This window comes from Entelurus aequoreus, linkage group LG21 (assembly GCF_033978785.1).
Source record: "Entelurus aequoreus isolate RoL-2023_Sb linkage group LG21, RoL_Eaeq_v1.1, whole genome shotgun sequence".
Taxonomy (NCBI): domain Eukaryota; kingdom Metazoa; phylum Chordata; class Actinopteri; order Syngnathiformes; family Syngnathidae; genus Entelurus; species Entelurus aequoreus.
Genome location: NC_084751.1, coordinates 23312843 through 23457021, shown reverse-complemented (window position 1 = coordinate 23457021; position 144179 = coordinate 23312843). Strand labels below are relative to the sequence as shown.

Here is a 144179-nt window from a genome sequence, read left to right as displayed (position 1 = left end):
CATCACCCTGCGGGTCATACCCGCTAGCCCCCACCATAATAATACTCGTATGTTGAAGCACATCAAGCGGTGCGGCTTCATAGCTTACCAAAGTCATACTAAAACATTTTGATAGATTTTTGAGCGCTGTGTGTAATGTTCTATATTTTCAATGGAACATATAAAATGTTAGTGTTGTTTACTTGAGTCATACTGCAGTCTGCACGTATCTCTTGTGTGTGACTGCCATCATATTGCAGTCTACACGTATCTCTTATGTGTGACTGCCATCTACTGGTCACATTTATCATTTTACCATGTACCAAATAAAATAGCTTTGAGGTCGGTAAGCACAACTAAATCGATTCCGTACATTAGGCGCACCAGGTTATAAGGCGCACTGTCGAGTTTTGAGGAAAACGAATTATTTTAAGTGCGCCTTATAGTCCGGAAAATACGGTAAGTGTTATCTACTAAAATGAATAAAGTTCCATTTTAATTTAACACAATTTAAAAATTTAAACAAAAAGTTAAATGAATTTGTATTATTATAAGTTTGACCATCATTAATGACCTGTGTCGTTAATGTTCATCTGGCTCTTGTATATTTCTTCAGCATGAGGAATATTGGGGACGGACATTTTGCAGGGCATACATAATTTATTAGCAGTTAAGGAGCACCAGGATGAAAAAGTCCTCAGGGAGTTAAGGGTGTATAAAAAATATATTTTTATTTATTTTTATTTTATACATTTTTTTGCTAAAATCTCTCAATCAACTTCAGTCCTGAATAAAAATAGTAAAACTGTCATGTTTTTCTATTTTATTACTTTTAACCCATTAAATGCCCTTTTGAACTGAACATGTCAGTTTTTTTATTTTGAAAAAACGGCATAAAAAGAGTTATTGTCTATATAGTACACTAACTGTTGGCAGGGGCGTCTAATTCATTTTCACTGTGGGCCACATCGTAGATATGGAAGTCGTTGCAGGGCCGCTTCATGATTATTATTTTGCAATTGCCCTTTAATTTGATCATGTTGATTGTTTACAAGCGGTAGAAAATGGATGGATGGATGGATTGTTTACCAACAAACTGATATCTTTGAAACTTGCTTTGGAATCAGAGGTCAACGTGATTTTTAAGTGCAGCCTTGTAGAATTTAATTTGAAATTATTTTTTTTTGTTTTTCTGAAATAAGTGTAGGATAGCTTGTTGCATTAAATAATATAGGATTAAGAAATACATTTGTCTTCAAATGTATATTTTTCTGTCAAAATTGAAATACATTTATCAATAAAGATTACATTTTTCTTTGACGCACATTTTTTTACAGGCCATCTGGGACCACATAAAGTGATGGGAAGGGCCAGATGTACTCCTAGAACTTTGACACCTGTGGTTTGGGATGAAGATCAATCCTGAGTATACATGAAATTTGAAGAAAAAAAAAAAAAAAAGTTTGCTGTGTCAACTTCCAAACATACTAGTTATAATGATCTAACACAGAAAAAAAAGTGTTTGATTCATAATTGCATTAATATTTAGGCCTAATCTTCATATTCATATTATTCATATTCATCCCCAGTACCTCAGCTCTTTATCATGTAGTGTATGGATGATAACTCATTTTAAGCCATTTTTTTAAATAAAAAAAACTGACGTAATTAAAACAAATGCACATTCAAAGGGTTACAATCAATAGGACATTTGACAAAAAAAAAACCACACAAAAAAACATTTTTTATTTATTTTATTTTATTTTTTATTATTAATCAATCCAACAAAATAATACACAATAATACCCTAATAATACAATTCCAATTCCAAACCCGGCCCAGCAACATTCAGAATAGCAATCAACAGAGCAATTGAGAGGACACAATCAAGACACAAAACAATCCAAAAGTAGTCAAACAAAAATGAATAACATCAACAACAGTATCAATATTAATAAGAATTCCAACATAGCAGTGATTGGAAATCCCTCATTGACATTATCATCACAGCCATTTAAAAAATATATATATATATATAAAAAGAACAATAGTGGCGTACACTTGCATCGCATCTCATAAACTTGACAACACAATGTGTCCAATATTTTCAACAAAGATAAAATAAGTCATATTTTAGGTTCATTTAAAACAAAAAAAACAAACATAATTTTTATAATTTTAATTAGGACTGAAGTTGATTAAGAAATTTGAGAATAAAAAGTCCTGACACTATTTAAGTGGGCTAAAATTATTTCGCTTTCGTTAATACATTAAATAATTTGGAATAGACATATTAAAATTTAACATGAAAAAAATAACTTGGTTCCACCAAAAATAGAGCAGAAATCTCTCTGTAAGGACAATAAAGTTCCCAATATACTAAGGGGTTAATCACTCATTTAACAAAAAAATAATAGTTTAATGACAACTATTATTTACATTTTATTTTAGCACAGCTGATCTCATGGCTTGTTTTGTTTACTTCCACCCTCGCAGACACGTGGCCAGAGGGGAGGGAAGAGGGACTGGGAGGAGGGAGCGGCGGGGGTGCAGCATGGATTAGTGAGGCGACAATTTATTTCTTTATTTGTATTTTTAGGTTTCCACCACAAACGGGAGAGTGACCGAGGGAGAGCCTCCTGAGAACATTTGCACTTGTTACTCCTTTCCTGCAAGCCTCCACGCCTCAGCCAGGATGTCCGGCTCGCACACACCAGAGGACGGCCTCTATGGTGAGTGATGTCTTTTGATTATTATTCATTGACCCTGCGGGCACATTTTGTGTGCTTCAAAGTCTTTTCTAGCTGTAAAGTAAGCAGACAGAAGATGCAATGACCCCATCATTGTGCCTACACAACCAAATCTCATGTCCACACTTATTTGTGTTATTGTTTCACTTTGTCACTGACACTGTCATTGTATAAACGACTTGACTGACTCACCTGCGTGTATCTCTGTAAGCCAATTAGGCCGCGGAGATTTCCTGACGCTTATAGCTTGCTCGCACATGGGGAGTTGCGGGCGAGCGTCCAAAACCAGGAGGCCGCCAGCCAATTATTAGCCCGCGAGGGGGCCGGGGGGGAACCTGTTGTTGTGGGTTTTTAAGCCCCTGTTATGTAAGGTTGATGGCGCACCACCACCAACACAACAAAAACAGCATTGCACCATGGGAACTGATTCAATGCTGCAGAAGAATGGCGGCGGATGGATCAGCAAAGTGGTTATGTCATAAATCTTCTCTGTAGTGACCAAAAAAAAAAAAAAACTAGGGCAATGGCACAGATTCCCCTCCTTCCACGCCTCTCCCATGCTCAGTCATGTCTCTCCCCCTCTCCACCACGCACAACGTTATATATAAGAGTGTTTATACAGTGGGAGATTAAATACATCAGATGGTGATGGGGGGATGCAGAAACAAGAGGAGGACGTGAGAGGGTGAATGGCTAATCTCTAACAGAAATAAGATCTTACATAAGCATGCATGCTGTCAGCCCCGCTTACTGTTTATCTGTGCACAAGCATGCACACCGCTTGCATGTGTGTGTGTGTGTGTGTGTGTGTGTGTGTGCGCATGTGTGTGCAGTATGTGTGTGTGTGTAAACCTTTGGCGGCCCTTGAACCCAATGAACCTTTTGTGTCCATTCATCCATTCATTCATTCATGCATGCAGTGTGCCTGAATTCATTGATAGTTCTCAGCCAGCGTGTACACCACTGCATAATACTGCAAGTATAAAGTTGCGGAATCATAAAAAAAATAATAATAATTGTATATACAACGCTGTACACTGCAAAAGGTCAGTGTTCAAAAACAAGAAAAAAAAATACAAAAATGAGGGGTATTTTATTTGAACTAAGCAAAATTATCTGCCAATAGAACAAGACAGTTTGGCTTGTCAAGACTTTCCAAAACAAGTACAATTAGCTAACCTCAATGAACCCAAAAATACCTTAAAATTAGGGATGTCGGCTTTTTGCCGATATTCCGATATTCCGATATTGTCCAACTCTTTATTACCGATACCGATATAAACCAATACCGATATATACAGTCGTGGAATTAACACATTATTATGCCTATGGTGAAGATAAGGTCCTTTTTAAAAAAAAATATAAAATAAAATAAGATAAATAAATTAAAAACATTTTCTTGAATAAAAAAGAAAGTAAAACCATATAAAAACAGTTACATAGAAACTAGTAATTAATGAAAATTAGTCAAATTAATTGTTGAAGGTTAGTACTATTAGTGGACCAGCAGCACGCACAATCATGTGTGCTTACGGACTGTATCCATTGCAGACTGTATTGATATATATTGATATATAATGTAGGAACCAGAATATTAATAACAGAAAGAAACAATCCTTTTCTGTGAATGAGTGTGAATGAGTGTAAATGGGGGAGGGAGGTTTTTTGGGTTGGTGCACTAATTGTAAGTGTATCTTGTGTTTTTTATGTTGATTTAATAAAAAAAACAAAAACAAAAAAAACAAAAAAAAACGATGCCGATAATAAAAAAAACGATACCGATAATTTTCGCTATTACATTTTAAAATATTTATCGGCCGATACAATCGACAGGCCGATATTATCGGACATCTCTACTTAAAATAAGTATATTCTCACTGATAACAACTGTACCACTATATGAGTACATATGTTCTATTGTTTCATTGAAAATAAAACAGCTAAGTCCATTTGGCTGTCATCTGTTTTAATCATGAGACACAATTGTGTCAAAGTCATGATTTTTTTTTTAAATGTTTGAAATAAGAAATTATTACTTTAAAAAAGTAGTTTTATACTTGTGAGTGTTGATGACACAGTTTTGCAACAGTTGATATTTTTACTCAATATAGGTCATAAAATCTCAGCAACAAGCTGTAATATCTTACTGAGATAATTTAGGACCAAAACCCTTAAAACAAGTAAAACACTCTAACATAAAATCTGCTTAGTGAGAAGAATTATCTTATCAGAGAGAAAATAAGCAAATATCACCCTTATTTGAGATATTTAATCTGACTAAGATTTCAGTTTTTGCAGTGTAATATTGAAAATAAAGCAGCATATTTTGATGGGGACATTTCCTGAGTAAATATTACAGTGAAGCTGTAATATTACCTAATAATACATTTAGCGGGGGGTACTGTCACGCGCGGGTCTCAAAAGTACAGGCAGGGTGCAGGTAAGAGTTTTATAATCCAATAACACGGCAAAAATACAAGAACAGAGCGTCGCGGGGAAGCGTACGTAGCTCAAGGCAAAACCAGGCGTTGCAAAAACTAACAAGAACATAGGTAGTAGCGTGACGCTAACATGGTAACCAGCAGTAGCAATGACTGAACTACATAACTGTCGCTGGTGGCAAACATTAAACCCACGCAGGATGAGTGGCGAGACGGGCATATAAAAAGGTGTAATTAGTGTGAGCACTCAGTGGGGGCACTAATCAATAACAAGAGTCTGGTGTGTGCACCTAGCAACAAGAAAAGGTAAACAAAGAGGGAAGGAGCATTGAGACCAGAACAGAAACAAAGTGTGGTACTGAAGTGTATTTCAATACTTTTGGGTACTTTTTGATACTTTTCTAAATAAATGGGACCACAGAAAATTGCATTATTGGCTTTATTTTAACAAAAAATCGTATGGTACATTAAACATATGTTTTTTATTGCAATTTTATCCTTAAATAAAATAGTGAACATATGAGACAACTTGTCTTGTATTAGTAAGTAAACAAACAAAGGCTCCTAATTTGTCTGCTGACGTACGCAGTAACATATTGTGTCATTTATCATTCTTTTATTTTGTCAACATTGTAAAGGACAAGTGGTAAAAAATGATTAATTAATCTACTTGTTCATTTACTGTTAATATCTGGTTATTTTCTCTTTTAACATGTTATATCTACACTTCTGTTCAAATTTAATAATCACTTATTCTTCTGTTGTTTGGATGCTTTGCATTAGTTTTGGATGATACCACACATTTAGGTATCAATCGTTACAGGATCATACATTGGTCATATTCAAAGTCCTCATGTGTTCAGGGACACATTTCCTGAGTTTATAAACATAATATGAATACCAAAAAAAAACGAAAAAAGATTTTGTGATGCTAAAAAATATCGATGTAATCATAGTAGTATCGACTAGATACGCTCCTGTACTTGGTATCATTACAGTGGATGTTAGGTGTAGATCCACCAATGGCGTTTGTTTACATTTTGACGCCGGTGAGCTACGGTGTGTAGTGAAGCATGTTTAGCTTTTCCTCGTCCTGCAGGGATGATACTTGTAAGAAACATACTTTATTTGTCGCCATGGAGGCGAGGATTAGTGATTTAGAAGTAGATACAACACTGCTACTTCTATGTAGCTAGGCATTTCTTAAAACACCTCTTCCTGTTTCAGTGTTTTTAACGTTACCTTTATCGTTAGTTTTTAAGCCAAAATGCGTCCGTTCTCCCTTTTCTGTCTACACACTGTGTCTGCTTGTAAGTACTGTGATTGTGCACTGCCGAACATGCTCCTCTGCTCATAAAACCAACAATGACACGACGTGATGACGATAGGGCGGACCGGTACATTTTAGTATAGTACCCAATATGATTCATTAGTATCGCGGTACTATACCGGTATACCGTACAACCCTACTTTGTTCATAGTAAAATGTTATAATACTGCTTCTTGGATATGTTCACAATTAAATATAATGTTATCATACTATTTTCTCATAAGTGTACGACTGTTTCTTTAACTATTTTTACAATTAAATTAAATCTATCAAAAAAGAACACTCCATTTGTTTTTGTTTTTGTTTTTTTGTTTTTTGTTTTTGTTTTTGTTATTGTTTTTGTTTTTGTTTTTGTTTTTGTTTTTGTTTTTGTTTTTGTTTTTTTGTCCTGTCCAGCTTCTCAGGCAAATCATATAGTTGATGTAGATGCCCATATCGGCTGTTCAGATTTACTTTACAAAAGAGAAGTGTAGGATACGTCTCTTGTTGCCTTATTTGTATTTGACTTCATTAAATGTATTTATATTATCATTTGGTGCAGCCGGGTCGGAACAGGAGGGGATAGAAAGAGAAAAAAAGGAAGACAGAGGGGGAAATTGTGGGGACAAGAGGGTGATTAGACGGAGAAACAAAAACAACAACAGCAAACACAACAATAACAACAACAACAACAACAACAATAGAGAAACATCAGCAAACATTATATGTACAAATATGATGGTAAAAGTGATGGCAAGGAAGCAGTTATCGAAATAAATGATAATACAGAAATGACAATGAGCATTATTACACTACAAATGGAGCATTACAAATACCAATAGAAATAGCGCTATTGATAATAAACAATACCAATAATTTACCTCTATTATCAACAATACAGTTGTTCAAATGCAACAATACATATACGTAATGATAACTTGAGATACGAAAGAATGCAGAAAAATGGAGGGGAAGAAAGAGAAGCAACCTATATTAACCTTGTAGATTGTTATAGTAACAATAGGTTAAGCTTTGTCAGTGTGCCATGTGTTACCCAGTTTCCCCTAGGGCAACAACGTTAATATATGTTTGATGAAACGTGATATTGTGCATGAGTGTATGTGTGTATATGTACTTGTATATGTACAGTATGTGTATATGTATGTTTGTTCAATAAATGTATATGTACAGTATGTGTATATGTGTGTTTGTACAGTGAATGTATATGTACAGTATGTGTATATGTGTGTTTCTACAGTGAATGTATATGTACAGTACGTGTATATGTATGTTTGTACAGTGAATGTATATGTACAGTATGTGTATATGTATGTTTCTACAGTGAATGTATATGTACAGTATGTGTATATGTATGTTTGTACAGTGAATGTATATGTACAGTATGTGTATATGTATGTTTCTACAGTGAATGTATATGTACAGTATGTGTATATGTATGTTTCTACAGTGAATGTATATGTACAGTATGTGTATATGTATGTTTCTACAGTGAATGTATATGTACAGTATGTGTATATGTATGTTTGTACAGTGAATGTATATGTATGTTTGTACAGTGAATGTATATGTACAGTATGTGTATATGTATGTTTGTACAGTGAATGTATATGTACAGTATGTGTATATGTATGTTTGTACAGTGAATGTATATGTACATTATGTGTATATGTATGTTTGTACCGTGAATGTGCGTGTGGATGTACGAACTTTGAGTATGTGGGTATGTACTGTATTTGTGTATGTATGTGGGAGCGTAGGTACCTATGTATGCATGTATGTATGTATGTATGAATAACGGTGGGTATGTGAGTATTTGTGTATTTGTATGTACAATATATTTGACTCCCAGTGTTTGTGGGAGCCAGAGTACGGCCCCAGCCACCCAGAGAGCCCAACCCACAAACAGCAGGTGTGGCGCCCAGGAACCAGGGACCACCGGCCCCACGCAGCCAAGCCGGTCAGCGACAGGAACCCCAGAGAACACTCCATTTGTAATATGAAAACTTTACTTAAATATCGTAACACGATAAAAGTGTCACTACATTCATTTAATTTTTGCATATTTATCCTCTTGAAACAGTGGAAGAGTGAGTGGAGGAGCTTTGTTCAAATGTGTGTTTTTGTAATGTGCTTTTAAAAATAGTCAAATTTTCCCTGTCGAGGCTCCTGGGTGGAACTGGAGGAGCTGATCGCAGCCGTTAGCCGCAGTGAGAGTCTATCAGGGCCGCAGGATAGCATCTCCTCCGCCCTGCAGGGGGAGCTAGAGAGGATCCTCCTGGAGGCGCAGCTGGAATGTGAGAGGAATCGAGACAGGTGAGGGTTTAGTTTTTCACTTTTGATTTTTTTTTTCTCATTTCTAACAACACGTCGTTCCCATTGGCTGTACCGCTGATAGTTTGAACAGAAGTGGGAGCACGAGAGTCTGCTAAAAGGAATTCAAAGTGTCTGTTCCTTGTCTGCAGTCCCCCGCAGGTCGTGACCCCGCAGACGGCCGGTTCCCCCAGGCCCCCCAGTGACCCCGACAGTGACTGTATCACCATACAGGTACACGGCTGGTGAAAATAATGGTTAAAGAAAAAATATGTTTGTGTTATGACATAAAAATATTTACTTTTTTTTTTTAAATCTGATGTGATCGTGATACAAAACAGGAGGAGGGTGACAGGAGAGATACTGATTGGGTGTGGGACTGGTCCAGCAGGCCGGAAAATATGCCACCAAAGTAAGAAAAACATCTGTAAAATCAATTATCATAAATGCATTTTTACTATATATATATATATATATATATATATATATATATATATATATATATATATATATATATATATATATATATATATATATATATATATATATATATATATATATATATAGTAAAACGTTTGGACTAGTGTTGTACGGTATACCGGTATTAGTATAATACCGCAATACCAATGAATCATATTCGGTACTATACCGCCTCTGAAAAGTACCGGTCCGTAAATGTGTAAGTAGATTAATAATTCATTTTCTACCACTTGTTCTAAATAATTTTGACAAAATAAGACAATGATAAATGACACAATATGTTGCTGCATATATAGCTAAATTAGGAGCCTTTGTTTGCTTATTTACTAATAAAAGACAAGTTGTCTAGTATGTTCACTATTTTATTTAAGGACAAACTTGCAATAAGAAACATATGTTTAATGTACCGTAAGATTTTTTTGTTAAAATAAATCGGTAACACTTTAGTATGGGGAACATATTCTAAGTAACAAACACTTAATTTAGAGTTATTTGGTTACGGTTAGGGTTAGGGTTAGAGCAGGGGTGTCCAAAGTGCGGGCCATTTGTGGCCCACAGGTCATTTTTTAACGGCCCCACGGCACATTTTAAAAATACAATTGAAAAAAATTAAAAACATGATAAGTGGTATAAAAGAGCAAACAGGTGAAATGTAACAAGAACATGTCGCAATGTTTACTCTAATAACACAAAGCTGCCATGCAGGCTGTTTCTTTGTTTAAAAAATAATAATGAATCAAAATCAATGTCATTATGAATTATTGACCTATTCAAGGCTCCAATTACGTCACATTTGAGATATTTTTGGGGAAAATGTTGCATATTTTGTGTTTGCCATATAAAAAACTGAGCTGATTTTTTAAAGGGCCTAAAACGAACAAACGAAAAACATAAACAACAATAAAATGTAAAATTGACGGATAGATCTGAAGTTGATCTCGAGATTGTGTTAAAAGTAAACAGTAAAAAAAAAAATAGAATTTATTTTTTAAGACTATAATTATTTTGATCCCCAATAATTTTAGTGTGATTTGTTTTTAAGTGTCATTGCTCAAAAAATAATAATGAATTAAAATCAATGTTGTTATGAGTTATTGACCTTTTTAAGGCTCAAATTATTATATAATCTCAAATATTCCACTTAAAAATTGCATTGTGTGAATATTGCATATTTTGTATTTTTTTCCATAAAAAAACAGGGTTTTCTTTGACAACAAGAGCATACAACTTAAATCTTTAATTATATTGACAGATAGACCTAATGTTGATCTAGAGATTTAAACCTTGAATAATAATAAAAATAATAATACCAAATAATGACACATCTTTAATATTTTTTTGACCAAAACCCTTTGGGGTCCCCGGGATCAAGCCTGAGTAGAGGCCTAAATGTATATTTTTTATACATATATTGTATTGGTTTTTAAAATAAAAAATATCAAAATGGCCCCCGCTTTCTTTGATTTTTCAGAATGCGGCCCTCAGTGGAAAAAGTTTGGACACCCCTGGGTTAGAGGATTAGGGTTAGGGTTAGGGGGGTTAGAGTTAGGGTTGGGGTTGGGGTTAGGGTTAGTAATGGTCAATATTTACTGGTTGTTTAATAAGTCCATGCAGAATAAGGCATTAATAAGTACTTAATAATGACTAATTAAGAGCCAATTTGTTACTAATTTGCATGTTAATAAGCAACTATTTAATGGTGAATATGTTCCACATACTAAAGTGTTACCAATAAAGCCAATAATGCAATTTTTTGTGGTCCCCTTTATTTAGAAAAGTATCAAAATAATTTTGGTACCGGTACCAAAATATTGGTATTGGGACAACACTAGTTTGGACACACCTTCTCATTCTTTCATTTTTCATTATTTTCATGACTATTTACATTGTAGATTGTCACTGAGTTATGTACTTAACAAAAAAAGGTGAAATAACTGAAAACATGTTTTATATTCTAGTTTCTACAAAATAGCCACCCTTTGCTCTGATTACTGTTTTGCCCACTCTTGGCATTCTCTCGATGAGCTTCAAGAGGTAGTCACCTAAAATGGGTTTCACTTGGTGTCATAGTTTTGATGCTTTCAGTGACAATCTACAAGGTAAATAGTCATGAAAATAAAGAAAACACATTTAAATGAGAAGGTGTGTCCAAACTTTTGGCCTGTACTGTATTTTATAACATTTTATAATATTTATTTTATTAGGCATATTGTTGTTTATTGATTCATTCATCCATACTTTGTTACTAATGGATTTTCCTTTTATTTTATGTTATATTGTTATTTATAATTTGCACCCACAGGCGATACTATCATGATGATACAGCGATTCGACAATAATGTGTACAATGGAAAAAAAAAAATTTGATTCTGTATGTCAATATTTGCCAAACTCTTAGGAAACGATTGTTGATTCGAAAGGTTTGAAGTGCAACTTAAATGTTACAATATTATAATTTTTTTTTCAAAAAAAAACATATATTTTTTTGTTCTTTAAACATCAATATTGTGGTAATTATGTATTGCAATATATTTTACCATATTGTTGTTGTTTAATGTAATGTGTCTCCAATGTTGCAGATTTTTTTTAAATTAATTAATTCCCACCCAAAATCACACCTGTGTTGTTTTCCAGAACAATGCGTAACTATTTGGTAACGCCCTTACGTCGTAGTGACTCACTTCTGCCTCCGGTGGTTTAAAGTGGTATCACACGACAAGTTAGTTTCTGTTCGCCTGAAGTCATGTTCCCTCTTTCGCCCGTGTAGAGACTTCGTGTTTCAGCACCCGAAGCAGCCGAGCTCTCTCAGCGTCCGAAAGACAGAAGTGATGAAGAGGGGGATCTTTTCATCGGACGTGCTCCTTATCCTCGTTCCTTCGCTGCTGGCTTCCCATCTCCTCACGCTCGGCATCGGGTACAACAACGAAACACACATTCATATGTTTGCTAGTTTAATAGCGAATGTTGTTGACAGATAGACATACAGATTTACAAAACCCAAAACCGGTGAAGTTGGCACGTTGTGTAATTCGTAAATAGAAACAGAATACAATGATTTGCAAATCCTTTTCAACAAATATTCTATTGAATTGACTGCAAAGACAAGATATTTAATGTTAGAACTGAGAAACATATTTTTTTTTGGCAAATAATCATTACTTAGAATTTAATGGCAGCAACACATTGCAAAAAAGTTGGCACAGGGGCATTTTTACCACTGTGTTACATTGCCTTTCCTTTTAACAACACTCAGTAAACATTTGGGAACTGTGGAGCTTATCAAGTGGAATTCTTTCCCATTCTTGCTTGATGTACAGCTTAAGTTGTTCAACAGTCCGGGGGTCTCCGCTGTGGTATTTTAGGCTTCAAAATGCGCCACACATTTTTTAATGGGAGACAGGTCTGGACGACAGGCAGGCCAGTCTAGTACCCGCACTCTTTTACTATGAAGCCACGCTCTTGTAACATGTGGCTCGATATTGTCTTGCTGAAATAAGCAGGGGCGTCCGTGATAACGTTGCTTGGATGGCAACATATGTTGTTCCAAAACCTGTATGTACCTTTCAGCATTACTGGTGCCTTCACAGATGTGTAAGTTACCCATGCCTTGGGCACTAAATCATCCACATACCATCACAGATACTGGCTTTTCAACTTTGCGCCTATAACAATCCGAATGGTTCTTTTCCTCTTTGGTCCGGAGGACACGACGTCCACAGTTTCCAAAAACAATTTGAAATGTGGACTCATCAGACCACAGAACACTTTTCCACTTTGCATCAGTCCATGTTGGATGAGCTCAAGCCCAGCGAAGCCGGCAGCGTTTCTGGGTGTTGTTAATAAATGGCTTCCGCTTTGCATAGTAGGGTTTTACGTTGCACTTACAGATGTAGCGACAAACTGTAGTTTCTGACAGTGGTTTTCTGAAGTGTTCCTTAGCTCATGTGGTGATATCCTTTACACATTGATGTCGCTTTTTGATGCAGTACCGCCTGAGGGATCCAAGGTCCGTAATATCATTGCTTATGTGAAGTGATTTCTCGGGAGTCTCTGAATCTTTTGATGATATTACGGACCGTAGATGGTGAAATCCCTAAATTCCTTGCAAAAGCTGGTTGAGAAATGTTGTTCTTAAACTGTTGGACAATTTGCTCACGCATTTGTTCACAAAGTGGTGACCCTCGCCCCATCCTTGTTTGTGAATGACTGAGCATTTCATGGAAGCTGTTTTTTATACCCAATCATGGCACCCACCTGTTCCCAATTAGCCTGTTCACCTGTGGGATGTTCCAAATAAGTGTTTGATGAGCATTCCTCAACTTTCTCAGTCTTTTTTTGCCACGTGTGCCAGCTTTTTTGAAACTTGTTGCAGGCATCAAATTCCAAATGAGCTAATATTTGCAAAAAATAACAACGTTTTCCAGTTCGAACGTTAAATATCTTGTCTTTGCAGTCAATTCAATTGAATATAAGTTGAAAAGAATTTGCAAATCATTGTATTCTGTTTGTATTTACAATTCATACAATGTGCCAACTTCACTGGTTTTGGGTTTTGTACATTAATAAGCATTAGAGCAGTGGTTCTCAAACTTTTTTTTAACAAAGTACCACCCCATAAAACACTTGGCTCTCCAATTACCGCAGAGAGGGGTTGAGCTGTGTGAGAATTTTCAAGTCAACACAATTGTTACGCATTTTCACCATTTTGTGTGCAAAGTTTGCTTTCACAAACAAATACATAAACATGTCATCGCTATCCAAGGAAAAACATTCCTTTCTTATTTTTTTTAAATATTAAAAAATACTTGTCTCCTTTTTGGACAAGTAAAACATAATTGTGGATATACGCCTTTCATCAAATAGTTATGTTATGCTAGAAAAGTGTGCAAAAATATTGTACACATTGGGGAAAAATATATATCTGATGTAGCGACACAAGTAGGGCTTCCTTTGCGGTAAACCGACTCACTGTCACCCCTTGAGGTACAAAGTGGCATATCCTTTTCCTAACAGTGGACCTTAGTTTTAGAGCAGGGGTGTCAAACTCGTTTTAGATCGGGGGCCACATGGAGTAAAATCTACTCCCAGATGGGCCGGACTGGTAAAATCACGGCACGATAACTTGAAAATAAAGACAACTTCAGATTGTTTTATTTGTTTACAAATAAAACAAGCACATTCTGAAAATGTACAAATCATAATGTTGTTGGGTTTTTCTACACTTACATGTTGCGGTTAATAGCATTATATCTTTATTTGTAGCTATTTATATTTTCTGAATAAATTATGTGATAATATTCATCAGTCAACTCATTGGTGTTCATTTTCAATCTATCAAGATAAAAAAAAAATTATATCAAAATCAAATTTCAGGATGTTATTTGTGTCGTTTGATACTGTACTAACATCTTGTGGTTTATTTTGTACATATGTAGCATCATCTACAAAGATACAAATAATTGCTATTGCGACATCCAGTGGACACATTTAGAACAGCAGTTTCTTTCATTTAAACATTTCAGGTTAATTTTCATACTTAGCAAACTCATCCCGCGGGCCGGATAAAACCTGTTCGCGGGCCTGATCCTCGGGCCGTACGTTTGACACCCCTGTTTTAGAGCCTTATCATATAAAACATGTTTTCATTGAGGGCCACATTGAAGTTATGGCTCCCCTCCGAGGGGCCACTTTAAATGATGTGGCTGACTACATAAAATACTACACTGAATGATGTAGCGGGCCAAATAAAATGAAGTGGCGACCTATGATATAAGAAATAAAGTGAACCTAATTAGACACCCCAAAATACTAACAGAAATATATTTTTATACAGTAGTTTTACATGCAGAAACCAATGTGTTATTTATCAAGTGCGTTAGACAGCCTTTTTTTTTAACAGCACGACACATCACACAGTCGTGACCCTGGAACCAGTGTGCTACGAGTGGCAAATTGTTTTGTGCCACAGGGTAGGTTAATTTTCAGCCGCCATGCGGTATATTTGGCCACACCGTAACCGAGTAGGTATAATTGTGACGAAAATGTTTTGCAATTATCAAACAATACAAACACGGGCAACACCAATGGTGAGAGGATGCAGAACTTAATCTGTTGTACTCGGATACAAACGCTCAGCAATTTTTTTACAGTCTGTTTTCTAGGAGACAAGTTTGGCACGTATTTTATTAATAGTTGTTTTTTTTCTTTTCTCTTTTTTCCAGCATCTACATAGGAAAGCGTTTGGCTTCTTCCACAACTAGTACACTGTGACATTAGCTCTACGCTAACCTCCCCCCCACCCGTGCCCCCTAATCGCTAACGTGTTGGCCAGTAAGGTCATGTCCTCTTCTTCATCACAACCATAGTACCTCGCCTGTTTGCTTTTGTGTGTGTGTGTGTGTGTGTGTGTGTGTGTGTGTGTGTGTGTGTGTGTGTGTGTGTGTGTGTGTGTGTGTGTGTGTGTGTGTGTGTGTGTGTGTGTTAGCAGCAGTTAGTTGTGCATGTTGTACAGCCCTAAGGGGAGGGGAGGAGAGGTGGTGTATGAATGGACGCGAGCCAATGAGTCAGACTGAGGTCACTTTTGCCTCTAAAGAATAATCACAGACATTGTCCACATGATACAATAAAAGGAGAATTTCCTCATCTAAAATAGAAGAACAAAATCAGTCTTTGTCTGAAGCAAAGATAAAATATGTTAGCCCTTTGGACAACCTTGAATAAAAAGCTGTCATTTGTCACAAGTAATGGCCATTTGTAAAAAAAAAAAAAAAAAAAATGTTTTTTTTTTCCTCTGCCATATATTTAAAGTAGAGTTGTTTTTTTCTTTGTGAGAGTAGGAGTGCTTGTCCTTTTTGTGTCCCCTAATCCCATTAAATATTTAACCTCCCACTAAAACAATTTCAATCCCATTAAACATCACTCCTCCAAAACTAAAAGTGCTTGTTGGCTCTTTTATTCTCCCCTCTCCACGTCCATTTTTCTACAAAAAAGTACTGTAGCCCTAGGAATGATAGTCGTATTGTAAAAACAAATAAAAATAAAAAAATAAAAAAACATGCTGGTAAAAAATGAGAAACATTAGAAAAAAAAGTTCTGTTAAAATGGGTTTTGTTTTGAGAAAAAAAAATGCAATGTTATGAGAAAAGTGTGTATTGTCGTAATAGCAAAGTGGGAAAATTAGAAGAAACATTTTAAATCTAGTAATGTAAAAATCTTTTTTCTTTAATTTTTTTTTTTCAAAGACATCACACTATACCAGGGGTGTCAAACTCATTTTAGCTCAGGGGCCGCATGGAGGAAAGTCTGTTCACAACTTCAGATTGTTTTCTTTGTCTTACTTTGGCCAAAACTAGAACAAACACATTCTGAAAATATTACAATAAAAATATAGAAAAAACAACCGGCAGCGGTAAAGTTTAGATCCATGTAGGAAAGAAGAAAGTGAATGAATGTTTATAACTGACATATGCATACACATTTGTTTTCTTTTGTATTATTTTTTTTTAATGAATTAAGTAACGTTTATGACAAAGTTTTTCCAAAACACAATATAGAATGTGAGATATAACAGGATAATGCATACATTTATCATTTGTTTTCAAAACGGTTACAAAAAAGTGGCACCCCAAAAATGTACTGTGGGACCCCATTTTTATGACTTGATGGGGTCCCTCGGACCCCATTTTGAAAATGAGTATTGGTGCGTGCAAAACAGCAGCAGGTGACTGTGGCCTGTGGGCCGGTTCTAATACTAATCAAATATCATCTTGGGGGCCCTTGATTTGGCACATAGGCACTATACAGTACAAAGAAAAATTCAGAAAAAAAATTTCCGTGAAAAAAAGTTGTAATATTACAAGATTGAAGTTATATATTCAGTATACTGCACATAGTCAAAGGGGGTATTGTTTTGAAAAAAATTGGTGTCGTACTGTAAGAAAGAAGTGACAGAAATAAAGTTGTAATGTTATGTAAATGTAATCACAGAATTGCAATGAGAGGAATCGGAACGAACAATATTGTATTGTTGCAATGACATTTGTACTATTTTATTTATTTTTACAGATTTTCGATAATTGCAACTTGCTATGACAATAGTCGTGACATTATATTACGCAATATTCTGAACCCTTTTTTTTTTTTGTAAAAGTTCTATTTTATTGTTGCAAAGTTATTTGTATTGTGATGAGAGGAATCATAATGTAACAAGGAAACACAAATAAAAAACGTGGTATAATTAGTCGTAGGATTACCACAAAAAAAATCTAGTTTCAATCAACAGAATTGTAATATTAAAAGAAAAATGTTACACTGTTGCGATCATCGATATTTTTAGTCTTTTATTTTTAGAAGGAAAAGGTCAGTAATTAAATTTTTGGGGGAAAAAAGTTGCAATGTTATGAGATTTTAGTCAAATATTTAGTATTTATAGTACAGTTGTAGCATTAGAAGATAACAGTACTGTTTTGATAGGGAGGTATGATTGTAAGAAAAAAGTTGTGAAGTCACAAAAGTAAAGTTTTAATGTTATGGGAATGTAACCACATGTTTCGTGATGATGTTACGAGAGAAAAGAAATATGAAAAAGTGGTATGGTTAGAATAAAACTAACATTAGAGGGAAATGTTTTAATGTTACGAGCATTAAATCTTTTTTTTGTGTCTTTTTTACACTACAAGAAAAGTTCAACAACAAAGTTTTGGGGAAACAAGTTGTAATGTAACAAGATATGAGTCATATATTTGTATATATAGTTGCAGCGTTTCACACCTAGGCCTTCAGTGATGTCCTACTTAGTCCGACTTTAATAAATACCTCTCAAATTACCATCATTTATGTCACCACATGAGCACGGCTGGAGAAATACTATACAGAAACATACTCGCTCACTACTGGACATCGAATCACCTCAATAGTGTACAAAACGGGCTATTTTGGGGCGCATTTAAATATCATTAAATAACGCGGCTGCCCGTCTCCTCACCAGTACCAAAAAACACGAGCACATCACCCCAGTGCTGGCCTCACTCCACTGGCTCCCTGTCCGCCACCGCATTGATTTTAAATTACTTTTAATTGTTTTTAAATCCCTAAATGGTCTGGCTCCACAATACCTGACCGAGCTGCTGCATCACCATACCTCGTCTAGAGCCTTGAGGTCAGCTGACCAAATGCTTTTGGCGGTCCCCAGATCCAGGCTAAAGACCAGAGGGGACAGAGCCTTTTCCGTTGCCGCCCCTAAGCTCTGGAACAGCCTTCCACTCCACATTAGCTCAGCCCAGAGCCTGGGGGTCTTCAAAACCCTCCTTAAGACCTACCTCTTCTCGCTGGCCTTTGACCCGAGCTGAGTCCGCCCACTAGGCCACCATTTCTAGTCCCCCCCCCCCTCCCACCCCTTCGCTTTAGTTGTATTTTTTCAATTTGTCGCACTTTTATTATTATTATTTTTATTCTGCAAATTTTTAAACTTTTTATTCGACCCCTTTTACCGTATTGCATTTGCACTATCTTGTTTAGCACATGCATTGTTTATGTTCTTTGTTTGTTTTTTGTTTTTGCTTAGTTTTTTGTTTTTTGTTTGCTCCATGCTTTTTTTAACCTGTAAAGCACTTTGGTTCAATCTAAAAAGTTGTTGAAAATGTGCTATATAAATAAAGTTGACTTGACTTGACTTGACATCAATAAACCCGCATCAGCAATTAAAACATATCATATGTGGTACTGTCAAAATTCAAATAATTGTAAAAAACATACTAAACGTGGAAAAATAAAGAAATTAAATATTTGAACTCACAATTTGTAGAACCCATTCGACGCCGTATTAGCCAGTTGTATCGCTCGTAGTTGGCTTCGTAGGTTGATTGGCTGGCTTCCGGGGTCGGCCGACCTCGTCTCACAAGCATACCTGCCAACCCTCCCGATTTTCCCGGGAGACTCCCGAATTTCAGTGCCCCTCCCGAAAATCTCCCTGGGCAACCATTCTCCCTAATTTCTCCCGATTTCCACCCGGACAACAATATTGGGGGCGTGCCTTAAAAGCACTGCCTTTAGCGTCCTCTACAACCTGTCGTCACGTCCGCTTTTCCTCCATACAAACAGCGTGCCGGCCCAGTCACATAATATATGTGATTTTTACACACACACAAGTGAATGCAAGGCATACTTGGTCAACAGCCATACAGGTCACACTGAGGGTGACCGTATAAACAACTTTAACACTGTTACAAATATGCGCCACACTGTGAACCCACACCAAACACATTTTGGGAGAACATCCGCACCGTAACACAACATAAACACAACAGAACAAATACCCAGAACCCCTTGCAGCACTAACTCTTCCGGGACGCTACAATATACACCCCCCGCCACTAACTCTTCCGGGACGCTACAATATACACTCCCCGCTACCACCAACCCCCCCCCCCCCCCCCCCCCCCCATCTCCCGAATTCGGAGGTCTCTAGGTTGGCAAGTATGCTCACAAGATGTAGTTTCTCTTTAAAAACTATTTTTGCAAATATATATCTGCCACTTAATCAACGTTTTGCTTTCCTTCTTTGTGGGTTAAAAAAGTGAGTACCGGTGATTTCTATGCTAGCCGACTCCTGTGCCACTTCCTTCTTTCGCAAATCCCAACTTGTGAGTGGATACTCACTTGGGAGTGACAAGTGATCATTGTGAAGCAGAAATCACCAAGCGTTGGATTGTTCAACCACTAATAGGAAACGTGAGCTGGGATTAGACCGTCATGAGACAGGTGAGTTTTACCTTACTGATTATGTGTTGTTGCAATAGTTCTGCAACTCGGGAGTGACAATAGAGTGTTCAATCACAGTCACGATTAATGTAAGGCTACCTAGATGGGCTACTGTCAACAACTCATGATCTGAATGGCTATCACAACTGTCTATCAACTGAATGTCCTCCGTTCGTTTACATCGCACAGCTGCCGCTCCCGGTAAGGTCTATTCAGGTGTACTGGAGAGGAGGCGACGCCGGATAGTTGAACCTCGGATTGTGTGGTTTTCATCCTGGTCGTGGAACTGTGTACCAGCTCTATACTCTCGGCAGTGTCCTAGGGTGCATGAGAGTTTGCCCAACCAGTCTACAAGTGCTTTGTGGACTTGGAGAAGGCATTCGACCGTGTCCCTCGGGAAGTCCTGTAGGGAGTGCTCAGAGAGTATGGGGTATCAGACTGTCTGATTCAATTCAATTATTTATTTCGTACTTGGATGTGTACATTTCAACAACATTTCAACAATCTCACATACCTTACTGCATTCAATACACAGCCATGTCGAAAAGGAACAGGATGAAGAAAATCTTATATTTCCTGCCCCTTCGCACAAAAGAAACATTTTCTTGGTATTTCTTTGCCGGTAGTGCATTAGAACATCCAATGCAACAAATCAATACAAAACAATATATCACATATGCACACACAGGCACCCACACCCACACGCACCCACCCACCAGGGGCGTAGACTCTAGAGTAGTAAAAAAGGCTACAGGACATGTATGACCCAGTTGACAAGAAAAGTTATTGTTGCCTAAAAACCACAAGTTTGTACCCCTACCCAGTGCACACACTCATAGAAATTAATAGAACAATCAATCAATGAAAAGAATAAACAAGCAAGATAAGTTGAACAAAAAATAAATAAACAAAACAAAAACTGAAAAAATAAGGCAATCACTCAAACCAAACAAACTGAAAAAGAACAAGGCAATCATCCAAACCAAACAAACTGAAAAAGAATAAGGTAATCATTCAAACCAAACAAAACTGAATAGAACAAGGCTATCATAACAAGGTATCATTCAAACCAAACAAAGCTAAGAACAATGTGATCATTCAACCAAGGATCCATAGTGCATGTCGATAAAGAAAAAAAAAAAAAAAAAGAAAAAAAAAAAAAAAAGGAAAGGAAAGCTAGACTATACAATACCTACAGTCATGTAGGATAATGTAAGCATTGTTTTTTTTTGTGTGTTTATTATTATTTTTATTTTTTATTTTTATTTTTTTCCCCTTATTTTTCCCTTTGCGTCCCTTTTGTCAGTGCTCATATAACATCATAGTTCTGTTTTTAAAGACTTTTTTTAATTGAAATGTGTTTTTACATTGCTTTATTTCATTATGGAGAGAGTTCCAGAGTTTTACTCCCACCACTGATGTACACATTTGTTTTGATGTTGTTCGTGCAAGCTGATGCTTAAAGTGCCCTTTCCTTCTTCCTTCTTTTTCTATTAAAGTGAAATTTTTTTGTAGATTTGTTGGTAGCTCTTGACTACTAGCCTTGAACATAACCAATAATGTCTGCTGCTCAACTAGTTCATAAAATTTGTAAAGTCCTGAGCTAATAAATAATCCATTTGTGTGCTCTCTATAACCTGTTTTGTGTATGATTCTGATCGCTCTCTTCTGAAGGAGGTACAGTGGCTTTGTGCTACTCTTATATGTACTACCCCATATTTCCACACAATAATTGATATAAGGCAGTACAAGTGCACAATACAGTGTACGCATTGCTTTATAATCTAATACATCTTTTACCTTATTTAATATAAATATACTTTTAGCCATCTTTTTTCTAACATGTGAGATATGCGATTTCCAACTAATATTATCATCTAAAATCACTCCCAAAAATCTAATCTCAGAGACTTTTTCAATGCTTGTTCCAGCTATTGACAGTACAATATTTTCAGGCTTTTTTCTCTTACTAAAAATCATGAACTTAGTTTTTTTCAAATTCAATGATAATTTGTTAACGTCAAACCATTTTTTGAGTTTGACCATTTCCTGTTCCATACTCTTTAGTAATTCATTTAAGTCATGTCCAGAGCTGTAAAAGTTGGTATCGTCAGCAAATAATACAAAATTGAGTAATTTTGACACATCACAGATATCATTTATGTATAAAATAAATAGTTTCGGTCCCAGAACAGACCCTTGTGGAATTCCACACTTAATACTCATATTTTCAGATGTATTAGCAGCATATTGTACATATTGTTGTCTGTTATTCAAGTAGCTATTTAACCAATCTAAAACTATTCCTCTCACACCGTATGAATGTAATTTGGATAAAAGGATAGAGTGATCGATTGTGTCAAACGCTTTCTTAAGGTCTATAAACACCCCTACTGTGTATTTCTTACTATCGGTGGCTGTTGTTATGTCCTCAATTATGTTCATCACAGCAGAGGCAGTAGATCTGTTTGAACGAAATCCATACTGGCTCTCGCTCAACAACTTGTTTTTTTCAATAAAATGCTCTAATTTTTGTACAAATATTTTTTCAAGCACCTTAGAGAATTGGGACAGAAGTGATACCGGTCTGTAATTAGTAAACATGTGCTTATCCCCATCTTTAAAGAGTGGAATAACCTTTGCTACCTTCATTCTATCTGGGAAGGTCCCTGTATTGAAAGAGAGATTGAAGATATAGCAGAGAGGCTCAATGATGCAGTCAATTGTCTTTTTTACAATTATCATATCTAACCCATCATCGTCTGTTGATGTTTTGTTCTTTAATTTATTTACAATTGTTATAATTTCATTTTCACTGACTTCTCCCAAAAACATTGACTTAAGTACTCTGCCTCCACCTCCCAACCCATTCTGAAATGACCCATCATCATGTTTTTCTATATTTTCTGCTAGTTTTGGACCTACGTTTACAAAAAATGAGTTAAACTCATTTGCCACTTCGTCCATATTTTTTATTATCTTTTCTTCTTTTACAAAGTGGTTTGGCGGGCTGATAGGTCCCGGTGTGCTTCCCATCACCTTTTTCAATATGTTCCATGTTCCTTTGATATTGGCTTTATTTTTTTCTAACAAGTTACTATAATAGTCTTTTTTGGCTTGTCTCATTATTGTTGTCAACCTGTTTTTATAAACCTTATATTTAATTTCTGCTGCATTTGTCCTAGATTTTAAAAATACCTTGTAAAGTCTATTTTTCTTTTTACATGCATTCTGTAGTCCCCTTGTGATCCAAGGAGTTTCACTGTAATTGTCCTTTTGTTTATATAGCATATTTGGGCAATGTTTTTCATACAGTGATAAATATATATTTAAAAAAGCTTCATATGCATCATTTACCTCTCCTACATATACCTCCATCCAATCCCTTTCAAGAAGGTCGCCTCTAAACATGTCAATTGTCGCTTCGGTTCTTAATCTTTTCCTTACATATTTGTGGGCTGTTTCTTCTCTCTCCCTGTTGACTTGACAGTCCCCCTCATTGATTTGGCACTCATAAGTAAAAAATACAGGTAGATGGTCGCTGATATCATTAACTACCAATCCACTCTTGATTTTGTTTTTTTCTACAACATTTATAAAGATATGATCAATCAGTGTGGCGCACGTTGTTGTTATTCGACTTGGTTTGGTGATCAACGGATATAATCCTTTACTATACAGTATCTCTAGATATTCGCTTGTTGATGTATTTCTAGGAGCGCTCAGCAAATCAATATTTAGATCCCCACACATGACATATGTTTTCTTTTCATTTAGATGGCACAGTATTTCTTCAAGTTTATCATTAAATTCATCTACTCTGGACCTCGGTGCCCTATATACACACGTAACGATGACATTTCTCTTCCTTTCCATCTCAATCTCCACAGTTATACATTCAAGCAAATCATCAATAACCATCGTCATACGTTCTACTGCTTTGCATTTCAAGTCACGGTGGACAAGCAGGGCCACGCCCCCTCCCCTTTTATTTATTCTATTACTGTGATGCAGCTCATAATTATCGATGGAGAAGTCGATACCTCTCTCCTCATCTATCCATGTTTCTGTCAGAGCTATTATTTTGAATTTACTTTTCAAGTTACTCAGATACTCTTTGATTTTATTAAAATTTGCATATGCGCTTCTACAGTTGAAGTGTATTAGAGAAAAGTTATTGTCTAGACTAACACTATCATTAAGCTGTTCCTCTGTATAGTAATCACACAAGGAATTAATTGAGTTGAACAGATGTTTATCTGGGTCAACTTGACATTCAAAGTCATGCAATTTGTAATCTATATATTCAGATCCTGACGGATGATTTTCAGTTGTCTCAGCCATTATGGGTTGATGTTATATTGCCAGTGCACAGTAATAGAATAATTGATATGCTCATAATATAATAAATATACTCATGACATAATAAATATGCTGATGTTGTATTCCCAATGCTAAACTCATGACATAATAAATATGCTGATGTTATATTCCCAATGCTAAACTCATGACATAATAAATATGCTGATGTTATATTCCCAATGCTAAACTCATGACATACTGAATAGGCTGATGTTATATTCCCAATGCTAAACTCATGACATAATAAATATGCTGATGTTATATTCCCAATGCTAAACTCATGACATAATAAATATGCTGATGTTATATTCCCAATGCTAAACTCATGACATAATAAATATGCTGATGTTATATTCCCAATGCTAAACTCATGACATAATACATATGCTGATGTTATATTCCCAATGCTAAACTCATGACATAATAAATATGCTGATGTTATATTCTCAATGCTAAACTCATGACATAATAAATATGCTGATGTTATATTCCCAATGCTAAACTCATGACATAATAAATATGCTGATGTTATATTCCCAAAGCTAAACATGATCATAGTTGTCATATAGAAATAGCATGACGTCATAGTATAGTATATAAATATAATGATTGATATAGTATAGGCATAGTATTTGTGGTTGTAGGATGGCATCATGGTGGTTAACATGGATGTACTGTAGTTGTGCCACTCATACCTTCCCAGGCTGCGGTCCCCCCTTAGCCTGATTACTTGGATCCAGTGTCCATGTCCATGCCCATAAGTCCCCAATCCCGCACCGTCCACGGTATACCCTATCGGATTCTTCCACACCCTCACGACCACCGAATGACATCTCCTGTGTAGATTGACGTTAGTGTTCATATTTCCATACGAGGAGCATAACTCCACGGTGCACATTACACACGCATACTCACACAGCACAGCCACATTCATACCGGTATATACACACTCACTCCAGACACACAAACGCAAAAATAGCAGCATAAATGAGTAAAAATAACAAGTCCAAAACAGTTCCAGCGTCCAGTACAAAATATGTTCCAGTCCAGAAAAGAGCATCGGACCTGCATGACTCAGTATGTTAAACGGCCGACAGATCACGCACCAGTGAGGTGTGGAGAGAAATGTGTCCCAAAAACAGTTCACAAAAATCTGTGACTCAGCTTGGCAAAAAACGCATAGGCCTACTAAAAAAACGTTCAAAAAAGTTATTGACACAGAGGAACCAGTGTGAAAGCATTCGTGCAGCTCGTGTCCATGGGGCTTTGTAAAAAATAAAGTTAGCCTACCGTCTTGTTCAGAGAGGATCCATGCTAGAAACACCAAAATATTGGGAGATGGTAAAAAGGGAGAGATTGAAAGTAGCAGTGCTAATCCCCTCTTCTGCTCACAGTCACACCACTGAGCCCAGGCAAACCAGACAGACGGAGACATAGTCATTTATAAGGGTCGAGGTCTTTTAACTCGCGTATCATGATCACCTTCTCTGCTTCACCATTCAACTTAATGAGCACCTTACAATCTCTGGTCCACGTAGCTTTGATCTTGTCGTCCTTTCGCAGTATGCGTGCCTCTTTGGCTATTTCGGCGTTCTTTGATGTGAGATGTTCATTGATGTACACGTTGGTTCCTTTGAGCAACTTTCCCTGCCTTAGCAGGTTCGTTTTATGTTTGCGATTCACGAACCTCATGATGATGGCGGGTTTGAGCGTTCGGTCCTTTCTCGGAAGAAGGTGACAAGCTGAGATGTTGTTCTTGTCGAAATTAATGTTCATGCTGTTCAGGAAGTTAGCAACCTGGGATTCCAGCGATAGCTGTTCTTCCTCGCTGGGTTCCCCATTGTTCCCCGCCGCGGCAGCTGCAGCATAAGACCTCGGTTTCACATCAATTCCGCTGATTATCACATCTTCCTTCCTTGTAAAAAGCTCCAGGTCCTGGACTCTTTTCTCCTGTTCATGGACTATCTTTTCGAACTTCTCCAGACTGTCCACCTTTGTTTGTAGTGTTTTTATCGTTAGGGAGCTCTCTTCAATCTTTTTCCTGAGCCCCTGCACCTCGGTTAAGAGGTCCACGAGTTGGTTTTGTTTGGTCGATATTTCGCGGACTTCTCTCGCCAAACTCTCCAGCGTTTTGTGTATTTCTCTAATGTTCTTCTCCATCCTGTTTTTTCAGTTTAAAGAGTGGTTAAAAGGGTAGTTTTACTAACAAATAGAGCAGCCGAGAGGCTGCTAATCTCAGGGCGCCGCCATCTTGGGTAATAGCCAGATGATTGTGGTGGTCCGCTCCCTGTATGATCAGTGTCAGAGCTTGGTCCGCATTGCCGGCAGTAAATCGGACACGTTTCCAGTGAGGGTTGGACTACGCCAAGGCTGCCCTTTGTCACCGATTCTATTCATAACTTTTATGGACAATTTCTAGGCGCAGTCAGGGCGTTGAAGGGATCCGGTTTGGTGGCTGCAGGATTAGGTCTCTGCTTTTTGCAGATGATGTGGTCCTGATGGCTTCATCTGGCCAGGATCTTCAGCTCTCACTGGATCGGTTCGCAGCCGAGTGTGAAGCGACTGGGATGAGAATCAGCAACTCCAACCGAGTCAATGGTTGTCGCCCGGAAAAGGGGGGAGTGCCATCTCCGGGTTGGGGAGGAGCTCTTGCCCCAAGTGGAGGAGTTTAAGTACCTCGGAGTGTTGTTCAAGAGTCAGAGAAGAGTGGATCGTGAGATCGACAGGCGGATTGGTGCGGCATCTTCAGTAATGCGGACGCTGTATCAATCCATTGGTGAAGAAGGAGCTGAGCCGGAAGGCAAAGCTCTCAATTTACCGGTCGATCTACGTTCCCATCCTCACGTATGGTCATGAACTTTGGGTTATGACCGAAAGGACAAGATCACGGGTACGAGCGGCCAAAATTAGTTTCCTCTGCAGGGTAGTGGTGTTCTCCCTTAGAGATAGGGTGAGAAGCTCTGTCATCCGGGAGGAGCTCAAAGTAAAGCCGCTGCTCCTCCACATCGAGAGGAGCCAGATGAAGTGGTTCAGGCATCTGTTTAGGATGCCACCCGAAGGTGTTTAGGGAACGTCCGACCGGTAGGAGGCCACAGGGAAGACCCAGGACACATTGGGAATACTATGTCTCCCGGCTGGCCTGGGAACGCCCCGGGATCCCCTGGGAGGAGCTGGACGAAGTGGCTGGGGAGAGGGAAGTCTGGGCTTCCCTGCTTAGGCTGCTGCCCCCGCGACCTGACCTCGGATAAGCAGAAGAAGATGGATGGATGGAGCCGCCGCTAATGTTAATTCAAAAGGCCTCTGGCAACAAGCTAGCCTAATTCTGATTGAATAAAAACTCTTAACGTAAAAACAAGCAACACTGGAGCTTAATATGGCATGAAGAGAATATGATGAATACTTGTATATATTTATATAAAGTAAATCAAAATAAAATAAAATTATATCAATATATTATCATGATTTATGTTAGGCCAGCAGAGAAGGCCTTGCTGGCCTTCATGGCACATCACTGTTTAGTTGTAACATTACAAGATAAAGGGATCTTTTGAAAATAAGGGCGTAATATTGTGAGAAAAAAGATGCGGAGTCACAAAAATAAAGTCGTAATATTACGTGGATGTAATCACATGTCTTGTGATGAAAGCAATCATAATGTTACAGGAAATAAAATGAAACGTTATATGGCTAGTTGTATGATTACCAAAAAAATCATGTTTGTAGAAAAAAGTTTTAACATTTGAAGAAAAATGTTGTAATGTTACAATTATAAAATAAATTTATTTTAAAATATAGTCGCTACACTACAAGAAAAGGCCCAAAATAAAAAATGTCGGGAAAGAAGGGGAATTGTTACAAGATTTAAGTCATATATTTAGTATATATAGTTGTAATATTAGACGATAAAGGGGTATTGTCTTGGAAAATAACTCCTAGCAAAAATTATAGAATCACCAAACTTGGAGGATTTCATTTAGTTGTTTAATTTTGTAGGAAAAAAGCAGATAAAATACATGACACAAAACTGAAGTCATTTCAAATGGTAACGTTCCTGCTTTAAAAAAACACTAAAAAATGTGAAGAATAGACATGTTGGTGGTGCAGTACAATGGACCAGTGGTTAGTGCTTGTGCCTCACAGCAAGAAGGTCCTGGGTTGGATTCCCAGGGTCGGGGTCTTTGGAGTTTGCATGTCCTCCCCGTGTCAGTGTGGATTTTCTCCGGGCACTCCGGCTTCCTCCCACCTCCAAAGACATGCACCTGGGGATAGGTTGATTGGCAACACTAAATTGGCCCGAGTGTGTGAATGTGAGTGTGAATGTTGTCTGTCTATCTGTGTTGGCCCTGCGATGAGGTGGTGACTTGTCCAGGGTGTACCCCGCTGGATGGTTGGATGGAAATTGTTGTAGTCTTTGATTGAGACTTTTATTAGTAGGTTGCACAGTGAAGTACATATTCCGTACAATTGACCACTAAATGGTAACACCCGAATAAGTTTTTCAACTTGTTTAAGTCGGGGTCCACTTAAATTGATTCATGATACAGATATATACTATCATATATACTATCATCATAATACAGTCATCACACAAGATAATCACATTGAATTATTTACATTATTTACAATCAGGAGTGTGGAGGGGGGGTGGGGTGGGGGGGGTGGGGGGGTGGGGATATGGACATCAAGTAGTGGACATAGAGAGAGAGAGAGAGAGAGAGAGAGAGAGAGAGAGAGAGAGAGAGAGATCAGAAGGCATAAGAAAAAGAATCTGCATTTGATTGTTTACATTTGATTATTAGCAATCCGGGGAGGGTGTTAGTTTAGGGTTGTAGCTGCCTGGAGGTGAACTTTTATAGCGGTTTTGAAGGAGGATGGAGATGCCCTTTCTTTTATACCTGTTGGGAGCGCATTCCACATTGATGTGGCATAGAAAGAGAATGAGTTAAGACCTTTGTTAGTTCGGAATCTGGGTTTAACGTGGTTAGTGGAGCACCCCCTGGTGTTGTGGTTATGGCAGTCATTTACGTTAAGGAAGTAGTTTGACATGTACTTCGGTATCAGGGAGGTGTAGCGGATTTTATAGACTAGGCTCAGTGCAAGTTGTTTAACTCTGTCCTCCACCTTGAGCCAGCCCACTTTAGAGAAGTGGGTAGGAGTGAGGTGGGATCTGGGGTGGAGGTCTAGAAGTAGCCTGACTAGCTTGTTCTGAGATGTTTGGAGTTTAGATTTGAGGGTTTTGGAGGTGCTAGGGTACCAGGAGGTGCATGCGTAATCGAAAAAGGGTTGAATGAGAGTTCCCGCCAGAATCCTCAAGGTGCTTTTGTTGACCAGAGAGGAAATTCTGTAGAGAAATCTCGTTCGTTGGTTAACCTTTTTGATTACCTTGGTTGCCATTTTATCACAGGAAAGGTTAGCCTCTAGAATGGAACCTAGGTAGGTGACCTCATCTTTCCTGGTGATGACACTGTCACCTACTTTTATGGTGAAGTGATTGACTCTCTTAAGTTTGATGTGGGACCCAAACAGGATGGATTCTGTTTTACCCAAGTGGATGGATAGCTTGTTGTCAGCGAGCCAGGTGCAAGTTCTACAGAGCTCAGCACTGAGGATTTTCTCCACCTGTGACTTGTCCTTGCCGGATACCAGCAGGGCAGAGTCATCCGCAAACAAAAACAATTCACAGTCACATGCCGATGACATGTCGTTTATGTATATTAGGAACAGTAAAGGTCCCAATATACTGCCTTGGGGGACTCCACAGCTCACCGAGAGGGGGGGGACACGGTGCCGTTCACCTCTACCACCTGCTCCCTCCCCTCCAAGTAAGACTGCATCCAGCTCCAAGAGGTTTTGTTAAATCCGATTGCTCTGAGCTTATCCAACAGTATAGCGTGGTTAACGGTGTCAAAGGCCTTCTGAAGGTCCAGCATGACCATGCCGCAGTATTTGCCCGCGTCCACCTCATGTTTGATGTGGTCGGTCAGATAGAGAAGGCATGTGTCAGTGGAGTGGTTAGTTCTGAAGCCGGATTGGAATTTGTACATGAGTTTATTAGTGGCAAGGTAACTATCGACCTGTTCATAAACTATTTTCTCCATTACTTTCGAAATGGAGCTGAGAATAGAAACAGGTCGGTAGTTGCCAGGTTCCAATTTGCTTCCTTTTTTAAAGAGGGGAGTTACTCTTGCTATCTTAAAATCTTTTGGTACTTGGCCTTGTGTAATTGATAGGTTTATTATGTGCGTGATGATCGGGGCAATGATGGAGGCAGAGTCCCTGAGGAATCTGGAGGGAATATTATCAAGGCCGGTGGCCTTGTTAGGGTGGAGCGCGCTCAATTTTTTAAACACCTCATCAGCTGTGACCATTTCTAATTTGAAATCATTGTTGGATACTCCTAGCTTTCTGTAGAAGGCTTTAATGTGTTCTACACCAAAGCGACCAGAGTGGTGGGACAGCTTGTTGACAAGAGTTGCAGCTATGCTGGTGAAAAAGGCGTTAAGTCTGCTAGCTACCTCCATTTTGTCTGTAATGAGGGAGTCACCCTCCTTGATGCTGATGTTGGTGAGTCTTGTTTTAAGTTTCTGGCTGCAACCAGGAAGCTGGTTGTTGAGAATTTTCCAGAGCTCACGTGGCTTATTCGTGTTTTCCTCTATTTTGTCGTTAATGTAATTTTTTTTTAAGGATTTAGTCAGGTTGGTTGACTTATTTCTTAATTTATTGCATTGCTTTTTGAGAGTTGAAAGGAGTAATTTGAGGTTGATATTATTGGGTTGTTTATCTACTTCTGTTTTACATTTTTGGTATTCGGAGTATTTCCTGTCTCTGTCTTTTATGGCAGCTAATAGGTCCGGATTCATCCATGGTTCCGAGCGGGCTTTGATCCTGACTGTTTTCACGGGAGCCATGTCATTTAGTATCTTTAGGAAGGCCGTTTTGAAGCGATCCCAAGCGACATCGACCAGGTTGCTCGCGAGCACAGGGGACCAGTCCCACTCATCTAATTTTAAATTGAAATTGTCATTGGAGTATTTTTTGAGGGATCTGGATTCAGTCAGTAACAGTTTCATTTGTATATCAAGTAGATTGAAACATTTATGGAATCACTCAATTGCGAGCAAAACAATATGGAATCAACCGGTAAATTTCCATTTCCAAAACTGACAGCTGAATTAGGTTAAATATTTTCATTAGTCTGCAATTGAAATTAGTGTTCAAACGTCGGTGAGCTGTTGCACCACGTGGCTTAACATGAAATGTATGCTGCAAATCCTGTTGATTGTTCACAGATCTGCATTGGGTGAAGTGATGATGTTGCAATTTATATTTGGTGCCAATTCAATGAGATTTACGAAGACGACTGCCTGAAGAAAACATGCACATTTCGTCGATGATGTGGGTCTGAATGTCAGTAATGGCACTGTAGAGATGGCTTAAAAAAAGCGTAAGTTTACATTGACATTTTGGACACTTTTCTTTGGAGATGATGACATGATTTTTTTCGAAGCCATAGAGCAAAAACTGCAATAACTTTCCTTAAAGAATAGTTTAGATTTCAATCCTATTGAAAATCTGTGGTGTAAATTGAAGAAAATGGTCCATGACAAGACTCCAACCCTGCAAAGCTGAGCTGAAAAGAGCAATCAGAGAAAGTTGGAGCAAGATTGATGAAGAGTACTGTTTGTCACTGGTTCAGTCCACGTCTCAGATACTGCAAGCTGATTATAAAAGCCAGAGGTGGTGCAACAAAGTAGTAGGGGTGTGTTTTAGTGGGGGTTTTTCATGATTTCATTATTTTTTACCCTCATTATTGAGTGATCTAAAAATGGAACTGGTATTGACTCCAATTTTCTATCTTGATTTAGTTTAGTGTTTCTAAAAGCAAGAATGTTGTCTTTTGAATTGACTATAGTCGGGTGTCATGTCTGCAATCTGCTTTTTTTCTACTAAATTTAACAATTGAATGAACATCCTCCAAGTCCGGCGATTTCCTAATAAATTTCCAGGTGTTGTATCAAGAAAAAAAGAAAAAATTAAGTAACATAAATAAAGTCCTAAAGTTACGTAGTCATATTTTATGTGATGAGATGATATCACATTGCGGGGAACAAATATAAACAAAGAAAGGTATGGTTAGTTGTAGGATTACCTAAAAAAAAATGTTGAGAGAAAAAAATTGGCAGAAACATTTTGTAATCTTACGACCATGAAATAACTTTTTTTTTTTTCTTTTTTTTTTTTTAAATAAAGTCATCACACCACAAGAAAATGGTGACAAAATAAATTGTCTAAAAAAGTTATGTTATGTTGCAAGATTTGAGTCAGGTATTTATTAAATATAGTTGTAACAATAGTAGAAAAAGGGGTATTTCTATAAAAGTCAAGTAATATTCCGTTTAAAAAAGTTGTGGGGAAACAAAAGTTAAGTTGTAATTTTATTTAAATTTATTTCCTGGGCGCGGCACCGCTGCTGCCCACTGCTCCCCCCACCTCCCAGGGGGTGAACAAGGGGATGGGTCAAATGCAGAGGACAAATTTCACCACAACTAGGTACTTTACCTTTAACTTTAATTTGAATGGGAAGTGAAGTGAATTATATTTATATAGCGCTTTTCTCTAGCGACTCAAAGCACTTTTACATAGTGCAACCCAATATCTAAGTTGTATTTAAACCAATGTGGGTGGTACTGGGAGCAGGTGGGTAAAGTGTCTTGCCCAAGGACACAACGGTAGTGACTAGGATGGCGGAAGCGGGCATCGAACCCGGAACCCTCAAGTTGCTGGCACGGCCACTCCACCAACCGAGCTATACCGCCCCAATGTAAAAATATGATGTAATCACCATTATATATTTTTTTTCCAGACCTATTACTTTGTTTATATAATGCTTGTGTAAAATAATTACTTATAAATACTTTTTGAAAATGATGAGCACATTTGAAAATACCGCGATAATAATGATAACACATTTTGGTCACAATAATTGTGATAAGAAATGTATATACTGTGACATCCCTAACTGTAAATATACTTACTTGTCATGTATGTTATTGTTTAACTTTACAGTATTGTTAATTATGTCTTAAAGGCCTACTGAAACCCACTACTACGACCACGCAGTCTGATAGTTTATATATCAATAATGAAATCTTAACATTGCAACACATGCCAATACGGCCAGGTTAACTTATAAAGTGCAATTTTAAATTTCCCGGGAAACTTCCGGTTGAAAACGTCTATGTATGATGACGTTTGCGCGTGACGTCGATGGTTGAAGCGGAAGTATTCGGACACATTGTATCACAATACAAACAGCTCTGTTTTCATCGCAAAATTCCACAGTATTCTGAACATCTGTGTTGGTGAATCTTTTGCAATTTGTTTAATGAACAATGGAGACTGCAAAGAAGAAAGCTGTAGGTGGGATCGGTGTATTAGCGGCTGGCTGCAGCAACACAACCAGGAGTACTTTGAGTTGGATAGCAGACGCGCTATCCGACGCTAGCCGCCGACCGTATCGATGATCGGGTGAAGTCCTTCGTCGCGCCGTCAATCGCTGGAACGCAGGTGAGCACGGGTGTTGATGAGCAGATGAGGGCTGGCGTAGGTGGAGCGCTAATGTTTTTATCATAGCTCTGACGAGGTCCCGTAGCTAAGTTAGCTTCAATGCCGTCTTTAGCAACAGCATTGCTAGGCTTCGACAGGCGGCACAGCATTAACCATGAGGTTACAGGTCCAGTGTTTGGTTCGGTGTCTCCTGATAGTAGTATTGTTGATCTTCTGTCTATCCTTCAAGTCAGGGGCTTATTTATTTTGTTTCTATCTGCATTTAAGCACGATGCTATCACGTTAGCTCCGTAGCTAAAGTGCTTCACCGATGTATTGTTGTGGAGATAAAAGTCACTGTGAATGTCCATTTGGCGTTCTCGACTCTCATTTTCAAGAGGATATAGTATCCGAGGTGGTTTAAAATACAAATCCGTGATCCACAATAGAAAAAGGAGAAAGTGTGGAATCCAATGAGCCCTTGTGCCTAAGTTACGGTCAGAGCGAAAAAAGATATGTCCTGCACTGCACTCTAGTCCTTCACTCTCACGTACCTCATCCACGAATCTTTCATCCTCGCTCAAATTAATGGGGTAATCGTCGCTTTCTCGCTCCGAATCGCTCTCGCTGCTGGTGTAAACAATGGGGAAATGTGAGGAGCCCTTCAACCTGCGACGTCACACTACTTCCGGTACAGGCAAGGCTTTTTTTTATCAGCGACCAAAAGTTGCAAACTTTATCGTTGATGTTCTCTACTAAATCCTTTCAGCAAAAATATGGCAATATCGCGAAATGATCATAGAATGGATCTGATATCCCCGTTTGAATAAAAGAAATTCATTTCAGTAGGCCTTTAACGCTTGTGATATGTTGTTCTTGTAGTAATCTATCATAGAGTATTGAATTGAATCAAATGACTGATTCATTTCCTTGCATAGAGACACTCATCTCGTTTCTCATCCAGCCGTCATCGCACGTTTCTGTACGTTTTATTGCATATGATTACAACCCGCTGTGTTGGTAACAACCTGCAAATGACCTGCAGCATCTGTTTGAAATTAATTACAGTTTCCATAAGTGATGAATGACGGCAAAGCTCCGCCCCCTGCTGATTTGTCTCCCCATCCCTCTCCCGATCGGGTATTTTATTACCTCGACTGTTTTTTCACCTGTCCTTGCCGTTGACGACTGGTCCTGTTGTTGTAAACGACAAGAGCGCAGTCTGCCCATCTGCCATTGTCGTTGCTTCTCTTTTAACAAGCTGCTTTCGTAGACCAGACAAGGATTCGACTTTTTATCGCCACCCATAAACCCAAAGAATAGTTTCCTCTGAACATCTCGTGAAAATGGAAAGTGTGAATGTCACAAACTAAGAAGTTTGCATGTAAGCCGACAGTTGCCGTTTGTCGACCCGGGCCGAACCCAAATGAGTTGCTCCTCCATTAGTGCTGTGTTTGATGTGAGGGTCCTGGTGAGCTCATTAGGACCAACATGGAGCTGACGATGCAACATGAGGAGGCACCTGGTTTCCATTCTCAGACGTTCCCACGTTAACATACCCTTGTGAGGCCGTGCCTAGTTACGCCAACGTGTTTTGGCCCAACAACAGGAAGCACTTTGTCGGGAGATTAAACTATAGCATGTGCTTTAGAAATGCACATTCATCGTCCTTGGCTGCCATAAACACTTTCTGACCTCGCGCTTGAAGTTTGACAGCTGCATTGAAATGCTAGTTTCTCGTAACTTATGCCCTTTGAATCGCATTAGACACATCGACTTACATTTTTACACTTTCTGCAAGTTTACTTGAGCTGTTTTGGTCAAGCTACTACTATAGCTTGATGTGTATGGAAGTAGAATTGTCTCACATCAACTTATATATATCATTATGATATTAATACATATGCATATTTTAATAAATATACAAATACAAATGTGATATACAAATAAATCAATAATTTATATGAATAAACGCGTATTTGTGAATATATTTTTGAGATTTGAAAATATATACAAATACAATTTATAAATATAAAAATGTGACATACAAATAAATCAAGAATTTGTATAAATAAACGTGTATTTGTAAATATATTTTTGAGATTTGAATATAAATATGCTTGATTTTGTATTTGTATTTGTATTAAATTTGCATATGTGGATCGCTTTTTTGCTTTTGTGTCGATGAGACATTCCTACCACAAACCAGATGCACAAATAAATGTGACAGAGTTTGAATTTGGAGTTACACACACTCCTGAACAACCAGCAGAGGGCACTGCAGCCAGAGCGGTCTGGGTCACAGACATGGTCAGACACTGGCGAGCCAATCAGAGGCACACTAGGGAGGGTCATATTACGTCATGACTTTGCCTATTAGGGGAATAATTGAATGAATGAATGAAATACGTTTATTTTGTTCATATAATCAACAATTTTGTGTGATCAGTTTACACATTATACATATTTAACAATCATACACATACACATACACAAAAATAAAATTAAAATAATGACCGAAAAGTGAAGAGCCAAGGCTTATATTTGCCTATCCTATACATTCACTGAAAATTAGATTACCTGGAACATCAATGTACAAAAAATCAATGGGATGAAAGTAATTGTTACTATATTTTATAATTTTCTATTATTTCACCTTTCAAGACTTTCTTAAACCTTAACAAAGAACTACATGTATTCAACACATCACTGAGCTTGTTCCACCATTTAACTCCTAAAATTGAAATACATTTGTATTTTATATTCGTTCTTACTTTACCTATTTCAAAAATCAATATCCCCGTAAATTATAGTTTTCTCCTCTTAATTTAAATAACCTGAGAATACAAGCTGGAAGACTGTTGTTCTTTACTCGAAACATAATTTCCATTGTTTTTAATAACACAATATCTGAACATTTTAACACATTAGAACTTATATATAATGGATTGGTAGGTTCATAGTAGCACGCGTTGTGTATTATTCTAATTACCCTCTGAAACAAATTTTCGTTTTGAGAGAAAAAAGCCAAAGTCATAATTTTTTCGAGAATAAAGTGGTAACATGAATTAAAAAAAAAAAAGGTATTGTTATAAAAAATTAGGTTGGGATATTCAGAGAAAAAAGTTGTGCAGTCCCAAAAATGAAGTCATAATGTTACGTGAATGAAATGACATGTCTTGTGATGAGAGGGATCATAACAAATGGAAATAAGTGTAATTGCTAGTTGTTGGATTCCCCGCCCCACAAAAAATCATGTTAGAAAAATAAAATTGTAACATTAGAAGAAAAATTGTGTAATATTAGGAGCAAAAGGGCACTTTTTGGTAATAAAGTCATCACACCACAAAAAAAGGTCACAAATGGAGTTTTTGTGAAAAAAAAATTGTAATGTTATAATATCTAAGTCATATATATAGGGATATACATATATTCGTAACTAGGGATCGACCGATTATCGGCCTTCTTTTATCAGTATTGGCCGATATTTTTTTTTCTCAAACTTTAACCGACCAACCAATCAATTTCTCACGAGCAAACCGTACAATGTATTAAATCCATAAACAGTTATACAATTGATTAGCTCGCAAGTTATTGTGATGCAGAAAAATCCTCCAAAACACAAATCAAGTGAATTGGCACATTGTGTAATTCGTAAATAAAAATAGAATACAATGATTTGCAAATCCTTTTCAACCTATATTCAATTGAATAGACTGCAAAGACAAAATATGTAATGTTCCAACTGACCAACACATTTTTTACAAATATTAATTAACTTAGAATTTAATGGCAGCAACACATTGCAAAAAAGTTGGCAGAGGGGCAGTTTTACCATTGTGTTACATGGCCTTTCCTTTTAACAACACTCACTAAACGTTTGGGAACTGAGGAGACCAATTTTGAAGTTTTTCAGGTGGAATTCTTTCCCATTCTTGCTTGATGTACAGCTTAAGTTGTTCAACAGTCCGGGGGTCTCCGTTGTGGTATTTTAGGCTTCATAATGCGCCACACATTTTCAATGAGAGACAAGTCTGGACTACAGGCAGGCCAGTCTAGTACCCGCACTCTTTTACAATGAAGCCACACTGTTGTAACATGTGGCTTGGCATTGTCTTGCTGAAATAAGCAGGGGCGTCCATGATAACGTTGCTTGGATGGCCATAGATGTTGCTCCAAAACCTGTATGTACCTCCCAGCATTAATGGTGCATATAGATGTGTAAGTTACCCATGCCTTGGGCACTAATACACCCCCATACCATCACAGATGCTGGCTTTTGAACTTTGCGCTTATAACAGTCCGGATGGATATTTTCCTCTTTGTTCCAGAGGACACGACGTCCACAGTTTCCAAAAACAATTTTAAATGTGGACTCGTCAGACAACAGAACACTTTTCCACTTTGCATCAATTCATCTTAGATGAGCTCGGGCCCAGCGTAGCCGGCAGCATTTCTGGGTGTTGTTGATAAATGGCTTTCGCTTTGCATAGTAGAGTTTTAACTTGCACTTACAGATGTAGCGACCAACTGTAGTTACCAACAGTGGTTTTCTGAAGTGTTCCTGAGCCCATGTGGTGATATCCTTTACACAATAATGTCGCAACCTGTGGGATGTTCCAAATACGTGTTTGATGAGCATTCCTCAACTTTATCAGTCTTTTTTGCCACTTGTGCCAGCTTTTTTGAAACATCAAATTCCAAATGAGCTAATATTTGCAAAAAATAACTAAGATTTCCAATTTGAACATTAAAGGCCTACTGAAATGAATTTTTTTTATTTAAACGGGGATAGCAGATCTATTCTATGTGTCATACTTGATCATTTCGCGATATTGCCATATTTTTGCTGAAAGGATTTAGTATAGAACAACGACGATAAAGATTGCAACTTTTGGTATCTGATAAAAAAAAGGCTTGCCCCTACCGGAAGTAGCGTGACGTAGTCAGTTGAACATATACGCAAAGTTCCCTATTGTTTACAATGATGGCCGCATGAAGTGAGAGAGATTCGGACCGAGAAAGCGACAATTTCCCCATTAATTTGAGCGAGGATGAAAGATTTGTGGATGAGTAAAGTGCAAGTGAAGGACTAGTGGGGAGTTGAAGCTATTCAGATAGGGAAGATGCTGTGAGAGCCGGGGGTGACCTGATATTCAGCTGGGAATGACTACAACAGTAAATAAACACAAGACATATATATACTCTATTAGCCACAACACAACCAGGCTTATATTTAATATGCCACAAATTAATCCTGCATAAAAACACCTGCGTGTTTGTTATGCTAGCTCCTAGCTCCTCTGCTAGCTCCTAGCTCCATAGAACACGCCAATACAATTCAAACACCTGATCAACACACACCATCACTCAGCCCAAAAGACCGTTTACCTAACCCAAGGTTCATAAAGCTTATATATTTTTAAAAAGTTACGTACGTGACGCGCACATACGGTCAAGTTATCGAATGTTTAGCAGCCAAGGCTGCATACTCACGGTACCTGATATTCAGCTGGGAATGACTACAACAGTAAATAAACACAAGACATATATATACTCTATTAGCCACAACACAACCAGGCTTATATTTAATATGCCACAAATTAATCCTGCATAATAACACCTGCGTGTTTGTTATGCTAGCTCCTAGCTCCTCTGCTAGCTCCTAGCTCCATAGAACACGCCAATACAATTCAAACACCTGATCAACACACACAATCACTCAGCCCAAAAGACCGTTCACCTAACCCAAGGTTCATAAAGCTTATATATTTTTAAAAAGTTACGTACGTGACGCGCACGTAGGTACGGTATGTGTTATGCTAGCTCCTCTGCTAGCTCCTAGCTCCATAGAACACGCCAATACAATTCAAACACATGATCAACACACACAATCACTCAGCCCAAAAGACCGTTCACCTAACCCAAGGTTCATAAAGCTTATATATTTTTAAAAAGTTACGTACGTGACGCGCACGTAGGTACGGTATGTGTTATGCTAGCTCCTCTGCTAGCTCCTAGCTCCATAGAACACGCCAATACAATTCAAACACATGATCAACACACACAATCACTCAGCCCAAAAGACCGTTCACCTAACCCAAGGTTCATAAAGCTTATATATTTTAAAAAAGTTACGTACATACGCAAAAAAAAGCCAAAGCTGCATACTCACAGTAGCACGTCTGCGTCTTTGTCATCCAAATCAAAGTAATCCTGGTAAGAGTCTGTGTTGTCCCAGTTCTCTACAGGCGTCTGTGTATCCAAATCAAAAGTCCTCCTGGTTAGAGTCTCTGTTATCCGAGTTCTTCCATCTTGACTGCATCTTTCGGGAATGTAAACAAAGAAGCGCCGGCTGTGTACTGTTGTGGCTGACTACGTTCGAAAAATACGTCCATTTCGCACCGACAACTTTCTTCTTTGCTTGCTTGGCTTCCTTCTCCATAATGCAATGAACATGATTGAAACAGATTCACGAACACAGATGTCCAGAATACTGTGGAATTATGAAATGAAAACAGAGCTTTTTCTTATCGGCTTCAATGTGGAAGGCATACCCGTGTTCGCCGGGCTACGTCACACGCATACGTCATCCTCAGAGGCGTTTCGAACCGGAAGTTTAGCGGCAAATTTAAAATGTCACTTTATAAGTTAACCCGGCCGTATTGGCATGTGTTATAATGTTAAGATTTCATCATTGATATATAAACTATCAGACTGCGTGGTCGGTAGTAGTGGCTTTCAGTAGGCCTTTAAGTATGTTGTCTTTGCAGTCTATTCAATTGAATATAGGTTGAAAAGGATTTGCAAATCATTGTATTCTGTTTTTATTTACGATTTACACAACGTGCCAACTTTACTGGTTTTGGAGTTTGTATATCTTTACCAATTTTACCAGGAGATTTCCCAAATTTAAAATATTACAACTATTAAAGCCTTGTCCAGCTGTTTACTGACATATACCATTCATGTTTAAATAACTTTTACTGTGAATGATTATCGGCTACAAATATTGGTTATCAGCCTTCTTGACATGTCGGTCGATTTCTAGTCGTTACGTTAAAATTAATAGGGTTTATATTCGGAGAAAAAAAAGTTTATTACGTCGTCGCAAGAATAAAGTCTTCATGTTACGTGAATAAAATCACATATCTTGAGAATCATAATGTTACGGGAAAAAAATGAATTAAAAAAAAGTGTGGTATGGTTAGTAGTAAGATTACCAGAAAAACATGTTAGGAGAATAAAAATCAATCTGTTTTGTAATTGGGGAAATATATGGATGTTCTCCTAAACCACAAACGGTAACATAAGCTAGTCGGTATTTTGTGATTTTTATTTTGGTTATGAAAATGTAACTTTGAGGCAGTTGCAAACATCCCCTTGAAGTGATTTTGTTTTGTAAGGTTAGTAAAAAACGGCATTACCTATGAACAATTTTAGATTCTTAATATACTTACAGTATATATATATATATATATATATATATATATATATATATATATATATATATATATATATATATATATATATATATATATATATATATTGTCATGAAAATAAAGAAAACGCATTGAATAAGGAGAAGGTGTGTCCAAACGACAATTTACATTGTAGATTGTCACTAAAGGCATCAAAACTATGAATGAACACATGTGGAGTTATGTACTTAACAAAAAAAGGTGAAATAACTGAAAACATGTTTTGTATTGTAGTTTCTTCAAAATAGCCACCCTTTGCTCTGATTACTTTTTCGCACATTCTTGGCATTCTCTCAATGAGCTTCAAGCACACCTGTGAAGTGAAAACCATTTCAGGTGACTACCTCTTGAAACTAGAATATAAATCATAGTTTCAGTTATTTCACCTTTTTTTGTTAAGTACATAACTCCACATGTGTTCATTCATAGTTTTGATGCCTTTAGTGACAATCTACAATGTAAATAGTCATGAAAATAAAGAAAATGCATTGAATGAGAAGGTGTGTCCAAACGTTTGGCCTGTACTGCATATATATATATATATATATATATATATATATATATATATATATATATATATATATATATATATATATATATATATATATATATATATATATATATATATATATATTAGTTAAGAAAAAAATCCTAATGATATAGGAGAATTGTTATTTTTTTTACAATAGTGTTGTAATGCTGTGATAAAATTAATATTTTGGTATTAAAGTTGGAAATGTATAATATTACAAGAAAAAAAAGTCGGTTTTCCATCCAGTTAAGAATTTATAAAATATTTCCTCGAGAATAAAATCGTATCGTGGTTACTATAGAAAAACTGCATTACTCATGACTAATTTTAGATTTTTTTTAAGTCGTTTTTTCAGACGAGAAAATATGTCTTAATAATGTTACAAAAAATGTTGGATCTCCAACCAGTTAGGAAATAAAGTTGTATTTGTTGAAGAATAAAGTCATGTCATTCTTACAAGAACAAAGTTGTATTGTACTAAAACAATATTATCGTAAAATCAGAAGAATAAATTCATAATGCTACAAGCAATAATTTGGGGGAAAAACATTTTTTTAGATTACAAGAACAAAGAATAAAGTTGTAATACGGGAATTGCATTGTATTGTTTTTTTACAGGAAAAAACTTAGGATGTTACCAAAAAAAAGTCTTAATTTTACAACAAAAACGTCACAATACTACGTAAAACGTTCTCTTCGTGTCTATTGAAAGTGGCAAGCAAATAGGTAAGTAATGGTAAGTTTTGGTTTTGATTTTGACCACAACCACTTCAACAATGAACATGTTCTTTTGCATTATTTAATGAAATTGTAACAATTACAGCTTAGTTTCCATGCGTGACAGACAAATAATAAAATGTTTTTACGATGCCTTGAGTTATTTGGGATGGCGTGGCGCAGTTGGGAGAGTGGCCGTGCCAGTAACCTGAGGGTTCCTGGTTTGATTCCCACCTTCTACCAACTTAGTCACGTCCGTTGTGTCCTTGAGCAAGACACTTCACCTTTGCTCCTGGTGGGTCTTGGTTAGGGCCTTGCATGGCAGCTCCCGCCATCAGTGTGTGAATGGGTGAATGTGGAAATGGTGTCAAAGCGCTTTGAGTACCTCAAAGGTAGAAAAGCGCTATACAAGTATAACCCATTTACCATTTATTTCAAAATATATACATGTCAGGGCGACGTGTACTGTACCTTCACACATAACATCTCTGGGAAAAGTATTGGCTTATGACATTACCTACCGTCCGGGACAGGAAGTGGCGTTTTCAAAAAAAAAAAATGTGGAGAAAAAGAGAGGAAACCTGCTGAGCTAGCGCAGCCGGCGTCTGCGCCTTCCACGCTCCAACAAGGTCGCGTCTGTCTCGAATATCTTCATTTTAACACATGTGGCCCACTTCCTGTCTTGTGAAACGCCACTCTGTATGGAATGCTGGGTTGTAATTTTCCGTGATAAAAGGACGAACTCCTACAAAAATATGCGGGCTACATAAAAGGATACCTATTACCAAAACACTAATGCCCGCCCATGCGCCGAACGAAACTCTCTTAAGCTCTTATATAAACTCAGGACCAATAATGCTGTTGTGTGTGAACATTTTTTATTACAAATAATCATATACATTTGGTAATGTGCTAAATACTATTTTTTAACCCACTGGGTAATACTTAAAGAGGAACTGCACTTTTTGGGGAATTTGGTCTATCGTTTACAATTATTATGAAAAACATGACGACGGATGGATTTTGTTTTTAATGCAATCTATCTTGTAAATAAACGTAAATAAAAGTCTTTTTACAGCGGAGCAAATGGGACGTTCTCTCTTACGCCGATAAAATCCAATAAAAAAACATCCAAAAAGCGCCAACAATACTTTATTTACATTTCGTGATTTGAATATTAATCAAGTATTCGTGATACTGTTATTATAAGCGCTAACACAGACGGACTATTTGTGATTTGTGATTACAAGCGTAAGTGTAATGTTTACATCATGGAGTGGTCTGCTGTTTCCTCGCTTCCCTGCTCCCTGAGGTTTATTGTAGATCATAAATCAAGCATCTCACCTGTTTAGAAGGAGGCTGAGGATGTGTTCTTGTGACGACCGGGTCGCATAGTGATGCAGGGTTTGTTCTCCCAGGATGCAGATGGACTTCGGACACAGCGTGCAGGTAGGAAATGATTTATTTAAAAAATAAATCAGACTGGGACAAACAAAAACGTGCTCAAAGCACGGAAGGCAAAAACCAAAGGGGCTAGCGTGGTAGCTAGCAACAAACAAAGTCTAGCGTGGAAGGAATCAAAAGTCGTCAACTGTTGCGTGTAGCAAATTAGGAAGCCAGACTGCCTGACCGGAAAAGGCAGTCTTAAATAGTGCTACTGATTAGTGCTCGGGGAACAGATGAGCTTCCCGAACACCACTCAGAGACAGGTGGAAACAATAAACACCCATGGAAACAGAAAACAACCCCAGGGGTGCACAAAAACGGGAACTGAGGGAGTCCAAAAAAACAAACTGAACATGATCCCGGCAGCGGATCATAACAGTTCTGACTAGTTGATACACTTTGACAGCCAAATTAGACATGAAAAGACGCTTGGTTCCATCCGTCTTTTCTTCACGTGGATTATGAGACATTCCTCACCAAAATGGGGATATATAAACATCCCAGAAGTCGGTATCTTAATGAGAGCAGACCTTGCACAGTAAGTGATGTTTTATTATATTATTAATATTATTAATGCGCCGCGTATGCTTAAAATGATCAAAATACGTAAATATTGAATGTGCCTGTTACTACAATACCATACTTGCCAACCCTCCCGGTTTTACCGGGAGACTCCCGGAATTCAGCGCTTCTCCCGATAACCTCCTGGAAGAAATTTTTCCCGATAAACTCCTGGAATTCAGCCGGAGCTGGAGGCCACGCCCCCTCCAGCTCAATGCGGACCTGAGTGGGGACAGCGGCAACAGTCTGTTTTCACGTCCGCTTTCCCACGATATAAACAGCGTGCCTGCTCAATCACGTTATAACTGTAGAATGATCGAGGGCGAGTTCTTGGTTTCTTATGTGGGTTTATTGTTAGGCAGTTTCATTAACGTCCTCCCAGCGCGGTAACAACACACAACAACAGCAGTCACATTTTCGTCTACCGTAAAGCAGTTCGTCTGCCGTAAACAGCAATGTTGTGACACTCTTAAACAGGAAAATACTGCCATCTACTGGATAGCCTCCGGAACACTGAAATTCAAGTATTTATTTTATTTATATGTATAATAAAATAAATATAAATATAATATATATATATATATATATATATATATATATATATATATATATATATATATATATATATATATATATATATATATATATATAAATATAAATATAATAAATATATATATATATATATATATATATATATATATATATATATATATATATATATATACATATATACATACATACATACATACATACATACATACATATATATATATATATATATATATATATATATATATATATATATATATATATATATATATACATATATAGCTAGAATTCACTGAAAGTCAAGTATTTCATACATTATATATATATATATATATATATATATATATATATATATATATATATATATATATATATATATATATATATATATATATGAAATATATATGAAATACTCGAGTTGGTGAATTCTAGCTGTAAATATACCCCTCCCCTCTTAACCACGCCCCCAACCACGCCCCACCCCACCCCCCACCTCAAGAATCGGAGGTCTCAAGGTTGGCAAGTATGTACAATACATATATACTTATATTATGTATATAAACCCATAATGGCTCCATTGTAAGCAAACTTTTGATCCCATTTATTATACACTATTTAGAATGCATAAAAAAAATACATCTGTTGTCATGTCTGTCATGATGATTGCGAACAATAGGCAAAATTCCCAAAAAAGATGTGCAGTTCTCCTTTAATAGCAATAGAGTAGCTGAAGGTCGAAAAAGTCCTCAGGGAGTTAAGAGTGTAAAAAACATGTTTGTATTCACATTTTTGTACTTTTTTGCTTAAATCCCTCAATCAACTCCAATCCAAAATAAATATAGCAAACATGGCATGTTTTTTTTTTTTGTCACTTTTCCACATCGCGGGCACACTTATGTGTGGCAATTATTGAAGTGTGCGACAAGAGATGAACATCTTTAAAGGGATAGGATAGACTTTATTTATACCGCAATGGGGAAAATTATGTGTTTACAGTGCAGATACAAAAAGTCTACAAAAATAAGGTAAAAAAACACATGAAAACAAAAGGGAAATATAAATCAACACAAAGGACATAAACAATATTAAAATAACTCAAAGCTGATGCAACCAGCTGCTACTTCATACAGCTACAAAAGTAAAACACACACTCACACACAAAAATAAATAACAATAAATAATACATATAGTGCCTTGCACACCTTGCATAGACAAACAAAAAAACAAAACAAAAAGACCATTTCAACACCCACGCACACCGCCATGGAATTTGCAGTGTTCCACGCCGTCGTTTGCTGGGGTGGAGCGGCAGCATGGCCAGAGAGAGGAACAGACCCAACAAAGCAACCAAGAGAGCCGACTCCGTCCTAGCCTGCCCACTAGCTCTCAGCCGATGTTGAGTCAGCGCGGAATCTGTCGAGGGAGACCAAAGTGACCGATATACGGTATGCCCACTCTCCTCCTCCTATTTTTACTGATCATCTTTCTTAAAGTATTATGTTTTTTATTTTTGTATTGTGTTGTTTTCTATCTTAATTATTAATATTACTACTACTATTCTCTCAATGTTTAGTTTTTTATTAACTTATTAATGTAATATTTATATTTTATTTTTACATACATTTCATCATATGTTTTATACTATCTTTTAGATTGTGTTAATTTGAGTTATTCTCCAGTGTGGATGCCTCAAAGGTGGCGTTTTTCCTCCAATCCATGTTTTGTTTTGTTGTTGATTGTCAATAGTGCTGTGTGTGTGTTTGTGAATGTGTGTTTCTTCTCTTCTTTTTTTTTTTTTTTTTTTTGTACAGCAATTTGTGTTTGCCACTTGCCTGTGTATGAAAAGTGCTACATAAATAAAGTTATATTAGATTTAAACACACACACAAACAGATGAATGCATGGCTGAGTACAGAGGAGTCAGGGGAAGAAGCACTATCACAGGAGCCATCTGTACCAGGAGGTCATCAGACCATGGCTACCAGGACGCTGACACAAAACTCCTCCACAGACATGGCCGATATAATCCCTGATGCAGAGGGCTCCCTCTGAGGTTCGGCCCGACGCTGAAAAGTAAAAAATAAGCATGTACAATACTCAGGAAGACTTTTAGCTACCTCTAGCGTTTGTCCTTCCGCTACTGGATTGGTCAAACATATATTATCCCAGTGTGTCGTTGATATGTGAAATTATTTTAAATGAAAGTATTAAAATTAAATGGTAAAAAAAAAACTTTTTGGAAAAATCTTTCAATTTAGAGCAGGGGTCCCCAAATTACGGCCCGCCAGCGTCCAAAATCCAGTCCACAAGAAGTCTCAAGTTTAAAAAAAACAACAACTATATATAAATATGTATTTTTTTTTTGTATTACTATTTTTAAAAATCTGTCCTTTCTAATCCATTTTCTACTGCTTGTTAGTTACACTCAGTGTCTCCTAGCCGCTTAGGCAAATCATATTGTCTAAAAATTAATTTTCCCATCGATAAAGTGACATCATCGCACTTGCGGCGCAGTGTCGCGCTCTTTCAGTCAATTAGTGCGCGAGGAATATAAGTATACATTTATATATATATATATATATATATATATATATATATATATATATATATATATATATATATATATATATATATATATATATATATATATGTATATGTGGAGGGGGCGTGGCCTGCTGGCCTGCCGCGGAACGGGGTGTGCCAGGACCGGCCTCGAAGACAGCGACAGGTGAGTAGATGGCCCAGGTGGGCCTTGTTATCTAATCACCTGTCGCCTTTATTAGCAGCAGCCGGAATGAGACACGCGGTTGGAGTTGGAGTGGGAGCCAGAGAGAGAGAGAGAGACACAAACTCAGAAAAATACATTTTGCTGGAAAGCAAAAGGCTTGCACGATTGAGGAAAATATAAGAGTGTTATACCCTGAATTCCGGCCTCTCCTGGCAGTGTGTGGTGGTCCGAAGAACCCACTAGAGGGCAACCTCTATAATATATATACATATACATATATATATATATATATATATATATATATATATATATATATATATATATACAGCCCACATTTTTTTAACCCAATGCGGCCCCCGAGTCAAAAAGTTTGGGGACCCCTGATTTAAAGTAACACAACCAAAGTTATGGCAAAAAATAGAGCAAATATATATATATATATATATATATATAGCCCGCATTTTTTTAACCCAATGAGGCCCCCGAGTCAAAAAAGTTTGGGGACCCCTGATTTAGAGTAACACAACCAAAGTTATGGCAAAGAAATAGAGCAAATATTTACCTCATAGGACAGAAAAGTCCCCAATATACTTTGAGGGTTAAATAAAATACGCTAAAAATAAATCCAATGCTCACCAGTTCCATGTATTTAAAGTATATACTGTATGTGCTATAAACAAAGAAGCCAATGCTGGTATTGATTCTCCTTTTCTCATGACAATATTTTGATTAAAGGGTTAAATATACCCCTCATCCTTCATGTTTTGCCCAGGTAAACTTTAAATTCGCTGCCCTTTTCCTTCAGCTCCCACATCTTTCCCGTGTTTTAAATTTCATGAAGAAAAAAAAAATCGGTCCACTTGACGGCACATGGGAAAATGCCAAAGAGAAAGCAAAATATACTCAATGTTATGCACTGTGGGTTTTTTTGGAGTGGGGAGTTTGACTATAAAGGTTCCATAGTGACAAACGGCTGAGTTTCTGCACGTAGAGATACGTCATATCGTTTATACCCCGCTAGATGACACACAACGAAGGACCTGTAATTGCCTACATGTGTGCTCTTTCATCTCCTATCTGGGACTTTCTCATAGGTGTCACATCACATCCAGTAAGCCACTAAGACAAAGACAGTACCCTGTGCCGTATGGACCTTTCTAGCCCAGACAAGTTCCGTGTCAATGCGCCAGACGTGTGGAGGATGAATGATAACACCTGGAATAAGAATCAATGGTGTACAATACAGCGTTGTTCATGCAGTGTATACAAACTACCTTGCGTCAACTCCTGGAGGATTTGTCTTGTCTAGGCAGGATTCACTCTGAGTGTGTTGAGCTGAAGTCACACAGCCTTAATATTGAAAAAAAATGGAGGTGTTATAACAGACAGATCACGTGACTGGCTTCGGGAATCTCCGTGAGATTGATACTATTTTGATCATATTTATTTATATTCACAAACTGTGGAAGCCTGTTGGTGTCGTAAATCAGATACAGTATAAAGTATATGATCATAGCTTCAATATAAAGGCAACTTGTTTCTCCACTCTACTGGTACTTTAATACTTTGGAAATAAAGTTAGAAAATAAGTAACAATATTATGAAACAATACATGTGGAGGCATTATTTTGTTTCAGAATAAAATCGCTTTAGAAAAAAAACATATTGTGACGAGAAAAGCCGAATAAGAAAAAAGATTAAGGCTGCTACAAAAAAGAAGTCGGAATACTACTAAAAAAAAAGTCAGACTATTACAATGACGTCATATTTTTGTGAAATAATTTATGTTTTTCACATGAATGTATTTAATAATACCACCTTAACATTTGACAACCAAACAATTACACAAGGCGACTCGGTAAAGAATCTGGGTATTATCTTCGACCCAACTCTCTCGTTTGAGTCACACATTAAGAGTGTTACTAAAACGGCCTTCTTTCATCTCTGTAATATCGCTAAAATTCGTTCCATCTTGTCCACTAGCGACGCTGAGATCATTATTCATGCCTTCGTTACGTCTCGTCTCGATTACTGTAACGTATTATTTTCGGGTCTCCCTATGTCTAGCATTAAAAGATTACAGTTGGTACAAAATGCGGCTGCTAGACTTTTGACAAAAACAAGAAAGTTTGATCATATTACGCCTATACTGGCTCACTTGCACTGGCTTCCTGTGCACTTAAGATGCGACTTTAAGGTTTTACTACTTACGTATAAAATACTACACGGTTTAGCTCCAGCCTATCTCGCCGATTGTATTGTACCATATGTCCCGACAAGAAATCTGCGTTCAAAGAACTCCGGTTTATTAGTGATTCCCAGAGCCAAAAAAAAGTCTGCGGGCTATAGAGCGTTTTCTATTCGGGCTCCAGTACTCTGGAATGCCCTCCCGGTAACAGTTAGAGATGCTACCTCAGTAGAAGCATTTAAGTCCCATCCTAAAACTCATTTGTATAATCTAGCCTTTAAATAGACCCCCCTTTTTTTTAGACCAGTTGATCTGCCGTTTCTTTTCTTCTCTCCTCTTCTCCCCTGTCCCTTGCGAGGGGGAGTTGCATAGGTCCGGTGGCCATGGATGAAGTGCTGGCTGTCCAGAGTCGGGACCCCGGGTGGATCACTAGCCTGTGCATCGGTTGGGGACATCTCTGCGCTGCTGACCCGTCTCCGCTCGGGATGGTTTCCTGTTGGCCCCGCTGTGGACTGGACTGGACTCCCGCTGATGTGTTGGATCCACTGTGGACTGGACTTTCACAATGTTATGTCAGACCCACTCGACATCCATTGCTTTCGGTCTCCCCTAGAGGGGGGGGGGGGGTTACCCACATATGCGGTCCTCTCCAAGGTTTCTCATAGTCATTCACCGACGTCCGGGGGTGAGTTTTTCCTTGCCCGTATGTGGGCTCTGTACCGAGGATGTCGTTGTGGCTTGTACAGCCCTTTGAGACACTTGTGATTTAGGGCTATATAAATAAACATTGATTGAATGTAACACAAATACATTTATTTATGTAATAATAACTTTAGATACTACAGTATAGAAAAATGTCGTAATGTTTATGGCAGGGGTCCCCAAACTTTTTGACTCGAGGGCCGCATTGGGTTAAAAAAAATTGGCCGGGGGCCGGGCTGTATATATATATATATATATATATATATATATATATATATATATATATATATATATATATATATATATATATATATATATATATATATATATATATATATATATATATATATATCAGTGACGTGCGGTGAGGTTCATGGCCGGTGAGGCACTGACTTCATCACAGTCAGATTTACAAACATATGAACCCTAAAGAGGATCTTATTCACCATTTGATTGGCAGCAGTTAACGGGTTATGTTTAAAAGCTCATACCAGCATTCTTCGCTGCTTGGCACTCAGCATAAAGGGTTGGAATTGGGGGTTAAATCACCAAAAATTATTCCCGGGCGCGGCGCCGCTGCTGCCCACTGCTCCCCTAACCTCCCAGGGGGTGATCAAGGGGATGGGTCAAATGCAGAGGACAAATTTCACCACACCTAGTGTGTGTGTGACAATCATTGGTACTTTAACTTAACTTTAACTTTACACATACAAACTGTAGCACACAAAAAGCACATTTAATTAAAAACAAAAAAACGTTATTATGGTCTTACCTTTACTTATAAATGAAGTCCATGCGCCGCTGTTGTGCTGGATTAATGCACTTCCTGACGGGAGTGTTATATCAACTAAATTCCACACTTAAACTTTCCATATGCAAGATTGAATCTATTTAAAAAAGTTATTTAATAAGAAGCCAAAAAGTGCAAAAACAATAATGTTCGTGTTGGAGGAGTTGTGAATGAATGAAATATGAAATCAGTGCTGCAATCTGCAGGTGTACCTAATGTTGTGGCCCTGCAGTCATTCACAACTGGTGAATTAAATGGAAAATAACTTTATAGTATAATCACTGGATACATATAACAATTTAATTAATTTTTTTTCTTTTTACATTTTTTTTCTTTCCATGATGGCTGGTGAGGCGCCGCCTCACCTGCCTCTAGTGACTGCACGTCACTGGTATATATATATATATGTATATATATATATATATATATATATATATATATATATATATATATATATATATATATATATATATATATATATATATATATATATATATATATATATATATATATATATATATATATATATATATATACATATATATATATATATTCAGAGCGCAATGATGTCACGTTATCGATGGGAAAATGCATTTTTCGACAATATGATTTGCCTGAGCAGCTAGGAGACACCAAGGGTAACAAGCGGTAGAAAATTGATTAAAACGGACAGATTTTAAAACAATTTTTGTTTTTTTTAAACTTCCCGCGGGCCGCATTTTGGACGCTGGCTCAATAATTGATGTTTTTCACATCAATTTATTTAGTGTAACGCAAATACATTTCTTTATGTAATAATAACTTTAGATACTACAGTATAGAAAAATGTCGTAATGTTTATGGCAAGGGTCCCCAAACTTTTTGACTCAGGGGCCGCATTGGGTTAAAAAAATTTGGCCGGGGGGCGGGCTGTATGTATATATATGTATTCCGAGCGCGATGATGTCACATTATCGATGGGAAAATGCATTTTTAGACAATATGCCTGAGCAGCTAGGAGACACAGTGAGTAACAAGCGGTAGAAAATTGATTAGAAAGGACAGATTAAAAAAATTACAATAAAATAAAATAAAAACTTTTTTTTTTTTTAACTTGGGACTTCTCGCAGGCCGGATTTTGGACGCTGGCGGGCCGGATCCGTAGTTTGGGGACCCCTGGTTTATGAGAATATAGGGGTAGGTTTTTTAAAGAATTTTTAATAAATATAACTGAATACAGCAATTTTGCGAAAACACAATGTTAAAAGTACGATTTTTAGAGAATCCTCATAGAAAAAGTGGTGTTTACTGGAGGAATGGTGCAATCATTGAGTCTGTGGAGGTCAATAAGCCGAGATGTTGATGTTCTTGCAAGTGGAAGAAATGGAGGTGGTGTTGAAATAACAACCAAGTTGCTCCCTCAGGACTTCACTGATGATTTACCAGCCGTGTTACGTACAGGTGGACGTGAGAACCACCGAGACGAATGCGTCCCGCTTAAAGTGTGACGAATTAGAGGGCCGGGTACACATGGAGAAACCATCAGCCTCCACCGGGCCCTTCAAAGTGACATTGCGTAATGCCGAGGAATGTTGCGAGACACCAAAAACAGATCGTTATTGTGTGTGTGGGGTTTTTCTTAAACAGACGATATGTTTTACGCTGTCACGCTGAGCCGACTCGCAGAATATCGGCGTTCCCTCTCATCAATCTCACCGACCAAACTGACGTTTTCCAAGAAGGGCACTGAGGTTTGTGTTTTACTGTCCGCAAACATCTTGAGTGATTCCACAGACGTGACGTGAAGGCGGGAGTATGAGGTAAATACGGGTCATGTTTTATCATTTTCTTTTAGCACTATCCAATATTCCGTGGTTAGAAGAACAATCCTGTCGAATTTCACTGTTTTTTAAATAGTGTGGTTTTGGCCGTTTGTTAACATTAAAATACATTTTTGTTAGTCATTTTTGCATAAAAAAAGAAAACACTGATCACACAAAAATAAATAGGGGAATATATTTAAGCTAGAATTCACCAACTCAAGTATTTCATATATATATATATATATATATATATATATATATATATATATATATATATGAAATACTTGACTTTCAGTGAATTCTAGCTATATATATATATATATATATATATATATATATATATATATATATATATATATATATATATTTATTTATTTATTTATTTATTTTATTATACATATAAATAAAATAAATACTTGAATTTCAGTGTTCTGGAGGCTATCCAGTAGATGGCAGTATTGTCCTGTTTAAGAGTGTCACAACATTGCTGTTTACGGCAGAAGAACTGCTTTACGGTAGACTAAACGTGACTGCTGTTGTTGTGTGTTGTTACCGCGCTGGGAGGACGTTAATGAAACTGCCTAACAATAAACCCACATAAGAAACCAAGAACTCGCCCTCGATCATTCTACAGTTATGACGTCATTGGGCAGGCAAGCTGTTTATATTGTGGGAAAGCGGACGTGAGAACAGGTCCGCATTGAGATGGAGGGGGCGTGGCCTCCATCTCCGGCTGAATACCGGGAGTTTGTCGGGAGAAAATTTCTGCCGGGAGGTTATCGGGAGAGGCGCTGAATACCGGGAGTCTCCCGGTAAAAACGGGAGGGTTGGCAAGTATGACTTATACCGGATTGACAAACTGATCCGGAAAGCCGGCCAAACTATTGGCAAGCAGTTGGAGGCGTTTGTGTCAGTGAGGGACATTTCAGGTGACTACCTCTTGAAGCTCATCGAGAGAATGCCAAGAGTGTGGGAAAAAGTAATCAGAGCAAAGGGTGGCTATTTTGAAGAAACTGAAATCTAAAACATGTTTTCAGTTATTTCACCTTTTTTTTTGTTAAGTACATAACTCCACATGTGTTCATTCATAGTTTTGATGCCTTCAGTGACAATCTGCAAGGTAAATAGTCATGAAAATAAAGAAACCTCAATGAATGAGAAGGTGTGTCCAAACTTTTGGCTTGTACTGTATATATATCCATCCATCCATTTTCTACCGCTTATTCCCTTCGGGGTTACGGGGGGTGCTGGAGCCTATCTCAGCTACAATCGGGCGGAAGGAGGGGTACACCCTGGACAAGTCGCCACCTCATCGCAGGGCCAACACAGATAGACAGACAACATTCACACTCACATTCACACACCAGGGCCAACTGTATATATATATATATATATATATATATATATATATATATATATATATATATATATATATATATATATATATATATATATACAGTATAGGGTACTCCGGCTTCTTCCCACCTCCAAAGACATGCACCTGGGGATAGGTTGATTGGCAACACTAAATTGGCCCTCGTGTGTGCACTGCAAAAACTGAAATCTAAGTAAGATTAAATATCTCAAATAAGGGTGATGTTTGCTTATTTTTTGTCTGATAAGATAATTCTTCTCACTAAGCAGATTTTATGTTAGAGTGTTTTGCTTGTTTGAAGGGTTTTGGACCTAAATTATCTCAGTAAGATTATACAGCTTGTATCAGAGATTTTATGACCTATGTTGAGTAAAACATGCTTGAAACTAGAATATCAACTGATGCAAAGCTGTGTCATTAACACTCACAAGTATAAAACTACTTTTTTAAAGTAAAAATGTCTTACTTCAAGCATGAAAAAAAAAAATCATGATGCCGAGCGCATATCATTATGTCAAGATAATGGCACTAGCATTTACTTAATTTAAGAATATTTGTCAACATATTGAGCAAAAAGGTGTCTTTTTTTTCTACCAAGAAAAGTGCACTTGTTGTTAGTGAGAATATACTTCTTTTAAGCTATTTTTGGGTTCATTGAGGTTAGCTAATTTTACTTGTTTTGGAAAGTCTTGACAAGCCAAAGTTTCTTGTTCTATTGACAGATAATTTTGCTTAGTTCAAATAAAATACCCCTAATTTTTGTCTTGTTTTTTCTTGTTTTCGAACACTGACCTTTTGCAGTGTCAATGTGAGTGTGAATGTTGTCTGTCTATCTGAGTTGGCCCTGCGATGAGGTGGCGACTTGTCCAGGGTGTACCCCGCCTTCCGCCCGTATGCAGCTGAGATAGGCTCCAGCACCCCCAGCAACCTCAAAAGGGACAAGCGGTAGAAAATGGAAGTAGCGTAAATTCCGGTTCTTTAACAATCGCTATTTCTTCAGTGACATATCTACTTTCCCTGTGCACACGAATGACGTAGCTCGCCCAAAAGATGATGAAAAAGTCATGTTTCCATTGAGACTGAAGTCAGGTTCCAATCGGATTTGGACTCCCTCATGATGTGGCCCAAGTCTGATGTGAAAAGATCAGATTTGACTGGCACTTGAGGACAAAAAGATCATATTTCGTGTGCACAGTAAAAGGGCTCTTTGCTCATCTGAAGTGAAAAGTCCCTTACTTGACTGACTAATTCAGTGTTAATATTTGAGGGGGCCCTGGGCCCCTCTGTAGTGCAAAAGTTTGGCCCCCAGAGCAAAAGATTAAAACCCAGATAGGACCCATACTGTAGATGACAATGAGAATCTATACACAAAAATATTCCCCCAAGATACTGTATGATGAGCAAAATAAATTAAAAAAAACAAATAGATACAAATTAGACTTACACTACCGTTCAAATGTTTGGGGTCACATTGAAATGTCCTTATTTTTGAAGGAAAAGCACTGTACTTTTCAATGAAGATAACTTTAAACTAGTCTTAACTTTAAAGAAATACACTCTATACATTGCTAATGTGGTAAATGACTATTCCAGCTGCAAATGTCTGGTTTTTGGTGCAATATCTACATAGGTGTATAGAGGCCCATTTCCAGCAACTATCACTCCAGTGTTCTAATGGTACAATGTGTTTGCTCATTGGCTCAGAAGGCTAATTGATGATTAGAAAACCCTTGTGCAATCATGTTCACACATCTGAAAACAGTTAAGCTCGTTACAGAAGCTACAAAACTGACCTTCCTTTGAGCAGATTGAGTTTCTGGAGCATCACATTTGTGGGGTCAATTAAACGCTCAAAATGGCCAGAAAAAGAGAACTTTCATCTGAAACTCGACAGTCTATTCTTGTTCTTAGAAATGAAGGCTATTCCACAAAATTGTTTGGGTGACCCCAAACTTTTGAACGGTAGTGTATATATTACATTGTTCAAATTTTTGCAAATGTGTTACACAGTGTATTGTACACTACAGTATATGCAAGTTCAAGAGATCTGCTTTTGTTTTTCGGTTGTTTCTAGGAAGCTCAAAAGTTTTATCCACCATTAAACATCACTTTGTCTTCAAAGTTTAGTCTGGTAGAAAAAGTCAAGTTGTAATTTGTGGCCAGGCCTCTCCTCCCAGATAGGTGTGAGCCTCTGATTCAACACGTTGGAGGGAATAGAAAAAACAAGCAGCAACCCACAAACGCGCTGACTCTTACATAACCTCCCTCAGGTGAGGCACCTTCGCAGCTCGTAAGACATTCGCCGTCCCGCAGGGTAATGAGCGTCAGCGCCCTGGGTTGGGTTTGTGGTCACTTCCAGCTGAGGTTTGCTGAAGACGTAACAGCGTCTGCGTGTCCGTTGCTGATTTCACGAAAGAACGACTTGTTAGTCTGCTCGGTGTCGGTATTACTTACTCTCAACTCTGTAATTACTTTGACATGAGTAACGTTTGCCCAGTCAGCATTTAATAACCATCATCAGAAGATAAGGTAGCCAAGACATGCATGCAAACCTCCAAAACCACTGAGGTATAATCCAGAATTACGTCAACTTTTTTGAGAAAAATATTATTTTATTTTTTTTTTACATTTACTCCAAAAGTAACAGCAGTGTGCTAAGAGGCGGACAAAAGTTAAAAAAAAAAAGTTTTTCTATTATAATTTTTTTATTCATAAAAATATTCTAAATACATATTTTTGTTGTACATTCTTAAATATATAAATAAATGTATATATGTGTGTGTATATATATATATATATATATATATATATATATATATATATATATATATATATATATATATATATATATATATATATATATATATATATATATATATATATATATATATATATATATATATATATATATATACGTTAGGTCAGGAAAAAACATCATCCCTACAAGCCTGTTTCGCAGGTTTTTATTCATAAAAATATTATAAATAAATATTTTTGTTGTATATTCTTAAATAAATATACATGTGTATATATATACGTTAAGTCAGGAAAAAACACAGAGGCTATATCATCCCTACAAGCCTGTTTCGCAGGGAAACCTGCGAAATGATACAGCCACTGTGTTTTTCCTGACCTAACATATATTCCGCTCTACCCCAGTATTGAGCACTGTATAACGGATAAACCACAGAAACTTCGACTATATATATATATATATATATATATATATATATATATATATATATATATATATATATATATATATATATATATATATATATATATATATACACAGTATTTATATATATATATATATATTTGCATTTTACAATTAACATATGTTTACACTTGCATGCCTGTTAAAAAAGCAAAAAAATGCTTGTTATATATATATATATATATATATATATATATATATATATATATATATATATATATATATATATATATATATATATATATATATATATATATATATATATATATATATATATATATATATATATATATATATATATATATATCTGCATGTTACAATTAACATGTTTTTACACTTGCATGCCGGTTAAAAATGCCAAAAAATGCTACTTAAAACATGGTCTGGACAGTAAATACAGTTGTTTTTTTTGATGGCAGCATTCTGGAACGGACTATTCCTTATGGCCACTCAACATGCTAAATGTTAACAAAATGATGTTGTGTTATTTGGATTTAAACAGGAGCTTGCGTAACGTAACATTGATGTGACTCCGGTGCTAACACAAATTATGGGGAAGTGTCCAGGCTGGTCCGTCTGTATTGCACTGCGTATACCGTATGTTTCGGACTATAAGGCGCACTTAAAATCCTTTCATTTTCTCAAAAATCGACAGTGCGCCTTATAACCTGGTGCGGCTAATGTACGGAACAACTCTGGTTGTGCTTGCTGACCTCGAAGCAATTTTATTAGGTGCATGGTGTAATGATAAGTGTAACCAGTAAATGGTAGTCACACATAAGAGATATGTGTAGACTGCAATATGACGGCAGTAAAAAACTTTAAATGGTCCATTGAAAATAAAGAACATTACACACGGCACTAAAAAATCTGTCAAAATGTTTTAGTATGACTTTGAAGCCGCACCGCTTGATGGATTGTCGGCCCATTACGGCAACCGTAGTCAGAGATACAAGTATTGCTATGGTGTGTGTATATGGACCGCAAAATGGCACCCATTAGCAGAAATATTATCTGGCGGTTTTTTTCACAATATTATGCAAAACCAACTTTTATTACCTTCTGGTACCTGCTGATGTGTATTTGAGATCTGCATAAGTCCTGAAAATTTGCACACGTCCGCTAATGTAGTCCGTACCGACAACATAGTCGATAAGCTTCTTCTTTTTCACTATCGTCTTGTTATGGGGCATTCACTCTCTGCTGTTGCCATTTCTAATATAAAGTAGCGTAAAGTTCTAACTTATATCTCGCTATGGAAGCGCTAAAAACATACCGGTGTAGTGACTTTATATTGTTCACCCAAGGAACTTTAGTTATTAGAAAGTTCCGGATTGAAGGATTGAAGAAAAAACGCACCTTTAAGGCGTCCACACTGGAGAATAATTAAAATTAACTCCATCTAAAAAAAATATACAAAAAAATAAATATATAGTATGAAATATATAAATTTAAATTGAAAATATATGTAAAAATAAAATATGTATTAAAAATGTATTCAAAAAAATAATATTGAGAGAATAATCGTAGTAATAATAGCATTAAATAAAATAGAAAATAAACAATATTTATCTCACATCATATCCTATTTTTCTTGAGGGACTTGAACAAAATAGTTGTTTTCCTTCTACTTTGTTGCTATAAAGTAAATAAATGGTCTCACTTGGGGTGATTTTGGACTTCTCCTCGTATTTTATGCTTGAAATGTTTGAAAGTGTGATTAACGGCTAGACGTTCTCTCACAACTTAAACATCCTCTTGTTGAAGAGGTGAGATTTTTACTCTCCTCCCGAGTAGCACTCATGTCGTCAACGGTGCGGTTTGCAGCCCTACAATAATCTCATGTGAACTACAAGTCTGTCTGTTGGCTCTTAGGGATTCGGACCAATCAGAATTACGCACGCAAATAGTCACAGGATGCTGTCAGACACTTCTTTAATCTATAAAGTTCACCGTCTGGCGTCATCTGAGGCTGTTTTGGACCCAGAAGAAGTCTAGAATCAACATGCAGTGGGCATGACTAAACCCACAAAGAACACCTGTGGCAGATAGCAGGAAACAATGACTCATTTGCTGCCTTTTGTTTTTTTTAGCTGTTAAACCTTCTCGTGGAAACATCATCTCTGCTTTTAATGGAGTCAGGGATGGACAGTGTGTGTGTGCCTGATCTATCATTGGGACATGACTTGTAAAGCGTATACCAGGGGTGCCCAAACTTTTTGACTCGGGGGCCGCATTGGGTTAAAAAAATGTGTCCGGGGGCCGGGCTGTATAAACAGAAAAATCTCCTTTTCACCCCGGTGGGGTGGTATCTGTGTCATCCTCAAGCTCTGGTCCTCTACCAGAGGCCTGGGAGTTTGAGGGTTTTACGCAGTATCTTGGCTGTTCCTAGGACTGTGCTCTTCTGGACTGAGGCTTCAGATGTTGTTCCTGGGATCTGTGGGAGCCACTCTCCCAGTTTGGGGGGCCTCGGGGGTTACTGCTCCGAGCGTGTATATATATATATATATTATATATTTATGTTAGGTCAGGAAAAAACACAGAGGCTATTTCATCCCTACAAGCCTGTTTCACAGGTTTCCCTGCTCTTCAGGGGATTTTATTATATATATATATATATATATATATATATATATATATATATATATATATATATATATATATATATATATATATATATATATATATAATATAATATACTATATTACAAGCCTGTTTCACAGGTTTCCCTGCTCTTCAGGGGATTGTATTATATGATACAATATATATACACTACCATTCAAAAGTTTGGGGTCACATTGAAATGTCCTTATTTTTGAAGGAAAAGCACTGTACTTTTCAATGAAGATAACTTTAAACTAGTTTTAACTTTAAAGAAATACACTCTGCACATTGCTAATGTGGTAAATGACTATTCTAGCTGCAAATGTCTGGTTTTTGGTGCAATATCTACATAGGTGTATAGAGGCCCATTTCCAGCAACTATCACTCCAGTGTTCTAATGGTACAATGTGTTTGCTCATTGGCTCAGAAGGCTAATTGATGATTAGAAAACCCTTGTGCAATCATGTTCACACATCTGAAAACAGTTTAGCTCGTTACAGAAGCTACAAAACTGACTTTCCTTTGAGCAGATTGAGTTTCTGGAGCATCACATTTGTGGGGTAAATTAAACGCTCAAAATGGCCAGAAAAAGAACTTTCATCTGAAACTCGACAGTCTATTCTTGTTCTTAGAAATGAAGGCTATTCCACAAAATTGTTTGGGTGACCCCAAACTTTTGAACGGTATTATATATATATATATATATATATATATATATATATATATATATATATATATATATATATATATATAAAATACATATATATATATATATATATATATATATATATATATATATATATATATATATATATATATATATATATATATATATATATATATATATATATATATATAAAATATACTATATATATATTATAAAATCCTCTGAAGAGCAGGGAAACCTGCAAAACAGGCGTGTAATATAGTATATTATACATATATATTAGGGATGTCCGATAATGGCTTTTTGCCGATATCCGATATGCCGATATTGTCCAACTCTTTAATTACCGATACCGATACCGATATCAACCGATATATACAGTCGTGGAATTAACACATTATTATGCCTAATTTGGACAACCAGGTATGGTGAAGATAAGGTACTTTTTTTAAAAAATGAATCAAATAAAATAAGATAAATAAATTAAAAACATTTTCTTGAATAAAAAAGAAAGTAAAACAATATAAAAACAGTTACATAGAAACTAGTAATTAATGAAAATTTGTAAAATTAACTGTTAAAGGTTAGTATTATTAGTGGACCAGCAGCACGCACAATCATGTGTGCTTACGGACTGTATCCCTTGCAGACTGTATTGATATATATTGATATATAATGTAGGAACCAGAATATTAATAACAGAAAGAAACAACCCTTTTGTGTGAATGAGTGTGAATGGGGTGGGTTGGTGCACTAATTGTAAGTGTATCTTGTGTTTTTTATGTGGATTTAATAAAAAAATAAAAATAAAAAAAACAGATACTGATAATAAAAAAAACGATACCGATAATTTCCGATATTACATTTTAACGCATTTATCGGCCGATAATATCGGCAGACCGATATTATCGGACATGTCTAATATATATTAAAGTTAAGTTAAAGTTAAAGTACCAACGATTGTCACACATACTGAATGTGGTGAAATTTGTCCTCTGCATTTGACCCATTCCCTTGCTCACCGCCTGGGAGGTGAGGGGAGCAGTGAGCAGCAGCGGTAGCCGCGCCCGGGAATAATTTTGGTGATTTAACCCCTAATTCCAACCCCTGATGCTGAGTGCCAAGCAGGGAGGTAATGGGTCCCATTTTTATCGTCTTTGGTATGACTTGGCCGGGGTTTGAACTCACGACCTACCGATCTCAGGGCAGACACTCTAACCACTAGGCCACTGATATATATTATACAATCCCCTGAAGAGCAGGGAAACCTGCGAAACAGGCTTGTAGGGATGAAATATCATCTGTGTTTTTTCTTGACCTAACGTATATTCCGCTCCACCACTGTATTGATGACAAAGTTTTCCAGTTCGAATGTTAAGTATCTTGTCTTTGCAGTCGATTCGATTGAATATAGGTTGAAAAGGATTTGCAAATCATTGTATTCTGTTTTTATTTACGATTTACACAACGTGCCAACTTCACTGGTTTTGGGGTTTTGTAAAACAACAATGTAAACGTCCCCCTAAGACTTTTTCACCTTTGCCACACATACTGACGCCCCCGGAGGCCGAGTTGGCGCGCATGTCTGCGGCTCTGCAGACCTGAACTTATTTCCTGACTTTGCCCTGGGATGGAAAGTGTGTGTGTTGGGGGTTGGTGGGGGTGGGGGTGGTCTGCGGAGGAGGGGTTAGATGTGGGAAATGAGGTGTCTCAGGATACGCCTTGTGATAGCACAAGTGAATGAAACCAGTCTAAACACTTGTGCCCGCTTGTGCAGGTTCGGACGTGACAGAACATTTGGTCCAGGGTTCCGGTGGGTCACTCCTTCTCTGCATGTGGTCGTCCAAGGGGAAGGTTTAAAAAGCCGGTTCTGGACCTGACGCTCCTCCTCCTAATTTTGTGGTTCTCCTCTAGCCCACATTCCCACTCTACCAAGCGTCCATCGGCAATGTGAGCAGGACCGTATGCAAAGTGCACGCGCAGAATAACCTTCCGACAACATGGCCTCGCCGACAGCCTGGGTCGTGGCTTTGCAGCTCCTCCTGCTCCAGCTGTGTTCACACGTCAGAGCTCAAGCTTTAGGTGAGTGAAAATACATAATTGAAAAAGCTTTGATGTTCATTTGAACGCCGGTGATTTAATACCTCGCGCCAGAAAAGAGCAGGTCGAACAGCTCCGCCGGTGTGTGTACTCGAACCCGCTGTGTTTGATTTCAGTGCATTATGGATGAAGCCGACGCGGGGGGGGGAATATCATATGAAGGCCCGCCGAACACAAGGAATTATAGATGACGTGTGAAAGTGAGGCAAGTTGGCAAATGCCAAATTCTCCGCTCAAAAACGGTTTAAAAAATCTCCGAGCTGGAGTGAAGTCATGGCTCCTTTTAAGTGAAACACTGTTTCCAAGCCAGGACACACACACACACACACACACATATGGAAATGATCAGCCACAATCTGATGTTGAACTTGCACTCACACACACTCTCGCACGCACACACACACACACACACACACACACACACACACACACACACACACACACACACACACACACACACACACACACACACACACACACACACACAGCTGTAGCTGCAGGCAAGGAAAAGAAAAATTGGTGTTTACAGTTTATGAGCTTCTTACAAATCACCACAGTGAAGGATGGGCTACCTTTCAAACGCCCATTAATCCCCTCCCCCCCCTCCCCCCCCCCACAGAGTCCTCTGGCTGATGAAAAGTCCATCAAGTCCAATAAACACGTCCGCGTCGTCCGTCATTTCACTCGCAATCCATGCCTCCACCGTATAAAAGTTCCAATCAAGGCCGATTGTGATGTTCATCTTTTGATATTAATATCTATTGGGAGCAGCAATCATTACTATTTGAAAGAAAAAAAATGAACTGAGAAAAAAAAAATCTACTTTATAATTCTCTCTCTTCTCACAAAAAGGAAGATTCTTTAAACTTTACTGCTAATTGAAGATGACAATGCAATTCTCTCATCACCGCTACAGGAGTGATTCCTTTGCGGGATGCCTATCAATGTCCGTTTTTGTTCAAAAGTAGACTCTTTTTTTCCTGTTAAAAAAATATTGAAATAAAAATAATCCGTTACAGCGGGGGTCGCCAAACTATGGCTGTATCCGGCCCGCGGGAAGTCCCGTTTTTTTTTTTTAATGATAATTTTTGAAAATCTTTTTAAAATGATGACGTGACATCATCGCGCCGCAGTGTTGGGCGAGCATGCGGCAAGTGGGCGCTCTTGTCAATTAGTGCGCAAGGAATATACAGTCGTTGTCAAAAGTTTACAAAAATTGAGCTGTTTGGCCACAATACCCAGCAATATGTTTGGAGAAGAAAAGGTGAGGCCTTTAATCCCAGGAACACCATCCCTACTGCCAAGCATGGTGGTGGTAGTATTATGCTCTGGACCTGTTTTGCTGCCAATGGAACTGGTGCTTTACAGAGAGTAAATGGGACAATGAAAAAGGAGGATTATCTCCAAATTCTTCAGGACAACCTAAAATCATCAGCCCGGAGTTTGGGTCTTGGGCGCAGTTGGGTGTTCCAACAGGACAATGACCCCAAACACACATTAAAAGTGGTAAAGGAATTCCTAAATCAGGCTAGAATTAAGGTTTTAGAATAGCCTTCCCAAATTCCTGACTTAAATGTGTGGACAATGCTAAAGAAACAAGTCCATGTCAGAAAACTAACAAATTTAGCTGAACTGCACCAATTTTGTCAAGAGGAGTGGTCAAAAATTCAACCAGAAGCTTGTGGATGGCTACCAAAAGCGCCTTATTGCAGTGAAACTTGCCAAGGGACATGTAACCAAATATTAACATTGCTGTATGTATACTTTTGACCCAGCAGATTTGCTCACATTTTCAGTAGACACATAATAAATTCATAAAAGAACCAAACTTGATGAATGTTTTTTGTCACCAACAAGTATGTGCTCCAATCACTCTATCACAAAAAAATAAGAGTTGTAGAAATTATTGGAAACTCAAGACAGCCATGACATTATGTTCTTTACAAGTGTATGTAAACTTTTGACCACGACTGTATATATTAGGGCTGGGAATATTTGGGTGTCCCACGATTCGATTCAAAATCGATTCTTGGGGTCACGATTCGATTCAGAATCTTTTTTTTTTTTTCAATTCAACACGATTCTCGATTAAAAAACAATTTTTTTTAAAAAAATTTTAATGAAAACAATACACAACAATACCATAATAATGCAATACAATTTCAAAACAAAACCCGACCCAGCAACATTCAGAATAGCAATAAACAGAGCAATTGAGAGCAATTGAGGACACACAAGTAGTGAGACAAAAAGGAATATTATCAACAACAGTATCAATATTAGTAACAATTTCAACATAGCAGTGATTAAAAATCCCTCATTGATATTATCATTACAAACATTAATAAAAATAAAAAAAATAAAAAATGAACAATAGTGTCAATGATAATGTCAATGAGGGATTTTTAATCACTGCTATGTTGAAATTGTAACTAATATTTATACTGTTGTTGATAATATTCATTTTTGTTTCACTACTTTTGGTTTGCTCTGTGTCATGTTTGTGTCTCCTCTCAATTGCTCTGTTTATTGCAGTTCTGAGTGTTGCTGGGTCGGGTTTGGTTTTGGAATTGGATTGCATTGTTATGGTATTATTGTGTATTGTTTTGTTGGATTGATTAATTTAAAAAAAAAAAAAAAAAATTAATAAAAAATTTTTTTTTTTTTTTAAATCGATTTTTAAAAAATGAGAATCGATTCTGAATCGCACAACGTGAGAATCGCGATTCGAATTCGAATCGATTTTTTCCCACACCCCTAGTATATATATTCCTATTTATATGAAGAATGACTCATAATCGTCGCAACGAAAAGGGAAGTGGAGCCAAGAGTCTTTTCGGGTCTTTCTCGCCATTTCCAAGCCTAATTTGACTGTCAAAGTTTACCAACTTGTCACAATACGTCCTCAGCCTTCTTCTATCCAGGTGAGATGCATGATTTATAATCTACAATAAATGTCCAGGGAGCAGGGAAGCGAGGAAGCAGCTTACCACTCGAAGATGCAAACACTACACACAAGTTCATGATCACGGAGCCGCTATAAATAGTTCGTCTGCGTTAGCACTTGTAATAACAATATCACTAATCAAATCAAGAAATGTAGATGGAGTATTGTTGGCACTTTTTGGATGTTACTTTTATTGAATATTATGAGCGAAATAGAGAACCTCCCATTGGCTTCGCTGTAAGATGACTTTTATTTACGTTTATTTACAAATTAGAAGGCATTAAAAAAGAAATACATCCGTCGTCATGTCTTTCATAATTATTGTGAATGACAGGCAAAATTCCAAAAAAAGTGCAGTTCTCCTTTAAAGTAACTATTTAAGTAACTTTTACAAACAGCTGTAAAGATGAATAAACTGGCACTATTAATAAGGCAAACGTGATTTTGCGATGCAGATGCATTGTTTTTGTTTGTTTTTCACATTGTTAAATATGTACAGAAAAGGACTGTTAAAAAAGAATACAATTAAATGTGGAAACAAAACACAAAATCAGTCTGCATTAATGTTAAAAGCCTACTGAAATGAATTTTTTTTATTTAAACGGGGATAGCAGATCTATTCTATGTGTCATACTTGATCATTTCGCGATATTGCCATATTTTTGCTGAAAGGATTTAGTATAGAACAACGACGATAAAGATTGCAACTTTTGGTATCTGATAAAAAAAAAGGCTTGCCCCTACCGGAAGTAGCGTGACGTAGTCAGTTGAACATATACGCAAAGTTCCCTATTGTTTACAATGATGGCCGCATGAAGTGAGAGAGATTTGGACCGAGAAAGCGACAATTTCCCCATTAATTTGAGCGAGGATGAAAGATTTGTGGATGAGTAAAGTGCAAGTGAAGGACTAGTGGGGAGTTGAAGCTATTCAGATAGGGAAGATGCTGTGAGAGCCGGGGGTGACCTGATATTCAGCTGCGAATGACTACAACAGTAAATAAACACAAGACATATATATACTCTATTAGCCACAACACAACCAGGCTTATATTTAACATGCCACAAATTAATCCTGCATAAAAACACCTGCGTGTTTGTTATGCTAGCTCCTAGCTCCTCTGCTAGCTCCTAGCTCCATAGAACACGCCAATACAATTCAAACACCTGATCAACACACACAATCGCTCAGCCCAAAAGACCGTTCACCTAACCCAAGGTTCATAAAGCTTATATATTTTTAAAAAGTTACGTAAGTGACGCGCACGTACGGTACGGTACGTGTTATGCTAGCTCCTAGCTCCTATGCTAGCTCCTAGCTCCATAGAACACGCCAATGCAATTCAAACACCTGATCAACACACACAATCACTCAGCCCAAAAGACCGTTCACCTAACCCAAGGTTCATAAAGCTTATATATTTTTAAAAAGTTACGTACGTGACGCGCACGTACGGTACGGTACGTGTTATGCTAGCTCCTAGCTCCTATGCTAGCTCCTAGCTCCATAGAACACGCCAATACAATTCAAACACCTGATCAACACACACAATCACTCAGCCCAAAAGACCATTCACCTAACCCAAGGTTCATAAAGCTTATATATTTTAAAAAAGTTACGTACATACGCAAAAAAAAGTTGCGGACATACGGTCAAGCGATCAAATGTTTAGAAGCCAAAGCTGCATACTCACAGTAGCACGTCTGCGTCTTTGTCATCCAAATCAAAGTAATCCTGGTAAAGAGTCTGTGTTGTCCCAGTTCTCTACAGGCGTCTGTGTATCGAAGTCAAAAGTCCTCCTGGTTAGAGTCTCTGTTATCCGAGTTCTTCCATGTTGACTGCATCTTTCGGGAATGTAAACAAAGAAGCGCCGGCTGTGTACTGTTGTGGCTGACTACGTTCGAAAAATACGTCCATTTCGCACCGACAACTTTCTTCTTTGCTTGCCCAGCTTCCTTCTTCATAATGCAATGAACATGATTGAAACAGATTCACGAACACAGATGTCCAGAATACTGTGGAATTATGAAATGAAAACAGAGCTTTTTCGTATTGGCTTCAATGTGGAAGGCATACCCGTGTTCCCCGGTCTACGTCACGCGCATACGTCATCCTCAGAGGCGTTTCGAACCGGAAGTTTAGCGGCAAATTTAAAATGTCACTTTATAAGTTATTGGCATGTGTTATAATGTTAAGATGTCATCATTGATATATAAACTATCAGACTGCGTGGTCGGTAGTAGTGGGTTTCAGTAGGCCTTTAAGTCACAATCTTAACAATTGTGTTTAAATTTAGAATAGATTCCCTTAAAAATAATGAAAACAAAAATAATAGAACAGGTAAAGTTTTAACTGCTTTATATACACCTTAGAACCAGCGTCCACTGCAGTGGACACTTGTGTTTTGCATAACAAGGTTGTTGTTTTTTTTACCGAAATGTGTGACTCTGACAAAAGAACTACAGTGGAACCTCGATTTATGAACTTAATCGGTTCTTGAACAGGGTTTATAAATAGAAAATGTTAGGAAACAATGTACACATGAAAAATGGGTTCCAGCCTTGACAGAAGTCTATATTTTAGTAAAAGTTTGTACACTTTGAACACAATATAGGGCGCTATACAGCACTGTATATTAAACAATCTTAAAAAGCGGGTGATGGATCAACTTTATATTTAACAACAAAGCCAAAACAACAACTAGTTGCGCACACACACACACACATTGTCACTAACACTGTGGTGCACTCACAGTTTGAAATCACAAAACTTTTATTAGGAATAAAAAATAGCAGGAGAGGGAGGAGGAGACAAAGCGGTGTTGACAACGCTGTGGATACTTCCTGAATGCTTCAAACCACACATTGCTTGTACATTACTTTCTTTGGACTCCTATTAAGCTGTCAAAACTACAACAATGTTGTAAGAAGGTTAAAGAACACTTAAAAGCAACTAGGGTTGTACGTTATACCAGTATTAGTATAGTACCACGATACTAATGAATCATATTCGGTACTATACCGCCTTTGAAAAGTACCGGTCCGCACAAATGTGTGGTATCATCCAAAACAAATGTAAAGTATCAAACAACATAAGAATAAGTGATTATTACATTTTAACAGAATTGTAGATAGAACATGTTAAGAGAGAAAGTGAGCAGATATTAACAGTAAATGAACAAGTAGATTCATTTTCTACCACTTGTCCTTAATAATTTTGAAAAAATAATAGAATGGAAAATGACACAATATGTTACTGCATACGTAGCTAAATTAGGAGCCTTTTTTTTGCTTATTTACTAATAAAAGACAAGTTGTCTTGTATGTTCACTATTTTATTTAAGAACAAACCTGCAATAATAAACATATTTATTTATTTATTTGAATTAGGACAATGCATATTCATCAACATAGAGCAACAATGTAAATATGCCGGAGTTAGCACAATAACTATTTTTCATCGGTTGTCCTAAGGCAGGTTAATACAGTAAACATTCAACAGGTCATGATACAAAAGAATACATAAATCACAAAACATTACACATTACAAGCTACCGTAAGCACAGACCATGAGCAAAAAACAAAAATAAAACAAATAAAACAAACAACAAACCAAAAAACATATGACTAATCTAATTATGCGTGCATGTCTGATTAGTTTTTAACCAGTGTTTCAGTGCAGTTTTAAATGTTAAATAGGTGTCACAGTTTCTGACATGGGCTGGCAGCCTGTTCCATGACTGTATGCCTCTGATAGACCCCACCATTTGGTCAAATTTAGTCCTGCGCCTTTGTACGTTGCAGTTTAATGTACCGTAAGATATTTTGTTAAAATAAAGCCAAAAATGCAATTTTTTTGTGGTCCCCTCTATTTAGAAAAGTACCGAAAAGTATCAAAATAATTTTGTTACCGGTACCAAAATATTGGTATCGGGACAACACTAAAAGCAACCCGATATAAAAATGAGCACATTAGCTAACAACTGCACTGCTCTGCTGACAATGCATGTGCTGCCGGGCACAAGATGACTACACTGTGAGACACACAATGGATGAATAAAACGTTCGTACACAAAGACAAAAGTCGTTCACCAAACACATTTTTGGTAACACTTTAGTATGGGGAACATATTCACCATTAATTAGTTGCTTATTAAAGTAACAAAGACTTAATTTAGAGTTATTTGGACACAGCGGGAACATATAAGGGTTAGGGTTAAGGTTGCTAATTAGCAATAATTCTGAGGTTATTGAGGGAAGACTCTTAGTTAATGGCTTACTGGTTGTATAATAAGGCCATGCAAATAAGGCATTAATAAGTACTTAATAATGACTAATTAAGAGCCTATATGTTACTTATTTGCATGTTAATAAGCAACTAATTAATGGTGAATATGTGTTCCCCATACTAAAGTGTTACCAATATTTTTTATTCAACCTATGATTCGTAAATCTAAAAGTTCGTAGAATGAGGGGTTTGAAAATGGAGTTAATATCAACTGCAGACGACGCTTGCTTTCAAAAGGATATTCTGAAAAATTTAAAACACTTCCTTTTTATTCACACCAGTGAAAAAAGAGGTTTACCGTGATTGATAGTAAAACATGAAACCGATAAAACATTGTGATGCTTTTTTTTGATTGATTGAAACTTTTATTAGTAGATTGCACAGTGAAGTACATATTCCGTACAATTGACCACTAAATGGTAATAAGTTTTTCAACTTGTTTAAGTCGGGATCCACTTAAATTGATTCATGATACAGATATATACTATCAAATATATACTAACATCATAATACAGTCATCACACAAGATAATCATCAGAGTATATACATTGAATTATTTACATTATTTACATGATTTACAATCAATGCTGTGAAAGTGAGCCCACACCACGTTGCTTCAGGTGTATATTATTCTTTTTCTGGACTTATTTTGGAATAAGTGCAACAAAAAAGCCAAAGAAAAAGCTCATGAATCCTTTGATGCTTGCCGAACTGCTGCAGGGTTGTTGTTTTTTTTCATGAGTGCACTTTGAAATTCAAAGTTGTGTTTGACCTCAGAGATGCGTTTTTTGGGGCCAAATTGTCCAACAACTTTAGAGGTTTTTTTGCTGTACTTAAAGAGACGAGAGAGCAGTCCTAATCCAAAGTGAGGTATTTGTTAAGCCTTAATGTGCGGAATGAAGCCCTGCTTGCCTTCTGGTGTCGGTGATTGATTCAAGCAGCGGAGTGAAAAAGACACAAATTCACTTTATGGCCTTGAAGAAAAACTACTTTTTGCTTTACGAAGAGCTTTATTACCGGGTGAAATAAGGTACTTTCTCTGGCTCTCTGGTGTACGACGACCCTGACCCACACAAAACGCTCTGTCCACAAGACTTATGAACGCTACAAAATGTTGTGTGCGTGTGTGTGTGTGCGAGTGTAAACCTTAAACACACTTGTGTGTATTGAGCTCAATGTGGTACGACTATCCCTCATGACTTTTAGTACACACAAGTCAGAGAGGAGTTGTATAACACCCTCCAGGCTATCTTGATGACTTAACACCTGGCAGGAAATTGCGCAAAAAGCAAGGCGATTTATTACATTTTGACTGAACAAAGATGGTGGACATGCTGCTTTGTGTTTTTTTTTTTCCCCCCTTGAAAATCTTTTATTTGGGGTCTGGAGATTTTTACACACAGATCGACTGATTGCGCCAAAAGATTTCTTCCCGAGCGAGGTAGAGATTTTATGCCTGTCACTCACACATAGCAGAAACGCAGAGGCACACAATTTAATTGGTGCTTGGCCCTCCCAAAACACCATAATTTATTTAAACATGTACTTGAAAGAGAAAAATCTAACTCTTAGAGGAGAAATATTGGATGAAAAAAAGCATACAATAGCATGTACAGTAGTTTTACAAAGTAACGATAATATACAGCGTTTACGTTATTGAGCGGGTGTCTATGATATCGCCTTCCAGCTGCTTCTACGTCAAACACACCATCAGCAGCTTTTCCATATCTACCGTATAGAGCGCACCGGTATTTAAAGGCCTACTGAAATGAATTGTTTTAATCTAAATGGGGATAGCAGATCCCTTCTATGTGTCATACTTGATCATTTCGCGATATTGCCATATTTTTGCTGAAAGTATTTAGTAGAGAACATCGACGATAAAGTTCGCAACTTTTGGTCGCAGATAAAAAAAGCCTTGCCTGTACCGGAAGTAGTGTGACGTCACAGGTTGAAGGGCTCCTCACATTTCTCCATTGTTTACACCAGCAGCGAGAGCGATTTGGACCGAGAAAGCGACGATTACCCCATTAATTTGAGCGAGGATGAAAGATTCGTAGATGATGGAACGTGAGAGTGAAGGACTAGAGTGCAGTGCAGGACGTATCTTTTTTCGCTCTGACCGTAACTTAGGTACAAGGGCTCATTGGATTCCACACTCTCTCCTTGTTCTATTGTGGATCACAGATTTGTATTTTAAACCACCTCGGATACTAAATCCTCTTGAAAATAAGAGTCGAGAACACGAAATGGACATTCACAGTGACTTTTATCTCCACGACAATACATCGGTGAAGCACTTTAGCTATGGAGCTAACGTGATAGCATCGTGCTTAAATGCAGATAGAAACAGAAGAAATAAGCCCCTGACTGGAAGGATAGACAGAAGATCAACAATACTACTATCAGGAGACACCGAACCAAACACTGGACCTGTAACCACACGGTTAATGCTGTGCCGCCTGTCGAAACCTAGCAATGCTGTTGCTAACGACGCCATTGAAGCTAACTTAGCTACGGGACCTCGTCAGAGCTATGATAAAAACCTTAGCGCTCCACCTACGCCAGCCCTCATCTGCTCATCGACACCCGTGCTCACCTGCGTTCCAGCGATTGACGGCGCGACGAAGAACTTCACCCGATCATCGATGCGGTCGGCGGCTAGCGTCAGATAGCGCGTCTGCTATCCAAGTCAAAGTCTTCCTGGTTGTGTTGCTGCAGCCAGCCGCTAATACACCGATCCTACCTATAGCTTTCTTCTTTGCTGTCTCCATTGTTCATTAAACAAATTGCAAAAGATTCACCAACACAGATGTCCAGAATACTGTGGAATTTTGCGATGAAAACAGAGCTGTTTGTATTGGGATACAATGTGTCCCAATACTTCCGCTTCAACCATTGACGTCACGCGCAAACGTCATCATACTTAGACGTTTTCAACCGGAAGTTTCGCAGGAAATTTAAAATTGCACTTTATAAGTTAACCCGGACGTATTGGCATGTGTTGCAATGTTAAGATTTCATCATTGACATATAAACTATCAGACTGTGTCGTTGGTAGTAGTGGGTTTCAGTAGGCCTTTAAGCCGCACCCACAAAAATTGAGAAGATTTCACATACTGTATATTAGCCGAACCACTATAAGCCTAAGACAGATTTTGATTTTGTAAATGTTTTTTTACATACTTTAATTGTTTCCAAACGGTGCCTGTAACACGGCAGTATCACAGCTGATCAAAAAAAAAAAACATAAGTTATTGTCATGGACCCACTAGCTGCAGAAGCTTGCTCTCCAATCAACTAAACAGACTCATAAACTCCATGGTGACGTTTTGGTGACTTTACGAAACTGAAACAACACAAAAAGAATGCCATTGTAAGTTAATAATACTAACACAGACACTTGTAAACGTGCTAGCATATTAGCAAATGCTAATGACGCTAACTAGCTAACATTATGATAGCACGTGCAAATATGCATGAAAAACCCCCTACAGACATCACACATGGGGGAATTTAGCAAGTATGAATTGCTTTAGTTATATTGTAAATCTTACAAGCGTTTGGACTGATGAATAAAGAATCCATACGAGTAGAACGCTATGGAGAACTAGAAGACGAAACGGCACGTGTACTTCCGGGTTAAAGCATTAAAGGGAAGTAAATACTACCTCCAGCAACCCCCAGGTAAATTGAGTTTGAGACCACTGCCGACCATTTTTTGTACAAAATCCTATTTAATTCCCGAAAGCTTTAAGATTCCTTAGTGCAAAACGATGCTGGCACTTTAAGTTTAGTTTCAGTTGCAACGAAGCGAGCAAGATGCCGACGAGGGGCACTTTTTGTCAAGCATTTGGGAGCAATTTTGCTCACTCGCGATAGAGGGCCTCGCCGTCTGCTGTTTTTTTTGGGGGGGGGTTTTTCAGGCTGCTTATGCATTAATGATGTGTGCAGATGGCGGCCCACACATCCACCCCACATCCTCAAGTGGCTTGGCACGCTCCGAAGTCACATTATTAAAGGATAACCGTGACCTCAAGTGTACGCCGTCGGCTGTTTTTCGCCAAAACTGCCACGACGGGTCTGGAAACATGGGCAAATAAACAGATCTGATCGCAGATAAGCGTCGGTGCGCTTTTGATTGACAACATGCTCTTCTTGATGATTCCTGGTGTTGTTTACTCTGTGATCTGTGCATGGCCCCAGGTTGCTAAATATTCATCTCACAGCATCCTCCATCAACAGTGTATGATCTGCTCAACTCGCCCGACTGCCTGCCGGACCTGCTGCAGGGGGGTCTTGTCGAGCAGGGGGCCAACGAAGCTTTCATCCTGGCCTCCTTCAAGTTGCAACCCAAGACCGGAACCACGGTGTTCGGCCTCTACAACCCCCGGGACAACAGCAAGCACTTTGAGTTCACCGTGATGGGCAAACTCAACAAAGGTAGCTCCTATTTCTCCACATGCTCAAAAAGCATCGGTGATTACCATTATGTTAATAAATAAAGAATCTGTCATCTGGCAGTTTCTAACGACACACAAATAAGCATTCACTGGCTGTTTATTAATGCAAATGTGCCAACTTTATTGCAGCACTCTTCATAAATGAATCAGAGCGCTGAATAAGCGTTGCATAACCATGGTCAACCACGCATGGATGCTCTTTGTGACTTTAATTATGGTGTAAACCTTTAATGCTGATGTTGTCTCCGGGCAAACAGCTTACACTGAGAAAAATGTAACGCTTTATATGCACAAGCCTACTTTTTTTTTTTTACTTGTTATGCTATTTGTTTTGATCAATTATTGACAATATTTTGACAAGACATGCAGAAAGAAAGTCCCCTAGAGATGTGATTAAGTTGACATTTTCCGTGTTTTCCAGACCATCGGTGTATGAGCCGCATCCACAAAATTTTGGAAGACATTTTTTTTCCTATATATTAGCCGCACCGGACTATAAGCCGCAGATATATTCGTTGTGAAGTGAGTTATTTCAGGGTATCCACCGGGTCTTAAAAAGTCTAAAAAAGTCTTAAATTCAATCATTTGAATTTAAGGCCTTATAATGTCTAAAATCTCCTAAAATGTCTTAAATATGATTTTGAAAGGTCTTAAAAATCTATTGAAGTTGCTTTTATTTAAATCATGCATAAACTTCAGTCTCACTTTGAAATGTTTCGCTGTAACGTAAGTAACTACACAACGGAACTACCTGTGCTGCCCGGGTAATTTTTTTAATTCTGACATCCAAACAAATCTTGGTTCACAACACAGAGGTTTCTGGTGTTTTTAATTAGGTTAAGCGTTTTGTATTCCAATCTGTAAGAGCTGTGAATAAATTCATATACTTTGCAAGTAATTCCGGGCCTCCAATTTTCCTTCCAGTCTTTTGTACTTGTTTGCCTGTATCGATGTGAAATGAGTCTTAAATTGTATTCATTATGGTCTTAAAAAAGTCTTAAATTTGGCTTGTTGAAACCTGCAGAGACCCTGTATTTACACAAAAGGTTTTGCAAATGCTTATTTACGCTTATACCTTAATTGTTTACAAACGATGCCTGTAACACGGCAGTAAAACGAGTTATTGTCATGGACCCACTAGCTGCAGAAGCTCGCTCTCCAATCAGTTAAACAGACTCATAAACTCCACGGTGACGTTTTGGTGAATTTACCAAACTGAAACAATACAAAAGGAATGCCATTGTAAATTAATAATACTAACACAGACAATTGTAAACGTGTTAGCATATTAGCTAATTCTAATGATGCTAACTTCATAACATCATGATAGCACGTACAAATATGCATGAAAACCCCCCTACAGACATCACACATGGGGCAGTTTAGTAGGTATGAATTGCTTTAGATATATTGTAAAACTTACAAATGTTTGGACTGATGGATAAAGAATCTGTCGTGATCCGTGGCTCGGATCATGTTTTGTTATGTTTTGTTAGTTTTGGACTCCCTTAGTTCCTATTTGTGCATCTCTGGGTTTGTTTCAGTTTCCATGGGGATTAATTGGGTTCACCTGCTTCTGGTTAGTGGTCGGCACGCTCAGCTGCTGTCAACCACTAATCAGAGAGCTATTTATTCACCTTGCTCGCCACGCTCAGTCTGGCTTCATTGTTTGCTTCTTGCCATAGTTACGTGAGTATTCCTTATCTCTAGTCTATGCCAAGTGTTAGCTTTAGCGTCCAGTGCGATCGGCACGTTTTTCCTCTGGCTTGTTTTCCGTTTTTGGTACTTGTTTGATTTCGACAAATAAATCATGTTCCTAACTGCACGTCCTGTCCGGAGTGGTCAGTCTGCATCCCGGGGGAACAAACCCCGCAGTAAGATGCGACCCAATCGTGACACAATCCATATGAGTTGTTCTGCCCTCACTATATGTAATGAGGTTACACAGCTTGGCAGACAGCTAACAAACAATCCAAGACGTTTTAATAAAGTTCCAAAGCAGATGAGTCCATTTAGGCTCTTTATTGTCGTTGATCTTGCTTTGTCTTTTTGTAAAACTGAAATGCACACAATGACAATTGTATAAGCTATGTGATTCAAACAACATACTGAAATGTAATAAACAATATGTAAATATTAGCTTTACACAAATATACAATACTATCATCAAATAAATACTTATGAATGTTGAAACTATTTCAATGGTGAAAAGATATGACTGGCAGCCATTTTAAGTCTTCAAAACATCCATTAAAACAGTTTTTTAATAAACATCTTACTATCAAATTGAACCACTTCCCCCCTTAATAATGAGTTATATAAACAAGTTCAACAGTTTACTTACAGACTTATCTTTTCCAAGGCTTGTAAGAGCTAACACAACTTGTCTGCTTCTCAATTGTCTCATGAACTGACTTCCTGACATCGTCAACCCAGGAAGTGCCTAAACAAATCAAGCGTAGTATATTCCTATCGCCACAAGGGTGTCAGTAAGAGTCTACAATCAAACGGGCATAACACGAGTAGTAACGCTAACGAGAACTAAAAGATGAAACGTGTGCTTCCGGTTTAAAGCACTAAAAGGGAAGTAAATACTGTAGACGTTCAACCCGTTGCACCTGCAGTGAGCAAATTCATCCAAAAGACGGCGCCATAGCACAAACAGTAACACGCCATTTCAGTGTCTTTGCTTGTGTTGAATCCCAATGATTTGCTGAATACGAAACATTATGGCCGTTAGCGAAGAAAATTCCATGAATTAACCGCACCGTTTTATAAGCCGCAGGGTTCAAAGCATGGAAAATCTGTAGCCGCTGATAGTCCGCAATGTATGGTATTCAAGGGAAAACAGGCCTAAAAAGGGACGTACAAGAGAGTAGATGAGATGTGTGCAGTGGACTTGTTAGACACGTTCTCCATCAAAGATTCAGATTTGCTCTGTGAGAGAAACTTGAGACCTTCACTCAAATGGAAGCTCAGTGCTTCTCTCAGTCCAGACGTAATCGCTGCTATTAACCAGGAAGTGGCGTACCACAGGGCAACCTGGAATCACACTGATGGGTGTATTTTTCTAACATGATGACTTTGTTACCTCTGCCAAGCGTGAGGGAATAGTTAGTTCAGCTCCCCAGTTGATATTGTGTATCCTACACTTCTGTTTCTCATTTGCAAGTACTGTACTGCACTGTTATGTACTGTAGTAGACTTTGCAGGCAGCTGCAATCCAATAAATTAGATGGCAGTTGTGTATAGACTACTTTGTCAGAAAGTAGTTTTTGCCATTAAATTGAATGTGCCAGTTTATTATTGTGTTAAGAGCTGTCATCGTGTTTATACTGTAGTATTACAGTATAGTATAAGTATTGTACACAACAGCTGTTCGATTGTAACGTGCATCTTAGCTGTAGTTTTCATTCCCGAATTTGAAGGTGTTGCAATCGTCATGTACAAAACCCAAAACCAGTGAAGTTGGCACGTTGTGTAATTGGTAAATAAAAACAGAATACAATGATTTGCAAATCCTTTTCAACTGCAAAGACAAGATATTTAATGTTCGAACTGAGAAACTAAAAAATTGTTTGCAAATAACCATTAACTTACCTTTAACAACGCTTTCCTTTTAACAACACTCATTTAACGTTTGGGAACTGAGGAGACCAATTTTTTAAGCTTTTCAGGTGGAATTATTTCTTATTCTTGCTTGATGTACAGCTTAAGGTGTTCAACAGTCCGGGGTCTTCGTTGTCGTATTGTACGCTTCATAATGCGCCACAAATTTTCAGGACTACAGGCAGGCCAGTCTAGTACCTGCACTCTTTTAATATGAAGCCACGCTGTTGTAAACACGTGGCTTGGCATTGTCTTGCTGAAATAAGCAGGGGCGTCCATGATAACGTTGCTTGGATGGCAACATATGTTGCTCCAAAACCTGATGGACTGATGTAAAGTGTAAAAGTGTTCTACGGTATATGGTCTGACAAGTCCACATTTCAAATTGTTTTTGGAAACTGTGGATGTCGTGTCCTCTGGAACAAAGAGGAAAAGAACCATCCGGACTGTTATAGGCGTAAAGTTCAAAAGCCAGTGTCTGTGATGGGGGTGTATTAGTGCCCAAAACATGGGTAACTTTCACTTTTTTGAAACATGTTGTAGGCATCAAATTCCAAATGAGCTAATATTTGAAAAAAATAACCACGTTTTTCAGTTCGAACGTAAAGTATTTTTTTTTGCAGTCTATTTATTTGAATATAGGTTGAAAAGGATTTGCAAATCATTGTATTCTGTTTTTTTTTTACGATTTACACAACGTGCCAACTTCACTGGTTTTGGGGTTGGTAAAATCACTAATGCTAATCGACAGCAAATCTAATGTGAATTAGCATCGAGCTAGCACATTTTGAAAAGAGCCTGGTAAGGACGCTGCAAGCAAATGTGACGTCACGTGCAACAAAGTTATCGAAATATGGCACGGTTTCATTTTACCCAGGGGTACCGACTAGGCTGACCATATTCTGAAATCCCAAAAAGAGGACACATATATATGCGTGCCAAGGCGGGCACCACGCCAAGGCCGGGTCTAGGTGAAAATTTGCCAATGATACTCGAACTTGCTTTATAAATATATTTTTTTTTTAAATAAAGCATTTTTTCTCCTCTGTTGACAGCAGTGTTGGCGCTAGGAATTTTCAAAATGGGGTCCCAGGCACGCCATCAAGTCATGAAAATGGGGTCCCACAGTAAATTTTTGGGGTACCACTTTTTTGTAAGCGTTTTGAAAACAAATGACAAATGTATGCATTATCCTATTGTATCTCACATTCTATGTTGTGTTTTGGAATAAGGTCGTCATAAACGTTACTTAATTCATTAAAAAAAGATCATACAAAAGAAAACAAATGTGTATACATATGTAAATGTATTCAGTTATAAACATTCATTCACTTTCTTCTTTCCTAAATGGATCTGAACTTTACCGCTGCTGGTAGTTTTGTCTATGTTTTTATTGAATAAGTTGTAGGTGTATTTATTTCAGTATAATAGTGTAAAAAGTGTTTTGCTTGGGTCATGAAATGATGATAATGGTGTGCCAGGGCATACATACATTTTATATTTAACACTTAAATCTCTGGAGTCTACATCAACTTCGGATCTATTACTCATTTCAAAATGTTTTAGGTTTTTTTATGTTGTTTTTTTTGTTTGTTTGTTTTCCGCCCTTTTTTGTCAAACAAAACTATGTTTTTTATGGCAAACACACAAAATATGCAAAATCTTCCACCAAAAATATTTTTCAAAGTGGAATATTTGATGTGAAGTAATCGGAACCTTTAATAGGTCAATAATTCATAATAACATTGATTTTGATTCAATATTATGTTTTGAGCAATGACCGTTTGAAAGAAAAAAGAACAGCTTTGTTTTATTAGTCAACATTGCAACTTTTTCTAAATTACATTTCACCTTGAAGCTTTTTTATTTCACTTTTGTTATGTTTTTGTTTATTTTAATAGTATTTTTAGAATGTGCCGTGGGCCTTTAAAACATTAGCTGTGGGCCACAAATGGTAAAAAAAAAAATGTAAAAAAATTAATAATGTGCGTCCTTTCTGATTTCAATGCGTTAAAAAGACACAAAAAGTGTGTTAACGCCAACACTGCTTGACAGTACAACAAAATAAGTCACACTTATATTCTGTAGCATTCACAGTTTTGGAAAAAAAAAGTGCAGAGGTAGAAATATTCAAAATAACTTCTTGTATATAAACATAAATAATGCCTCAAAACAAGTTAATTAAATTTAAACAAAAAACAGCAGACGAGCTCTCGCCCTGCACAGCTGTTTTGTGCTTTGTAGTGTCGATATGGGCTTGTAGATCGTTGGCCCCTTTATTTGCCACAGATACATACGTTCCTGCTTTGCACACAGTGCATTCTGCTTTCCATGTGTCACGGCCAGGACGAAAACACGAATACTTTTCCCGCAAATCATCCGTGAAGTTGCATTTACGTTTCGGCATTTCTCGTTTTCATGTCTCAGTCTCCACTCACTAGCTCTCTCGCTCTGTGTCTCTGCCCCTCCCTCACGAATGTTTCTGCGTGCGCGCACCTTCAGTTTGTTTTTTTTAACCCCTTCTTAACTTAACCCTGGGCGTACATTGAAAAATACACGCAACCCTAATTCAAAATGCTGGACATTTGAGGCATTTAAGAAACATCGCCCGGACACCCCCGCAAAAGAGGACATGTCCGGGGAAAAGAGGACGTATGGTCAGCCTAGTACTGACAGACTTTGCTCCGTACCTCTAGAACAGTGTTTTTCAAGTGTGCCGTGAGATAGAGTCTGGTGTGCCATGGGAGAATATGTAATTTCTCCTATTTGGGTTAAAAATATTTTTTGCAAACCAGTAATAATTTGCAAATGTGCCGTTCTTGAGTGTCGGCGCTGTCTAGAGCTCGGCAGAGTAACCATGTTGTACTCTTTCATATCAGTAGGTAGCAGCCGGTAGCTAACTGCTTTGTAAACCTGGTTTGTTGTGATCACAATATGCAGATGACAGCGTGCAGGTAAAAAGGTGTCTAATGCTTAAACCAAAAATAGACAAAAGGCGAGTGCCGCTAAGAAAAGGCACTAAAGCTTAGGGAAGGCTATGCAAAACGAAACTAAAACTGAACTGGTTGCAAAGTAAACAAAAACAGAATGCTGGACGACAGCAAAGACTTACAGCGTGTGGATCAGACGGCGTCCACAAATTACATCCAAACAGGACATGACAATCAACAATGTACAGAAGACATGAAACTTTTACAGGAAAAATACCAACAAAACAGGAAAAAACACCAAAATAAGAGCGCAAGACAAGAACTAAAACACTACACACAGGAAGACACCAAAAAAAACCAAATAAGTCACAGCGTGATGTGACAGTACTTTGAGACAAGAGCCATAGTCATACATGGTTGGTTATGGTTTGAATTCTTATCCAAAACTTGCGAGAACAACTTGTTATTGTCAATATCAGCTACTGAGTTTAATGTTTTTATGTTTTCTGCTGGTGGTGTGCCTCCGCATTTTTTCAATGACAAAAATGTGCCTTGGCTCAAAAAAGGTTGAAAAACACTGCTCTAGAAGTACCGACTGAATTGGGCAACCATCCCTACCCGAGTGTGAGGTCGACTTAACATACTTTGGCAACGCTATGCTAACTGGCATCCGTTAAAATAGATCAGTCGTTGGCAAACTTTTTTCACCAAGAACCCCCTCAGAAAACACTTGGCTCTCCAAGAACAACCATAATGACCACCATTAAAATACAATAGCGCAGTAGGCCTACGTGTTCATTAAAAACAAGTCAGAGGTTCTATTTTACAAGAATATGTAATATTTGTGGCCAGTGTAAAATTACAGACCATGTAACGTACAATGCCATGATATATTGCGATAATCAATTTCAATGGAGAATCGATCCTGAATCGAATCGTCACCGCAAGAATTTGAATCGATAGTGAATCATGATTCATGAGTTGCTGTAAGATTCACATCCCTCTTGTTTAGAGATGTCCGATAATATTGGACTGCCGATATTATCGGCCGATAAATGCTTTAAAATGTAATATCGGAAATTATTGGTATCGGTTTCAAAATTATCGGTATCGGTTTCAAAAAGTAAAATGTATGACTTTTTAAAACGGGGCTGTGTACACGGACGTAGGGAGGAGTACAGAGCGCCAATAAACCTTAAAGGCACTGCCTTTGCGTGCCGGCCCAGTCACATAATACCTATGGCTTTTCACACACACAAGTGAATGCAAGGCATACTTGATCAACAGCCATACAGGTCACACTGAGGGTGGACGTATAAACAACTTTAACACTGTTACAAATATGCGCCACACTGTGAACCCACACCAAACAAGAATGACAAACACATTTCGGGAGAACATCCGCACCGTAACACAACATAAACACAACAGAACAAATACCCAGAACCCCTTGCAGCACTAACTCTTCCGGGACGCTACAATATGCACCCACCGCTAACCCCTACACCCCCCCACCTCAACCCCGCCCACCTCAACCTCCTTATGCTCTCTCAGGGAGAGCATGTCCCAAATTCCAAGCTGCTGTTTTGAGGCATGTTAAAAAAAATAATGCACTTTGTGACTTCAATAATAAATATGGCAGTGCCATGTTGGCATTTTTTTCCATAACTTGAGTTGATTTATTTTGTAACCTTGTTACATTGTTTAATGCATCCAGCGGGGAATCACAACAAAATTAGGCATAATAATGTGTTAATGTGATACCGGAATCGGCAATTAAGAGTTGGACAATATCGGAATATCGGATATTGGCAAAAAAAAGCCATTATCGGACATCTCTACTCTTGTTTTTACAATTTTCATGTAATCATTAGTTTTTTTTACTTTTTTACTACGCAAGGCTGGAATAAATACTTGTAAGACAAATATAAAATCAATTCAATGCTGAAAAGCTTTAGGTTAGTTGGTACGATTGTACAAAACAATGTAACACTTTGTTGTTTTTTTTTACAAAATGTATTTAGCTTTTACTTTCTTATTTTTATTTTACTAGTTTTTTTTAAATATACCAGAAGAGATGAAATTCATTAATGTTTTTCTCACTTTTTCAAGATTCAAGATTCAAGATTGTTTATTGTCATATGCACAATTAAACAGACAGTTTGCCGTACGATGAAAATATATATATATATATAGGTAGCGACCAAACATATCCAGCAAAAACGTTTTATATGAGTGTGCTTATTAATTAAAAATATACAAATCAAATGTTTAAGCAAAAAAATAATACTAATAATTTATGCTGGGATAGGCTCCACCCACCCACACACCCCACCCCCCAGAAACCCCAAGAGGGACAAGTGGTAGTAAATGGATGGAATAATAATAATTAGTGGTTATAATTGTCATTATCCCTCTCTCATTTGTGTCACTTCCTGGTTCCCTCCCACAGGCGTGCTGCGCTACCTTCGGACGGACAAGAGGACGAGCTCTGTGACCTTCAACAATCTGGTGCTGGCAGACGGTCAGGTCCACAAGCTGTTGTTCCACCTGAGGGGTCTCCAGCAGCCCGGCGGTGCGGGTGGAGTCGACATACATCTGGACTGCAAGCTAGTGGAGACCATCCGGGATCTCCCCGCCGCTTTCCAGGGTTTGCCAGCGGGCTACAGCATGGTGGAGCTGAAGACCATGTTGACCAAAGACCAGGTTACCCCCCCATGCCCTTCAATCTTAAAGCACCACCGTGGAGGTTTCACTCACGCCTTTATGCTCACAGGAGGGCTTAGACGAGCTCAAGCTGGTGGTTGGAGACACGTTTGAGAATGTGGCTTCGCTGCAAGACTGTCATTTCCAGCAACGAGACTCGGTCCAAACCCTTGGTAAGGTTCTAACCGCCGGTCATTGTGGAATGATACATTTCGCTGAAACGCGTTCTTTGTGTCAGGGGTCAACACCAAGCAGCTGTCCAATCAAATGATGGATTTAACCAAGGTGATAAACGAGCTAAAAGACATCCTCATCCAGCAGGTAAGTCCTCTGATCGTATTCTTCAGTTTTTGGACTTTAACCCTTACCTTACTCTGCAGGTCAAAGAGACCTCCTTCCTCACAAACACCATCTCTGAGTGCCAGGCCTGTGGTAAGTTCATCGCCAAAAACGGTTGTGTTAAAAATCAAAAACATTTGATTGAAATATTTGGTGACACTTTAACATATTCACCAATAATTAGTTATTCATTAGTAACATATTGGCTCTTAACCCTTGTGTAATGTTCATATTGTTGTTAGTCAGCCAGCGTTTGTGGGTCTGATGGACCCGTTGCATTTTGTGGCTTTTAATGCCTCCCAATCAAACACTTTTATGTTAAAATACTGAACAGATGTTTACCTTATCCCAATAAACATCTGTTCAGTATTTTAACATAAAAGTGTTTGATTGTGAGACATTAAAACCCACAAACGCTGGCTGAGTAACAACAATATGAACGTTGCACGGAAATTTTTTCTGCCAGTTACTGCATCCCACAGGGATTCTTCTTTTGTGTTTCTGCAACTGTGGTTCCCACGCCAGGTTGCAACATTGTTTGTCAACACTGTCTGCTCTCATTTTCTCGCACATTTGACCTTCTGATGTTCTGTGTACCTACACTCTGTCCTCCTCCTGTGTAGGCCTGGTGTGTGTGTGTGTGTGTGTGTGTGTGTGTGTGTGTGTGTGTGTGTGTGTGTGTGTGTGTGTGTGTGTGTGTGTGTGTGTGTGTGTGTGTGTGTGTGTGTGTGTGTGTGTGTGTGTGTGTGTGTGTGTGTGTGTGTGTGTGTGTGTGTGTGTGTGTGTGGGTGCGTGTAGTACACAGAACATCAATTTCCACACTTCTATTAGCCCCGGGTCCAGTGGACCCGTACATCTTATATGTAATAGAAATGTGTAGGGGGAGTGTATGGTGTGTGGTCATTAAATATGTATTCTGATATATGTTCTTCACAGAAAATGAGCCAAATTTAGTGAGTCTCAGTTTGAAAAATTAATTAATTGTATCATTTTTCTTTTAATACAAAATGAAAACGGGTCCCACAGACCCGAACACCACACAAGGGTTAACCCTTGTACTTATTAATGTCTTATTCTGCATTGCCTTATTATACAACCAGTAAGCCATTAACTAAGAGTCTTCACTCCATAACCTCAGAATTATTGCTTATTAGTAACCCTAACCTTAGCTAACCCTAACCTTTATATGTTCTCCTAGTGTCCAAATAACTCTAAATTAAGTCTTTGTTACTTAGAATATGTTCCCCATACTAAAGTGTTACCAATTTTTTTTTTTTTTATTCCAAGGTCTGGGTGGAACTGAAGTGGTCAAACCAAAATGTGGCCCGGGGGTGTGTTTCCGCGACCACATGTGCCGGGAGACGGCGGATGGCGTGGAATGCGGCCCTTGTCCCGACGGATTCACGGGAGACGGCTTCAACTGCGACGACGTGGACGAGGTATCTCGTCGCCTTCCAGTGTGAGCGGAAGTTATGCTAATGAGGAGTCCTTGACCTGGACCTTCGATACGTAAAGGCCTAGTCAGCGTTTTGTGTGGCGTAGCTTATGAATATTGCATATGTGGTGTACCGAGATAAAACAATAATGATCTATGTAACACGGGGAGGGAAATTACCATTTTGTTTGTTAAATGTGTTGTTTACGGATGCGCCTACAGTTGAATCGCAGAGGGGCTTCAGCTTTTAATCAAAACACATTCAGAGGACACAGGGATGATACATTGCATAAATTGCACATGCAAAGTGCCACTGTGAGTGTCGTGCATGCACCTCAGGCGTCACGGGCGCAGTCATTAATTAACCTTACACAAAAGTAGCTCAACTTTAGGTAGTCAAAAGTAGGGGTGTCAGAAAAATGGATTTTCGAATTAACCGCAATTCTTATTTGTAACAATTCTTAATCAATTAAAAAAATAAAGTAAAATACATTTTCGTATTTATTTATTTATTTTTTAATCTGTCCTGCTCAGCCACTCAGGCAAATCATATTGTTGATATAGATGCCCATATCTGCTGTACAGATTTACATTAGAAAAGGGAAGTATTGGATACTTCTCCTGTTGCCTTATTTGTATTTGACTTTATTAAATGTTTGGGTAGAATTTCATTAAAAAAAACAGTTTTCTTTTTTTTTTTTTTAAATACAGTAATATTATTAGAGCTGTTTATTTAGTTCAGGGGTAGGCAACCAAAAACGTTGAAAGAGCCATATTGGACCAAAAATACAAAAAACGAATCTGTCTGGAGACGCAAAAAAATGAAAAGCCGTATATAAATGTTATAATGAAGACAACACACGACGTAAGTGTCTGTATTAGCTATAATAGCCTACTATCAAAATGACAACCTCTTAAGGCCCAAGCTGTTTGTTTACATGCTGTTTTTAAATGTTCTTTGCTATTTGGGCTTATTGGACCCTAATTAGAATAAAAACTAAAAATCATCTTTTGATATGATGTACTTAGTCCATAAGTACACAAACGTGTACTTCATGTGCAGTGACATGCTAATTATTTTTTTTTACACTTTTTTTTCCGAATTCCATTGTATGTTATACTCTTCTGACACCACCAGATAGCAGTATAAGTGTCCACATAAGCGGCATAAGACCCCAATTCAGTAGTGTACACAATTTTGGAAATAAGAGCTAAAAGGTGCTGTCCACGCACTAAGGCCTTTAGAGGTCTTATATAAGTGTTTAATGAAGATAACACATGATGTAAGTGTCTACATTAGCCTACTATCAAAATGACTATGTGTCGCAGGCTGAAGCAAATCTTCGTTACAGAAATGTTGAAATTTAACATTTATTCTACACATTTTTACAACATTGGAAAACATTAGTAAATCAGAGGCTACTAAGAAGGTGCGATAACTCCTGGAAATGACTGTCTTAGAATGGCCAAAGGTATAGATATGTGTGTCCAAGTTAAAGGAAACGGCAGGCTGTCTTCTTCTAATGGATTTATTACAATCTTTGGCAAGCTAGGTAATGTTTGCTGTGGTCTAGAACAACATGGCACACAAACAACTATCAGAAACACAGCCAATATGGTAATGTGTCATGAGACATGAAAAACTAAATAATATACAAAGAGGATACAAGTAAAGGATATTAAATGAGCTCAAATATACCTACAAACAAGGCATAATGATGCAATATGTACATACAGCTAGCCTACATAGCATGTTAGCATCGATTAGCTTGCAGTCATGCACTGACCAAATATGCCTGATTAGCATGGCCTGAAATGTGTTTTTTGATTTGCATTTGAGAATTGGAAATAGAATGAACGGAAGGTACACGGACCATACCCTCCCCCCAAGGGACGGATTCCAGACATCCCAAAAACAAGAACATTTTCAAAATTCCAAAGCAAAAGGGAGGAATTAGGTCCGACATAAAAAGTAGCTTGGCCAACTGCAAACAGAGAAGTCAGGGGGCCAACCAGAATAGAAGGCCATTGGAGTTGAGGCAGATTAGATTTTTTTAGATTCGTTTCAATGAAAAAAAGGTCGAAGCAGGCGTCAAAAGGTCTGCTGGAAATAAGACAAAGCTTTTTATTTTGTAACAAAATCTCACAGTGGGATTATTGAAGGGAACACAGAGTCTTGTGGTATTTAATAAAAGTGAATATGATATAGTCCATTTGTTTCAGCTGGTGACATCGGCAGCGCTTCCCAGATCTCTGGGCTGAAATGCGACCGGTTTCGATTTTTACGCTCTTCTTCTCCTCTCAGTGTCAGTTTAACCCCTGCTTCCCCGGGGTGAAGTGCGTCAACACGGCGCCCGGCTTCCGTTGCGAGGCCTGTCCTCTGGGCTACACCGGCCTGCCAATAGAGGGCGTCGGAGTGCTCTTCGCCCAGACAAACAAACAGGTACAGTCTTTGATGGCGCACAATACATACGCTAGTTTGGTTACTTCATTTACATACCACGTTTGAATATGATGCATTGCAACCACAACATTATTACCTAAAAGCAGCAGGTAAGATATTTAGTTAGTTGTTCTATTCCTTACTCAGTCACTCCATCACGAAGGTACTCTGCTAGCCAGTTAGTCCATCCATCCTTTGTCTCCCGCTTGTCACAGGGCCAACACAGACAGACAGACAACATTCACACTCACACACTAGAGCCAATTTAACCTGTCCCCAGGTGCATGTCCTTAGAGGTGGGAGAAAGCCGGAGTACCCGGTGGGAACCCACACAGTCAAGGGGAAAACGTACAAACTCCACACAGAAAGACCTTGAGCCCGGGGATCAAACCCAGGACCTTCTTGTTGTGAGGCACACGCACTAACCCCTGTCTCACTGTGCTGCCCTAATCAGTTAGTTACATATTTAATTTGTCAGGTAATCAGATTATCAGTCAATTGGTTGGTTTATTAGTTAGCTTATCAGTTAGCTAGCTTATCAGTCAGTTTTCACGCAGTTTTACGGTACTTTGCAAATTAGTGAGCTTATCAGTAAGTCAGCTATTCATGCATTTAGTTACCGTAATTTCCGGACTATAAGCCGCACCTGACTATAAGCCGCACCAGCTAACTTTAGGGGAAAATACAGATTGCTCCATATATAAGCCGCACCCGACTATAAGCCGCAGGGTTTTGATGTGTAATTACCGTAGTATATAGGGGTTCCTGCTACCACGGAGGGGATTGTCGGGACAGAGATGACTGTTTGGGAACGCAAAGCGTTCCATTTATTAACAATAAATCTTTCAATCATTCAATCAAACTTTCACATCTTTGACATGGCAAACAGCATTCGTGCAGAGTACAAATAATACAACGGTGCAAAGTAATACAAAGTGCTCGCCTGTACGTTATCAAAATAACCAGCCTACCGGTATATGAAAAGTCAGTCTTTAATCATTGTGTCATCGTCTTCCTCCTGTGTACTAAAACCACCGAAATCCTCTTCGTCTGTGTCGGAGAAGAACAGGCCGTAAATAAGCCGCACCCTTGTATAAGCCGCAGGGACCAGAACGAGGGGAAAAAGTAGCGGCTTATAGTCCGGAAATTACGGTAGTTAGTTTGTTAGTTAGTTACTTAGTTAGTTAGTTAGTTAGTTAGTTAGATAGGTAGCCAGTTAACCAGTTAATTGACAGATCATCAAGTGGTTAGTTAGTTTTTCGTTTACTTTGTTAATTTATTTACTTATCAATTAGTTAGCTATTCAGTCATTGATTTAGTCAGTCATTTTTAGATAGTGTGTTTGTTAGTCAGTAAGTTAGTCCGTTCTTTAGCTATAGTTAGTTGATGGATCAGCAAGTTAGTCCATTAATTAATTACCTAGCTAGTTAGCTGATAGATCGGCAAGTTAGTTTTTTTGTTCACTTTGCTAATTTTTTATCTAAACAGTAAGTTAGCTATTCAGTCATTGATTTGATTAGTTAGTTAATTAATTAGTTGGTGAGTTAGTTAGTTATCTAATTAGGCTAGTTAGAATATCAATCAACAAGTTAGTTAGCTTTTCATTTTAATTTTGCTAGTTTGTTTGCTTATCAATTAGTTAGATATTCATTCATTGATTTAGTTAGTTAATTAGTTAGTTAGTTAGTTAGTTAGTTAGTTAGGTAGTTAGTTAGTTAGTTAGTTAGTTAGTTAGTTAGTTAGTTAGTTAGTTAGTTAGTTAGTTAGTTAGTTAGTTAGTTAGTTAGTTAGTTTACTGGTTATATGATTAGTTATACTATCAATTAGTTAGCTTATCAGTTACTCAGCTAATCTTTCATTTATTTAGTTTGTTAGTGAGTTGGTAGTTTGCTTTATCAGCTGTTTTGCCAGTGTGTCAGTGAGTTAGTCGGTCGGTAATTAGTTTGTTAGCTTGTTATTTTGTTAGTATAGCAGTTGATTAGTGGTCAGGTCACTAATTTAGTATACCATCTGGTTAGTCAATTGGTGGGCAAGTTAGTCAGTTAGTCCTTGTTTTTTCCATCAATTTGTAAGTCACTCTGTTAGTCAGTCACATTGTTTCATAAGTTATTGAGTGAGTTAGTTTGTTGTCAGAGTTGGAAAAAAAAGTATAACTTTGCAGAGGATCAAGGAAGAAGTCATTCTATTTTGTTGCATTGGGGCAATGACCCACCTGGTGCAGCAAAGGGAGCTACACTAAAAATTATTTTGTGAAAGTGTTAAATTAGAGGCTCATGTTTCCGACTACCGGGCTTCTTTTCAGGTGTGTGACGACATCGACGAATGCAAAGGACCAAACAATGGCGGCTGCGCGCCCAATTCCGTCTGTCACAATTCTGCGGTGAGACATCACATGACCACCACTTTCATTTACTAGTAGCAGACGTGTGAGCAGATGTCTTTGCGTCCCCACAGGGCTCGTATAACTGCGGCAGCTGTAAGACGGGCTTCACAGGAGACCAGGTGAAAGGCTGCAAGCCCGAGATCAGCTGTGCTAATAGCCTGACCAACCCTTGTGACATCAACGCCCAGTGTGTCGCTGGGAGGGACGGCTCTATTTCCTGCCAGGTACAGGACAAACCTTCCATATCGTATAAGTAAACATCATCACCATCTTCATACATGCTGACTGACCTGTTTTGATCTCTCAGTGTGGAATCGGCTGGGCTGGAAACGGATACTTATGTGGAAAGGACACCGACATTGATGGATATCCCGATGAGAAACTCAAATGCAAGGACGCTAGTTGTAAAAAGGTAATAGAGGACCTGAACCTGCTGCTTTTACTCTGAAATAAGACGTTTCTGTAAATTAGGGATGTGACCATTTGGTCGATTTTTGTGATGACTTTTGATGCCGATCTCAAACGTGGATCCCCTCTGCCTGGCACTGTATTTACTTGTAGTCCCCCGGATGACAAGTGGCTAGCAGCTAACTATGTGTTTACATACTGAGTGTACAGCAGTTCTCCTAAGTTAATAATAATAATCACCTCCAATACAGCAAATACATTTCTTAGTATCTTAAGTATCATCTTTAAGTACCATCATCACTAGTGGTGCATTGACCAATCACAACCTTCCGTTTAAAGGAAAGAAAATGTATGCATTATTATCAAAAAATCTAGATAACCTAATAAATCTAATATACATTATAGTTATTATTTTTACAGTGTTTGTAAATAACTTGCAATATTAAAACAATTACAATTCCTTACAGAACAATGTAATGAATGAAAAAACACACTAATTTCTGTGATTAAATAATCTGATGTAAATCAATGGAATTACATTAAAATTAATGTCTAATTATAAGAATATGTTATAATAGTCAATAAAAAATAAGACATGCATACATAAATGATGCAAAAAGTATAACGATTTGAATTATGTCATGCAAAATATCAGACAATACATTTAATACATTAACTATCAGTATGGTAAAGGAAAACTATACAAAATGGATACATATGCAGAAGGAATAAAGAAGCTATACAACATTTAAAAAATCAAGTACAAAAATATGCTAAATATCAGGGATACAAAAACACTATATACTATTATATACTTTAATAGTGTGGTTAATTTCTGTGGAAGGATGTTCTAGTTTAAAAGAAAAATAATTATTTAGAAGAAAATGAAAACACAAATAGTACTACTAATCACCTCCAAAACAGCAAATAAACTGCATTTCTTAGTATCTTAAGTATCATCATCAAGTAGGATCACTGGAGGACGAAGCTAACATGTTAAACACCGAAATCAAGCCAAGAGTAGTTGAGTAGATTAATAAGAGTCTGGAGAGTCTAGAGAGAGAATAAAATAACAGCAACTGTTGGTGTGTCAGCATTGTCACAATCAGTACACAACACGTAAGAGGGTGGATTGATCCATATATCGGTGGTGTCGATACCAAGGGTAGTGTCAGTATATAATCAATACTAGAGTGATTAGGTCGATATTTTTATTTTCTGGAAATCATTTTTTATTGTTGTTTCTACTAATGTTTATAAACTCAAGTAATAATATCCTAGACGGGGTGGACTTTAAGGTTTTTAATGTGTAGAAGAGAGTAGTTTTTCTTTTGTTAAGTTATTGTGCACTATTAATTTTGTTTTGGGTTTGGGTTGATGGGTTTTGCTTAAACAATTATAGGTAATAAAACAGAATAAGGAAGTACTTAAATATTGTGTTGATATTGTTAAACTGTCAATAGCACTCAGCATGAATAAATAGAAACATTACAGCTAATAAGTGTGATCTTTATCGGTATTGGTATCAGCCAGTGGTGTGCAGCCAGGGCCAGCAAGGTCTTCTCTGCTGGCCTAACATAACCGGAAATCATGATCATAATTAAAGATAAAAGTGATTTTTAATTGACTTTCCCTAAATATCTAAAAGTATTCATATTCTCTTCATGTCATATTATGTTCCTTCCAGTGCCTTTGTTTTTAGTTTAGAGTTTGTATCCAATCAGAATTCAGCTAGCTTATGCTGCCATGCTGTACGAAATCTGCCCGGGGCCTTCAGAATCAACAATGTATGTGCACTGTAAGTGAATGGGCACATACAGTTGATAGATAATTACCATAGCCAATCAGATCACGAGTTGTTGTCAGTAAGGCCTTCTCGATGGTCTCACGATGAACGTGACGATTAGGCGTCTGTAATTGGATACTCACCGGGACCGTTAGCGGATTAATTTGAGAACACATAGAGTTGAGAGACAGTTGCGATAGCCAATCAGATCACAAGTTGTTGACAGTAGCCTATCTAAGTAGCCTTATGTTAACGAGACTGTGATTGGATACTCACTTGTCCAATCACAAGTTGTGATTTACGAAAGGAGAAAGTGGCACCGGAGCTATTCCCGGCCAGCGGAGAAATCAGCGGCACTCACTCTTTTTACCCACAGAGAAGGAGAACAAAACGTTGATTAGGTGGCAGATATATATTTGCAAGACCATTTTCAAGAAGGATATTTAAAGAAAAACTACATCTTGTGAGACGATGTCGGCCAACTCCGAAAGCTAGCTCAGCTGTTCTAGCGATGAAATGGGGAAATACCCGCCATTTCCACTCAAATCAACCGACTACGAGCGGTACCACTGGCTTATAGGGCGTCGAATGGGTTTTACAAATTGTGAGTTCAAATATTTTATTTCTTTATTTTTTCACGTTTAATATGTTTTTTGCAATTTTAATTTTGACAGTGCCACGTAAGATATCTTTCAATTGCTGATGCGGATTTATTGATTTTTAAATGCGCCAGAAAATAACCTGTTTTGTACACTGTTGATGTGTTTCAATGCACAGTAGGGCGTAAATTTGAGAACACATAGAGTTGAGAGACAGTTGTTGGCAGTAGCCTACATAGGTAGCCTAATGTTAACGAGACTGTGATCGGATACTGACGGAAGGAGATTTTTTACCTATATCCATATTTAAGTGTTACTTCTTTACTTCCATAGTCATATTACAAAATAGCTAGTATTCTTCCTTCTTTCTCTCTCATAGTAATGTGTGTCGGCCTTCTAGCAGTGGAATGCAGGGAGTAGAGATAACTCAGGGAGTAGTCTAAACAACGAGGGTGGGAGCGAGGGACAGAGGGAAGAACACAGGAGTTCCGGGGTTTTTTGGGGGGAGATCGATCTAGACTGAGCGAGGGAACGCTTCTGTACTGGATTTGGTCTCACGTTTGTCTTCAAAGCTTTGAGAATAAACCACAAAATACAAACTCCTGCCTGGTGATGAATTTAAACTTTAGCTTATGTGCCATAAAAAGAATTTGGGAGTGACCAGCAGCTTAAAATCCCTGGGAAGAAGAGCTGGTCAACGCAACAATACTCACTTGTCCAATCACAAGTTGTGATTTACGAAAGCAGAAAGTGGCACCGGAGCTATACCCGGCCAGCGGAGAAATCAGCGGCACTCACTCTTTTAACCCACAGAGAAGGAGAACAAAACGTTGGTTAGTTAGGTGGCAGATATATATTTGCAAGGCCATTTTCAAGAAGGATATTTAAAGAGAAACTACATCTTGTGAGACGATGTCGGCCAACCCCGGAAGCTAGCTCAGCTGTTCTAGCGATGAAATGGGGAAATACCCGCCATTTCCACTCAAATCAACCGACTACGAGCGGTACCACTGGCTTATACGGTGTCGAATGGGTTTCACAAATTGTGAGTTCAAATATTTTATTGCTTTATTTTTTAACGTTTAATATGTTTTTTGCAATTTTAATTTTGACAGTGCCACATAAGATATCTTTCAATTGCTGATGCGGATTTATTGATTTTTAAATGCGCAAGAAAATAACCTGTTTTGTACACTGTCGATGTGTTTCAATGCACAGTAGGGCGTATATGTGTTTCTGTATCGTATTTCTCCAGCAATGGTCATGTGGTGACATAAATGATGGTATTTTGAGAGGTAATCATTGAAGTCGGATATCACTGAAGGCCTAGGTGGGAAACGCACGGCCCGCCACTGGTATCAGCCGATCTCATTCATGGATGATTGGTATCGGAAACGGCAGTATAAAAACCCTGAACATAACATCTCTACCGTCAATCAGAACATTTTAACCATCTGTTTGGTGTGAAAGAGTTACATGACTGATAAAGATGCAGTTCACCAACTTCACCACTAGGTAGAGCAACTACACATCCAAATACGATGTGGTCTACAAAGTTTGCCGATGTCTTGACAGGACAACTGCCTCTTCGTTCCAAACTCCGGCCAAGAGGACGCCGACAGAGACGGCCAAGGAGACGCCTGCGACGACGACGCGGATGGCGACGGCATCCCGAACGAGCAGGTCTTTTGTTAAGTTCGGATAGCAGAGCAAACCCAGGCAAACGCCTTCATTAGTTTTTTGTGTCTTTTTAGGACAACTGCTGGTTAAGACCCAACTTGGACCAGAGGAACAGCGACAAGGACACGCACGGAGATGCCTGCGACAACTGCCGCATGGTGGAGAACCCCGACCAGAGGGACACAGATGGCGACGGCAAAGGGGACGCCTGCGATGACGACATGGACGGAGACGGTACGCAATAATAGTGACGCTAGTCTTGCATAAGCAGCATCATGTAGCCCTATCACCTCTATATTTAGGTTCCACATGCGTATACGGATGCTCTGCATGCTTCCTCATGTCAGCACTAGATGCAGCATCCTAAAATGAGAGGAGGAAAAAAAAATGTCTGGCCCCAAACTGAAAAAGGGGCTTCAATCGTTCACCAGTGTGATTACATCTACAAACCCCCACAGGACTAAAAAAAAAAATTCTCTATTGCTTCTCTCTGACCTTTATGCATTTATAGTGCTGATGCTGCCTCACTGAACGAATTTACTTTTTTTTTTAAAAACACATCCTTTAAGTGCAGAGCAACAGTGCGCCCAAGTGGTGTATTGATAAATAACAACCTTCCGTTTAAAGGAAAGAAAATGTAGGCATTATTATTTAAAAATCTAAATAACCTAATATAAATTATAGTAATTATTTTTACAGTGTCGGTAAATAATTAGCAATATTAAAAATAAAAAAAATTCCTTACATAAAAATGCAATGAATGAAAATACACACTAATGTATGTGATTAAATAATCTGATGTAAATCACAATTAGAAATACTTTATTAATCCCCGAGGGGAAATTAAGATTTTCAGCACAATCCCATTCAAGATCAGATAAACATTACAGGGAGACAGAACAGGATCGCTGACGGGTCTGCCAACTTCCGCCATCCCTTACAAAAAAGGTGAGAAACAGGTAAAAGCTGGGGGGGCAAGAGAAAAAATATTCAGTCTAAGCTTGGGCCCCTGGAGAGGGGGTCCAGACTGAGGCCAAGGGGAAAAAAACTCATACACATAGCACACATAAGCATTTGTGGAAGAGAGAAACATCAAACACCAAAGAACACAAAGGACATTAAAGACATTAAAAGAGTAGAGCTGACACAACCAGCCATTTCTACATACAGCTACAAAAGTAAAAACAACAACAACAAAAAACATACACTGTAGTGGTCTCTGTGGTGTTCCACGCCATCGTCTGCTGTGGTGGAGGGAGCATGGCCAGAAACTGGAGCAGACCCAACAAAGTAACCAAGAGAGCCGACCCCACCCTTGGCCGCCCACTAACTCGGCCAGTGTCCAGTCCGCATGGATGAGCGAGGATGCGTCTAAGGAGACCGAGGTGTCCGATACCTGCTCATTCAGCCAAGACACCGTGAAGCTCCGCAGCCCTGTCTCTTCATCCGCAAAACAATACAATTACAGTCCAAGTAACGTCTAATTATAAGAATATGTTATAATAGTCAATACAAATAAGATATGCATACATAAATGATATAAAAAGTATAACAATTCAAATAATGTCATACAAAATATCTGACAATATATTAACTATCAGTAGGTAAAGGAAAACTCTACCAAATGGGTGCCATATGCAGAAGGAATAAAGGAGATATACAACATTTAAAAATTTAAGTACAAAAATATGCAAAATATCAGTGATAAAAAAACTAGATACTATTCTACACTTAAATAGTATGGTTAATTTCTGTGGAAGGATGTTCTAGTTTAAAAGAAAAATAATTCTTTAGAAGATAATGAAAACACAAATGATTGACTGATGGTGTGGGTGGGGAGCGGGTCATCAGGCTTGAAGAACTTTCTGGACAACTGCCAGCTCGTCCAGAACCGAGACCAGTTGGACCGGGATGGAGACGGTGTGGGAGACGCCTGTGACAGCTGCCCGGACATCCCCAACCCAAACCAGGTTAGTGGATAAGGAACCCTTTGACCTTGGACCTAACCCAAGTCCTTAAAGGCCATACAAGACCTATATTTTATTATTATTATATTATATATAATAATAGTAAAGCACTCAAACATAATTGATCTGCTTTCAGTCTGATGTGGACAACGATCTTGTGGGTGACTCCTGTGACACAAACCAGGACAGGTACCGAGCCTGTGATTAATGAATGAATATTTATTAACAATTATCATTGTTGCTAACAACACATTTATCCCCTATCCCCTTCAGCGATGGAGACGGTCACCAGGACTCCAAGGATAATTGCCCCTACGTGATCAACAGCTCCCAGCTAGACAGCGACAAAGACGGGTTGGGAGACGACTGCGACGACGACGACGACAATGACGGAATCCCCGATTCCATTCCGCCCGGCCCAGACAACTGCAGACTGGTTCCTAACCCTGACCAGACGGATGACAACAGTCAGTAGCAACGCAGTGAAATGTTCAATACATGCAATTTGGATTGTCACTATTTCAGCCTCGAGCTTTGTTAAGCAGAATTCATCTCAATTTAAGGGCAATTTCTTAATTTTGTGGCAAATTTATGACTCATAGTGAGTCTCGGTAGAGAGTGAGACCTACGGAGAAGATCTTTTTTTGTGCTTATGTAACAAATGTGATGAAGTTATTTAAGATGTCCACAAGGGCTGCAGTGGAATTATTGCTTATGAAAGCAATTACAGGCAGCGACTAAAAACTTGGGTCGAAAGTTTTCTACTTTCTCTTACTGTCTGTTTAAAGCTTTAAAAATGCATTTTATTATCTATGTATGTATATATATATATATATATATGTATATATATATATGTGTATATATATATATATATATATATATATATATATATATATATATATATATATATATATATAGATATATATATATATATATATATATATATATATGCGTTAGGTCAGGAAAAAACACAGAGGCTATATCATCCCTACAAGCTTGTTTTGCAGGTTTCCCTGCTTGTCAGGGGATTTTAAACCTTGACTATATATATATATATATATATATATATATATATATATATATATATATATATATATATATATATATATATATATATATATATATATATATATATATATATATATGTATATATATATATATATATTAGGGCTGCAACAACTAATCGATTAAATCGTTTAAAATCGATTATAAAAATAGTTGGCAATTAATTTAGTCATCGATTCGTTGGATCTATTCTATGCGCATGCGCAGAGGCTAACTTTTTTTAATTTAATTTAATTTATTTATTTATTTATAAACCTTTATTTATAAACTGCAACATTTACAAACAGCTGAGAAACAATAATCAAAATAAGTATGGTGCCAGTATGCTGGGTTTTTTTCAATAAAATACTGGAAAGGATAGATAGATAAATGTAGTTTCCGATTATTAATCGATCAATCGAAGTAATAATCGACAGATTAATCGATTATCAAATGAGTTGTTAGTTGCAGCCCTAATATATATATGTATATATATATATGTATGGGTGTGTGTGCGTGTGCGTGTGCGTGTGTGTGTGTGTGTGTATAGTTGAGGTTTCTGTGGTTTGTCTGTGATACAGTGCTCAATACCGGGGTAGAGCAGAATATACGTTAGGTCAGGAAAAAACACAGAGGCTATTTCATCCCGACAAGCCTGTTTCGCACGTTTCCCTGCTCTTCGGGGGATTTGTCAATAAATATATATATAAAGAAAATCCCCTGAAGAGCAGGGAAACCTGTGAAACAGGCTTGTAGGGATGAAATAGCCTCTGTGTTGTTTCCTGACCTAACGTGTATGTGTATATATATTGCCATATAATAAAACATTCTATGGCAAATTATACATACAGTGATTCAACACTGCCAAAATAAAATAAAAAACTGAACAGGAAAACAAATCCCGAGGATATATTAACAGTTTAATTTAAAAACTGCAAATAAAGACCACAAACAATATAGATTATAAATAGATCAGTATAATTTTTTATAATTTAATATGTGATGTAAAATGTTTTATTTTTTATTTTTTTTATTTTTTTAATAATTTAATATGTGATGTAGGGGCAGCACGGTGGCAGAGGGGTTAGTGCGTCTGCCTCACAATACGAAGGTCCTCAGTAGTCGTGAGTTCAATCCCGGCCTTGGGATCTTTCTGTGTGGAGTTTGCATGTCCTCCCCGTGATTGCGTGGGTTCCCTCCGGGTACTCCGGCTTCCTCCTACCTCCAAAAACATGCACCTGGGGATAGGCTGATTGGCAACACTAAATTGGCCCTAGTGTGTGAATGTGAGTGTGAATGTTGTCTGTCTATCTGTGTTGGCCCTGCGATGAGGTGGCGACTTGTCCAGGGTGTACTCCGCCTTCCGCCCGATTGTAGCTGAGATAGGCTCCAGCGCCCCCCGCGACCCCGAAGGGAATAAGCGGTAGAAAATGGATGGATGGATATGTGATGTATTTAATTATATACAGTATTTGAGTATATAACCCAGCAGAGTCTGCAATTTAGTTCAACAAAAGTTCTGGAACCCTTGTTATTTGTTACAACACATATTAGCGATGCCGCTTGTTGCTAGGCAAGGTCTCGCGGGTGAATTTCAGGATTATCATACATTTATCCACATGAACTTTTTCTTGTAAATGGTTGCTCAGTATTGAATAGATTTTAGAAGACAGAAAAAGAGTGTTGAGTCAGAGTTCCCTAATGCAGCGTTCCTAGCAAAGTGTCAAGGCATGCAGGTAAATGTGTGTACCGGTGGATGGATGAGCTGTCAATGGCAATTATAGTGTGCTTGCACACTCTCAGCAGTAATTGCCTCCCTCCCCTCGTCAAATAATCCATCCCATCGGACAGATTCTAGGCAGGGTGCAGGCCCGAGTGAGCGCTAACAAATGAACGTCAAATTAAAACGGATGTGACACTTTCGGCTTTGTTGTGCTGCTATATTATGGATAACCTTTTTAAGAAGCATTAGTGTCCTTAAAGCTCCAATGACTCCTTTGTTTCCTCAGATGACGGCGTCGGAGACATTTGCGAGACCGACTTTGATCAGGACAAAGTGATCGACACGATCGACAATTGCCCCGAGAACGCTGAAGTCACCTTGACGGACTTCAGGGCCTTCCAGACAGTGGTGCTGGACCCGGAGGGCGATGCTCAGATTGACCCCAACTGGGTCGTCCTGAACCAGGTGAGTTGATAAATCACAATTAAATACAGCTCTTGTATTGGATGTCCTTAGATTGTATATTTAATGTACTATATGTGGATTATAGTCAAATACAATCATTGCTGTCAGAATGATAAATATGTTGTTGTTGTTTGTGCACTTTTACGAGTTGAACTACAAATGCATGGATGTAGAGGACTACAATATGTTCATAATATATTTAAGAAAATTAACTCTTAAACGTGTTGAATATACAAAGTAAATCATATATTTGTGTATATATATATATATATATATATATATATATATATATATATATATATATATATATATATATATATATATATATATATATATATATATATATATATATATATATACATATATATATATATATATATATATATATATACAGTACAGGCCAAAAGTTTGGACACACCTTCTCATTCATTGAGGTTTCTTTATTTTCATGACTATTTACATTGTAGATTGTCACTGAAGGCATGAAAACTATGAATGAACACATGCGGAGTTATGTACTTAACTAAAAAGGTGAAATAACTGAAAACATGTTTTATATTGTAGTTTCTTCAAAATAGCCACCCTTTGCCTGATTACTTTTTTGCACACTCTTGGCATTCTCTCGATGAGCTTCAAGAGGTAGTCACCTGAAATGGGTTTCACTTCACAGGTGTGCTTGAAGCTCATCGAGAGAATGCCAAGAGTGTGCAAAGCAGTCATCAGAGCAAAGGGTGGCTATTATGAAGAAACTAGAATATAAAACATTTGTTCAGTTATTTCATCTTTTTTTGTTAAGTACATAACTCCACATGTGTTCATTCATAGTTTTGATGCCATCAGTGTCAGTGACAATCTACAATGTAACGTTGCCAACCAACCTACCACCAGGTGCATGTCTCAGACTACCAGAAAAAAATCTGTATAAAAAAAATATTTTTGATAAATAATTAGATATAATATGACAAAAAACAACAACAGTGCATAATTTATTTTAAAGAGTAAGATTCTACACACAAAAAATTAATAAAATATGCACATATTCCATAACAATTTAAATATAAAAATAATTTACCATTAAATAAAATATTGTTTTGTGGATAGGTATTTTAATATAAAATAAAATAAAATAAACATTTTGTAGAAAAGTCTGCAATATACAAATAATGTAGAGTATGAATAAATATATAAAATCATTTTAAATTTGGACAAAAAACGTGCACAATATCGGAAAAAAATAATATACTAACCATTTTAGAAATACTGTAATAGTCAGTATAAACATGTTTCTGGTTAAATAATTAAACAAAAATTAAAAACATTCACTTCGTACAGAAAAATTTTGAAAATATGGAAATGGAAGTAAAACGATTGAAAATAAAATCAAAAACAAAGAAAAAATATGTATGTTTCAGAAATAAATATGAATATATAACAATTGCTTGATAGCCACTATACTTAATTTTTACTAGTAAAAATGTATTTTTAAAAAAACGGGGGGGAAAGTATGTTTCAGAAATAAGTATGCATAATACCATTTCCTAATAGCCACTAAAGATCATTTGTGTAGGTAAAAATGTATTTAAAAATAATATAAAAAATATGTACGTTTCAGAAGTAAATATGCAGTTTTATGGGTAAAAAAATGTAAAATAAAAATTTGCTCAAATTATTAATGGTAGATTTAGTTGTAAACAACAACAATGTGTAACGTCAGTAAACGTGAAGACAATGGTAAGAATGTGTCTCCATGTTGAGATTTCAAGTACAGTTGCAAACATGTATCACATTTGAACGTGATCCAAATAAAAATAAGGTCAGTGCTCACAAAAAATGTTGGACAACAATAAACCCTAAGTATGTAATGTTCAGTTCATGAGGAATCCATCTTTTTCCTCCGTCAGGGAATGGAAATTGTTCAGACCATGAACAGTGATCCAGGTCTCGCTGTGGGTAAGACGTTCCTCCACCGCATTTCTTCGTTTAGTACGTTTAAAGCTTTTAAATAAAAAACTAACTCAATTTTGGTTGTATAGGCTACACGGCGTTCAGCGGCGTCGACTTTGAGGGGACGTTCCACGTAAACACGGTGACGGACGACGACTACGCCGGCTTCATCTTCGGCTACCAGGACTCGTCATCCTTCTACGTGGTGATGTGGAAGCAGACGGAGCAGACGTACTGGCAGGCCACGCCCTTCAGGGCAGTGGCCGAGCCCGGAATCCAACTCAAGGTCGGCGTACTTTTCTATTATTTGGCATTTTTGCTGACTGAGCAGCCAATCAATCAATCAAAGTTTACTTATATATAGCCCTTAAAGTGTGTGAATGTTGTCTGTCTATCTGTGTTGGCCCTGCGATGAGGTGGCGACTTGTCCAGGGTGTACCCCGCCTTCCGCCTGATTGTAGCTGAGATAGGCTCCAGCGCCCCCCGTGACCCCGAAGGGAATAAGCGGTAGAAAATGGATGGATGGATGGATAGCCCTTAATCACAAATGTCTCAAAGAGCTGCACAAGCCACAACGGCATCCTAGGCTCAGATCCCACATCAGGGCAAGAAAAGAACCTCAAAAGGGGCCGCAGATGTGGGGATCCCCTCCTGGGTGACTGGTGCAACAGATGCTGAGTATACACGGTTAATAATATGAGAGTCCAGTCCATAGTGGGGCCAGCAGGGGATCCTTTTGCATGTAGACAAGTCAGCAGCGCAGAGACGTCACCAACTGATGTATAAAGAGCGGTCAATCCTGTATCCCGACTTGGAAAAGCTAGTGCATCCTCCATGGAGACTGATCTGTGGTCACCTGATAACCTCTCCACGCAGGAAAGGGGGGCAGAGCAGAAAAGAGAGATGGCAGATCAACTGGTCTAAAAAGGGTTCTATTTAGAGGCTAGAGTTTGCTCCTTACCTGCTATCACAACAGTGTGTCCTGGGCATGACGTTAAAGTGCAGCCGGCAGTGGAGGCTACTCTATGGGGTCATGGGGCAGTAGGAGGTTAACCCCTTTACTACTGTTACCCCAGGTGGCCCTTGGCAAAGGCCTAGTACCTGACTGCCCCCTAGCCAGGGATACGGTGAAGACCTCAACGGCGGAGCAGGGGGAAGACGGTAAATTTATGATCAAGGGTGATGGGTCAAATGCAGAGAATAATTTCGCCACACCTAGTGTGTGTGTGACAATCATTGGTACTTTAACTTTAACTTAAGAACTACCACAACGGCTGCGATGGCGGAAGAAGGCTGCAGCAGAAAAGGGTCCCCAGTCGTCTTGGACTCCATGCCACTGGACCCTGACCCAATTCTGTCAAGGATCGTGTAGTGACTGTGCACCAGTCTCCCCACGTAAAACAAAGTCCTCCATTAAGCATCCTCCATAAAGGGATACACCCCTACCAGGAGGATCGTCATACTCGTTCGAGTGACCGCCGATGATGATGATGATTTTTACAACAGTGCAATGTTCATAAGAGGCCATGAGTTCAAAGAGATCTACGTTTTCCTTTCATTGTTTTGATTCGGTAAATAAAAAGCCTCAAAAACAACGTTCCTCTTAACGACAATTCACCAGTCTGGTTCTCTCTCTCTTTGTCAGGCCGTCAAATCAAGATCGGGCCCCGGGGAACATTTGAGGAACTCTCTGTGGCACACCGGAGACACACAAGACCAGGTGCGCCTCCTGTGGAAGGACCCCCGCAACGTTGGCTGGAAGGACAAGGTGTCTTATCGCTGGTATCTGCAGCACCGCCCGCAGGTTGGATACATCAGGTAAAGTCAACATCAAAATAAAATGTGCCTTTAAAGATGATATTGATCAGCTTTGATGATTTTTCAAAGCATATTATTCACACATTTGAATTGTGATGAATCACGATGACTCCTTATATAAATGACTTGCTTACATAATTTAAATTAACTTTAAATAAAGACCCCAAGAATTTTGACCAAACAATCCCAAAAAGCAATTAACAACGATAAAGAATGGTTTACTATACATATTACTCTTGGCAACCAGAAGTAGATGTGTGCATAAGAGACACAGACAAAAATGCAGTTAAATTAGATATTAACAAATAATGTTTTGTTCATATTTTACAAGTTATGTAAAGATTTGTATTTACTGTAAATGATCACGTATGAACAATAACCAAAAAGACTACATTGACGGCTACAATTCAGTTCAACCCAATATGTTTAGTCGCCATATGTTTATATTTTAGATCATGTTTAAAGTTAATATAAAAAGGTAAATCAAATAGGTTGATATGTCCAAGGGGGAAAAAAAGTGTTTCATATTCCCTATGGCAGTGAGGGCAATTCAAAACTAATGCCGCTTCGGCATGAATTGAAAAAGTAAACAAAACACAATAAAAAACTATGAACAAACAAATGTTCTTCAGACATTATAGCTTCAGGGAAACTACAATATAAATTTAAATAATACGGTTGTTTTAGAAATACGGCCGTAAATCTGCCACAATGACGGCGTTCGAAGCGATGCTAAATTAGCAATGATGGGACAAGCGGTAGGAAATGGATGGATGGATGGGTCTCTGGGCTTTTAAATGACTCACAGCTGAATACATGATTAATGCGATGAATTTTTAGTCATTAGTCTCATGAGTTAACACTTTATTTTTGGAAGCCCTCGTTTTGATTGGCGTTTTATTTTTCGGACCGTAGGGCGCACTGGATTATAAGGCGCACTGCCTTATAAAGGTCTATTTTCTTACAAAAGGCACAAAGGATTAAACCACATTAAAGGGGTCATATTATGATTTTGTTTCTACATTTAAAACACTTCCCTGTGGTCTACATCAGTGTTTTTCAACCTTTTTTGAGCCAAGGCACATTTTTTTCATTGGAAAAATCCCAAGGTACACCACTAGCAGAAAACATAAAAAAATGAAACTTAGCAGCCGATATTGACAGTAAAAAGTCGTTCTCGCACTTGTTGGATATAAATTCAAACCATAACCAACCATGCATCACTATAGTTCTTGTCTCAAAGTAGGTGTACTGTCATGACCTGTCATATCACGCCGTGACTTATTTTGAGTTTTTTGGTGTTTTTCTGTGTGTAGTGTTTCCTATTTTGTTGTTGATTGTCATGTCATGTGCATGTACTTTGTGGACGCCGTCTGCTGCTCCACAATCTGTAAGTCTTTGCTGTCGTCCAGCATTTTGCTTTTGTTTACTTTGCAGCCAGTTCAGTTTTAGGTTCGTTTTGCATAGCCATCCCTAAGCTTCAAAGCCTTTTCTTAGCGGCACTCGCCTTTTGTTTATTTTCAGTTAAAGTATTAGATACCTTTTTACCTGCACGCTGCCTCCCACTGTAGTCTGCATATTGTGATCATGACAAACCATGTTCCCGACATCCACAAAGAAAAACTAACTGCTGCCACCTACTGATATGGAAGAGTATTACATGGTTACTCTTCCTTGCTCTAGACATTACAGGCACTCAACAACGGCACACTATTTGCGGATTATAATTACTGGTTTGCAAAAAATATTTTTAACCCAATTAGGTGAAATGACATCATCTCCCACGACACACCAGACAAAATCTCACGGCACACTAGTGAAAACTAGTGTTTTCAAGACACTTTCTGACCGTCTCTTCAGGATGCATCGTTTTGTTGGCGGTCTTATTTACGTGGCTCCACTTCGACAGTGTCTTACCCCCGTCATCTTTGTTGTACCAGTAGTTTTTATGTTAGAACTGTACCTTTCTTTATATTACAAATGGCAACAGCGGAAGATGAATGCCCCACAGCAACAAGATAGAGAAAAAGAAGGAGCTTATTATTACGGCGCGGACTACAGTGGTGGATGAGTGCACATTTTCGGTACTTATGCAGATGGCAAATACACATCAGCAGGTACGAATAGGTAAGAAAAGTTGCCTTTGCGTAATATTGCGAAACAAAACATCAGATTATGTCTACTAATAGGTGCCATTATGGGTTCTTTATACACATACCATAATAATACCGTATGTTGAAGCACAGTACGTCTGACTACGGTAGCCGTGCGTAATGTTCTCCATTCCGTATCTCTTATGTGTGACCGCCATCAACTGGTCACACTTATTACACCATGTACCAAATGAAACATTTTCGAGGTCAATAAGCACAACCAGAATTAATTTGTGCATTAGGCATACTGGGTTAAAAGACACGGAAAATTTCAGGGAAAATTTAAGGATTTTAAGTGCGCCTTAATGTCTGAAAATATGGTGGTTTATTTTTGTGGTTTACTTTGCAGTCTTGTACAACTAGAGTGCGTCATTCTGAGAGCTGGATAAGCATATTGGATATGTTATTTCCTTGGTGGTCTGACTCATATCTCCCTGATAAATGAATGTTTGATTAAAGCAGTGCAGGGGGAAATCCATATATCACAAATTCATCTACTTCCACGTCCTGTTTAGGGCTCGCTTCTATGAGGGATCTGAGCTGGTGGCTGACTCCGGCGTGACCATCGACACGACCATGAGGGGAGGACGACTTGGCGTCTTCTGCTTCTCCCAAGAAAATATCATCTGGTCCAATTTGAGATACCGCTGCAATGGTAAGGACGGTGTTGTCTTGTCATTGCCACTTTTTCCAACCCACGGTACCCACTTGGCTCTCTTCACATTACTACCTGGCACCAGTTCTAGTCATACTTGCCAACGCTCCCGATTTTCCCGGGAGACTCACGAATTTCAGTGCCCCTCCCGAAAATCTCCCGGGGCAACCATTCTCCCGAATTTCTCCCGATTTCCACCCGGACAACAATATTAGGGGCGTCCCTTAAAGGCACTGCCTTTAGCGTCCTCTCTCACCTGAAAAGGAGACTATTATATATATGTCTCCGTTATCCATAGGTTTATCTATAACCCATAAAGTAGGCAGGCACGGAGCTATTTCTCAGCGTGTGTTTATTCCAGCCGGCACGTTAATACACTGACACACAACATCCGGATTCCCATCATGCATTGCTTCAAAACTACGGCAAGTAGTAATGTCCAAAAACATAACAGAGACGAAGCAGAAGAACGAAGAAGAGACATGGCGACGACGAGTAAGAAGTAGAAATACGCTTGCAAGTTCCAAAATTATTGGAAAAAATTATTTCAGTTCATCCAGGACAGCTCGAAGGGGAAGGGGTATGCTGCCTGCACATTTTGTAGATCAGACTTCTCCATTGAACACGGTGGCCGAATGGATATACTCATTCATGAACGGATTATTTATATACCCTATATATATAAAATAAATACTTGAAAATATATATACTCGATTCAACACGATTCTCGATTCAAACTGATTTTTGCAATGTATTATTTGGTATAATAATAACAACACCTTAACAAAACAGTTTACAGGTTACAAAACATCCTTTTGGTTGCTGACGTATGGCACATACCTGCACCAAGTAAGCATAGAGATGGCCTAAAAAAAATTGTTTTTAATTAAATCGTCAAAGACTTCTATGGAAATACAAGAACCGAGACTCAGATTTCCCTCGCCCGGACGCGGGTCACCGGGGCCCCCCTCTGGAGCCAGGCCCGGAGTTGGGGTACGACGGCGAGCGCCTGGTGGCCGGGCCTGTCCCCATGGGGCCTGGCCGGGCACAACCCGAAGAGGCAACGTGGGTCCCCCCTCCAATGGGCTCACCACCCATAGCAGGGGCCATAGAGGTCGGGTGCAATGTGAGCTGGGCAGCAGCCGAAGGCAGGGCACTTGGCGGTCCGATCCTCGGCTACAGAAGCTAGCTCTTGGGACGTGGAACGTCACCTCGCTGGGGGGGAAGGAGCCTGAGCTAGTGCGCGAGGTGGAGAAGTTCCGGCTAGACATAGTCGGACTCACTTCGACGCACAGCAAGGGCTCTGGAACCAGTTCTCTCGAGAGGGGATGGACTCTCTTCCACTCTGGCGTTGCCGGCAGTGAGAGGCGACGGGCTGGAGTGGAAATTCTTGTTTCCCCCCCGGCTCAGAACCTGCATGTTGGAGTTCAACCCGGTGGACGAGAGGGTAGCTTCCCTCCGCCTTCGGGTGGGGGAACGGGTCCTGACTGTTGTTTGCGCTTACGCGCCAAGCGGCAGCTCAGAGTACCCACCCTTTTTGGATTCACTCGAGGGAGTACTTGAGGGTGCTCCTCCGGGTGATTCCCTCGTTCTACAGGGGGACTTCAACGCTCATATTGGCAACGACAGTGAAACCTGGAGAGGCGTGATTGGTAAGAATGGCCGCCCGGATCTGAACCCGAGTGGTGTGTTGTTATTGGACTTTTGTGCCCGTCACGGATTGTCCATAACGAACACCATGTTCAAGCATAAGGGTGTCCATATGTGCACTTTGCACCAGGACACCCTGGGCCGCAGTTCCATGATCGACTTTGTAGTTGTGTCATCGGATTTGCGGCCTCATGTTTTGGACACTCGGGTGAAGAGAGGGGCGGAGCTTTCTACCGATCACCACCTGGTGGTGAGTTGGCTGCGATGGTGGGGGAGGATGCCGGACAGACCTGGCAGGCCCAAACGCATTGTGAGGGTTTGCTGGGAACGTCTGGCAGAGTCTCCTGTTAGAGAGAGTTTCAATTCCCACCTCCGGAAGAACTTTGAACATGTTACGAGGGAGGTGCTGGACATTGAGTCCGAGTGGACCATGTTCCGCACCTCTATTGTCGAGGCGGCCGATTGGAGCTGTGGCCGCAAAGTAGTTGGTGCCTGTCGTGGCGGTAATCCTAGAACCCGTTGGTGGACACCGGCGGTGAGGGATGCCGTCAAGCTGAAGAAGGAGTCCTATCGGGTTCTTTTGGCTCATAGGACTCCTGAGGCAGCGGACAGGTACCGACAGGCCAAGCGGTATGCGGCTTCAGCGGTCGCGGAGGCAAAAACTCGGACATGGGAGGAGTTCGGGGAAGCCATGGAAAACGACTTCCGGTTGGCTTCGAAGCGATTCTGGACCACCATCCGCCGCCTCAGGAAGGGGAAGCAGTGCACTATCAACACCGTCTATGGTGAGGATGGTGTTCTGCTGACCTCGACTGTGGATGTTGTGGATCGGTGGAGGGAATACTTCGAAGACCTCCTCAATCCCACCAACACGTCTTCCTATGAGGAAGCAGTGCCTGGGGAATCTGTGGTGGGCTCTCCTATTTCTGGGGCTGAGGTTGCTGAGGTAGTTAAAAAACTCCTCGGTGGCAGGGCCCCGGGGGTGGATGAGATCCGCCCGGAGTTCCTTAAGGCTCTGGATGCTGTGGGGCTGTCTTGGTTGACAAGACTCTGCAGCATCGCGTGGACATCGGGGGCGGTACCTCTGGATTGGCAGACCGGGTGGTGGTTCCTCTCTTTAAAAAGGGGAACCGGAGGGTGTGTTCTAACTATCGGGATCACACTCCTCAGCCTTCCCGGTAAGGTCTATTCAGGTGTACTGGAGAGGAGGCTACGCCGGATAGTCGAACCTCGGATTCAGGAGGAACAGTGTGGTTTTCGTCCTGGTCGTGGAACTGTGGACCAGCTCTATACTCTCGGCAGGGTCCTTGAGGGTGCATGGGGGTTTGCCCAACCAGTCTACATGTGCTTTGTGGACTTGGAAAAGGCATTCGACCGTGTCCCTCGGGAAGTCCTGTGGGGAGTGCTCAGAGAGTATGGGGTATCGGACTGTCTGATTGTGGCGGTCCGCTCCCTGTACGATCAGTGTCAGAGCTTGGTCCGCATTGCCGGCAGTAAGTCGGACACGTTTCCAGTGGGGGTTGGACTCCGCCAAGGCTGCCCTTTGTCACCGATTCTGTTCATAACTTTTATGGACAGAATTTCTAGACGCAGTCAAGGCGTTGAGGGGATCCGGTTTGGTGGCTGCAGGATTAGGTCTCTGCTTTTTGCAGATGATGTGGTCCTGATGGCTTCATCTGGCCAGGATCTTCAGCTCTCACTGGATCGGTTCGCAGCTGAGTGTGAAGCGACTGGGATGAGAATCAGCACCTCCAAGTCCGAGTCCGAGTCCATGGTTCTCGTCCGGAAAAGGGTGGAGTGCCATCTCCGGGTTGGGGAGGAGATCTTGCCCCAAGTGGAGGAGTTCAAGTACCTCGGAGTCTTGTTCACGAGTGAGGGAAGAGTGGATCGTAAGATCGACAGGCGGATTGGTGCGGCGTCTTCAGTAATGCGGACGCTGTATCGGTCCGTTGTGGTGAAGAAGGAGCTGAGCCGCAAGGCAAAGCTCTCAATTTACCGGTCGATCTACGTTCCCATCCTCACCTATGGTCATGAGCCTTAGGTTATGACCGAAAGGACAAGATCACGGGTACAAGCGGCCGAAATGAGTTTCCTCCGCCGGGTGGCGGGTCTCTCCCTTAGAGATAGGGTGAGAAGCTCTGTCATCCGGTAGGAGCTCAAAGTAAAGCCACTGCTCCTCCACATCGAGAGGAGCCAGATGAGGTGGTACGGGCGTCTGGTCAGGATGCCACCCGAACGGTAGGAGGCCACGGGGAAGACCCAGGACACGTTGGGAAGACTATGTCTCCCGGCTGGCCTGGAAACGCCTCGGGATCCCCCGGGAAGAGCTAGACGGAGTGGCTGGGGAGAGGGAAGTCTGGGCTTCCCTGCTTAGGCTGCTGCCCCCGCGACCCGATCTCGGATAGGCGAAGAAGATGGATGGATGGATGGATAATTCGTCAAAAAAAAATACAATGAATTAGATTTTTGGAAATTACTAAAAAAATCGGGATTCAAGTGTGTTAATAAAACATTTTTAGCACCCCTAATTATTATTTACCTTATGATAGTTTGTAAAAATAACAATAAATACTTAAATATCTGCTTGTCACCTTGACTTACGATTTAAAAGCAAGTTATCAATTTGTATAGGCAATAATATAATGACGCGATTATACTTTTATATTCTTACATTCGCTGTTACAAGTGGCCCTCTGAGGGCAGCCATGACTGCGATGTGGCCATCCACGAAAACAAGTTTGACACCCCTGCCCTAGAGGAATTAAACGGTATTACACAATGTTTAAACTTTTAATGTTTAGGTACTAGGGGTGATCATAAACAACAATTCACATCCAAATCGCGATTCCAATTCTTAATCAATTCATAATTTTCAATCTGTTTAACCCTTGTGCACCCCGAGGGCGCAAAACGGACAATTCCACACGTACCTTATGTGATATGATTGTTCAGTTTATAATCTCAGGATCTCTGGACACATGAGGACTTTAAATATGACCAATGTATGATCCTGTAATTACCTGATATCGGGTCGATATCCAAATTTGTGGTATCACCCAAAACTAATGTAAAGTATCCAAACAACAGAATAATAGGTGTGTCTTACATTTTAACAGAAGTGTAAATACAACATGTTAAAACAGAAAATAACCAGATAATAACAAATCATAAATAAAAAGATTCATAATTATTTTTCTACTGCTTGTCCCTCATAATTTTGACAAAACAATGGAATGATAAATGACACAATATGTTACTGCATACATCAGCAGCTAAATTAGGAGCTTTTGTTTGCTTACTTACTACTAGAAGTGAAGTTTTCTAGTATGTTCACTCGGGTATTTAATGCCAAAATTGTTATTTGATTGCAATAAGAAACTTATTTTTAATGTATCATAAGATTTTTTTATGGTAAGCTAAAGCCAATATGCCATTTTTGTGGTCCCCTTTAGACTGAGACTTAGACAAACTTTATTGATCCACAAGGAAAACTGTTCCACACAGTAGCTCCGTTTCAAAGGATGGAAAGGATAATGCAGGTATTAAGTAGACTAAAAATGTACCATAGTAGCAATATAAAATATAACATATATGTAATATTTACATATTATATATACAGTATATAATATATACTGATATAATATATTGTTATAATATATTTTTATATATTATATACATTATATAACAAATCCCAATTACCATGTACAATATTACAGTATATGTAACAGCTGCAGCAAAAAAAAAATTAAATAAATAAATTAAATAAAGGCCAGCATAAAATAGAGAGTGGATCCAGCAGATTTATTTAGAAAAGTATCAAAAAGTATCAAAATAAATGTTGGTACCAGTGCCGGTACCAGAATATTGGTATCCGGTCAACCCTTGTAGGCACTGTAAAAAATAATCTTGTTTTGTCTACTACTGTATCAAAATCAATGTCATGAAATATTGACCCATTCAAGGCTGTAATTACCCAACTTCAAATATTCCACTTTGTAACTTATTTTTAGGAATATTGCATATTTTGCATTTTGGTGTTTTATAAAAAGGCCATTAAAAAAAACTTAACCCTGAAGACCCAAATATAGAAAAACCTAAAAAAAAATGTTGCCTTTTAGATGTTGTTGTAGGAGGTATTTGAACACAACACAAGGGTAGAATGTATACTATCCATGTATAGAGAAAATACTTCAGGCAGTGATGTAGTGGAGGGAATACAACCTGTTTGAGCCCACTGTAACAAGCCAGCTACTTTTACTACCACATTCACCCAGTGTTGTATAATTGCAACAATTATATAACAAGCTCTAAATGAAATTTGATACATCTGTTCCACAATAACTACATATGTACATGCTCTAGACATTTTAATAACCAAAAAAATATATAAAAGACATTTTATTTACTTGAATCTGATTAATCCAGTCCAATGAAACAAATAGATGTTGTTCGAAGGAAACCTTGAGAGGTTGTGTGAGTTCATGGCCAGAAGGCGTGACTTATAAACAAATTTACGATCCAATAGCCTTGTGAGACTGAACAATAGGACCCAATGACTATGCAAATGTGGTAAAAAAATAAATAAAAATATAACGGATTGTTTTTTAGGATGGTTAAAGGTAACGTTGTAATTTTACAACAAGGGGTGTTACAGGGTTAAAAACGTTATATCCACAAATTAATCTGAAGTTGTTCAAAGATTTTTAATAAGCATTTAAAAGTGTAAAATAAAATTATTTATTGCTGACTTATGACACTTTTATGAGTGGATCCCAAGAGTAAATGTGTATAGTCATTTTGTTTTATTATTTTAATAATAAACTTTTGAAAAGCCGTTTTTTGGGCCCTCTCCACGATTACTTTCTGCTTTTGCAACCTTTAAACTGTTTTGAAAAGTTTGCACTTAATACCAAATAATATATTGCCAGAATCGGTTTGAATCGAGAATTGATTCTGAATCGAATCATAAGTTGTTGTAGGATTCACATCCTTATCAAGTACATGAATATGACAATCTCTTCTTCTTCTTCTTCTTTTTAGACACCATCCCCGAGGACTTTCAAGAGTTCCGCGCTCAGCATGTTGACTCCCTCTAGAAGTCACCGTGAAGAAACATGACTCTTTCATGCGTGTGTGTGTGTGTGTGTGTGTGTGTGTGTGTGTGTGTGTGTGTGTGTGTGTGTGTGTGTGTGTGTGTGTGTGTGTGTGTGTGTGTGTGTGTGTGTGTGTGTGTGTGTGTGTGTGTGTGTGTGTGTGTGTGTGTGTGTGTGTGTGTTCTGGCAATGCTTACTTAATGGGGACATCGCTCTGTTTACACAGTCACCTTTAGGGGACCTCTGACGGTATGGGGACAAAAAAAACAGGTCCCCTAAAGGGAAACCTTTTTAAATGATAGTCAGATCCATTCTGAAGATGCCTAAGTGATTTTTAAGCTTTGTCCCAGTAAAACATGTTTACTGGTTAGTTTGAGTGTGAGACATTTGCACAGCAGTCCTCTCATCGGGCTGTCGAGAAGCACATGAAGCGATTCATCCCTTCTGGTATTGTACCAGCAAAGAGTGACTGTTTAAAATGTTTGAGGGCCGAGCCGGAAGCTCTCCAAAACCGGGAATGGCAAGCATTGAAGTTCTATGTGTACAACCGCATTACGGCCTACAAAAGGAGATTGCAGGTAAAATAGTAGATTAAGAGATAATCAGCAAGACTGGTTAAGTAGAACAGTTTTTGTATGTTCTTTATGTTCAATGTTGTTAAAAATAAAAAGTAAAAATAAAAGTTTAAATGAGTTTGTATTTTATTTCTGTGGTTTAAGGTAAGATAAGATAATCCTTTATTGATCCCACAACAGGGAAATTTGGGTTACTTTGTTTATGTGTTTCAAATATTGGTAAAAGAGAAAATTAATTTTCTTGAAAAGTGAAACATTTGTTATCCTGGCATTAATAGTACTGTGATTCTGTATGGTATCCATCCTTAGTTAAAACTAATATATTTTTCCAAAAACAAAATCTGGTTTAGTGTTCCTTAGGATGACATTTTCATGCAGCATGATTATAAAACATTATTACCTTAAAGTATGATTCACATTCAGAATTTTCCATCCTTCTATATATGGTAGTTGGAGTTGCAGCTGCTAAATAGCAGTTTTCAGTAATGTCACAGAAGATGCAGGATTTGCTTTAACATTTAAGTGTTGAAACTTCCTATAAGAGGACAGCTGTAGTGCTGCATTCTGTGGATCATGTCATATTTAATTTGAACTAGAGATGTCCGATAATATTGGCCGATAAATGCTTTAAAATGCAATATTGGAAATTATCGGTATCAGTTTTTTTGGGTTTTTTTTTTTTATTAAATCAACATAAAAAACACAAGATACACTTACAATTAGTGCACCAACCCAAAAAACCTCCCTCCCCCATTTACACTCATTCACACAAAAGGGTTGTTTCTTTCTGTTATTAATATTCTGGTTCCTACATTATATATCAATATATATCAATACAGTCTGCAAGGAATACAGTCCGTAAGCACACATGATTGTGCGTGCTGCTGGTCCACTAATAGAACTAACCTTTAACAGTTAATTTTACTCATTTTCATTAATTACTAGTTTCTATGTGACTGTTTTTATGTTGTTTTACTTTCTTTTTTATTCAAGAAAATGTTTATAATTTATTTACCTTATTTTATGATTTTTTTTAAAAAGGACCTTATCTTCACCATACCTGGTTGTCCAAATTAGGCATAAAATGTGTTAATTCCACGACTGTATATATCGGTATCGGTTGATATCGGTATCGGTAATTAAGAGTTGGACAATATCGGAATATCGGAATATCGGATATCGGCAAAAAGCCATTATCGGACATCCATAATTTGAACTGTTCTTTTTGTTAAATGGTCCACAGTAGTCACGTACAAATTTGTGTGAAATATGCAAAATTATTTAAATTTGGTCCCCAAGAATGATCAGCGCATTACATCATCAATCCAGAGATTTAAAGACGTGTATGAGCTAACTGGGCAGTGGCCATTTTACCAAAAAAATGTTATGCCTCCACAACCTGTAGAAAGGGTGGTCCCCACAAGTGATGATCAAAAACTTGGTCCCCATTCCAAATGATAACCAGTAAGTGTGTGTGTGTGTGTGTGTGTGTGTGTGTGTGTGTGTGTGTGTGTGTGTGTGTGTGTGTGTGTGTGTGTGTGTGTGTGTGTGTGTGTGTGTGTGTGTGTGTGTGTGTGTGTGTGTGTGTGTGTGTGTGTGTGTGTGTGTGTCAAAGAGAAAGAGAGAGAGTGGGTGACAGTTTGTTTTGTGTGGTTTTTTTACCGTGTACATTTTGTGTGCATTAATGACCACTTGTTCTTGTACTGTATGTGAATAAGGCGTCACGTCAGCTTGCCCAACTTCCTGTTTTGATCACACGATGTCACGCACAATCGTAAACGTACACACATGTGGACACAACAGAAAATATTGTTGTTAATTGTGTGGGATTTGTACGCTATTAGTACCATTCCATGATCTATTTGATAATAAACACTATATTGCTCATCTACAATAAATGGAACAGATTTCGTTTGTATTTATTATCACACCCAAAATAACGTGAAGGTTCTTCCTAAACATTTATTTTCAAATTTGGTAACAATCCGACAACATTTCTAGGAGAAGTTCGTTTTAGACGAACGGGGAGCTGCTTTAATAAAGTGGCTCTTAAAATAGGGGTCATCGTGTTTTTAGGGTTGCTTTTTATTCGGGTAGTACGGAAATCTGTCAGGTTTAAACTAGTGCCATTATCAAAACGTTTATGTTAAGCCAGGGGTGTCAAACGTACGGCCCGCGGGCCGGATCAGGCCCTCGAACAGGTTTTATCTGGCCCGCGGGATGAGTTTGCTAAGTATAAAAATGAGCCGAAACGTTTGAATGAAAAAAACTGCTGTTCTAAATGTGTCCACTAGATGTCGCAATAGCAATTCTTTGTATCTTTGTAGATGATGCTTGTTCAGTTTTTTCCGTATTGGCCCTCTGAATAGGGGTCGTCACTCAGCATGAAAGGAATTACTCGCTGTGCATTCTTTGCTTGTTTTATTTAGTACTTATTGCAGCAACAGCAGCAGCAGTAGTAGTAGCAGCAGCAGCTGCAGCAGTAGTAGCAGTAGCAGTAGCAGCATTAGCAGCAGCAGGTAATAACCTAAAAGTAAACATGAACATAAAACAATGTATCTATCTTGAATCATCAAAACATGAACATAATAAAACAATGCATCTATCTTGAATCATCATGATGTAAATAGACATGAATTCATCAACTGAACCATAATGTTATCAACCATGATATGACATATTATCAATCACTGTGATTTTATCCTAACTTATTAATTTTAGCATTACATTTTATTATCACCATTAATTTATGTCAAATAATGTTTTAAATGTAATCAGAATTATTTATATTGTCACCATAATGTCATGGACAAACATACTAAAAAGACATAAAACACCGGCGCTCTGTTTGAGGCACACATTGAACATATGACCAGAACTACACAAAAGAACTACAAATCCCATCAGCCAAACCAGGAAGTAAAGCGCCGGTGCCGGTATTTTTACAAACCTTCGAACTCTCAAACGCAGCCGGACACACGCAACGTGACAACAATATAATCCAACAGATTTCAATCCGCACATTACTTTTAAATTTGCCAACGTTGTTTAAAAACTAAACAGTGAGTGTTTGCGCTGGTTGTGATGCAGCAAGTCAGCCGCACAACAAGCGCTTGGACATAGCAGACATACAGCAAACAGAAGAGCAAAGAAGCAGGCAAGCATGGAATTTAAGCAATAATTCAGCTGATCTAACAAAGAAAAGCGGATATAACAAAATGAGCTTACCAGTGTGGTATGCTGGTGACGAAGCACGCTGTTTTTTACAAACGAAACAATGCCGCCATTTTTAAAGCTACGTACATGGTCACCTGTCAGTGGTAGCCCCGCCCATCTTAAAGTCCCAGGTAAGTCCGCCATAAATACATATACACATAACAAATACACATAGTTAATCCAACAATGCTACATATGTGCAAAATAAACCACATGTTGGTGCACCAGTCGAGGAAAATGAGCAAACTACATAAATAACATCTTGAAAATTGATTTTGATATTTATTTTATCTGGATAGATTGAAAATTAACACCAATGAGTTGACTGATGAACATTATCACATAATTTATTCAGAAAGTATCAAATAACGACAAATAAAGATAGAATACTATTAATTATCCACAACATGTAAGTGTAAAAACAAAAACAAAAACATTATGATTTGTATATTTTCAGAATGTGCTTGTTCTATTTTTAAACAAAGAAAACAATCTGAAGTTGTCTTTATTTTTAAGTTATCGTGCCGTATTTTACCAGTCCGGCCCACTTGGGAGTAGATTTTTCTCCACGTGGCCCCCGATCTAAAATGAGTTTGACACCCCTGTGTTAACCTCTAAAGGCCTTAGTGGCCACATGCGTGGACAGCAACTTTTAGCTCTTATTTCCAAAATTGTGTACACTACTGAATTGGGGTCTTATGCCAACATATGGACACTTATACTGCTATCTGGTGGTGTCAGAAGAGTATAACATACAATGGAATTTGGAAAAAAGTGTAAAAATAAAAATTAGCATGTCACTACACATCATATAAAAAGATGATTTTTAGTTTTTATTCTAATTAGGGTCCAATAAGCCCAAATAGCAAAGAGAAATTTAAAAAATCATGTAAACAAACAGCTTGGGCCTTAAGAGATTAAGGTGATGTTTTTGTAACATTTTACCATTCTTAAAATGGAACTTTCGGAATTTTGCCCATCATCCATGATCCTTATGCAGGAAAAGAACACACGTTTTTCTCTTTTGTATGAGTTCTAAATAGTGGAAAAACTGCTCGTAAGAGGCAGCTAACAATGCAGGTAATGGGGGTCTAATCCCCAAATAAATCCCTTTAAATTCATCCAAAAACACATTTTTATAAACATGCTCTAAGAACATATGTATTTTAGTGACAGGCACATTAATGATAACATTTAATATTTACTGTATTTTGCTCATTTTAAGCAGTACTGGAACTTCTTTCCTGGGCGCAACGCTTTCACAGAGCGTAGAGCAAATGTAGAGTTTGTTTCTAGCATTGATTGATTGATTGAGACTTTTATTAGTACGTTTGTAGATTGCACAGTACAGTCCATATTACGTACAATTGACCACTAAATGGTAACACCCAAATAAGTTTTTCAACTTGTTTAAGTCGGGGTCCACGTTAATCAATTCATGGTAAATGAATGCAATGTTTCCATTTGTCGATAGCCATACAGTATCAAGTTGGTAGCATTTGGAATTTGAAAGTTGGCCAACTTCTTGGCTTCTTTTGTACTCCACAGGTGATAGTCACGATTTATAACCCGGCATGAACTTTTCTTAACTCAAAGACAAAACAACAGAAGCAGCTCAAGTGCCTTCGTTACTTTACAAGCAGCTGTATTAGCAGCTCAGTGGCTACACTCTAGTGACCGAAGGGGCAGTGTGAGCAAGGCCATGTCGTGACGCCAGAAAAGCTCTTCCTTTTTTTTTTTTTTTTTTTTTTTTTTTTTTTATAATGTCTCTTAGCTCTTACAATAACAATGTTGCTATAGTTTGGTTGAATTGCAAGTCATTGCATGGAAATAAAGCGTATTTAATGTTCTTTAGAGGGCTCTCTATATGCGGAATAGATTAACCCTCATTACCTGCATTGTTAGCCGCTTTGTACTAGCATGTTTTCACTATTAAAATGCACATAAAATGGACAGACATGAGTGTCATTGTCTCACATACGGATTGTGGATGATGGGCTCATTTTCAACAAAAAAAAAGTAAAATGAGTAAAATAATAGTCATCCACCCACAGACAGCTTTTGTGGCTTTAGCCATATTATACTGAGCAGCCAGGACAGAGGGCGTATAAACACTGTAAAACACTGGTTTGTTTATTAAATCAAATTTATTGTATTATCTTTAGTAATATGGACTAAAATCGGTGATACTTCACTAAAATAAGCAAAATTGGAAGATTAGTTTGCTTTTTGTCAGAATTATAATTTAGGTTTTAACTTACCGGGAAGGCAAAATATTAGTTTAAATATTATTACTTATTTTTGTTTGTCAAAAAGACGTGTTTTGATGTTGATGACAATTAATTTTATTTTAAATTAACAAAATGTTTAATTTTCCTGAGGGAACTTTCCTGACGGAATCAATAAAGTACTATCTATCTATCTATCTATCTATCTATCTATCTATCTATCTATCTATCTATCTATCTATCTATACTGCAATAACTGAAATCTAAGTAAGATTAAATATCTCAAATAAGGGTGATATTTGCTTATTTTCTGTCTGATAAGATAATTATTCTCACTAAGCAGATTTTATGTTAGTGTTTTACTTGTTTTAAGGGTTTTGCTCCTAAATTATCTCAGTAAGATATTACAGCTTGTTGCTGAGATTTTATGACCTGTGTTGAGTAAAACATGCTTGAAACTAGAATATCAACTGATGCAAAGCTGTGTCATCAACACTCACAAGTATAAAACTACTTTTTTAAAGTAATAATTTCTTACTTCAAGCATGAAAAAAAAAATAATGATGCCGAGCGCATATCATTATGTCAAGATAATGGCACTAGCATTTACTTAATTTAAGAATATTTTTCAACATGTTGAGCAAAAAGGTCTCTTTTTTTTCTACCAAGAAAAGTGCACTTGTTATTAGTGAGAATATACTTATTTTAAGGTTTTTTGGGGTTCATTGAGGTTAGCTAATTTTACTTGTTTTGGAAAGTCTTGACAAGCCGAATTGTCTTGTTCTATTGGCAGATAATTTTGCTTAGTTCAAATAAAATACTCCTAATTTGATTTTTTTCTTGTTTTTGAACACTGACTTTTTGCAGTGTATCTATCTATCTATGGATCTATCTATCTATTATTTAATTTTGCTTGGATTTCTAATTTTCTTTTTTTTTTTTAATTTAATTTATTTTTCTATGGTTGCCGCCACACTTTGCATAAGTCTCACTTAAGTTCAACCTCTGGGTTTTTATGCAACTTTATAAGCAAAAACAAACTGTCAATCGTACTGTGGACTGTCAGCTGTTGTTTAACTTAGCTTTCCAGTCCACTTGGTGATTCGGCGTGCAGCCATGCATCTTCTACCCCCCACAGAACACGTGTTGGAGGTCTGACAAGTACCGTGCAAATCAGAAGGAATCAAGTGTGGCTCTCTGCGAAATTCCTCTGTAAGCCTGACAACCGCCGTGCTGCGAGTAAGAAGTCCGATTCAATAAGCGTCAACTATTTTTACAGAAGTGTCACCAGGCTGTGTCTACTTCCTTTTCATTTTGCATTACCGTTCCACACCTTGTCTTTCCACCTGTCCATCTTCGTCTTCCTCCGCATGCGAGCTTGTATAACCTCCTCTGTATTACACTAGAATGGTCTTTGCTTCTGATACAGCAGTGGTTCTTTAACTTTTACCACTATAATGACCAACATTAAAATACAGTACCGTAGTAGGCCTAGTTATTCATTAAAAACAAGGCAGAGGTTTTTTTTTAACAAGTATGTTTAATATTTTTGGCCACTGTAACATTACACACAGTTTGAACAGTAACACTGTTTGAATATAGGAAAATTAAATACTATAGTTTAATTAAATGATACCGCCTTGCACTAGTGCAGTGGCCATTGATAGTAACACAACCATTGAATGTACCCATTGAAACTACAGCACATCATTTTTATAGGACCCAATCCAAACAACCTACCCTAGTCATGGTATAGAAAAAATACAAATACAAAAAATCAACCAGCACAAAAATTCAACAAACACAACCTGCTCTTTGAACTTTGTGGATATTATAAAAATGTCCAATCAACATTGCAAACAAATTCTAAATTACACTTAATTATATCCATTACAAGGGATAATGGGAAAAATGCAAACAAATATCTCCACACTTATCCATATTTGGTGCATTTTAGTTGCTTGATATTTCTGATTGATTACAAAATCTTAAAGAGGTTGTCATAGAAGTAAACAAGGTCTGAGTTGAACTTACACATACAATTGTAATAATGAAGTGTTTTCTTTACTTTCATGACTATCTGCATTGTAGATTGTCACTGAAAGCATCAAAACTATGAATGAACACATGTGGCGTTATGTACTCAACAAAAAAAGGTGAAATAACTGAAAACATTGGCAACACTAAATTGGCCCTAGTGTGTGAATGTTGTCTGTCTATCTGTGTTGGCCTTGTGATGAGGTGGCGACTTGTCCAGGGTGTACCCCGCCTACCGCCCGAATGCAGCTGAAATAGGCTCCAGCGACCCCAAAAGGGACAAGCTGTAGAAAAATGGATGGATGGATGGATAACTGAAAACATGTTTTATATTCTAGTTTCTTCAAAATAGCCACCCTTTGCTCGGATTACTGCTTTGCACACGCTTGGCATTCTCTCGATGAGCTTCAAGAGGTAGTCACCCGCAATGGTTTTCACCGCGCAGGTGTGCTTGAAGCTCGTCGACAGAATGCCAAGAGTGTGCAAAGCAGTAATCAGAGCAAAGGGTGGCTATATTTTAAAGAAACTAGAATATAAAACATGTTATCAGTTATTTACTTTCAGTTATTCAGGGGAAATCCCCCGAAGAGCAGTGAAACCTGCGAAACAGGCTTGTGGGGATGAAATAGCGTCTGTGTTTTTTGACCTAATATTTTAAGCCCAATGTGGCCCCTCAGTCAAAAAGTTGCAGTAGTGGTATACGCGTACCACAGTTTTAGAATCACTGTGATACAGTCTTTAAACTACAAATACGTGCAGTCATCCTAAACTGTTTAAAATGAAAGTCTTTACAAAGAACATGGAAGAAGAATCCTGATAAAAAATCTTCAACATCATTGAAAATTAGAAAAATTATCAAAACTTATACAACTATTTATTTAAGAGAACGGTTGTATTACCCGTTGATTTGAGAACAGGAAGTCAACAATTGTGTAGGATTCGATCAGCTCTGCTTCTTCCTACTCCTTTTCGGACACATTGGAAAGAGAAAACGAGAATATGTGAAATATGCGATGCATCATGTTGTAAACTGTCTGCATGTGCAAAATAAACTTCAAGCGCCAACCTCTGACGTCATCATATGTGCTGTATCTTCACCTGCAGTACGCGCAACTTGCCAGCAGGGGGCACTCATGTGCTGTACAAACTATTCAAAACCACTGAACAGCAACAATTCTGGCTATTTTCTATGCAGGAAATAATGGAAATAGAATCACAAAATCCAAAACACGTTTTTACGACACATTTTAACATGTTTGACTCATTCGAGTGTAAAAATAGGTTTTCCAATGTGATGAAGGTGGTGTGTTGCAGGTCATCCTCACTATTTGTTTTCACTCAAATATTGAAAAAAGTTCCACAACAAAAAAAACTTTACCACAACTTTATAAAAGCCAAGCCATCTTTTGTCGCAGAAAAGTCAGAGGAAAAGCAAAAAACACACAGCCAGAATTGCTGAACTGACACGTTAAACCAGGGGTGTTCAAAGTGTGGCTGGGGCGCAGCTAATGTTCTAACGGCACATTCTACAAATACTACCAAAAAAATAAAAAATAAACATAAAAGTGGAATAAAACAGCATACAGGTGTATGATATCAAGAAAAATTTGCAATGTTGACTCTAATAACACGAAGCTGCCATGCAGGCTGTTGTATTTCATTTAAACTGTCGTCAAAAAAAATGAAAACGAATCAAAATCAAAGCTATTATGAATTATTGACTTATATAGACTTTAATTACTTCACTGAGACAAACTGTATTGATCCACAAGGGAAATTGTTCCACACAGTAGTTCAGTTACAAAGGATGGAAAGGGTAAGGATGGAAAGGATAATGCAGGTATTAAGTAGACTAAAAATGTACCATAGTAGCAATATAAAATATAACATATATGTAATATTTACATATTATATACTGTATATACAGTATATAATATTGTGAAAGTCTCTCTGCTGTGAGGGTTCTCCTGGTGCCGACAGATCTTTTCTTGAGCCCGGTGTACAGGTTTGAGCAAGTCTTTTGTTGACATACACGAGTCTCGTTTGCTTTCCAGCAGTATATATTTGAGGACTTTTCAGTCCGGCGTGTCTCTGCTTTCTGGCTCCAACTCCAACAACTCGTGTCTCGGCCCGGTTGCTGCTAATAAAGGCGACAGGTGATTAAATAACCAGCCCCAGCTGGGTAATCCACTCACCTGTCGCTGGCTTCGAGGCCGGCCATACACACCCCATTCCTGCAGGAGGCGTGCCGACCACGCCCTCCTCCACAAATATATACTGATATATTATATTGTTATATTATATCATATTTGTATATAATATATACAATACATAACAGGGGGAAATATATGGCCATTAGCCTGTATGTTGATGTATCATCCAGCTGTCAGGGCAAAATATATATTCGACAAATAAAACCTATGTGGATATGGGTAGTGTCAGTTTCTATTTCCTTCTCAATATGCTGATACGCTGAGGAAATGTGTTCCAACATTAGCGGGGCTAATTGCGGTTTCTGGTATTGTATGTGCATCAAACACATATGGGGTGCTATTTGCTTGGCACAATATAATGCATTACATGTAATGATGTTCTACTTTGTGTATTGACATGGTAGTAGGCTATATGATTTATGCGTGACGTGGTTTTTGCGTGACGTGGGTTGGATCATAGAATCACACTCTGCACTGAAAGATGGTGATGTGCGTACATGGAAGAGAATGCAGTGCGTCAGGTTGGATGCATCATGGAGTTATGCTGAATGAAATGTGGCGGTCATTTTACTGTTGGCCTTGGCTTGCCATCAAAGTAGGCCTATGCGATATATAATATATTATATATTATTATATATGATTATTTCGATGGTGGTCCGTGCGGTTAAACTAGACATTTTAGCAGGGTAATGGCAACAATATGTCCCGACTCCCAATTAAAACATTGCTGCGTAACTTTACAAATACATTTGGCTTATCGACATCAGTAAAATGTGGCATAATTACTTAGTAAATCATCTTGCAAGAAGCATAAACAAGAGAAACTTACTAGGACACGTCGATTGCCATTTGAAGTTCCTTGGAGTAGGACTCAGATTCGGCTGCGTATCTGGCAACCTCAGTCATGGAGAGTTGGAGGGGACTACAGAATTTCGACCGTGATTGCAGTACCATTTCTGGCCACATTACTACATATGGCACCTTTAAATGATAAATGGGTTATACTTGTATAGCGCTTTTCTACCTTCAAGGTACTCAAAGCGCTTTGACACTATTTCCACATTCACCCATTCACACACACATTCACACACTGATGGCGGGAGCTGTCATGCACCCATCAGGAGCAAGGGTGAAGTGTCTTGCCAAAGGACACAACGGACGTGACTTGGATGGTAGAAGGTGGGGATTGAACCCCAGCGTTAAAAGTTTCAAAATAAATAAATCAATAAAATGTATTACTTATTTTCAGCACTTTTAATGATTGGGACCCTTTTGGATCCCTGAGAATGTTAGTTTTGTGTTTTAACCGTTAAAATCTATGTTGTCATATGAATGATTTACCTATTTAAGCCTCCAAATACGTCACATCAAATATTACACTTTGAAAATCTTTAAAGGGAAAATATTGTATATTTTATCCAAAGCCATAAAAACAGGGTTTAACAATTACAATTTTTTTTTAATTACTTTGTATTGACAGATAGACCTAAAGTTGATCTGATTTAAGTGTAGATTTTTTTTTTTTATTACTAATATTTTATATAATTAACATTTTTATGACTCTTCCGGGTACCCAGGACCAAACTTGTGGGGAAACCTAAAGGTAAGATATATATATATATATATATATATATATATATATATATATATATATATATATATATATATATATATATATATATATATATATATATATATATATATATATATATATATATATATATATATATATATATATATATATATATGCATATATACACAAAAATATATAGTTTATCTTTATAAACATACATATACACACAAAAATATATAGTTTACCTTTTTATATATATATATATATATATATATATATATATATATATATATATATATATATATATATATATATATATATATATATATATATATATATATATATATATATATATATAAATATATTGTATTGGTTTTAGAAATGAAAAATATAAAAATTTACCACACTCAAATATATTTGAAAGAATTAATTACACAACCTCCACTGTGGCAAATTCTGAATTAGATTGAGAATGTTTCCCACATTCCAATTTGATTGCATGAATTAGAATTGAGGTTACAAGCAGGAAGTATAATTGCAATTCCACTTGGAAGTAAAGGAAGAAGAATTGCAAAAAATTCCAATTGATAATTTTGGTGTTTTCCAGAATCATATTTTACAGTATATTTGACTGTTTGACTGTTTTGCATATTTTATACCCATGTGTGAAAGTCAAGGCCCGCGGGCCGGATCTGAATGAATGATCTGTGGCCCCCCCGGGATGAAATTTGATTAGTATTAGAACCGGCCCGCAGGCCACAGCCACCTGCTGCTGTTTGGCACACACCAATACTCCATCAGTGTTGGCGCCAGAAATTTGAAAACGGGGTCCCAGGGACCCCATCAAGTAATAAAAATGGGGTCCCACAGTACATTTTTGGGGTGCCACTTTTTTGTAACCGTTTTGAAAACAAATGATAAATGTATGCATTATCCTCTTACATCTCACATACTATATTGTGTTTTGGAAAAAGGTTGTCATAAACATTACTTAATTCATAAAAATAAAAAAATACAAAAGAAAATAAATCGTTATGCATATTTACATTCATTCATTTATAAACAGTCATTCACTTTCTTCTTTCCTTCATGGATCTAAACACTACCGCTGCCGGTATTTTTTTTCGTATTTTTATCGTAATATTTTCAGAATGTGTTTTTTCTATTTTTGGCCAAAGTAAGACAAAGAAAACAATCTGAAGTTGTCTTTATTTTTTTGTTTTATTGCCATGATGTTAATAGTTCGGCCTGCGTGTGCACAGATTTTCCTCCATGCGAGCTAAATAAAATGAGTTTGACACTCCTGTTTTGTACAAATATTACTGTGACGATGGAACTTTCCCAGAATGCTTTACTTTATCGAATTTTTCAACATGGAGGGAATTAGCGTTTCATTTTTGAGTTTGCGAAATATTTTTAACATTCAAGCCAAAACCGTTCTTAAACGTGACCAATTGTTCCTGTTACATAAGGAATGTATCTGAATCGCAATGCTTTTAATTATATTTCCTGTAATTACAAGTCAGCTTCCCGTGGGGGTGGAGCCAATTCTTATCAAATTCCAATTGCTTGAAAAAACTTCTCTCAGTAATAGATATACTATATTGCCAAAAGTATTTGGCCACCTGCCTTGACTCACATATGAACTTGAAGTGCCATCCCATTCCTAACCCATAGGGCTCAATGTGATGTCGGTCCACCTTTTAGAATAGATAGAATAGAATAGAAAGTACTTTATTGATCCCTGGGGGAAATTCAGCACCACAGTTCGCTCACAATAGACAATAAACACTTGGGTATTTTTTACATGTGAATAATATAAATACAGTCTATTATACAGCATTATTCACATGTGAATAATATAAATACAGTCTATTATACAGCATTATTCACATGTGAATAATATAAATACATTATACATTTAAGTACAGTCAAAAAGGAACATATGCATTATACAGTCTGATGGCTGTCGGTATCTGTGTCACAAGGAAAAGAAAAGGCGTGCTTTGTGTGGGTGGGGATGGGGGGGCTTCCATACCGTAGTCGAGGAGCGCAGGGGAGACGTTTCTCCAGGGCCTATGTACTTCGGGGCTAACAACCTTCACTTTACCCGGCAGTGGGTCTTTACAGCTCCGGACTCGAGGGTGAATGACGAGGCCGGCTGTTTGTTGCAACTTTGTGACTTTATTGGTGTCTCGCACGCAGCCATCCACCAAGCTAGAGCACCTGCACGCACTCACTGTTGCGCTCCCTCACCTCTCTTGCCCACTCACTCACTGACGTCACTCATCTCACATGCTGCCATATCTTAAAGGGCCACACACACACACATACGCTACTCTCATAACAACTAACAAGACATCATGGCGAAGCCAGAAGTCAAGTTTTTTAACATGGAGGCATTCTTACTACTTTTCTTTTGTCGAGCACAAAGAAAATAACATTTTAGTTAAATGTAAGTTGTGTCTTGGATCAAAGATCCCATCTACTTAAAGTTAAAGTGCCAATGATTGTCTCACACACACTAGGTGTGGCGAAATTATTCTCTGCATTTGACCCATCACCCTTGATCACCCCCTGGGAGGTGAGGGGAGCAGTGAGCAGCAGCAGTGACCGAGCCCGGGAATACTGCCCAAAACAGCAATTCAGATCTGCTGAAACAGCTACAAAAGCAACATGCTTCGACAAAGCTAGTAAAGAGAGACACAGACTCCGATGCCACTTCAGCACCACTTAAGGATTTTAACGGAGGGACTGCTAGCCAGGACAACATTGATAGAGCCATTGCAGCGTATGTGCTAGAAGACATGCAGGCTATTTTTACAGTGGAGTCACCCGCTTTCAGGCAGCTAATTAGCATGATACCGGCTTTAAACAGCAAATGGCATGGAAAACATGTTCCAAGTACCTGGACAGTGAGTACATAAACATGGAAAGCGAGCTAAAGAAAACACTCCAAACTCTGGCTCCGCTCATCATTCATCTTTGAAGGTACACACTCTATGTCAATTGTTTTATATACTCTTTCACTCTAGATTTCTACAGTGTTTGATTATCACATCACTCTAATCACTCCAATCTTTCCTTATCTCTAAACTAAAACTGGGGAAATGTGTAGAGTGTTCTGGGCTTCAGTACAGTGTTGATCTCCTGAATACAGGATTTTATTTCCAAATTCCTTGAGAGAAAAAAAATGCCTGGTTAGGCTTTGTGTATGTCATGTGTGCCTTCCTTGGGTGAAGCCAGGTTTACAGCTATGCTGTTTGTTACTTATGTATGTTATGTTGCAGCTATTTAAAATAGTTTTGTCAATTTGTTCTGGCCTGAAATAAATTGTCCCTTTGAAACATATCTTTGTCTTTGTGTGTTGTATGTAGACCACATTGCTTTCTGAGTTCAGTGATGCAAATGAATGTCAAGTTGATCAACACATTGTATTATTCTCCGGTGCAATAACAGTACTGAAATGAATTCTAAAAGGGCATTAAAGGCCTACTGAAACCCACTACTACCGACCACGCAGTCTGATAGTTTATATATCAATGATGAAATGTTAACATTATAACACATGCCAATACGGCCGGGTTAACTTATAAAGTGACATTTTAAATTTGCCGCTAAACTTCCGGTTCGAAACACCTCTGAGGATGACGTATGCGCGTGACGTAGACCGGCGAACACGGGTATGCCTTCCACATTGAAGCCAATACGAAAAAGCTCTGTTTTCATTTCATAATTCCACAGTATTCTGGACATCTGTGTTCGTGAATCTGTTTCAATCATGTTCATTGCATTATGGAGAAGGAAGCTGAGCAAGCAAAGAAGAAAGTTGTCGGTGCGAAATGGACGTATTTTTCGAACGTAGTCAGCCACAACAGTACACAGCCGGCGCTTCTTTGTTTACATTCCCGAAAGATGCAGTCAAGATGGAAGAACTCGGATAACAGAGACTCTAACCAGGAGGACTTTTGACTTCGATACACAGACGCCTGTAGAGAACTGGGACAACACAGACTCTTACCAGGATTACTTTGATTTGGATGACAAAGACGCAGACGTGCTACTGTGAGTATGCAGCTTTGGCTTCTAAACATTTGATCGCTTGACCGTATGTGCGCAACTTTTTTTGCGTATGTACGTAACTTTTTAAAAATATATAAGCTTTATGAACCTTGGGTTAGGTGAACGGTCTTTTGGGCTGAGTGATTGTGTGTGTTGATCAGGTGTTTGAATTGTATTGGCGTGTTCTATGGAGCTAGGAGCTAGCATAGGAGCTAGGAGCTAGCATAACACGTACCGTACCGTATGTGCGCGTCACGTACGTAACTTTTTAAAAATATATAAGCTTTATGAACCTTGGGTTAGGTGAACGGTCTTTTGGGCTGAGTGATTGTGTGTGTTGATCAGGTGTTTGAATTGTATTGGCGTGTTCTATGGAGCTAGGAGCTAGCAGAGGAGCTAGGAGCTAGCATAACAAACACGCAGGTGTTTTTATGCAGGATTAATTTGTGGCATGTTAAATATAAGCCTGGTTGTGTTGTGGCTAATAGAGTATATATATGTCTTGTGTTTATTTACTGTTGTAGTCATTCCCAGCTGAATATCAGGTCACCCCCGGCTCTCACAGCATCTTCCCTATCTGAATAGCTTCAACTCCCCACTAGTCCTTCACTTGCACTTTACTCATCCACAAATCTTTCATCCTCGCTCAAATTAATGGGGAAATTGTCGCTTTCTCGGTCCGAATCTCTCTCACTTCATGCGGCCATCATTGTAAACAATAGGGAACTTTGCGTATATGTTCAACTGACTACGTCACGCTACTTCCGGTAGGGGCAAGCCTTTTTTTTATCAGATACCAAAAGTTGCAATCTTTATCGTCGTTGTTCTATACTAAATCCTTTCAGCAAAAATATGGCAATATCGCGAAATGATCAAGTATGACACATAGAATAGATCTGCTATCCCCGTTTAAATAAAAAAAAATCATTTCAGTAGGCCTTTAATGGAAGCCTTAAAAAAAAAAGAAGAAAAAAAGAAGTAACTAAATAGTTACTTTTCACAGTAACGCATTACTTTTTGGTGTAAGTAACTGAGTTAGTAACTGAGTTACTTTTGAAATAAAGTAAATAGTAACTGTAACTACTTACTGGTTTTCAGTAACTAACGCAACACTGGAGGCCACTACAGTGTATATGTTTGTTTGTTGTTTTACATTTGTGGCTGTGTGTAGAAGTGGCTGGTTGCATCAGCTCTGCTCTTTTAATGTCCTTTGTGTTCTTTGATGTTTCCCTCTTACACACATGTTTATGTGTGCCATGGCTATGAGTTTTTTTCCTTTGACCTCAGTCTGGACCCCCCCGCCCCCACTTACTCTGAATATTTGTATTTTCACATTTCACATTTTTAAACATTTGTCATTAAATTATTGCAGCATTAACTCTCTCTGCTTTGTTTCATTGGAATCAGGGCCGGTCCCTGGCATAAACACTAGCTGGTTGTACAGGGCCACAACCACTAGCATATGAGCAGAAAGGCAACTATAGTTTGCAGTCTTGGAGGGTTCAATTCAATTGACATCTTATATAACCAAACCCAAGTAATGATACATCTTGCCACAAAAATCCTAGACTGATTGTAAAGTAGGCTCCTCTTCCTTTTTCACATCCTTTCTTCTCCTTGTTATATAAGAGGTGTTATGCAATTTTGATGGACAGACAGTGATTGCATTCATGTAACAACAAGCACATGGGTCTCGTCTCGCCATTATCGCTCTCTGACGTGTGGGAGAGAAAAGTGCCAGACGAGGAAGGGAGGCGGAGAGAGAACGTCTCGTTTTCTTGCCATCTCGCTGATTAATTGGCTCCTTCAAATGTGTCCTTTTCAGCGCTGCCACGTCTTTCTCAACAATTTGCTGGAATGTCTTCAAAAAACTACCAAACGGATTTTCATAACACTACTCTTGTTGTTGTTTGACTTACAGAAGGAATGGATTTATGCATTTTGTTCTGCACCCAAACATTTTTTTTCTTCTTTTTTTTGCAAACAAAAAAATGTACAAACAAGAAAAATTTATCAAAATGTAAAAATATATTTTTAATTAAACAAATATTTTAAATTTGTATGTTTGGTTACAAAAAAAAATGTAATGCAAATTTCTTGGGGGTTAAATAGTTTTTTGGTTGTATTGTTAGCACGTATTAATGACTAATAATACTTGTAAATTATTATCAACCAAAACAGGATTTGCAAGTGATGTGTTTTTCTGGTCTTGTAATAATAATAATAATAATAATAATAATAGATTTTACTTGTAAAAAGCACTTTACATTGAGCAAACAACCTCCAAGTGCTACATCCATCCATCCATTTTCCACCGCTTATTCCCTTCGGGGTCGCGGGGGGCGCTGGAGCCTATCTCAGCTACAATCGGGCGGAAGGCGGGGTACACCCTGGACAAGTCGCCACCTCATCGCAGGGCCAACACAGATAGACAGACAACATTCACACTCACATTTACACACTCGGGCCAATTTAGTGTTGCCAATCAACCTATCCCCAGGTGCATGTTTTTGGAGGTGGGAGGAAGCCGGAGTACCCGGAGGGAACCCACGCAGTCACGGGGAGAACATGCAAACTCCACACAGAAAGATCCCGAGCCCGGGATTGAACCCAGGACTACTCAGGACCTTCGTATTGTGAGGCAGACGCACTAACCCCTCTGCCACCGTGCTGCCGTCCAAGTGCTACAGTGTATTAAAAATAATAATAATAATAAAAAGATAATAAAAATAAATGAAAATAAAAACTAGAACAGCCTAATAGGTAGAACTAGTATGCATATATCTATAAAAAGTTTTTTTTTTAAAAGAAGGGTTTTTAAGCCTTTTTTAAAAGCATCCACAGTCTGTGGTGCCCTCAGGTGGTCAGGGAGAGCGTTCCACAGACTGGGAGCGGCGGATCAGAAAGCCCGGTCTCCCATAGTTTGTAGCTTTGTCCTCGGAGGTTGGAGGAGGTTAGCCTGTCCGGAGCGGAGGTGTCGTGTGGAGGATTTGGGGGTGAGTAGTTCTTTGAGGTAGAGGGGGGCATTTCCATGGAGGCACTGGTGGGTTAGTAGGGAGACTTTGTATTCAATCCTGAGTGGAACAGGAAGCCAGTGAAGGGATATGAGAATTGGTGTGATATGGTCGTATTTCCGCACTCTCATCAGGATCCTAGCAGCACTATTCTGTATGTATTGCAGCTTCTGGATGTTCTTGCTGGGGATCCCGACAAGAAGTGTGTTGCAGTAGTCTAGCCTGGAGAAGACAAAGGCGTGGACGAGCCTTGTCATCCTTGTTCGGACAGAAGGGTGACACGGCAGTGCGGCTGGATCAAAAGAGACGTCGGAGATGCTTTACTGAACCAAAAGTTGCTTTATTACAAGCCAGCGTCATTATACAGGACTGCAGTTCCTGGAGGAGGTCAAGTCAAAAATGAGGCACTCCTAACTTGGAGAAGCCAAACCATCAGTTTAGTCCTACCTCCTGTCTGTGTGTGTGTGCTAAGTCAGGAGAGCGCATCCTGGCCATAAAGGGGATGTTTGTGTGTAAGTGACTGAAAAGACAACAAATGCAGGTCGTATCTTAGGCCATGTCTACACTAAGCCGGATTACCCCTTAAACGAATAATTATTTAGCCTAAGCCCCGTTTCAGCCACACTAAACAATCATTTAAGGTTCTCCTCCTTGGATAATTTTTTACACGGGTAAGTGCGCCGTGTATTTCTTGAATCTCAAGGCTCTTAGCTTTGTATGGACTCATTGATCGTTTACAAACTGAGTTCGGAGAGGAAGTGACGCCGGAAAGACCGCGCCCCATACAGGAAGTGACGCCAGAAAGAACGTGCCACAGCCAGCTTCATAATAAAGCGGTTTCGTAACTCGGCGCTATCCACTGGAAATATGAAGGCGAGTCATCCAGACATTCCCGTGTTTCTCTATCCGTCTGTACAGACGCTTGTGGAAATCACACATATTTCGGATACAACACTTCTCAGACGGCAAGAAAACTTTTGAATGTCCAGGTCAGCTGTGATTCTACTTACCAAAAAACTTTGTCCATTTGTCCAAGGAGAGACAACGAGAATGCGGGCTCTTGTGGATGTGATAAAAAAAAAAGGGAGCGTGTGCTTTGTATTACCTGGTCATCGAAGGAAGACTACAGAAAACGGCGAATGCTTTTGGACTGGCAAAGCAGACTGTATCAGTTATTGTCCGCCATGTATGTCGCGGACTCAACGTCTAGGTCCAGAGTATATAAAGTCACCAAAAACGAATGGACAATGAAGGTGAAGGCAAAAGAGTGAGGAGTGTCCTGACCAGATATCTAGATCCCTAGATTGATTGTTGTCAAATGTTCTTTATCACATTGTGTACTTTTACGTGTCTAATAAAGATTTGATTAATTTATGATGGCTCAGGTGTGATTCACTACAATAGGGCCCCGCAGCACACTGGATTCCAGTTAATTGAAATACCACAACACTGGATATTGTTCAGATAAGTTAAATTTAAGAACTTGCACACAAAGCAACACTGGAGGTGACTATGACGTGTGCATTTTCCGCGCATGCGTATTAGGTAGTGTTGCGCCGGTGGACGGAGGGGGTAGGGGGTCTTAAACGGTGGCATTGTTAGGTGTGGGCACAGATAAGGTTAGGTGGGATTTATCCTGGATAATATTATCCGTCTTAGTGTAAACGGGGCCTTAGATGCTGTCATTAGGCTACACATGCAGTCTCTTCTCATGGATAGGGACATCACCTTTGCATACCACGGTCCAATTTGATTGCCTTTTCTTTCGCAAGAACTAATCCAATCCACACGCAAATGTCAGTACTAAAAGGGCCTATGTTATTATGTGCCCAAACTGAAATACCTACTATTTAAACTGGTGGTTTGCTTTTCCCCAGATGAATGGAAACATTCACCATATGCTAAACATAATCTGAGTTAATTAATTCACTTCACAAGCAAAAAAATGTTTTTGTGTGCTATGGCTATGAGGTTTTTTTTCCTTGGCCTCAGTCTGGACCCTGACGACAAAGGAAGTCTGCCTGAGAGAAAGCGCTCGAACGTAAGACTTAGACTTAGACTTAGACTTCCTTTTTATTGTCATTCAAATTTGAACTTTACAGTACAGATATGAACAAAATTTTGTTGCATTAGCTTATGGTAGTGCAGGATAAAAGAGCAACAAGGTGCAGATATAAATAAATACATTACTGTACAGATAAATATATATCACTTTTGCATATGCATCCACGTTTATGGATGTATTTTATATGAATCAGAATCAGAATAGTTTTATTGCCATTGTTTGAAAACGGGTTCACAGACTAGGAATTTTTCTTGGTGCAAACGTGCGACATAAAACACATATAACACATATTTGGTAATAAAAAGAGCTGTAACTGAGCTATCAGATAGACTAAAAAGGAATTCAAGGAATTCAAGGAGCTGCTGTTAGGAGTTATTGTTCATGTGCCTGATGGCCGAGGGGAAAAAACTGTTCAGGTGGCGGGAGGTGTGGGTCTGGATGGAGCGTAGTCTCCTGCCTGAGGGGAGAGGGGAGAATAGTGTGTGTCCAGGGTGAGAAGAGTCAGCTGTGATCCGACCCACACGCCTCCTGGTCCTGGAGGAGAACAAGTCCTGGAGGGATGGGAGCTTGCAGCCAATCACCTTCTCAGCAGCATGTACGATGCGCTGCAGTCTATTCTAATCCTGGACTGCGGCGCCGGGGAACCACACTGTGATGGAGGAGGTCAGGATGGACTCTATGATGGCTGAGTAAAACTGCACCAGCATCTCGGTCGGCACCTTAAGTTTCCTCAGCTGCCGCAGGAAGTACATCCTCTGCTGGGCCTTCTTGATGAGGGAGCTGATGGTCGGCTCCCACTTGAGGTCCTGGGTGATGGTGGTGCCCAAGAAACGGAAGGAGTCCACAATGGGGACGGGGGTGGGAGAGTCAATCAGGGTGAGGGTGAGGGGGGATGGTGGGGCTGTGACTTTCCTGAAGTCCATGATCATCTCCACTGTTTTCTGGGCGTTCAGCTCCAGGTTGTTGAGGCTGCACCAGGACGTCAGCCGGTCCACCTCTCTCCTGTAGGCGGACTCATCGCCATTCGAGATGAACCCGATGAGGGTGGTGTCATCCGCAAACTTGAGCAGTTTTACGGATTGGTGACTGGAGGTGCAGCAGTTTGTATACAGGGAGAAGAGCCAGGGGGAGAGTACACAGCCCTGAGGAGTACCAGTGTTTGTGGTTCGACTGTCCGAGACAATCTTCCCCAGCCGCACGTGCTGTCTTCGGTCTGTCAGGAAGTCATTGATCCAACTGCAGAGGGAGTCGGGCACGCTGAGCTGGTAGAGCTTGTCTCGTAGCAGTCCAGGGAGGATGGTGTTGAAGGCAGAGCTGAAGTCCACAAACAGGATCCTAGCGTAGGTTCCTGGGGAGTCCAGATGCTCCAGGATGAAGTGGAGGGCCAGGTTCACTGCATCATCCACAGACCTGTTGGCTCTGTAGGCGAACTGCAGTGGGTCCAGGAGGGGGGCGGTGATGTCCTTGAGGTGGGGCAGGACCAAGCGCTCAAAGGACTTCATGACCACAGACGTCAGCGCGACCGGCCTGTAGTCATTTAGTCCTGTGATCCGTGCGTTCTTATGGACAGGGACAATGGTGGAGGTCTTAAAGCAGGACGGCACGCGGCATAGCTCCAGAGAGGTGTTAAAAATGTCAGTGAAGACAGGAGCCATATTGTCTTCATATTCCAGTGAGTTAATCCATTTTTGGGGAGAATTGAGGGTAAGGCTCTACCTTTCAAGCTAGCTAGATGCTCATTTACATTGGATATGCCATATGCATGCTACCGATTAGCATTAGCAAACTTAGTGATTTCTACACCTGTCTCGTTTGCTATTGTTTCAATACATTTGGTAGTCTTGCTAACACATAGTCACTCATTTTAAAGGACTGCTTTGTTTACATCAGAGGACACACTGCTGATTGCAGAAACGGTCCTATCCTATAATATGGTTGGAGAATCACTCTTTTTCCACACTTTTGTTCAACTTTAATGAAAGCTTTACTGCTCTATTTTCACATCGTTTTTTTTTATGGCTTACACAATGTTGATTCACCCTCGCGACCCGTGAAGGACAGAAGCGTTGGCAGCAGCGAGAGATGTCGGGTCCACTTCGTGAGTCACCTTTTATCTACTTCAGACGGCGACAACCGAGCACAATCAGCCAGAATGAACGGCAGCAGTGTTGATTAAAAATAACAAGCCACCCACCTGAGAGCTTTTCATTCCAGCGGGGAGACAAAGAGGCTGTGCTTTTAACGTCTGGTCAGCGACCTACTCAAGTCTCGTAAAAATAGCTCCTTTTACAAGTGTGTGTATTGCGTAACGCTGCCCACATCGCAGCATAGCACTGTATGATTCAAATATATCAATCAAGGAAAAAAACTAAGATTATTTCCCTGTATCTTCATTAAAAAGAACCCTGAACATCTTCAGTGATGACCGACATATTCTGTCATTTACCAGAGGTTAAAGGTCATTACATGCACATGCACTGGACGGATCACGAAAAATTATCAGAACGTTTTTTTATCTATATATTATTTTTCCTTTGTCCGAGAAAGAGCCCTACTCATGATAGGCAACGTGATGTTCCAAACGAGGGTATATGAAGACACATGGCCGTGTCAGTTTATCTTCAATCTTTCAGGGATTGAATAACTCTGTCATCATTCATGTGTAAAACACACGGTCAGATCAGTGGTCACCATAAAACGCTCCATTTAACGCCTCTAGTCAGGGAGTCTCGTATAATAGCCGTGAGCAAAGTGAATGAAATAACCGGAATGTTTAGTATTATTTATTTATTTTTTATTTTATTATTATTTACAAAACCCAAAACCAGTGACGTTGGCCCGTTGTGTAAATCGCAAATAAAAACAGAATACAATGATTTGCAAATCCTTTTCAACTTACATTCAATTGAATAGACTGCAAAGACAAAATATTTTTAATGTTCGAACTGAGAAACTTAATTTTTTTTTTGCAAATAATCATTAACTTTGAATTTAATGGCAGCAAAACATTGCAAAAAAGTTGGCAAACGGACATTTTTACCACTGTGTTACATGGCCTTTCCTTTTAACAACACTCCATAAACATTTGAGAACTGAGGAGACCAATTTTTGAAGCTTTTCTGGTGGAATTCTTTCCCATTCTTGCTTGATGTACAGCTTAAGTTGTTCAACAGTCCGTTGTGGTATTTTACGCTTCATAATGCGCCACACATTTTCAATGGGAGACAGGTCTGGACTACAGGAAGGCCAGTCTAGTACCCGCACTCTTTTACTACAAAGCCACGTTGTTGTAACACGTATAGAATGTGGCATGGCATTGTCTTGCTGAAATAAGCAGGGGCGTCCATGAAAAAGATGTTGCTTGGATGGCAACATATTTTGCTCCAAAACCTGTATGTACCTTTCAGCATTAATGGTGCCTTCACAGATGTGTCAGTTACCCATGCCTTGGGCACTAATACACCCCCATACCATCACAGATGCTGGCTTTTGAACTTTGCGCCTATAACAGTCCGAATGGTTATTTTCCTCTTTGTTCCGGAGGACACGACGTCCACAGTTTTCAAAAAAAAATTTGAAATGTGGACTCGTCAGACCACAGAACACTTTTCCACTTTGCATCAGTCCATCTTAGATGAGCTCGGGCCCAGCGAAGCCGGCGGCATTTCTGGGTGTTGTTGATAAATGGCTATAGCTTTGCAAAGGAGAGTTTTAACTTGCACTTACACATGTAGCGACCAACTGAAGTTACTGACAGTGGTTTTCTGAAGTGTTCCTGAGCCCATGTGGTGATATCCTTTACACACTGATGTCACTTTTTGATGCAGTACTGCCTGAGGGATCGAAGGCCACGGGCATTGCAGCTTACGTGCAGTGATTTCTCCAGATCCTCGGAAGCTTTTGATGATATTACGGACCGTAGATGGTGAAATCCCTAAATTCCTTGCAATAGTTCATTGAGAAATGTTGTTCTTAAACTGTTGGACAATTTACTCACGCATTTGTTGACAAAGTGGTGACCCTCGCCCCATCCTTGTTTGTGAATGACTGAGCATTTCATGGATGCTGCTTTTATATCCAATCATGGCACCCACCTGTTCCCAAATAGCCTGTTGACCTTTGGGATGTTCCAAATAAGTGTTTGAAAAGCTTTTCTTCTTTGCCACTTGTGCCAGCTTTTTTGAACGATGTTGCAGGCATCAAATTCCAAATGAGCTAATATTTGCAAAAAATACCAACGTTTCTCAGTTCGAACGTTAATTATCTTGTCTTACTGACAACGGCTGGGATGGCGGATGAAGGCTGCAGCAGAAAAGGGTCCCCAGTCGTCTTGGACTCCATGCCACTGGACCCTGGCCCAGATCCGTCAAGGATCATGTGGTGACTGTCTGTGCACCAGTCTCCCCACGTTAAACAAAGTCACGCACATGCATCCTCCATAAAGGGATACCCCCCTACCAGGAGGATCGTCATACTCGTTTCGAGTGACCGCCGATGATGATGATTTCTCTAGATACATAGAGATTGCACATCTGCCAGACCTGTCTGGTGAGACAACACGCTTCAGATTGAAAAATATGTTTGCAAGGTGGGGCTGTCCCAACATTCTCATTACAGACAATGGTCCACAGTTTACAGGCCGGGCTTTTCAACAGTTTGCAAAGGACTATGACTTCCAACATATTACAACCAGTCCCCACTATCCCCAAGCTAATGGCGAAGCCGAAAGGGCTGTTCAAACAGCAAAGAAAATACTGAAACAGCGAGACCCTTTAGCTGCTCTTATGAGCTACCGCGTCACCCCTATTCAAGCTACAGGAGTGAGCCCAGCTCAACTGATGATGGGCAGACAGATAAGGACAACCATCCCCACACTGGAGTCACACCTGCAGCCAGCATGGCCAGACCTACAGCAGGTGAGGCACGCGGACGCCAACGCAAAACAACGCTACAGGCGCCATTTCAACAGAAGGTTCAATGTCAGAGACTTTCCTGAGCTTAGTCCGGGAACCACAGTTGCCCTGAAGTTAGACTGGGAAAGAGGATGGCAAAAAACAGGCAAAGTCCTCAAGAGATTTGAGACACCAAGGTCTTATCTCATTGAAACGGAAAAGGGGGTGCTTCCTCACAACCGACACCACATCACGACCAATAGGAACCCCTCATCTGCAGCACAAGAAGACACATCTGCACCAGAGCCACCAACACCTGCGCGGAGGTGCAGGCTGATAGAAAAGTTCCACCAGATCTGACCAGCCACCACCAGCAGAGGCCTCACCGTCTTTGGTGAAAACACACAGTGGCCGAGTGGTGAAGCCTCCTGAGCGATATAAAGACCACACAGAGAGAATATTAACTTTTCCCTCCACAGGATTGAAATAGCCTCGAAGTAGAGTTGTGTTATGGTCTGTCAGAGACAAAGAGTTCAATAGGTGATTTGCAAACAGTTATATTACAGAGGTTTAGACAATATGTTCAATGGAATTGAACATTGTGTGAGTGTGTTCCAATAGAATATATGGAAACGAGATATGACATAACTGTCAACGAATACAGCCTACTTCATATATATCAACAGCTTGTTTATCTAAAGATATGAGTTAGCTCAAAAGGAAGGGTGATGTGGTGTAGGGACCTAGATTATGCGCAGTTATACTACAGGAGATCTATGTCTTACGTAGAAGCATTTAAGTCCCATCTTAAAACTCATTTGTATACTCCAGCCTTTAAATCAGGGGTGTCAAACTCAAATACAGAGTGGGCCAAAATTTAAAACTGAACAAAGCCGCGGGCCAAGGTTGAACAAATTAACCTTTAACGTACTCTACGAGCTATCGTCACGTCCGCTTTTCATCCATTCTAACATCGTTCAGACCCAGTCACAAGATATGTGCGGCTTCTGTACGCACACACGAGCGAATGCAACGCATACTTCATCAACAGCGATACAGGTTACACTGAGGGTGCCAGTATAAAAAACTTTAACACTGTTAGAAATACACGCCACACTGTGAATCCATATCAAACAAGAATGAAAAACACATTTCGGGAGAACATCCGCACTGTAACACAACATAAACACAACAGAACAAATACCCAGAATCTTTTGCAGCACTAACTCTTCCGGGACGCTACAAAATACACCCCCGCTACCACCAAACCCTCCCCACACACACACACACACACACCTTGTAGCGTCCTGGAAGAGTTAGTGCTGCAAAGGGTTCTGGTTTGGTGTGGATTCACAGTGTGGTGTATATTTCTAACAGTGTTAAAGTTGTTTATTCGGCTACCCTCAGTGTAACCTGTATCGCTGTTGATGAAGTATGCGTTGTATTTTAATGTGTGTACGTGCACAAGCCACACATATTATGTGACTGGGCCAGTGCCGGCTGGCTGGCTGGCTGGCATTTGGAAGACTCCCGGGAGGATCGGCGGGCCAGCTTTAGTGTTATTTTGATATCGACTCAAGGGCCAAGTGAAATTTGGCCCGCGGGCCAGAGTTTGACACCCATGCTTTAAATAGACCCCCTTTTTAGACCAGTTGATCTGCCGTTTCTTTTCTTTTCTCCTCTGCCCCCCTCTCCCTTGTGGAGGGGGAGTTACACAGGTCCGGTGGCCATGGATGAAGTGCTGGCTGTCCAGAGTCGGGACCCGGGGTGGACCGCTCGCCTGTGCATCAGTTGGGGACATCTCTGCGCTGCTGACCCGTTTCCGCTCGGGATGGTTTCCTGCTGGCCCCACTATGGACTGGACTCTCACTATTATGTTGGATCCACTATGGACTGGACTTTTGCTGATATGTTGGATCCACTATGGGCTGGACTTTTGCTGATATGTTGGATCCACTATGGACTGGACTTTCACAATATTATGTCAGACCCACTCGACATCCATTGCTTTCGGTCTTCCCTAGAGGGGGATGGGGGTGTTACCCACATATGCAATCCTCTCCAAGGTTTCTCATAGTCATTCACATCGACGTCCCACAGGGGTGAGTTTTCCTTGCCCTTATGTGGGCTCTGTACCGAGGATGTCGTGTCTTGTGCAGCCCTTTGAGACACTTGTGATTTAGGGCTATATAAATAAACATTGATTGATTGATTGATTGATTGATTGATTGATTGATTACGCATGTGTGTGATTGATATCATTCCGCCGAGTCGAGCCAAGAGCAGGTGCTGCAAGTCTTCTATGAAGTTCGGTAAACAAGTGAAAAGAAACCGATCTTCCTCGTTTTATTAACTTCACATTAATGAGGTTTGATAACCAGCATGCAAACAATACACAAATGTTCTCCTGTGTAGAAAAAGAACACGACACTGACTAATTGCTGGCGACATTCTCGCATGCAAAATAGCCTGGTGGTGTCTCCACTTGAATTAGCATCGACTGTGTGAGAGGTTGTGTGTGTGTGTGTGTGTGTGTGTGTGTGTGTGTGTGTGTGTGTGTGTGTGTGTGTGTGTGTGTGTGTGTGTGTGTGTTTGTGTTGTGTGTGTGTGTGTTCTTGTATTTCTACCCTTCTTGAGACATCAACAAGGAAAAGTACCTTCCATATGAGGACCGGTGAACAAGTTAGGACATAAATCATGGTACAAATACGGAAAACCATTGCATCTAACAGAGAATGTCTCATTTGCACCCCTGTTGGTGAAATCTATCAAAATTAGGGTGGACCCAAAAAGGATGGATTTTTCAAATTGACTGTGTCGGTTTTAAAAGTGCTCCCCCTCTGGTCAACATATGAAATAACAAGTGTGTGTAAGAAATTGAAATGCGCCCCCTTTGGCCAAAATTAATTAAAACAAATAAATAAATATGTATATAGAGACATACTGTAATAACAAAGTAAATAATGAAGATTAAAAACCAATTACAGACAATAAATAAATAAAATAAATAAATAAATAAAAGCAGTCTTTTTTTAACAATGTGTCGACTTTTTTTCTTATAAAATTGGGAACAATTTCTCATATTATATCTGTTTCTGTAATATTACAATATTTTCTCTTAAAATTATTACTTTTTTTTTGTAAAATTATCACTTTTTAATGCAAAATGGTGACATATGTCATATAAAATTCTGACTTTTATGACAATATTGCCAATTTTTTGTTTTTGTTTTTGTAAAATAGTGACATGTTTTGCTGAGCAAAATTCCGATTAAATGTTATAATACTGCCAACATTTTTAAGTTTTCTTATAAAATTGTGACTTTTGTCGAGTAAAATTATGACTCTTTTCATAAAATTGTCAAAATGTTAAGCTTTTCTTGTAAAATTGCGACTGTTAGAGTAAAATTCCAACTTTTATCATAAAATTGCACAAATGTTCAGTTTTTCTTGTAAAATTTTGACTTGCGTTAAATAAAATGACGACTTTTATTATAAAGTGTTTCTTGTGAAATTGTGAGCTTTTTCCCGTGAAATTCCAACTGATTTTTTACCACAAGCATTTTTATATTTGCATAGTATGTATATATTATTCATGTTGTAAATACAAATCTTTATATACTGTATTTAGAAAGGGTGGTCCTAAAGAGGTAGGCATTCTTCAGAGGTCTCAAGAAGGTAACAAATACAAGAAAGTGTGTGTGTGTTTGTGTGAATGCGTGTGTGCGTGCGTGTGTGTGTGTGTGGTGTGTGTGTGTTGCATGAGAAAAGAAGGCCAAACACAGTCAGACTGTTCCCGTGGGCTGTTGAGTCGTGTGTGGAAAGAAGAAGAAGGAAAAAAAAGTGCGAGATGTGTGACGCTCCCTTGCTCGACTCATTCCTGACCAAATTTGTCTTGGCTTCCTGTGAGAGACGTAGCGGAGAATCCCCAGGAAACTCCACGCCTGATTGGATGAGAGGCAGGGGACGTTTTTCCATGTATGTACTCTTCTGCTCTCTGCTCTTTCAGAGCCAAATAAATTATTCTGATTGTTTTGGGGGTTTTTGGGGGGGAGTTGTACAAGCAGGTGCTGTGCTCTATTTTTAATATAATAATGGCTTTACATAGTGATTATTGACAAAAAAAAGGAGGATTCTTCAAATAAGGATTTTCACTTATGTAAGTATTGTGTCTACAGCTGGGGATTTTATCAAGTGTCTCATTTGTATTTGCTTAAATGTGTCAGAACACAATGTCACTCAAAACCTTGTTGTGTAATACAGCATGTGACCTACCAACAAGGGATTTTTTTTAATCAAAGCATATGTTAGAAAGAAGATGCCTTTATTCTTAATTGTCAATGAAAAAAATGTGCTATTATT

The 144179-nt window shown here is 38.6% G+C and overlaps 2 protein-coding genes across 6 annotated transcripts; both read left to right on the top strand.

Annotated features, from left to right (window-relative positions):
• Window positions 1-2533: 2533 nt before the first annotated feature.
• On the top strand, window positions 2534-16595 carry zgc:73226 (uncharacterized protein LOC402792 homolog). Of its 4 annotated transcripts, none has more exons than XM_062031203.1 (7): window positions 2534-2711; window positions 8366-8491; window positions 8663-8813; window positions 8963-9044; window positions 9152-9222; window positions 12058-12204; window positions 15512-16595. In XM_062031203.1, exons 1-7 carry the CDS (start codon window positions 2675-2677, stop codon window positions 15558-15560), a joined length of 663 nt encoding a protein of 220 aa, XP_061887187.1. In that variant the 5' UTR covers window positions 2534-2674; the 3' UTR covers window positions 15561-16595. The 4 variants fall into 4 exon arrangements, with proteins under 4 accessions (XP_061887187.1, XP_061887189.1, XP_061887188.1 ...); XM_062031204.1 differs by having other exon boundaries at window positions 2598-2711; window positions 8350-8491; XM_062031205.1 differs by lacking the exon at window positions 8366-8491 and having other exon boundaries at window positions 2541-2711.
• Window positions 16596-63041: 46446 nt separating this feature from the next.
• thbs4b (thrombospondin 4b) lies at window positions 63042-116397 on the top strand. Of its 2 annotated transcripts, XM_062031199.1 has the most exons (23): window positions 63042-63128; window positions 63230-63397; window positions 74895-75092; window positions 84104-84357; window positions 84428-84530; window positions 84596-84678; window positions 84738-84789; window positions 85984-86135; window positions 88437-88574; window positions 90877-90954; window positions 91029-91181; window positions 91265-91369; window positions 95326-95433; window positions 95505-95664; window positions 97282-97400; window positions 97534-97586; window positions 97671-97864; window positions 100451-100629; window positions 102531-102579; window positions 102663-102859; window positions 104219-104391; window positions 107060-107199; window positions 113890-116397. In XM_062031199.1, exons 2-23 carry the CDS (start codon window positions 63316-63318, stop codon window positions 113943-113945), a joined length of 2826 nt encoding a protein of 941 aa, XP_061887183.1. In that variant the 5' UTR covers window positions 63042-63128; window positions 63230-63315; the 3' UTR covers window positions 113946-116397. The 2 variants fall into 2 exon arrangements, with proteins under 2 accessions (XP_061887183.1, XP_061887184.1); XM_062031200.1 differs by lacking the exons at window positions 84104-84357; window positions 84428-84530; window positions 84596-84678; window positions 84738-84789 and having other exon boundaries at window positions 74895-75023; window positions 86032-86135.
• Window positions 116398-144179: the final 27782 nt, after the last annotated feature.

What these genes read in the sequence shown, in the direction of transcription:
- zgc:73226 (XM_062031202.1), top strand. Translation starts at nt 8,326, where the DNA reads ATGTACAATATATTTGACTCCCAGTGTTTGTGGGAGCCAGAGTACGGC. An exon ending in CCCCAGAGAACACTCCATTT is followed by an intron (nt 8,492 to 8,662) that starts GTAATATGAAAA and finishes TTCCCTGTCGAG; the next exon opens with GCTCCTGGGTGGAACTGGAG. An exon ending in GTGACTGTATCACCATACAG is followed by an intron (nt 9,045 to 9,151) that starts GTACACGGCTGG and finishes GATACAAAACAG; the next exon opens with GAGGAGGGTGACAGGAGAGA.
- thbs4b (XM_062031199.1), top strand. Translation starts at nt 63,316, where the DNA reads ATGGCCTCGCCGACAGCCTGGGTCGTGGCTTTGCAGCTCCTCCTGCTC. An exon ending in AGACTCGGTCCAAACCCTTG is followed by an intron (nt 84,531 to 84,595) that starts GTAAGGTTCTAA and finishes TCTTTGTGTCAG; the next exon opens with GGGTCAACACCAAGCAGCTG. An exon ending in ACTGGGTCGTCCTGAACCAG is followed by an intron (nt 100,630 to 102,530) that starts GTGAGTTGATAA and finishes TTCCTCCGTCAG; the next exon opens with GGAATGGAAATTGTTCAGAC.